Source organism: Cavia porcellus, unplaced genomic scaffold (assembly GCF_034190915.1).
Source record: "Cavia porcellus strain 051 isolate PalLab524CR breed Dunkin Hartley unplaced genomic scaffold, mCavPor4.1 scaffold_6, whole genome shotgun sequence".
NCBI classification, from domain to species: domain Eukaryota; kingdom Metazoa; phylum Chordata; class Mammalia; order Rodentia; family Caviidae; genus Cavia; species Cavia porcellus.
Genome location: NW_026947489.1, coordinates 50,451,587 through 50,595,765, shown reverse-complemented (window position 1 = coordinate 50,595,765; position 144,179 = coordinate 50,451,587). Strand labels below are relative to the sequence as shown.

Below are 144,179 nucleotides of genomic sequence, written 5' to 3'. Positions count from 1 at the left end.
TAAACTTCCTAACAGACTTTCATGCTGTATCTTTTCTGTAGGGCATGATCAATAAATTTGATTATTTTGTATTTATTCTTCACCTTGTAGTTTACCCCCATTTATAAATTTTTGTTTGTTCAGTTCATGATCATATTTGTTTAATATTAAATGAGAGATGAAATCCACTGTTAGATACATGGCTTCAGGTAACAGCAATTGGTTTGGGAAGAACTGAAGTCCAGTAATGAGTGTGCTCTCCTCCTCTGGGTAGGGTGCCTGGGAAGGGTCCTCTGGAGCGAAGATGAATCAGTAATGCAGACAGTGAGATGAAAGTGGGGAACAGACACCCAACAGCTGCTGCCTTAGGTTCAATCCTTGACTGTTTCACCTTCTGTCTTGTCTTCCTTCCAGCACTTTTGAGGGAAATTTCAGCTAGAGAAGTTGGGATCTGCTTTGGGAAAGTGCCCCATGGCTCAGAATTCTCTTGTGGAGATGCTGCCATTCTGTAACGTGAAGGTTTAAAGACCTAGGAACAGCAAGGATGCTTGTCCCAGAGCTCAGCTTCTTTACTGATGCCCCATTGTGGATCTATACGCTATCATGACTGTTAAACAGTGGGGATCAAAGTCCTACCACTTGAACATCATCTAGATTCTTTTAGGTCTTCTAGGACTTTAGCCCAGCAAGAAGCAGGACAAGCCCAGAACTAGAAGGGCCCATAGTATTTAGCCTTGAAACTTGCCTACGGGAAAGGTCTCAGCATGCAAAAAGGTACATTCAGTGGAGAAAAAGATTCTATCACACTAGTAAAGAAGATGGTAACTTCATTCACTACAGTGAGTTAGGTTCACATGAATAAGAAGCCTCAATTAACAAACTTGGGGTGGTAGGACTTAGCCCTGGCCATGTGAGGGTTGGAAATAGTTTTCATCTTAATGTTTTTCCTCATTTTTGAAAAGAGGATCCTGTGAAATATTGCTATGTCTTCTTTGGTCTTCAGGTTTCACAAAAGCAAAAGCAAGACCTGCGTGATGGACAATCAGGCTAGAGCCACTGAATTCTGCCTGTGGGGCTTCCCTAGGCTCAAGAACTGTGTCGTGTTCTTTTTGATATATTCTTTCTCTTTTATTCAGTGACATTACTGGGAAACACAGTGATTATCATGATTGTCTGTGTTGATAAACGTCTGCAGTCTCCCATGTATTTCTTCCTTGGTCACTTCTCTCTCCTCGAGACCCTGATCACATCCGTAATTGTACCTGTGATGCTTTGGGGTCTGCTGCTCCCTGGGATCCAAACAATCTCTCTGAATGGGTGTGTTGCCCAACTCTTCCTGTACCTTGCTCTGGGGACCACTGAGTTGGCCTTGCTTGCAGTGATGGCTGTGGACCGTTACGTGGCTGTGTGTAACCCTCTGAGGTACAACATCATTATGAACAACTGCACCTGCATTTGGGTGGTCATCATGTCATGGGCATTTGGATTCCTTTCTGAAATCTGGCCAGTCTATGCAACCTATCAGTTTACTTTCTGCAAGTCAAATCTGTTAAACCATTTTTACTGTGACCGAGGACAATTACTCGGACTGTCGTGTGATGAGACTTTCTTCACAGAGTTTGTTCTTTTTCTGATGGCTGTTTTTATCGTCATTGGTTCTTTGATCCCTGTGATTATTTCCTACACCTACATCACTTCCACCATCCTCAAGATCCCTTCAATCTCTGGCCAGAGGAAAGCCTTCTCCACCTGTGCCTCCCACTTCACATTTGTTGTGATTGTCTATGGCAGCTGCTTGTTTCTTTATGTAAAACCCAAGCAAACACAGGCAGCTGAATACAACAGGGTAGCGTCACTGCTGGTTTCAGTGGTGACCCCTTTCCTGAACCCTTTCATCTTTACTCTCAGGAATGACAAAGTCAAAGAAGCCCTCCATGATGGGGTGAAACAGTGCTGTCAGTTCCTCTAAGATTAGCTTTCTCTAATTTGGTTTGGATGGTATGTCCTCACAATGAGTTATTCAATACCTTTAGAAAATCCTAACCATTCTTATCCCATATCATTGTTACTAAAATCAAATTGTGAGCACAAATCCCCATTTTTCTTTGAAACTAGATGAAACAGACAAAAATGAATTCCATTGTCTGCCTGCTGGGATCTTATAGAACTAGTCTTGGTTTGCTTTTACTGTTTAACTGACAGTATGTGTTCCTGGGATGGAGGAAGAAATAGAGAAAAGAAACATATTTTTAAAGAATTCTATTAACTCAGTTACTTACAATCCACATCTCAGAATGGATTTCTTAATACAGAGAGATGAGGAGAAGATAGGGGATCAGAATCATCTGAGTATGGAATTAGAGATGTTTATTTTCCTCTTTATCAACTCTGCTATGTCTTTCCCTAAATATTTGTGTTATTTCTTGACAAGATCTACACACTGATTTGAAGAATCCTGGGGCTCTTTTTTGACTGAATGTATGTTATACAGTTCTGGCCCTGTGGCTGCCTCAAAGTGAGTGTAGTGATTTTTTACATCTGCTGCAGACCTAGTCTAGAATGATGACACAGGCTTGGATTGATTTTTCACCTGGTCTGCCTCAACAGTATTTGCAAGACAAAAATATTTGGGAATAGGAAGAGGAGGAATGTTCCTCTTGCTAAATTCAACCATCTCATTAGCCTTTCTCTGGGCAGAATGTAAAAAAATTAAGGGACTATCCTTTTCCCATGTAGCTTCCTAGCCATTCAGAGATCTAGTTTCTAGGAATGTAATTGGGAGAAATTCACATAATATTGGAGGAAGGGTTTAGAAAGAAGGAGTTTATCTAATGTTGACAGTTGGTAGATCACAGTAGCCTGCGCTGGGGTAAGGAATTGAATGACTCAGTGATGAGGTGATGGGGTGCTTTAAGTTTGCATCTTGTCAGGTATGATTATGTAGTTTACACTGCTAAATGGTGCATGGTGCCTAGAAAACCCATGCTCTGGGAATCAGACACTGTGCTGTGGTGAGACTGTATCAATTGGGAGAAAGGAGTTTTAACACTTAAAGAAAGATGCCCTGGTTTCCAACTTCAGTTCATGAGGGTCTGTCCTGATAGGAAGGATATTATTTTTCTTGTTCATTAACTCAGTGAGGGAACATTTAATAGAAAAGAAAATAGAGGCTCAGTGCTGTTAAACAGACTTTCCAAGTTTTCTTAACCTGTGACTCTGGAGTAGGAAGTATTGACATGAATGCTGGAGAGTAAGAATTGATATCCGTTTCTAGTGGGAATAAAGATACTTCTGTTCAGGTAACTGGATAGCAGCAAACCTGATAAGCATGAACTATATGCATCTAGGCCAAACTTCAAGCCTGTTAGTTCATGTTCAGCCATTTTAGCTGTGTAGGTAACCCATGAAAGGAGTTCCTCATGTCTTCTGACATGCTTATTTATTGTATTTTCATTGGGCTTTTCTTATAGTTTATCCCTACTTAAATTTGTCTCATTTGTCAATATTTTCCATCTTTTCATGACATCATTCAGCATATTTGTTATACTACTTTTACATTAGATGTTTTATTGTACAATATTTGATATTCTTTATTGATCTGTTTCATAGTTTTAAGTAAGAGCTTATCTTCTTCAGAATTGACTTGATATTGATATCAATATTAGCAAGACATGAGAATGCTACTCCTACATAAACTGTATTCTCCTTTCTTCCATTTTGAATCACAACAATGGCACATATTTCCTTTACTTATAAACTAAAATGCTACTACAAATGCTATTTTACTACTATAAATGCTATTTCTAACTTTTAAAGAAGCTGAAGAGTAAGAGCATTTGCTATATTAACCTTACTTAAATTTCCTGGCTCTCTTGATTTCTTTACCAGGTTCAGCTTATCATTTGGTGTCACTTTCTTATCTGAAGCAGACTTTCCCATACCTTTTGTGCTATTGTTAAACACATTGCATCACTACATACTTTCCCTCCCACAATTCGGTGATGTATTATGCACATTTGCTTTCAAAACAGTTAAAAGAAGTAAGGAGATGAAATATGCATTTATACTTTCTGTTATAATTTAAAAACTGCCAGTATCAGTGTTCTCTATTTTGTCTGTGTGAAGTTTTATTTCTACTTACAATCACTTGTCTTCCCTTCGAAATCCTCCTTTACTATTTCTTGTAAGGTGATCTGCTAGTACAAGTCCAGCCTTTTAAATTTGTCTGTGAATGTCTTTTTGTTACTTTAATTTTTAAAAAATAATGTTGCTGAATTTTTGTTTTTTCTTGTTTTGCTATTATTATTTTTTTATTCTATTCTTTGGATTCTGTATTTCATGCTAAACTGTATTAAGTTTACTAGTTCTTTCTTTTGGTAGTTTAATTATAATGTTGACTTCCTATAGTAAAATTTTAATTTATTGTTGTATTTTAATCTATAAAATTGTCATTTTTTCTAATTTTCATTTTATTGATAATCTCTCTGCAGAAACATTGTCATACTTTACTCCTTACTCATTGTTTTAGCTTTTCATATATTCACAACATCTACTTTAAAGTTAATTGTAAAATGTGATGTGACATCTGGTTTCTATGAGACACAGTTTATTATTTTCTGTGTTTTGTTCTTGTGTACAGGTCACACCTTCCTGTTTGACTGCATGTATTATAATTTTTGTTGAAAAAGTTTTTTTCAGCACTAGGGACTGAATCCAAGGTTTTCACACTGAGCTATGTACCTTGACCTAGGAATTTATTATCATGATCACCGACAATATTATTTTTATTGTTATAGTTATTATTACTTTGAGATAGGGCATCACTAAGTTACTCATGCAATCAAACCTTGAACTTGCCTTCAACTCATGCCTTGAACTTGCAATCAAGAGTCAGCTTCGCAAAGTGCTTGGACTACAGCTGTGCATCACCACATTTTGGTTATTATATTGTCCATTCTGGATACTCATACCCCGCTGTGAGGAACTTGTTATTGCCGTTTCCTTGATAATTTGTCTGTTGTTCTGGATGAACTGTTTTATCGAAGCCTGTGTCTTTTCTTCAGCCATGTATATTGGAGATTTGTTCCTCCATGGATGCAGACTTAGATATGCACCCAGTCTCCTTAAATCACAGTAGCTTCAACAGGTCTCTCTTTGATTATTTCTCTGGATGGATCTAACTGATCAGCACCACAATTTGCTCACTGATTGTTCTATTATTATACCCTGTGTCATAAATTACCTTATTGGGTGATCCAGTTAGGTTTGCATTTCTGATAGGGTGGTTTTTGGGGTCAGAGTTTGATATTTGTTGTGACTCTAGAAAGGCATTTCTTAGCTCTCTTTTCCTCTGATTCTCTTTGCTAAATTATTTGGCCTGTCATCTATTTTGTGTCTCTTAGGAAATCATAAAGCTTCTTTTTTGCTTTCCATATCCGTCATTGTTTTTGACAATGTCCTCAGACTCCAACTCCTGAAATTTGTTTTTAAATAAAGTCAATTTTTTGAGTATAGAGTTTTCTTCTCCAATTGGGAAAAATGTCCTAGCTTGGGCTCTGGAACTTGGTGGGGAGCAGTTGTGTTCAATTGTCTCTTAGTAACAGTTCTGCTTTTGTTGCAGTATGTAAGGCAGAACGGTTGTCTTGAACATTTTGGATTTTTATTTCTGTTGTGTATCCTTCACCCTATGGGTGAGAATGATTGGGGTCCTATATTGAGAATGTAGTATTCTTGAGAGAAAGTTTCAGTCCTACGAATGAGGAGGCTTGAATAGAAGCAGAAAGTCTCTAACTTCATATCTCCCCTCTCCTGAAATTCCACTCCTGCAACTCATGGTGGGAGGGTTGAGAAATCGTGTCTATTTCTGCCTCAAGGAAGGTATCATAGCCCTGAGCTGGGATCTGGGAAAGGCTGAGTGTTGGTACCTGCATATATCAGGAGTGAATTTTCCATCACACCAAGCTGGAAAGGGTAGGAAGGTAATGGGCAATAGCCAGAATGTTACTGACTTTCATTGTTCATACTATGTTTTACTAGATTTTTAAAAATATATGATTTCTTCACTTGGTATATGCTGATAGCATTATGGTAAGAGGCTCTAAATGTTTTCTCTTAAATTATGGTTTTCAACAATTATCCTTGTTTGGACAATCAGTCTACTTTCTTTTCATTTATAGCTGTTTCACTCAGAGACTTCCATTATCTGAATCAGCTCTGCACTGAGTTCTATTGCTCTTTTTCTTGAAAATGGATTTTCTTTCTTTTTCCATTTTTGACTCATAATTTTTGAATTAGTTATGCAGATTCTACATACAGCCACAATGTCTGAGGTAGGCTGTCCTTACTTTTGGAAATGTGTAAACTTTTTCTCTGATCTAGAGGTGAGTTGGAAGACTATTTAATCTGATCAGAAAGTTGAACTGGGTTGTAGTATTTGGTTATATTTAATGAAACACATATTTCAAATTCCTTTAAAAGAGGCTGCTTTTATGTGTGGGCTGCTAGGTGGAGAGCCCAATGCCAATCTTTTCCTGTGGGTCAGTGTGATTTACAGACTGTGGGGAAAGAGAACAAAAAGTCACCAAGAAGCAAGCCCTCCCTGTGAATTGGCACCATGCACAGGCCACTGTGGGGAAAGCTAGATGCTGGTCCCTTTTAGCTGGAAAACAAGAGGAGCCAACCCCCCTATCCCCACCCCACTGCCACCAAAAGGAACCAGCTGATCCAGAGAAAAACAGTCTGTGATGATATATATTGAGGTGGAATACAGTTTAATGCCTGTAGTGTTTAGTGTTTCACTGACTTTGCAGGTCTAAAGCCAGTAGTCCGATCATTTATTCATAGGATAACAATATGCAATGTAGCATTTTTGGGATTCTCTCTTTCTGAAGGTGATAGCCATTGTTAATTCCCTATTATCTCATTTTGAAGTACTGTGTCATTTTCATTGTTTTGTTGGGTTGGGTTTTATTCTGTTTCATTTTGTTTGATTTTATTGTATCTGATGGCAGGAGTAGCTATTTCAAACATGCCAAATATATTATGGTAGCCATTTTGGATTTACTATTATCTTGTTTTAAAGTCCTTTGTTGCATTCATTATTTTGTTTTTATTGGTTCTAGTCTGTTCTGTTTTGTTTGATTTTTACTACATCTGACATTATCTGCAGCTATTTTAAGAACAACAAGAGGCATCATGGTTATCATTGTTGATTTCCTATTGTTTTGAAGTCCTGTGTCACTTACTGTGGTATGTTTTGATTGGCTTTATTCTGTTTTGTTTTGTTTGGTTTTATTCTCTTTAAAATAAAAATTATAAAAGAAGCTGCTATTGACTTGGCTTACAGTATTTAAATTAGATATACATTTGGTTTAACACAATAGCCAACTTAATAAAAGTGAAGTGTTTAAAAATATTGACAGTATTGTTATATATAGTGACTTTGATATTCTTTGGTCTAGTTAGGCAAATATTTGAGGGATAATTCCCAAATCCCTTGGTTGTTATTTTCCATATGCTTAAGTAGTTTGAACTGAATGAGACAATTTGTTTATTACATATTTTTCTGTGTATATTTTCTATTATTATCAAGGATATGAATGTACACAGTTCAAAATTATTTTTTCCTGTTTTTTACATCACCCACATATACAAGTGCTATCTTCATCTACTTGGAGTCATGTATAATTGTTCCTGTATACAGCACGAGAAAGCATTCTTAGAGAATTGAGCAATTTTCAAATTTGTTTTCTCATCATCAACTACAAAAAAACAAGAGCCTTCTTTTCTAGAATTAGAAGGCAGGGGGGAAAACTTTTTCTTTTAACTTTTGCTTTGATCTCCTACTAACATTTTAAAAAGTAAGATGCTAACAGTAGTGCTGAGGACATCAAAAAACTGTTCTAATTTTATAAAGATTAACTAGGGCTTTAGCTTGACACATTCAAATAAAAGTAATTTATTTATAGTTTCCTTGAAATTGACTCGATGTTGAAACCTATCTAGTTACTTAAGTCAACCTCATTTGTCTACTTGATGTCTCACACTGAATGTAAAAAAGATCTGTCTTCATTAGATGATTTTTTTTAGGAAACTGGAATTTGGAAGCTATTCACCTACTTACCATGCTTTCCACCAGGCTATGGTACTCATCCTCTAGTTGCACACAACTCTATCTTATTCAGAGTATCACCCTTGACTGGTTAGGAGCCACCTCAGACATGAAGTGTATATTCTGTAACTTCGTAAGGAAAGTATACAGCCCATACCAAATGATTGATACAAACACGAAAAGGGTTTGCTTTGTTTTACCATGATATCAACTCCATGGAGCAGTTCATTCTTCAAAGGTTCTTTCGGATGACCCTGAAATCTCTTGATCATTATTACCAGCCTGAAGAGTAGATTTTCTGCCCTATTTCCCTTGTATTATTCTGCATGTGTCATATTGTTTTCTTGAAAATAGTGCAACAGTGAATCTTTGCACAAGAATTCTTCAGGCTGTCTCTAGAGCATTTAGATCCAAGGCAGTTGATATTAAAAGTGCTATTGAAAGTAGAGAATCTGTAGGTGGACATATGTGCTTGGCCAGATATTGATGAACATCCCATACTGAAGATATTTATAGACAGTACAGTGATTAGACGATGGAGCAATTGCAGAGTTATTCAGATTTTTCCCTCTTGTAGACTTGTATTTTTGAGGTTCATGGTAAATATTAATTGTCCAATATATACAACTTGCTAGACCCTGCTTAGTGCCACTACTGGGGAGAGGAGAAGACAGGCTCAGCTCTATTTACAGCAATGTATGACAGTTGAAGGATAAATTAATACCTTTTCTGTTGCTATAAAAAATACTTGAGGTTGGATACTTCACTGGAGGCTCAAGAGCATACTTCCAGCATCTCCTTGGCTCTGGGAGGGCTCATGGTGGGTGGCATCAAAAAGCTATGAAGAGGAAGTCACATGCAACACAGGGAGCAAAAGAGAGACCCAAGACAGCTAAGGGAACTTGTATCACAACAGCCCATTCTCATAGGAAGCAATCCACTCCATGAGACCAGCACCAATCCCTTCTTGGTGCAAAAACTTATCAGTTGATATGGTGAGAACCTTGAGCACCCAGATTGCTCTAAACTCCCCTGGACACTGGAAACAGCCTCCTCTTCTGTGGAAGGTATGCTGTGTCTCCCAGGACTATGCAAAGACCTCAGGTAAGGTAGATGTCTTCCAAGGCAATGATCACCTTCCTCTGTCATCAATTTTTCTTCTACCAGTTAATAGACTATGTCTCAGTATAACGTGTAGCAAAGATAAGACTGCAAATAGAGTGAAAAGATCATGTACCCAAGTTCAGGGACCACTGCTGGCTGTGAACTGGGACCTGCTCCTCTTCCAACATGCAGAATTTAACACTTTGGCAAAGTGCCTAGAAAATGAATCTGACACATATATTTGCTGACTCACAGAAGTTTCAAAAAAGTAACCATCTTCATTAAAGTAAGTAGAGATGCTGAAGATTTCCTTGAGAGAATATTAAAGAAGAGATCAAAAGGATTAGGAAACTAGAATTGTATAGTTGGTCTGTTACATAAGAAAGAGAAGCCTACCAGCTGATTATGTTCCTCAGAGGGCCCAAGAATACTCTAGCAAAGTGACTTTATAAAGCGTGGCTAAAGATGGTATTAGCTGAAATGATTTTCACTAGGAGCTGCTGTCACAGAACTGAGTTGAATAGTATCAGGGGAACACAGGAAAACAGAATGGTAGAGCCCAGGAACAGTACTTGATATCAGACATTTACCCTACTAGGAGAAGGTGTCAGGTAAAGATGTCTTTTGGAGATCACTAATATGGCATAGTACTAACAGAGCAAAAATATGAGCAACCCACAAAGATACTACTTAATGCACTTAGTTTGAGGACAAGAATGGATGAAAAGAGAGCAAAGGCAGTCACACTGTAGAAAGGCTTCATTCTGTGTCCCATCTCCAGGTTTTTAATTTTATTTTGAAGGTAGTAAAATACAACAGAACAAGACAGAAAAAAACCAGTTGAGACAGTGCAGTGAAACTGGTACAGAACTTCACAGCTGGATACTGAGATAACAGTAACAGGTACCACAGTATATCTTGTTATCATCACAATAGTTGTCCATTCAATCAGGTACAGCAAAATCAAACCAAAAACAGAACATTATAAAACCTATCAAAACAGAATATTGAGTAGAGTAAACAATTCATCAGAACAAAGCAAAACAGTGAAAACAACATTTGCCTTCAAAGAGAAGATAGAAGGAAATCCCCCATATTTGCTATATTGCTAATGGTCATCCTCCCAAGAGATGCTCAGCCCTCTGGCCTCCAGCTGCTAGTCATGGGTGGGGATGGGATGTTTCTTGTCAGCCTGCAGGCTGGTAGCTCAAGGGAGAGAGACACCGACTGTTTCTATTCCTGGCCTGTCCACTGATTGCTCGCGCAGCGGCGGCCACTTACCAGGAAGGAGGGCAGGTTGCTTTCTTGCTCAGTTCCCTAAGTTCCAACATGGCTGCCATCTCCAGATTTCAACCAGCTTTTAAGCTCGGGACCTATCAAGTGAAAAGGAATTCCTGAGGCATCAAAAGTTGGGCTACATGACACCATGACACGTACACCTAGTGGTGACTTCCTGGCGTTGCCCAAAAGGCCAGTACCCATTTTTCTGGATAGCTGTATGTGGAGAAAGCAGAGATTCAGATATTTTGAGGGCTGAGGACACAAGTGTGTAAATTGTGTGTAAAAGTGTGTAAATTGAAACTAATCCTCAGGAAGTGAAAATATCATCAAGATATGCTTTATTAGAGAACATACACACATCACGTTACTAATGGAATACTGACCCAAGGCCATCAAATTGGCTTCCATTGGAGCCAGTTTTTCTCTTTTCTCTTTTTCTATTTTCTTCTCTTCTCCCCTTCTCCTCTACTCTCCTTTTCTCTGTGCTTCTGCTCCTCCACTTTCTTTCTATGTCTCTTTTCTGCATCTCTCTGGTTTATACATGTACACACACACACACACACACACACACACACACACACATGCAAGTCACTCTTTCTGTATTAGGCCTTATGATAGACATGTAGAATTCAGAAATAGAACTTAGGCTCCCTGATCTACTGAAGAGTTCAGCCGCTGAGGTAGACGGACAGGTCACTGAACAGCATACCATAATGCTCCACATTATGAGACCCACTAAGAGGTAGGTTATGGAGGTGTGACAGCACAGAAGAGGAACAGCCAACCTAGACATGGGGCAAGGAAATAAAAGACAGCTTCTCGGAGTCAATAATGTTTGAGTTCACATTTGAAGGGAACAAAGTATCACCAGGCAGAAAGTGCAGATTCCCCTGTGTTCTTTTGCTCACTTTGAACTATGCATGGCTTCCACCAGATTAATCTGTTTGTGTGTATTTCTACTCATGCTGAGCAAACAGTTGGGGCTGCTAAGTGGTAGAAAGAAGGTGGCCTGGGTATAAAAAGGAGTGAGGGGATGATACAAATATATTTCACAGTCAAGTTTGTGGTAGTGAATGCCGCACTGCTCAGAGAACCAGTAGAAATGAAGAAAGATTTATCAGCAATCCCTGGAAAAAAATTCTCCAGAGAGTAGAAAATAAGCTAAAATGTGAAAGGGAAAAAACAGATGAGTGAAGGCAGATGATGGGTACTATTAGTTAATCAGTAAACAGACTGAAGACCAAAAGCAGAGTGAGTTCCGTCTCTGGAGGACAGGCCAGATGTAAGCACACAGCAGGCTGGGAGTGGCTGGGACTGGTGTGCAGAGCAGAGCATCTCCTGCACGTGCCTGTTGTTGTGGTTTGTGTTCTGATGGTCCCCACCCAAGCCTCATGTAATCATGGTGGTGGCTGAATGTAGCATTTGTGATTGGTTCGTTGTCTAGCACTCAGATTGGTGGGTGAGTGCTGCACTCTCCGAGGGGAGCCAACATATAATATCAGGGAGGGCAGGAGGAATGCTTTCCCCTTTTTGTTCTTTCACTCTCGCAGCCACCATGAATGGTTGCCCTTCAGCCATGCCACCCTGCCTTGGAGTCAGCCCAGTAAGGACTAAAACCTCAAAAAGCTAAATAAACCTTACCTTGCTTTACTTTGGGTGTCAGCTATTTTGTCTCAACAATAAGAGAACAGTAACTTCCTGCACATGCCTGGTTCCTGCCATCTGCTCCTCTCAGTGTGCTGAGATCTGTTTCTGTGAATATGGGGAGCTTGAGGCCAGGCCAGGTTAAGAGAGAAGGGGCTGGTGTGGTTCAGGTGAATCCCCTAAAATTCATATGCTGGAAGCTTAAACCGTAGGCTTTGTTAGTGGAATTTGAAATGGGAGCTTTGGGAGGTCATTAGAAGTAGCATCATGAATATGAGGACTCCTCGTGATGGCGCTGGTGGCTTTGTAAGAACAGGAAGAGAGACCCAAGCTATCACATGTGCTTTGAGTGACACTGAGCATACCACACTCAAGACATTGAGTGCACCATTGCTAATACAGTGATCTTGCTAAGAAAGGATCACTGTCTCCACCTTGTAGGAGAGGCATTTGAAGACCACCGAAGTTACAAAACAAACAAACAAACAAACACCAAAACAGCTTGCAAGTGACAAAAGTTGTCTTTCAACTTGAATCTTGCTGATGCCAAAGTACTTCCCAACCATGACACCTGAGAGATGTCACAAACACGTGTGCACATCACAGATGGCCAACACGCAGACTCAGTGACGTTGGCTATGTTTAAATTAGGCTGCTGACTGACGTTCTGATGCACGAGATGCCCACCAGCAGAAATGCTGCTGACTTTATGGTTTTGTACTGCACGAATGTCCTCATTGAAGGAGAAATAAAGCAATGCATTCAGTAACTTTGATGTCCAGCAAGGAGTCTCAGAATTTGTGGGCATTTAAAAGAAAGCTCTGACTGAAGGAGTTTGGTAGCCATCATATTCCATCTCTCTCACTCAATTGCATTCTGTATTGCATTAACCCAGTGTATAATCTGTACGGTGCACTTTATGTTGATGTGTGATCTACAGAAGAACACACTGCGGAATGGTTTAACAGCTGAATAGGATAAGCCTGGGCTGACCTGGAAAGTACAATAGCAAGTCTCCCCTCTCTGTTGATGCTGCCAGCTACAGGGTTTGAGAGAGTTTCTGCTATTAGAATAGTTGTCTCACTTTCTCAAGTAAATTAATGACAATATACAGTTCCCCTCACTGCTTACCCTGGATATAAAAAACTGGAACATGCAGAGACCACATAGCCCGGTCTGGGGAGGTGGGAGGGCGGGGGAGGTGTCTGTGCTTTCTCAGAAGTGTGTCTTTACTCCCACCTAGTGGTTACTTTTAGTAATACACCCGGGGGAGTACCCCAGAAGGGCTCAGGTGACCCCCACCTGCAACTAGCGCATAGCAATGAAGCTCCTTAACTTTATGGCAGGATGAAGTCCCATAAACTCATTGTAAGTTGAAAAAATCACAACTGGGAAATGCATCAAGCCTACAGAACATCAGAAGATGAAGAGAACCAAAGAAAATATATATTGCTGGTGTGAGGAAAGGAGTAATAACAATTTTATTAGAAAAAAAAAAAGCTAGCCAAATATTAGGGACACATTTTTCAAACCTGGAGAAAAGGAGACGTTTCTGAAGCAAGTCAGATTTTTGAAACATTGCTCAAGAGATGCCTATGAACAGAGATTAGTTTACTGGGGATAATAAGTCTGATTTCCATAAATAAGAAAATGAAATGTAATATGAAATGGAACAAAATGATCTTAAGAAAGATAGATGTCTGAAGAGAATTCACTATGATAGTGATTCTCTTGGAAAGACCTGAGGAACCTGGGTGATGTGGGTGAAAAGGATGGAAATGTAAAAGCAGTTGCTGAAGAAAACCATGTTCCTAGGTGCAGATCTACCTATCACGGACACGTTTATTGTCTCTGCAGCATTGCAAGTGGTGCCCATGGAATTGTTTTTACTGCAAGTGTTCCCACAGTCTAACATGTATGTGCCTAAAGTAGGTAAGTCACAGTGATTTTACCCACCTCCCCTTCACTACAACCACACCAACAGAGCAAAATCAGCCCTCCCTATCCATGGTCCACACCTATGGGTCCCATGAGCCATGAATCCCACCAAGCACAGATGAAAACATCCAAGTAAGAAAACTGTGTCTAAACATTTACAGCCACTTTTTTGTTGTTATCCTCTCAACAATTCCAGTGTAACAACTATTAGCACAGCATTTACATTGTGTAGTTGTCATAAGTGACATAGAGGTGAGTTAAGAGATATGACGTGATGTGCCTTGGTAAGGGGCATGATGAGCCATTTTATATACAGGAGCTGTGTGTGTTCATTGTAGTATGCTTAGGAGTCCAGCACAAAGCCCAGATGTTGAGGGACGAATGTATCCAAGGATTCACAGATGTTAGATGCTGTACCATGCCCAAGATTAAGGAGTAAAGGCCAACATAGGACTCAAATTCAGGTTCAGGATTCTAAATTCTTCTCTTTCTATTATATTGCTTTTTAAAAAATCACGTGAACTTAAAATCAGTTTTGAAGTTTATTAAGAATTGGATTTGTCTCATTCACTGCAGAAAGCCAGGTGAGCCACGAGGAGGTAAAGACCCTGCCCATCACCTCTTCACCACCGCAGGAACCAAGGTTGAGCCATGCCAGAGGAGCGTGGCCCCGCCTCTCACTACTGACACTACTGAGGCGAACTTCTTGGGAAGGCGCCGAGACAGAAGGGATGTCAGCAGCACTGTAGGAACCCAACTAAGGCACACAGGATGAGCAAGCGAGACTAGTGGCATGAAAAGTCCTAAGTAACAATAATATAAGCCAATGGGGACTGAGGCCTCCACCAGACCGGAAACCGGCTCAGAAAGAATCCAAGACTCAGAAATCAGCCTTTTCTCTCAATTTTTCTTTCCCTTTCTCTCTTTCTTTCTTTTGCTACTTTTTTCCCTCTCTTTTCTAAATGGGCAGGGAGAACTGTAGCCACAGAAAACTAATCCGGTCCTTCATACCCAGAGACCAAACCCAGATAAACCCTCAAATAATTCTTCATCTTTTTCTACTCCCTTCTCTAGTTTCCCAAACCTTGTGCTATCACCCATTGACCATCAGCTTTGCTTTTACTTCCTTACCAGTTATTTTAGTTTCTGAACTACCCTCCCTAAATTTTCCCTCAAAAGATAAAACCATTCTACTAAGGGGAAACACTTTGCATACAAACTTCTAATTTATGATTGGTTCTGTTATTTAGCTATAGATTACACTTATGGTCCAAAGTACAAAATCAGTAGTAACCACAGTTTGTAAGTTTCTAAATTCTGCTTGAATCTATTGCTATTGCTAATTTCACTACTTTAGCTTTCATGTCATATCTGCTGTAATCAGATATTCTCCCTTCTGTAACAATACTAGGAAGCTCTGGAGTAACAACCTCACCAGAGTCCTACCCCTAAGAACTAGGGACTGAGCCAAACAGATAACAACATCCCACTCTTAATTAATCAGGAAGGTAGGAGCTGGTAAAAGACATAAATCAAGAATTTCCTACCCATAGAAGACACTACCAAAGAATAGATTTTCCTTGAGAGGCCAAGGATAGTGGCCTCTTTAGTAGTGATAAAACTACCTACTACAAAAACTCACAGGAATCATCACAGAAAACAATGTAAATATTTTTTGAAATAGAAAATGATAAAATGAAAAAGCAAAATGCAATCTCACACCTCTACCCTATTCAGAACAAGCCCATTAGACACTGACATAGAAGAAATTGAAAAATATATGAAACCAACCAAAGTAAATGAAGAAATCCATGAGACTATAGAGGAAATCATATAAAAAATCATCTCTCAGGTAAAAAAAGAAATGTCAACATTTATAAAAGAACTCTTCAGAAAATCTAGAGTAGAGAGATTAAAAAATAGATGATGGTTGGAGGAGGCTGGAAACTGTAAATGACTAATATTGGAAAAAAATAGAATGCACGAACTGGATTCAAACAGGTATTTAGGAAATTAAAAATTACACTGAAAGCTCTAAAGACCTCTTGAAAAAACTGGAGACAGACTTTCAGAAAGAAAAATATCCTCGAATCCATGAAAAGAGTAAAATCACTACAGATCCAGTGGAAATTCAGAAGATCATCCACACCTACTTTGGAAATCATTACTCACATAGCATAGAAAACAGAAGAAATGGACACATTCCTAGAAATGTATTTATTACAAGAGCTGAATGAAGAAGGTATACAAATTTTGAGTAATACAATATCAGTTAAAGAAATGGAAAATATAATTAAAAACATACCAACAAAGAAAATCCCCGGTCCTGATGAATTCACTGCTGAATTCTACAAGAAATTTAGAGATAATTTAATGCCATTACTTCACAAACTCTTTAATAGAATTGAAATCAATTCTCCCTAACTCACTCATGAAGGCAAGTATTACCCTGATACCAAAACCAGAGAAAGATTAAAAAACAAAAGCAAACAAACAAACAAAAAAAGAGAAATACAGGCCAATCTCCCTAATGAACATAGATGCAAAAATCCTCAATAAAGTAGTAACAAATAGAATGCAGAAAATCAACAATAAGATTATAAACCATGGCAAAATGGGCTTCTTCCAAGGAATGCAGAGACGGTTCAACAAAGCAACTCAATACATGGAATACACCATATACAGAATCAAAGACAAAAATCATATGATCTCCTCAGTAGATGCAGAAACAGGTTTTGATAAGTCCAGCACTCATTCATGATAAAAAATTTTTTGCAGAAAATCAGAATAGATGGCCTTTTCTTCAATCTGATAACAACCACCTATGCCAAAACAGTAGCCAACATCATTCAAAGTAGCAAAAACTGAAGACTTTCTGTCTAAAATCAGGAACAAGACCAGGATATCCATTATCATCACTCCTATTTAATATTGTTCTGGAGACATTAGTCAGAGCAACTAGGAAAAGAAGGAAATAAAAGGAATACGAATAGGAAAGGAAGAAGTTAAACTATCATTATTCACAGATGACATGATATTCTACACAGAAGACAACAAGAACTCCACCAAAAAGACTTTTAAAATTAATAATCAAGTGTGGTAGCATGGCTGGATACAAAGTCAACATTCAAAAATAAATAGTATTGTAGTACACAAGAAGCAAACTCAGTAAGATAGAAATCAGAGAAATCATACTTCACAATAGCATTCAAAAAAGAAATACTTAGGAATCAATCTAACATAGAAAATAAAAGATGTATACAGTAAAAATTCCAGTACTCTGAAAAAAGAGATTGAAGAGTATATCAGAAAGTGGAAAAATATCCCTTCCTGATTTTTAGGAAGAACCAACCTTATGAAAATGGCTATACTCTCAAAACTGTTATACAAATTTAATGCAATCTCAGTCAAAATAGCATTATCATACCTCACGTATCTCAAGAAAACATTCATAAAATTCATTTGGAAATAGAAGAGACCTAGAATAGCAAAGGTAAACTTGAGCAACAAGGCAAGGTGTGAAGCATCACAGTCTCTGACTTGAAATTATACTACAAAGCTATAGTGATAAAATCAGCACTATAGTGGAAAGAAAAGGTGTATGGTTTGACGGAACAGATTAGAAGATGTAGACACAACTACAAAGAAACTAAGCCACTTTATTTTTGACAAGAGGATCAGTCATGTTCACTGGAAGAAAGGTAATCTCTTTAATAAATCTGTTGGAAAAACTGGCTTTCCATACACTGAAGACTAGTACTAGACCCATGCCTATTCTCATGTACTAAACTAATGTCAAAATGAATCAAAGATCTAAATATTATAACAGAAACATTAAATCCACTGGAACAGAAAGTTGGTAGAAATCTTAAGGACATAGGAGTTAGAAGAGAATTCATGAACAAAAATCAAACTTCATGAGATAAACTTCAAAGAATCAACTACTGAGATCTCACTTTACTAAGAAATTTTTGCACATCAAAAATCACCAACAGAGTGAAAAGACAACCCACAGACTGGTAAAAATTTTCACCAACTGACCCTTAGACAAAGGACTTATATATAGAACATATAAAGAATTAAAAAATATCAGAGGTCCCAAATTCAAAGACCCAACCCAGAAATGGGCATCTGAGATGAATACACACTTCTTAGATGAAGAAATATAAATGGCAAATAAATATACAAAAAATATTCAGCATCACTAGTCATTGAAGACATGCAAATTAAACACAACTGAGATTCCATCTCACCCCAGAAAGAATAGCTACCATCAAGAAATCAATGAATACCAAATGCTGGAAGGGCTGTGCAGAAAAAAGAATCTTACTCTACTCTTGTGGGAGTGTAAACTGGTAAAAACCATCGTAGAAATCAGTATGAAGATTCCTCAAAAAATTAGGATTCAAGATCCCATTCAAACCAGCTATTCTCCTTTTAGGAATCTTCCCAGAAGAATTAAAAACATCATACCAGAATGATGCATGTGCACCCATATTTATAGCAGCATGATTTGTAATAGCTAAATCTTGGATAAAATCCAGCTGTCCATCAACTGAGGACTGGGTTAAAAAGATGGTGGTATTGTTATATAGTGGAGTACTACTCTGCTATAAAGATAAACTTGAGGCATTTACAGGTAAATGTATGCAAATGGAAACCATATTCATAGATGATTCAAATTTGCATATGTATTATCTTCTTAGTGTAAGAAACCAAAAAAGTAAGCAAGATCCAAAATCTACAACAGGTATTGTGAAAGGGAAAGAAACTACTCAAAAGTAAAGATCAATTGGGTGAGTGAAAGAAGAAAAGAAAGAATGGAGAAGAAAAAAATACGTATTTTAAAATATTTTTGAATACTTTTGTATATGCAAGATACAAAAGATAGCTAAAATAGTTACAGTGATTCATTTTAATTCATTGAAAAATGGCTTGTGCTTATATTTTTGATCAATTATGAGTGTGTATATCTTGTAATTTGAGCAACTACTTTGAAGATAACAATATGCAGTATAAACCATTGTTAATTTCCTACCATCTTGTTTGAAATTCTGTGTGATTACTTACTCTTTCCTCTTTACATAAAAATTTGAATTTTTGTTGAATTAGTAATAAATTCTTATGGCAAAAATCATAAGACTACCTCAAAAGCACTTTCACTCCCACTTCTCACCATTCAGTTCCCTTCCTGGGGGCAGCTCTCTACTACCAACACTGTGGAGATTTTTCTATAGTACATTATATACAGGTATGACCCAGAGATGTGACATGAAAGTGCAGGCATCTCTGATATTGTAAGAAATCTCTTTGTTATAACAGAAGTGAAACCTCAAAATTAAAGTTACTTTGCTTACTCTAACAAAATTTTAAATTCTAGCAAAAACTAAGCATAGAGAATTTTCAAAATAAAATTTGCTAATTCATCATTCAGACATTTGGGTAATTTTGAGCTTCTTCAAAAGTAAGTCTTTAAAATGATTGGTTAAAATTACTCTAAAGCTTATATGCATTCCCTAAACTCTATTAGAAAGCTCCAGAGGCCTCCTTCCTTCCCTCTCTTTTATTAAAACTGTTTTCCTTATTTCTAGATCTTTCTCTTGGTTATTATATTGATTCTTCATTAACCAAGTTAATTTGCTTAGAGATGTTCTCTTCTGAAGTATCAGCCCACAGTGCCAATCTGAATTTCTGGTAATATTATGTACAAGACGGATGATTGTTTTATAAACAAAATGCTTTAAAGTTTAAAAAATGTTCACAAACCCTTTCCCTATGTTTTGTCAGTATGAGTCCAGTTTTCACATGCAAAGGAAATCAGCTCTTTTTCACTCAGATCTAAGCACATTTTTGCAGGAGGTCCCATTTTTAACCAAGCCACAGCTGAGCTTTACTTTCAGCTAATTAGTACTTGTTCATAAATCAGGCAGTTCTAACCCAAGCTAGGCGATGAGATGCAATTTACTTCCTCTTTTCTCTCCTAAAATTAACTGAGCTGTAAAATGTTAGCCTTCCCTTGTTTTTCCCTTTGTCTACCCCCAGGGTTTGGTTTTATCATAAAAGAATTCAGCAGAATCTGAACATGCCAACAAATCTCGCTGTTCAGATTTGATAAGTAACAATATTTTCTTTCAAAACTTCAGCTTTTTGGTTGCCAAGCAACCATTAATTGACTGTATCTCACTAGTTTTAAAGGTATACGTGATAGTTAATGATAACAATATGCTTTGCCTTCTCCTAAAGATACACATAGGTGGCAAGATCAGCTGGTATGTGATGGTTTTATAGTATCAAAAAAACAAAACAAAAAGTGAAAGGAATGCATCTTGAAATAAGAGGAATTCTGCATATCCCCTAACTTAGAAAACTCTGGGATCTGTGAGGTTATACAATTTGATGACCACAAAATAGGAGTGATCTCTGGTACCAGAAAGCCTTGTACATAGCAGAAGTGTGACATGGAGTAAGAGAAGACATGAGGGTCCTTTGAAAGATCCATTCATTTTTTTGGCTAGTTCATTGTAATCCACATTTTATTACATAGAAACATTACATGTAAACCAACAAATTGGTTAATGGAACAGAAATAGAAAATAGTCTTATTTTTTCTTCAAATATTGCCTCCAACATGCTCCATAAAATCTCCTTTCATTTTCCCTATAACACATTCAGTGTAGATGCCGTCCGTCAGGAAGAGAAAATTAGGAAACAGGAAGTCATTTTTTCTTGCCTGCAATTCATTTTTGATTACTAGTTGCTCACGCCCATTATATGTCAGGCACTCAGTTGATAGTGTGCTTTTGGATGCATGTGTGGCTCCTTCAGATACCCTTAAAGGATACTGTACTTGTATTTCACTTTGCTCTGTAATTATCCTCAATTTCAGTACTGGTTGTTTAACTGGGGTCTCCTCATCAGTACAGGCGAACCTCTTGGAAGAAGTCTTAAAATGACCCATGCCTCTAATGGGATCCACTTAACCCAATCTTTTATACCAAAGGCAGGGGTGCATCCTCCTTGTCATCTTCCTTATTGATGAGGCGAGGGTATCCTGCTCTCTTGACTATTTGGACTAGTGATCCTGCTTTCTATGGCTCTCTCCTTGGCACCAGACCGGATGGGTCAGTGTGGTTCTGAATCCAACAATTACTGAGCTAAGTAAAAGACTACATTTCTATGAAGTATATGGCAAACTGTCTTTTCTTGCCTTGTGTGTGTGGGAGAAATATCTATGAAACAGGCAAGCAGAACCATCAGAAATATTTGTGAGTCTTGTGAAGGAGAGAGGGAAGGTGAGAAGGTTGGTAGAAGGTTCTGGGATCGTAGGGGAGAGCTAATGAAGTTCAATAAGAGCAGTGAGGTGTTCTTGAGACCCTGTGAGCTGCCTCTTCTACCTGCTACTAACACGGAGGAAAACTTGTGGGAAGCACATAAAGATGAAGGAAGGTTCTAGAGCACAGCAGCTGGCCCTGCCAATCAGTTTCACGCTTTGCCATCAAAAATACGAGTGGTACATTTCCCTGGCACTGGAAAACTATGAATAAATGAATGAGTTCTTCCTTATGCTTGCTTTACCTAACTGTTCTTGCCTTTCCTTCCCTTATAAGTTCCCTGAGATGCTACTATACACCTACTCACTGCTTTTACTTCCGCAATTTCTATTCCTTGCTTCATCCAGAGTAAGATGGATTGTCCTTCCACTGCAATCTGACACCACTCTAACCACCATGATGGGTTCCTTCCCAGTCATTTTATTCCTGAGGATTGCTGCGAGTTTGGAGCTTAAAAATAAAGTCAATCAGGGAAGATATTTTGAGGATTCAAGGATGTGAGGGTAGTCAAAAATCTGAGGAAGATAAGAGGTAATAAAGATTTGAATGTTTTATAAAAGAGAGGCGAGAAAATGGGGTAGAGAAGCTTTAGAACAGTGTAGACTTCTAAAATAATTTCTGGATTGGCAAGCATGAGGTCATGAAATCAAATTCATGTTCCTTCTCCGCAAAAAAATTCTAGGATTGAGATATGGGAAAATCTTTTCAGACCTGCAGCCTAGGGAGAACCTGGAGCTTCTTGGCTATGTGTAAGGGAAAAAACATCCACTTGAATCTGCCATCTCTGGGCTGACTTCAGATTGGCCAGAATGGGTCAGCAAAAGACATTTGCATCAGTCTCTGCTCTCCCCAAAGGCAATGAGGTTGGTGAGGAAGGGACTTTTTTCTGCTTCCTCACTCAGTTTTTATGTCATGCTTCTGGTGCCCTGAATTCCATGTTCCTCAGATCCTTTCATCAGCGTTTGGCACGTGCTTGGGCTCCTGGTAAGATGGATCAAACCACAGGAAACCATCACAGGTTATGTATCTCACAAGATGAAGGGTCCTCAAGTTAACTTTACCCATTTGCCCTCTAAGTCTGAGTAAATTAGTGAAAATTTTAAGCAGGGTAGACAATGTGATTAGATAAGAGAAAAAAGTGCAAGATACAGGAAAGACAATAAAAGTAACCTTAGTTTCAAATGACATGTATATATCAAAGAAAACTCAAGAAAGTAAACAAACAAACAACTATTATGAATAGGAACAGGATTTATATTTAAAATGAAAACTGCTGCCACACACATATAAACAAAACCAACTAGAAAAATATAGTAATGGAAAAAGAATTCTTTTACAAAGGTAACAATAAAGAAATACTATATTTTTAGGAATAAACTTAAAAAGAAAAGGCATACATAAAGGAAAGTTCAAACTGCTCCTGAGAACCACAAAGGAAGACATGAGTGGATGGATGGATGGACTCAAACATAGAGGTTGCTTTTTCTCTTATTGCAGCCATAAAAACTATATAGCAAATATTGAAAATATTTGTAGTTTGCAATGTTATTTTATATAGAAAAATAAGCAATCAAAGTAGTTTATGCTGAAAAGAAGCATAAATAGGAAGAATTATATCTTTAAGACAAATTACATGTCTATAAGTAAAACACTCACGTAGTGTTGTTGGAAAAAAGACGGATTATTCAGTAAATGGTGACTTAAAGTAGACACCCATCTAGAAAAAATTTACATGAAATCCACTACTGTCAGACATAAATTTCAAGTGGGTTAAAGATTTAAATGTGAAAAATGAAACATAAATTTAGCATAAGAAATAATCCCATTGTCACAGCATCCTGATTCGTGGGGGGAACAGATGGACAATCTGAAATAAGTCACATTGAATTCCCCCGATTGGTGTGGAAGTAATGAAAGATGCACTGATGACAGCGTTCAAAGCAAATACTGAGGACAGTGAAAACTGTGAAAGTAAAATAGGAATCATGAACTCTGACTATTCCTTGAAATGCTGCATTTCCAAGGTAAAGATGCGTAGGCATCTGTTATGGCGGATCAAAACCCATCTCACCCCCTGTGAAAATAAGTATCTGTTCTGTTCATTAATTGGCAATGCTAATAGACTGGTGGATATTTTGTTCTTTGAAAAATAATAAAATGCACATGACGTTGGATATCTCTGAGCAAAAAACAAAACAAGGAAGTAACAAAAGGTTGGCAAATATGACCTTATAAGAATGTTATGGGAATTACTATGGTTTTACCACATGAAACAAAATGAATACGCAAATGAAAAAAGAAATCTCAGAAGTATATTTGCAATCTGTTATATAAAATGTTGATTTGCCTCACATATACATGCTTCTACAAAGTAATAATAAAAATATGACAGCCAAATGGAAGACGGGCAAAAACTCAGCACATCTTCATTATTATTTATAAAAAGAACAATACAAATTAAAACTACATCAAGGTGCCATTTTTATATATTAAATTGGAAAATGCCACCAAGTTTTATAATATAATACAGGAAAGCAGGTAGTATAAAATGCAATAACCTTTGTGAATAGTAGTTGCATATTGTCTGTCAAAGCTCTGCCTACTCATATATTTTGGACTACCAATTCCTCAAGGGTGTGCCATTCAGATACGTTGGAACAGGGAACAATGTAGGCATTTGATTATCAAATGCATCATTGTTTGTAGAATCAATAAATTTAAAACAGCTTAACTATTGATCAGTATGGAGAAGTAAAATAAATCAAGGAACTTTTTACAAGGTCGATTAATCTGGAGACATTAGAAGGAAAAAAGATACACACACACACACACACACACACACACACACACATATATATATATATATATATATATATATATATATATATATGTATGTGTGTATATATGTCCACAAAGTGTCAGTCATATATTTTAATAACTATCTGTAGGAAGAAGGAAGCTATATTTGTGTACTTTTGCTTATACATGCTTAAAATACTTCTGTGAGGACATAAAAACTTCACAAGATTGGTTATGCTTGGGGAAAAGAATTAGGTATCTGGTAGACAAATGGAGAGAAAAGTGCTTCAAAAGTTTTTAACTGTGAGACTGTTACGCTTTGATGCTTTAATATTTGAGTATGATTATATTTCCCTTTGATAGTCTAACATTTGAAAAAGAAAAACTTAGGCATATATTTCTACATAGAGCAATCAGTGCAAAACATCACACTCAAAAATTAATCCACAGTTTCTCTTTCTCATTTATTATAAATATTTTGTTACTTATCCTTATAATAGAATTGACTTAAGTATAACTATCTTCATTATTCATCCAAATTTGTTCAATGTGAAAAAGCACAATAGATAAATCTGAAAAAAAATAACTAGCATAAGAAGGCTAAACACAGTTTAGTAGAGTACATTGCACTCATAATTATAATCTCTCAAAAAACAGATTTCACCTCTCAAAAAGTTCTTGATCTACATTTAAAAGCCAAACCAATTTAAATGTTTAAAAGCTATAAGGTGTGCAAAGTGACAAAATTTCAAAGTAAAAATAATATTTAAAGTGGCAGAAGCAAATTCATATTTTTAAAGTGTAATAGTGACAATATTAAGTGTAATAGTGACAAATAGAAGACAAAATAAAAGAGCATTTTATAGACTGGAACCCCAAGAGTCAGAACAACTGCACCAGGCACAGGGGCGCACAAACACCTTTGGTGAGCAGAACAACCGACACAGGAAGACCCAGGACAGCTGAGCCCCAGACACACATGTGCATACACACCTTTGGAGGGTGGAGTAACCAGCCAGATCAGCAATGTGGAGAGGATCCATCAGTAGGGCTCTAGAGAACCCCACCAACAGAACCAGTCCCAGTTCCCACAACCAGAGGCCAAGGTCAGTTCCACATCCAGTATATTTCTGGGACCTAACATGGACACTGTAATAGAACTATAAACACCAGACGTATTTCACTACCTCTATTTTCCCTTGTTTGTCTGATTAGCTAGCTCTTTCCTAGGATGTCATCTTGTTTTGGTTTGTATTTTGTGATTATTTTTGCTTTTGCCTTTTGTATTGTCCTCTTTCCTTTCTTTCTCTACTTTCCTATTTTTTCTTTTCTTCTATTCTTTTTTAATTCTTTCTTCCTTCTTTTTTCAGTTTATGTTTCTTACCTTTCTTTTTTCATTTTTTATTGATCCTGTCTCTCTTTTCTTAATTACTTCTTGAATTTAAACTTTCAAGTCAGTAAACATTGGATCTTCTCTTTGTGACTACTCCTTCACACTCTATTCATTGGTACTCATCTGTATCCTCCAGTTTCCCAAGAACAACGTGACCATCCTTTGGCCTCCAGCCTTGACTCTAACATATTTGACCTCATGAATCACTTTATCCTTCCTCTTCCTATCTTAACCCACCTGGCTCCCCACGGAAGGGTAGAACCAATCCCCTAAAGGAAGCTCATTGGAAACAAATATATGGTATGCTTTTTATTTTGCTATTTATCTTTAGAATTTGCTCCTATGGTTGGTTTGTCAACAGTTAAACTGTATTGACACTCTCATTATCACTAACTGTACTACCTTAGCCAGGATGTCATACATGTTACAATTAGTTTTTCTCCCTGTGTAACACTGTGGACGAATGGGATAATATCACCACAGCCCAGTAACAAAGGATTGGATACTGAACCATACAGTAATTTTGCATCCTGTACAAATGGGGAAGGTAGATTTTTGGTATAGCTATAACTTGCATTTAGAGAACATCCTTAAGGAACAGACATCTAGCAGAGCCTCAACACTAGTTACAAGACTGCTTATCTTAAGAAATCATCAATCATCAAAATAGAAAATAAAAAAAGATACAATAGAAATTGACAAGTTGTAGAAGTAAAATGCAAGCCCAGACACCCAGCCCACCTAGAACAGACAAAGAACTCAATGAGGAAATGAAACTGGAAATCAAACATTGAAACTTTGTGAAATGGTAGCAACAAAAGTGAAAAGAGAAGTGGAAGAGGCTATTTAGAAAATAATATCTCAGGTACAAAAGGAAATGATGCTTAAAATAAAAGGTATTAAAGAAGACATAAAATAGTAAATGAGCTGAGAAAAATAATGGACATGAAACATGCCCAACATAGGGAAAAAATGGAACCCATGAAACAGATCCACACAGAAATGTAAGAGATTAAAACCATCATTGAAAGTATATGCAACAGATTGAATGAAGAAGAGGACAAAATTACAGCCCTTGAAGACAGAATTACTGCTAGTGATCGTGAAATAGAAAACTTTAAAAAATATCATGAGACCATGAGAAATCAGTCCTACAGCTACAAGATGAAGCAAAGAATAGTAACATAAGACAGTACAAATGCCATAAAAATGTCTTCACAGAAATAATGGCAGAAAACTTCCCAAGCATGGAAAAAGAATATGACATACAAATAAATGAAGCATACATAACTACAAACAGCTATGTCCAAAATAAAACTACACCAAGAAATAATAATCAAGATTCTGGAAATTTGGCACAAGAAAGGAATACTAAAAGCTATCAGAGAAAAGAAACAGATTACCTATGAAGGAAAACTCTTCAGAATCATGGCAGTCTTATCAACACAAACATCAAGTCAACAAGAGCCTTGAAGACATATTTCAAGTCCTGAAAGAAATCAACTTCCAACCCAGACTGATGCACCCACAAAACGATCTTTCAAAGTTAATGAAGAAGTAAGATGTTTCCATGACAAAGAACAGCTGAAGAAACTCATGAATACTAAACTAACACTACAAAGAATATTGAAAGATATGCTAGACGGAGATCAAAATGATCACAATTTCAAAAAACAATAGCAGAGAAACATCACCAGGCAGGGCAAACAGCTAAACAGAGGAGAAAAGCAGAGATCCAATGCCAGGACAATATTAAGACAAACATAAGTCAATATACATCAGTTATAACAAGCAGTGTAAATGGTCTCAATTCTCCAGTCGAAATAAACAAACTGGCAGAATAGATCAAAAAACAAGATCAACAATACATTTTATACCAGGAAAACATTTAACTCAAAAAGAAATTCATAGATTAAAAGTCAAAGGATGCAAAACAATGTCCCATGCAACAGAAACTCAGAAAAAAGCAGGGTAGCTATTCTGTTAGTAGACAATATGAACTCCAAACCAAGAATGATCAAAAGAGATAAAGATACCTACTTTGAAAATCTTTATTGTGTGGAAAACACAAGAAATGGACAGATTCCTGGGTATATATGAATTTCCAATGCTAAATTATGAAGATATAAATATTCTGAATGACTGAATATCAGTCAATGAAATCGAAAACATAATTAAGAAGACACAAACAAAGAAAAGCCAAGATCCTGATGGATTCATTACTGAATTCGACAAGAAATTTAGAGAAGACAATGAAAAATATTCCTCAAAATCTTTAATGAAACTGAAAGGGAAAAAGTATTCCATAATTCATTCTTGGAGACAGGTACTACTGTAATGGCTGATACATTGTGACAACTTGAGAAGTTTAGAAGTTTAACTAAGTAACTCAGCAGGGAACCAGGGTCCTCAATTTGTAAACATCCACATCCTGTGCAAGAGGAGGGCACAGAAATGGTGTGTGTGTGTGTGTGTTAAACTCACCTGAGGGCAGGTAGCTTGCTTACAATATAGGAGAGTAAAAGAGACTTACTCTTCCTCCTTTTTTGCTTTTCCTATTTTTACTATCTTCTGCCACGTTGAAGTGCTGCCTCTGTGCCCTACCTCTGTGCCCATAAGTTCCCTGCCTCTATGCCATGTGTTTTGGTGCCAACTGATTACAGACTGAATTCTCTGCAAAGTGTAAGCTAAACAAAACTTTTCTTCCTTAATTTTGGGTGATTTGTATCACCAATGAGAGAAAAGTAACCAGCACAGAATTTGGTACCAGAGCAGTGGGGCTATCGCTGTGACTATACCTGAACATGTGGGTTTGGATCCTTTAGGAATGGCTTGTGGGAAGAGTTTGGAAATGTTCAGGCATGTTACCAGTAGTGCTGGATCATCTTAAAATGTGATAGAACTGAGATCTTTATTGCTGAGGAAGAAAGATGGACTTAAAAAAAAAAAAAGAAAGATGGACTGGGAGGATCACAAGAAGAAGTAAGCTTTACCCTTTGCAGCCTCAAAATTGCAAATGTGAGTGACTTTTCTTTGAGAAGAAAGCCACAAAGCACCATGCTCCAGAATGGCGATGGAATAGAAAATTTGTTCCTCATAATTGGGTGTTCCAGGTGCTCAGTGATCCTGGCACTCAATCCCTACAGCTAAGAGAGAGGAAAGCCTAGGTACTACTTCAAGTGGCAGCAGACCTTGGTCGTGTCTATGTGGTGCTGGTTTTATGTGCATTCAGACTGAAATAATTATGGGGTTAAGGCAGCTTTCACCTCAGTTTCAGAAGACCTGGGAGACCAGTCAGTTTGCCCCTGAGAGGGCAGTGTGTGCTATGAGGGAGAAACCAAGGTGCAATGAGAACCTGCAAGTTTGGAGAAGCCAGTAATGTGGATTGTCTAAGTAAAGCTGAAAGGAAAGAGCAAAGTGGGCACAAAGGAGAAGCCATGGGATCTATAACCACCAGAAGTGTCACACGGGTAGAGCCACCCAAGCCTTTTGAAACACGCAACTTGTCACAGATTGCCTTAGGTGCTTGTTGTAGTCCGGAGTTGTGAAGAGAAAAATTAAAATCAGGACACAGAATTTATAACATTATTTTATAATGGTCATCCAGACTTTAACACAAGAAAGTTCAGGAAATTTGTTCACAATACTAAAGACCCAGAATATCCATCCAAAGGCCTGGATCCCATAGCAATGTCCTGCACACGTCCAGATGAAAACCTAGAGCCCATGATGGGGGTATCTGATATGGACTACGTTTGATTCTCAGCCCACAGGCTGGTAGGCTCAAGAGAGGCACTATCTGACTTTTCTCTTCCTGGAACTGTGCTTCTTGTGCAGCTTACCAGGAAGACTGGCTAGCTGATTTCTTCGTTGATCCCACAAGTCCCAGCATGGTCGATTCTCAGAGATGCTGAATTTTCTCTCCTCTTGTTTTTAAACTTTGCATCGTTGTTTTTCACTGTAAAATAAAAAAGCACATTTTATGATTTTATATTCAGTCAGAAAATGTAATTTAAAAAGATATTGCAGAACAATTGTTTAAAATTGGGAAAGATGTGGTGGCCCCTGGAATTCACATGAAAGAAGTCCATGTAAAAGGCTTCACTGAGGGTCACTCCTCCTGGCTTTGACATCTGTTCCTGTGAGAGGCTACTCCACCCTTGTGCTGTGCCATGGGATCTGATGCAGAATCCATTTCTGGAAAAAAGGGGCCCTCTGACTATTCCTTCAGCTTGATGCTTCTTGTTGACTCTTCCAAGTCTTACCCCAGTGAGACTTGTATCTTTGCTGGAGGACTTATCTCAATTGTCTCTGGATTTTTCCCCATATTCCTTCAGAGTCTTCTCTAGTGATCACTTCCATGGTTAATGTGATTTTCATATCTTGTTTTCTGAGCAGACTCACACAAAGAAAGTGATAAAATAACACATTTTTAGGAATATGTCTGAGCTGCAGCATATTTCAGGATTGAACCCCAGCAAGTTCAGATATGTGTAGGCTAGAACCTTGACCTTTCTCCCTCCTAGAGCCAGAGGAAGTGAGAAATAGCCTTAGCAATATAATGACTCTCAATTCCAGAGCAAAAAGTGAATTTCTTTTTTGGCAGAATCCAATATTCTGAGAAGATCCCAAGTGGTAGAGAATATCAAATGTAGGAAACCATAGCACTAGGTAATAACTAGGCATGCATAGGTAAGGGTGATTTAGCTTTTAGTCCAGGGGCAGAGGGATCAGGAAGTGGAGTCAAGTTCCACAGGAAAGAGGAGTGGTCTAGGTGAGCTGGACTCAGCTCTAGGGAGATTACGACTGGAAATAGAGGCAGAAGTTGTGCGGCAGGGAGTCAACCTAGCTTCTATGGTAAGAAAGCAGAAACTCTGGATGCTCACACATCCACCACAATAATCCGTTGGGAGCAACAAAACTCATCACGACTTTTCTTTTTGTAGTAAGAAGTAGTAGTAAGCCTATTATAGTTCCTGTTGGTTGGCATTATCCCAAAAGGAAAACGATTCTCAAGAGTAGAAAGGATAGGAATAAATGCTTTACAATAACACTAAGTAATAAAAATATTGAAGGGGAGTAGGAAAACTCAACTACTCAAGCAACTTTGACAAATGGTTGTGAAATTAGTTGAGAAAGATAAAAAATCTATGTATGCTGTCACACACACACAGATACATGCACACACATGCACACACACACATCCTCAATAGGTCATGAAAGCACTTTTACAAATATCATTCATCAACCCCCTATTTTCAGGAATTCTGCCCCAAAAATGCTTTAACCATAACACATTTAAAGAAGCAATAAATAATAAAAATATTAACAGGTTGTTTAATTTCCTGAAATATTAAAATGTACTTTTATAAGTAAAAAATTGGCATAGGAAAGAAATTGAGTGAAATAAAAGTCAAATTTAAAGTAAGAAAAAATATATCTCTACATATCAAACTGTGATGGAATGAGACCAAAACAGTGTTTAGAAGAAAATGTACTAATTTAAATGTCTTTATTAAGAAGGAAAAAACCTGTTAATTAAAAAATCCAATATAAAATTCTACAGCAGAACATTATATTAACTTAAAATAAGATAGAAAGATAATATGCAAGTATAAAATACTAACAGAAAATAAGAGATGTAAACATACACAATGATAAGATCTGGCTTCTTATAAGAGAAGAAAATGGATAAACCCCTGATAAATGTAACTTTAAAAACTAGAATAATTCAGTTCAGAGTGATATCACTAAGGCTACCTCAGTATGACATCTGTAAGTTGAAACATCACTGCACACTTGTGCACACATTCACACATACAAGAATCAATTAGTGTTGATTCTCTAAGTTAATCTCCTTTGCTGGCTTCTTTGTTCACCTATAAAACATTGGAAATGCCCATGATCCAATCCTATTGGCCATAAATTATTTAAACTCAAACTTGCAAATTGTTATCTCCAGCCTTGACTTCTTTCTTGAGCTCTAGACATTTTACACAATTTCATACTGAACATATCTACTTCAGTGTCTGATAAGTAGTCCTGAAGCCAAATCTCACCTACAAAATCAAACTTTTCACAGTGTCGTTTGCAACTGGTTCCTCCCTTAATTTGCCCTCCCTAAAAAACCATACCCACGTTCATCTCCGACTCAGTCACTGCACCTCTATATTGTGCTTGTTGACCTCACCCCTATTTAGGTCCCCTCAGTCCATTTACTAGCCCTACTGGTGCTTCGTCTTTGCTGACATATACACTTACATGTATATGTATTTCTGTTGCCTTTTGGATTACTCTCACTTTGATACCTTCTTCATTTCTTGTCTAGATCTTGCAATAGTTCCGATAGCCTCCTAACCAGTCTCACAGCCTCCATTTACTGTTGCCTCCTCAGAACCTGTGCAATTCTTTACAACCATCCCATGATTTCTGACACTGAATTCTATATTCCTGTTCAAATGCTAGGCTATTTCATCAAAAATCGTACCTTGTTATCACCCCCTCCATCTCTCCTTATCCCCTTGCCTACTTTGTTCTCCTCATAGCAGTCATCATTACCTGGAGTTACTGTATTGATTGGTATAGTTGTTTATCATCCACCTCTCCCTGCACACACTCTTTGCCCCACTTTGCTCTCAGGGCCTTTCTTTATTCAAGAACACAGGCAAGAGGGTGAAGTAAAGCCTGAAGAGAGCAATGCATCTTCGGAGGCTGCACGAGGGCCCCCTAGGTCATAAACAGAGTCAGCACAGTCTTTTCAATTCATGCTGAAGATTAGTCTTACATTGGCTGAGGGAAGCTGAGAACTGAGACCTTGAAATGTACACAAGATTTGGGAGGGCCACCTATCACCTGTAGTGTGAGAATGGGAAGTATCTTTCTGTCCTAGTGGTAGAACTAGAATATGATCTTTATTGCTCCGAAAGATCTCAAGACAAGGCTGAATTATTCTAGCTTTATTCCTCTCTATTCACAAAAGAGCATCATAAGTAAAGAAAGAGCTAAAGAGTCTTTGGCTGGTTTCTACATACTGCCTGCACAGTGTATATGGAAGTTCAGGGAGAGAAGTTATGGAATCATATGAACCTGCAGGGTCTCAAGGACACTGACTGTCCTCGGGTTCATCCAGGGGAGTTACAACATCTTTACATGGGCTTCCACAGGCTCAGAGCTAGTGACCTGGGAAAGGCAACAGCCTGTAGTTTCAGACACCCAAGGACAGACAGACTCTGGGGTATCTTGGGGAGAGGGAAGTTAATGGAAAGTGTTTTTGACCCTTTTCAAAAGTAGTTAGGCATCTCAGGCTCAAGTAATGCACTTTTAAATATAGATAGTACAATCCCAACAGCACCCTTACATTTCAACACAGCACTGGCATCAAAACTAACTGTTGTACTAAAACCAAGCTACATCGGCTTGTTCTATATTTACGGACCACAGGCTTTAGAAAATCTTGAGACAGACTTGAGAGCAAAGTAAGAAATTTTCACTTCAAAATAGGATTTGCTTGAGTAAATTCTAGTCTTCTAAAGAAAATTTTCCCTAGTCAGCCACACAAATATGTCTAGACACAAAATACACATTTCCTTTTTGTCCAGTGGGGAGTCTGAACAAATCTTTTCTTGCTCAATGAAGTAGCAAGAACGACTGCGACTAGATCTCTAACAATTTTGTTTGAGTCTCAGGATGGGAAGCATACTTGGTTTCTTTTTATTTTAAATAATCTGTGAATACAGTGAACTTTCAGACAGGTTTTTAGCAACTCCAGAGATGAATGTTTCTCCTTTTCTCTAGTCAGGCCTGGGTGATAGTAGAGGAAAGAGAAATTATTTTTTTTTTTTTGAACAGTGTTAATTCTTGACTTTCTTTAAAACTGGATCAACATAGGTCATGAGTCACTTCTGAACCAATGACCACAGTAAACTTTTCCATTTGGGTAGATATGACTGTACCTGAACTAATTGTGTGTAATTAATTATATTATCCAGGGGGAACAAAACATGGTTGGCTGGTTTAGAGTAAATGGGGTCCACCCCAGATACAGTAGTAGGGAGTAGGTAATAGCTTTCATCTGGGCTTTTTTGGTTAGGCCATCTGCCCTAACTTCAATTGCAAAATGAAAAATCAGAAGAAAAATATTGAGCATGAACCATCCTGATGATTGTTCCTCTACAGTCCCCTGACCTCAGTGACTAGGCAGTGGTGGCATCACCAAAGTTTTCCAGGGGCACCTTGGCAGGAGCATGGTAGAGTCCTAGCTCTTTGCTAGGTAAACCCCAGTTTTGTCTCTATGCCTTTGAAATTCCAAATACCACATAGTAGGTTTTCTTTCTGAATAAATTATCTAAAATAGAAGCAATTTTCAATGAACTTTGGGACAATACAATTATGTCGTCCACTCCATGAGATTTTTGAAAATTGAGAGCCATTTTTTCATTAACTGTCAAGTTTTGAGATACTTTTGAATGGACTTGAGAAGTTGTAAAGAATAATACAGAGAGGTTACACAATTTTTATGCCGTTTTTGTCAGTGGTAACATCTTGCAAAACTGCAATACAATTGCACAATCAAGATGTTGCCCTTGATACAACCAAGCTACAGAACTACTCCATAACCTGAAGGATCTTGCAAGTTGCTGTTTCATAGATAAACTCCACTTGCACTTAGCCCCTGGCAACCACTAATTTGTTGTCCATTTCTATAATTTGTTACATAAATTGAATTATGTAATATGTCACTTTTTGAGATTGACATTTATTCCCGTCAGAAAAATTCTCTGGAGATTCACCCAAGTTTTTGTGTGTATGGGTAATTCCTTCATTTGTATTGTGGAGTAATACTCCATAGTTTGGATTTCTAGAGCATGTGGTAACCATTTGTTTACTAAAGAACACCTGAATTCTTGCCCACTTGTCTATTATGAATGAAGATGTAGAAACATTTGCATTCAGGTTTTGCGTGAGTATGAGTTTTATATCTCTAAATAATATCATCTTGCATTTCTACTGTGTATATGTGATACAATTTCTGTTCATACTCTGTAGCATTGTGCTGTTACTATTAAATTTAGCCATTCTGATATGTATGTAGTGATGCCATATGCAATTTTGCATCCCCTTAACAACTAATATTTTATACCTTTTTCAATATACTTAACTGTCATATTTGTATTCCCTTCAGTGAAATAGCTGTCTATGGATCATTTTTAAACTATTATTTGTTGTTTTAATACTGAGTTTTGAGCATTTTATCTACTCTAGATAGCAGTGCTTTTTCAAATAAGTGTTTTGAAAATATTTCCTTCCAGTCTCCCATCTAGCTTTGTATCTTCTTCACATGGTTCATTGCAGAGAAACAAAATAATTTTGGTAATATTCAACCTATCAATAAGTATTTCCGTGGATTTTACCTACATGTCATGTGTAAGAAATTTTCTACCTGGCCCTATGTAGTAAAGATTTTCTTCTATGATTCTTTACTGCAAGGTTTATATTTTAATGTGTTATATTTAAGTTATTTATCCATTTTGTTTTATATTTAAGCTCTTGATCCATTTGGACATTGTTTTGGTGTGGAAGATGTGAATTTAGGTTAATATTTATTTGCCTATGAATGTCCAATTATTTAGTCATTATTTGTTGAAAAGTTTCTTTTAATGAATTCTTCTTATACTTTGTCAAAACTCAGTAGGATATATTTGTCTTTTCTGTTGCATTTAATTAATCTTTATGCTTTGTTTATTGTAAAGCTTAGTTTTTCTAACTACATAATAACTCCTGATTATAGGTAGACTGATTTCTCTCACTTTAAAAATTATTTTTATTTATTTTTGTCTTTTGTGTTTCCATATTAATTTATTTTAGAATGACTTTGTTTGCTTCCATAGAAATTTATACATGTATATATTCTAGTGATTCTGTTTCCCTGAAGAAGACTAGCACATTTTAAAGGTTTTTATAAGATTTTTTGATTGACTGAAAATTAAACATTATATTCTTAATCTTAAGTTCACACATGCTAAGGAAGTGTGAGCTATCCCTCAGCCCCAATTTTCCTTTTAAATGACTCAAGGTATCATGTGGTTTGCTGCATGCTTCCTGTGCTCAATATTTATTGGAAGGTGTATCTTATTTTCTATTGTTAGGTTGCATGCTTCCTAAATGTTGTTAGGATTTATTCAGCAGTTATAAATTCTTGCTGATTATCTGGGTAGCTAATCTAATTTTTGGAGAAAAGGTGGTAAATTTCAAACTGTAATTGGGGATTTGTCTGTTTCTCTTGCAGCTCTATCAGCTTTGCTTCACATACTTTTCAGCTCTTTGGTGCATATATTTTTAGGATGTTATGTCTATTTGGAGTATTGATTTGCCATTATGCAATATTAATTTTTGTTTCTAATACTTTTCTCTGAAATCTACTTTAATACTAGTACTCCTGCTTTCTTTTAATATATGTACAAATATATATCTTCTAGTATTTTACTTTTGAGCTTCCATAATTATATTTGAAATAAGTTTCTTTTCTTTCTTTCTTTTTTCTGTATTGGGGATTGAACTCATGACCTTGTGCTCACCAAACAGGCATGTATGCCACTGAGCTAAATCCTGGGCCCTGAAAGAAATTTCTTATGGACAACATACAGAAGTTTTAAATTCACTGTACTGACCTTTTCATGTGGCTTATTAGATCATTTACACGAAATGTTCTCATGGTTTATGTTTGTGGTCCTCATTTGCATTATGCATTTGTGATTGGTTCATTGTCTATCACTTGGATTGGGGGTGTGAGTGTTACATAGGCCTAGAGTTAGAGCCAGGATGTGGTGTAATGGCAGGAAGAAAGCATGCCTCCCTCTCTCTCTCGTGCCAGTTTCTGCTTGCTGTTGCAGATGCCATGAACTGCAGCCCCACCATGCCACCCTGCCTTGCAACTGAATAGGACTGAAACCTCCAAAAACTGTAAGAAATAAGCCTTTCCTTTCCCAACATTGGGCATCAGGTATTTTGTCTCAGCGACGAGTAAAAAGTAACTAAGACAAATGCGAATACTGGTACATTAATATGTAATTTTTTGTTTTGTTTTTGTTCTCCATTGTTCTGTTTTATTTCATTGCTCTCTGTGTTAATTTAACATTTTAAAAGTCCTACTTTGATTTATCTGTAGGAATATCTATTGATACAATATTACTGATTTTTGTAGTATCATACTATATTAATCAACTAGTGAAAGTAACTCTATTATCTCCTGTATTTATAATGATCATAACCTTTCTATGTATATATTTAGACTCACATCAGTCCTGTTAATATACTATGCTTCATCTATTAAACACAACTTCACAAACTCAAAAAACTTGTAGTCTTGTATTTACTTGAATTTTTGCTGTTTCCTGTCTTTTTTGACATTCAAATTTCTCTTAGGTCAAAGAAGACTTGCCATGAAACCAAAAAGATAGCCAGCTGTAATCAATTGTGCAATGGAAGGTTTATTCAATGAAATACTATTCAGCTATAAAGTAAAACCACACTGAAGCTTTTATAGTTAAATGGATGTGACTTGAGACCATACTCATAAGTGAAATAAATCAGACTCACATGTGTAAATACAATGTTTGTCTCCCTAGTGAAAGAAACTGAAAGAGTAAATAAGATACAAAATCTTCAGTAAATATTGTGAAAGAGTAAGAAAGTGCTCAAAGAAGAAAGAATAATAGGGAAAAGGAGAAAAGAAGGGAGAAGAAAAAAGATACAAATTTGTATATATACACTTAAGATAGCTAAGATGATTGTACTTCTAATTCTATTAGTTCTTGCAACAAAACAGCTAACATAATAGGGTTACATCAATTTTGTGTGTCTATAATTGGTAATTAGAATAACTCTTTTGAATGTTACTGTGAGAAATAACAAAATTTGTTATGTTCCTACTATCTTTTTTTGAAAGCCTACATTGTTATTGTTTTGGGGTCTTTGTTATAGATATTTATTTAACTCTTGTTTCTTGTTTTTCATGTACTTTGTTTTGTTTCATTTTTCCTTATAACGCAAAAAGGAGATATCCATGTATAGGCTTACATAGGCGTAGGACTTCACATAAAGGATTTACAAGAATTGACTTTATTATGTGTGATGGTATGAACAGCTACATTGAAGAAAAAGAGACATCATGGTAGCCACTGATGATTTCCTATCATTTTGTTTTGAAGTCCAATAATGCTTTTATTCGTGGTTTTGATTGGCTTCACTCTGTTTTCAATTACTTGATTCCAATGTGTATGAAGATATGGGCAACTATTTTGAAGAAAACAAGAGACAGTATGGTAGCCATTGTTGACTTCCTAGTGTCTGGTCTTGAATGCCCTTAAGGCTGTCATTCTTGTGTTTTGATTGATTTTATACTATTTTGATGCATATTAACTTATTTTGTGTGAGGATATAGATAACTATTTGGAAGAAAACAAGAGACATTATGGCAACCACTGTTCATTTCCTTCTTTTTCTGAAATCCTGAGCAACAGAGAGAATATACAGTCTGCACTGCCAATTTGCATTGCTGTGTTCTAATCTGCTTTGTTCTGATTTGCTTTGTTTTGTTTTATTCTCTTTAAAGTAAAATTGGAAGGTTTACTGACTTCTGTGGCCATACACCTGAGTTGTGGGTCTCGAAGTCAACCCCCAGTCAAGGGGACTTGAGGTTATAAACAAGCGTTGGGGCTTAGCAGATTTGGACAGGGGTGATTGGACAGAAAGGGATAAAATGGGTATGAGTGACATAAAAAAGGAACAAAGCAGGTAAAGGTGGAAGTTTAAATTAAATTCTGTTTTTCTAAGCAAAGTTTCTATTTTTTCTGAAATGGTGTCATCTGGTCAAAGGTGGAGTTAAATTTTTTAACATTAAATTTTTATGTCTCAGAAATGATGTGGCCTGTCTGCCTAGAAGTCAGGGGAAGGTGCTGCATTCTCTAACCATCCCTTCCTTCTGTCATTTCTTTCCTCATTTCTGATGGGAGAAATTTCCTTAGCAAGTCATTTATGGTAGTTCTACTGATGACAGAAAGTTTTCTTTCATCTGAGATTCACAACTTTTACTTCATTCCTGAAGTATATTTCTTCTGCATGTAGAATTCTGGATAAGAGTTATTTTCTTTCAACACCACAAAATACTACGCAACTGATTTCCATCCTTCAGTTTCTGATGAGAATTTCACTGTCAGCTCAATTATTTTTCACTCTCAGACATACTTTCTCTTTATTGCTTTTAAAGTCTTTATGTCCAATTTTTAAAAGTTTGACTGTTTCTCAATATGGATCTTTGCAGTTTTATTTTTCTATAATTTTCTTAGCTTCTTAGCTCTATAAGACTATATCTATTGTCAAATTTCACAAATTTGCTATTTCCTTCAAGCTTCTTTATTTTATTACAGTTCCACAGGCCCCTGAGGCTTTATAGAATTTTTTGTAGTGCATATTCTCTCTGTTATTCAGAGTAATTTCTATTATTTTATCTTTTAAAAAATTTTAATTTTAAAGAGGGTAAAATTAAACAGAACAAAACAGATCACAAGAAAACAGACCACAGATTTCAAAGCAAGACCACTAGAGAGCTTCACTGGCTATCATATTGTCTCTTGTTTTCTTCCAAATAGTTGTCCACATCTGCACATACAGTAAATACATACCGAAAAATATAGTACTAAACTGATCAGAACAGGATGATGAAAGCATTTTAGGTCTTCAAGACGAGACAATAGGGAAGTCAACAATGGCTGCCATAATGTCTCTTGTTCTCTTCGAAATAGCTATCCATATCTTTACATATGTTGAAATTTAAGAAAATAGCCTGATATCACTCTGAACAGAGAATAACAGTATTGCTAGATATTATATCATAACGCTACATAATTAGCACTGGATATCTTAGTGTCTCTTCTTCTTCAGAGTATCTGTTCATTACATTGTGTATTATACAGTCTATTCTTGTAAACTGTTTATAAGTTCTACATATGCATGAATCTCTACATGTATACCTATCCTTTCTGTATTATAGGGAAAACAGCTCAAAACAAGACAACAAAACAAATTCCTAGAAAAATATGAAATGAAAAAGACATATAAAATTATAATACTAGGTGATCTGTAGTAGTTACTATGATGTCTCTTGTTATTTTCAATAGAATGGTCTATAATATCAGGCATAATATAATTGAGCATAGCACTACATAGCAATATTAATAACAACACAATATTGGAGACATTGTAGGACTTCAAAAGAAGTTAATAATCAAACAGGAATGGGTATCCTATTGCATCTTGTCATCTTCAGAGTAGTTGCCTCTCTTAGATTTGATACTACCAAGCATACCAAATTTGAATAAAATCAGTCAATACAAAACAGCCATCTAACAAACCAGATTCAAATAAGATCAGTCATAGTAAGACAGTGTAAGTAATACAGAGCTTCAATTTAAGTTAATAGGAAATTAAGGATATTTATCATAGTATAGCCTGCTAATTTTGGGATAGCTGCCTGTGCCCTCAAATCTAGTATGAGTAGACAGACTGGAACAGAATAAAATCAAACTAAACAAAACAATAAGACCAATGTGGCTTTTAAATCCTGATACACCATTAACAATGTCCTCTGCCTTCTTTTTTTAGACAATTACTCCCCTTTCCTTTTCTCAGGGTGCTTTGTACATTTTGCGTCCCACTAACCCCTTTAGTTTTTAGATTAGTGGGCAACCCACTACCTAAGTGGTGCTGAACCTTTTTACCCCTGAACTTGATCTTGAGCTGTATTCCTTTACCTACTAAAGCCTCAAGGTTTTCCTTCCTTACAGCTGAGTAGCTCTCCACTGCACAAACGTGTCATGACTTTCCAACCTATCTGCAGCTGATGGATGAGATGTTCCTATTTCTCTCTGCTTCCTGTCACATAGAGCATTATTTTCTCTTTTTTGACTTTTGGTTCATTAACCCTCTTTCAGGTTGATTATATTTCCTATTCAGAGCATCTCGATGGACCCTATCTCCTGATCTACTCTGCCTGTGTTTCTTTTTGTTAGTGTATCAAGGCCATCTATGTTAGAGATTATAGCCAACCTTCTCTGCCTCGTATCTGCTATGCTATTTTTCTGCTGTTGATTGTCCACTTTTCTCCTTCATTCCACTGTCTGCTCCATTCATTGAGGCCTCTATGCCTGTGTTGCTGGAATCTTGGTATTTCTTTCTCCCTCTCTAGAATGTCCTTTTTTATTTTTTGTAGGGTTGAATTGGTGGTCATGAACTCCCACACTTCCTCTTGTCATGGAAACATCTTGAGATTAATTTTGAGAGACAGTTTTTCAGGGTACATCAGTCTGAGTTGGAGGTTATTTTCTTTTGGGGCTTGGAATACTTCACTCCAACTCTTCTTGATTTGATAGTTTGTGTTGAGAAGTCTGTTGTGATTTTGATGGGTTTTCCTTTATAGGTGATGTGTTTCTATTCTCTGGCCACTTTTTAAATGTATCTTTAAAAGATTAAGAAATTAGAGGGTATAACAAAACAGATCAGAACAGAACAATTTAAGCAACATAGTATTTCACTACAAGACAATCTGACATAACAGTAGCTACCATAATGTCTCTTTCCTTGAAATATTTGAGTATACCTTCATACACTATAGTATCACACATAATAAAATAGTATAAAACCATTGAAGAGAATGAAAGTATTACAGGTCATTCAGAACCAAATAACAGAAAATGAACAATGGTTACTATGTTATCTCCTTGTCCATAAAAATTTTGTTTGTACTATCACACATAATAAAATCCATTAAGATACAACATGATAGAACTGATGGAGACAAAAGAAAAAAAGCTTAGTAGGACTTCAAAACAAGATGGTATTAAATCAGCACTGGCTATTATAATGTCTTATTTTATTCAAAATAGCTGTTCATACCATCACAGACAACAAAATAAAACAACCCAGGATAAAACCATTCCAACTAATGAATGAAAACATTATAAGGCTTCAAAGCATTGTAATGGGGAGCCATGATTACCATAAACTCTTATGTACTCTTACCACTTCTTATACCAGGGAGACAATACGGTATTTAGACATGTGAATTTAATTAATTTTGCTTATGAGTATGGTCTCAAACTGCGTCCATTTATTTATAAATATCTCAATGTGATCATTCTTTATAGCTGAGTAGTACTCCATTGTATAAAAATACCAAAACTTTTTTATCCATTCCTCAGTTGATGGACACTTAGGTTGTTTCCAAGATCTGGCTATTACAAATTATGCTGCTATAAACATGGGTGCACATCTATCGCCTGATAGATGTTTTCAGTTCTTCTGGGAATATGCCTAGTAGTGGAATAGCTAGGTCAAATGGGACTTCCAATCCTAGCTTTTTGAGAAATCTCCAGACTGACCTCCACAATGGTTACACCAGTCTATACTCCCATCAACAATGCAGGAGAGTTCCTTTAACCCCACAGCCTCTCCAACATTTGTTGTTGGTAGTTTTCTTGATCCTGGCCATTCTTTCAGGAGTGAGATGCAATCTCAGTGTTGTTTTAATCTGCATTTCTCTATTGAATAATGATGATGAACATTTTTTCATGTATTTATTTGCCATTTGTATTTACTCATTTGAGAACTGTGCATTCATCTCAGATGCCCATTTTTCGATTGGATCTTTGAATTTTGGGGGTCTGATTTTTTAATTATTTTTATGTTTTAGACAGAAGTACTTTGTCTGGGGACAGTTCACCAAGATTTTTTCCAGGTTTGTGGGTTTTCTTTTGGCTATGCTGGATATTTCTTTTGATGTGCAGAAACTTTTTAATAAGATGTGATCCCAATTATTGATTCTGGGAAGTATTTCCCGTGCAGTTTGATTCCTGTTCATGAATTCTCTACTTACCCCTATGTCTTCAAGATTTTTACCCAATTTGTCTTCCAATAGATTTAGTGTTTCTGATTTAATATTCGGATCTTTTATCCATTTAGACTTTAGTTTAGTACATGGTGATAGGCATGGGTCTAGTTTTGGCTTTGGCATATGGAGAGCCAGTTTTTCCAACACCATTTATTAAAGAGACTGTCATTCTTCCAGTGAACATACTTGACCCCTTTATCAAAGATAAGGTGGTTGAGTGTGTTTGTAGTTGTGGTTGTATCTTCTAATCTATGTCATTAATCTTCAGATATGTTTTTGTTCAGGTACCATGTTGCTTTGTAGTATAACTTCCAGTCAGGGATTGTGATACCTCCTGCCTTGCTTTTCCTGCTTAGAATTGTCTTTGCTGTTCTAAGTCTCTTCTGGTTCCAGATGAGCTTTAGGAGTGATTTCTCTAGATCTATGAGGTATGTTGATGGTATTTTTTATTGGGATTGCATTTAATCTGTATAACAGTTTTGGGAGAATGGCCATTTTCACAATATTTAGTCTTTGTATCCATGAGCAAGAGATATCTTTCCATTTTCTGAGATCCTCTTCAACTTCTTTTTTTAGGGTATTATAGTTTTCCCTATATAGAGCTTTTACTTCTTTCATGAGATTAATTCCTAAGTATTTCATTATTTTGGATGCTCATGTGAAGGGTGTGACTTCTCTTATTTCTCTTTCAGTGATTTTGTTGTTAGTGTATATAAATGCTATTGATTTTTGAGTACTGATTTTGTATCCAGCTATATTGCTGAATTTATTTATTATATCTAGGAGACATTCAATGGAGTTTGGGGGGTCTTCTATGTAGAGTATCAAGTCATCTACAAATAATGATAATTTAACTTCCTCTTGTCCTACCTTTACCACTTTTATTTCTCTCTCTTTTCTAATTGCTCTGGGTAGTATTTCCAGTACTATGTTGAACAGGAGCAGTGATAAAGGACATCTTTGTCTTGTGCCTGATTTTAAGGTAAAGGAATTCAGTTTTTGGCCATTTAATATGATACTGGCTGTTGGTTTGTCATAGATGGCCTTTATCATATTGAGCTATAGGCCATGTATTCCAATTTTCTTAAGATTCTTATCATGAATGAATGTTGGAACTTATCAAAAGCTTTTTCTTTATCTATAGAAATGATCATGTGATTCTTACTTTTGGCTTTATTGATGTGGTGGATTACATTTATTGATTTACTTATGTTGAACCATCCCTGCATGCCTGAGATGAATCCCACTTGGTTGTGATGTATAATTTTCTTGATGATTTGCTGCATCCTGTTTGCCAATATTTTATTGAGGATTTTTGCATCTGTGTTCCTTAGGGAGATTGGTCTGTAGATCTCTTTTTTAGTTGAGTCTTTCTCAGGTTTTGGTACTAGAGTATTATTTGCTGCCAGGAATGACTTAGGAAGGATCGCTTCCCTTTAGATTTCATTGAAGAGTTTGAGGAGTGTTGGTATTAAGTCTTCTTTGTATTTCTTGTAGAATTCCGCAGTGAATCCGTCTGGGCCTGGACTCTTCTTTGTAGGCAAAGACTTAATTACATTTTCAATGTCATTAATAGAAATTGGGTTGTTCAACAGTTTTACATCTTCTTGACCCAGGTTTGGTATTTCATGTTTCTAGGAATCTGTCTTATTTTGAAAACCTCTACTCTTATAAGTTATTTGATTGCTTTTAATATACTGTTCCTGTGATGAATTTCTGCAATCTTGATTAGTGTATGTCTGAGTGTAGATCTGTTTTGGTTGTAGCTGGCTGGCTACAACCAGTTGTATGCCTCATACATCTGAATAACATTTCCTTTTCCTATGCTTGCAAAGTTTTCCTTAATTATTTCTGTGAATAGCCTTTGTATTTCACGTTTGTTTACTCCTGCTTCTTCACTCATGTTTTTTATTCTTAAATTATAGATCCTCTTGCCATCTTCTAGCCTTTGTATTGTTACTTCCTGGTTCCTTGTTATTTTTAAGAAATTTTTTCTTTCATTATCACACATTGAGAATCTATCTTCAAATTTTGAAAGTCTAACTTTAGTTTCTGTCAAGGAATTTTGCCAGGTTCCAATGCAGTTTTTAAATTCCTGGTAATCCCTTTGGTTCTGTTTCATGTATTCTAGATTTTGTGTATATTCTTCATCAAAGGTTTCTCTCCTTTTTCTGGGTTCCTCCATTATTCCATCTGTATCTTCTTGAAAAGTACTTAGCATTTCTTTTATTAATCTTTTTATATCTTGCCTCACGAATTAGAATTTCAGTTTTAAGTTCATCTATGAGGTCATGAAAGTATTTCTTTATTTCTGCTGATGCTGTGGCCAATATTACATGTTTGCTGCCTTCAATCTCTTCTCTATCTGCCTCTCCTGGACTTATTTTCCATGGGTCAGTGGCTGGAGGCTTTTTCTTGTTTCTTTCTCTTGTCATATTTCTGGTTTCTTTCAGACAGGTCTATGGTGGAGGTCTCAGACCCTTTCCATATTGCTTATGGTTTTCTCTGAAACATGTTGGCTAGGAGATTGCTGCCTTCTCCAGTGTACTGTTGATCTGATTTGCCTGCAAGGATGATGTGGGCTGGCTCCCTCCTGTGAACCGCTCAACTGGAGAGTGTCTTCAGCACATTAGTCTATGCTGTGAGGACATCACAGGTTTGGGACCATCTTGTTAGACTGCCCCTTTCCTGGCTCCCTGACTTGACAGATAAGTCTTCCCTTGAGAAAAACTGCCTCATTGTTTGCTTCCAATGCTTTTGTGATGTCTCAGTTCTTCAGCTCTACATCTCAGTTGTATAAGAATCAAACAGAGACGTCATCATCATTTTGCTCCTTCAACCCAATGTCACTGCCTCCTTTCCACATTTAAGGGTTCAGAGATTTTAGTTGTAGAACTAATTACATATTTAAAAAAAGAAAAATCTTGAGCTATATTTATTCATTATCATGGACCATACTCTAAAAGAAACAACCATGATATTTGAACATTGCCTACTGTGTGGCAGCAGCGTCATAAGAATACAAGAAACCCAAATCACACTTCAAACGTTTTTGGAATTTATCAAAAGAGAGATTTTTTCCCAATAAAACAAACTTGATAGTTGACTATGATCACCATACAGTACTGATCACCTATGTGTCCCATCTTTTTCTTACTCTTCAGTTGATGTCTTTTTTGTAGAGATATTGTAGGAGTGTTATCATTGTGACTACTGCATCAGATCATCATGAAAACAGTAACGTCTATTCCATGGAAGATCTTTCTGGATGATGAGGACATATTTATTGAGTTTCTATGGAGCTATGTTCAAGAGAATGGACAGCTTTCTGCTACACTTTGAGCTACCCTTGGTTACCTGGACTATGAAGCAGTACTGTGTGTATCAAAGCTTTACAAATGAGTCAAACACTTACAAACATTCTGTCTTCTTGTTTTCCTTTCTGAAGATCATCTCCATGATCTTTCCTCTCAGGCTTTATGTTTCAAAAAGATATATTCTTTTATAGTCAGATTTCTCTTACTCTAACAAAATTCTTGAAATAATTGGCTTTAAAAAGTGGGATCAAAGTTTGAAGATTTCATTCCATGATCTCTTGGTTCCATTGCTCTCGGGCCTGTGGTGAAGAGGGGCATCACAGCGACACCACATGGCAGCTCAACTGCTTCACCTGATGTTATCTGAGAAATGAGAAAAAGGAAAGAGAGGGTCTATGGTTCTAATATTCTTTTTCAGGTCATGCCACGAATTATCAGAGGACTTCCAATTAGGCCCCATATACTTTTCAAGGTTTCACCAGCTCCTAATAGTGCCATGAACTTAGGATGAAGGAATTAACATAAAAGCTTTTGGGGGACACTTATCAAAAGTATAGCATTTATCCAAGCTAAGGTGAGAAACAGCCTAGAGTAAGCCCAGAGGAGAAGAGAATGAAAGCAAGTGTCTCTCCTCTCTCTACTTCAGGTGATACTTCCTAAGGCATGTACATATTCTCTGTGGCTCCAGCTCCCTCTAGCAAGCTCTTTCTTCTAAGGTCCCATCTTGCTGAGCAGATCAAATAGGGTTGCTTTTTCTTCTCAGTTGCTGGACTTCACTGAAATCTCCCTCTTCTTTGCTCCTCTTGTCTTAAGGTTTCTAGTATGCTTTGGTTCCTGATAATTTTGAGGTTGTTTCACTCCCCGCCCCAAATTTGCTTTATCTTTATTCTTCACCACTTAAGTATCCAGTTACATGTATCAAGTTTTCTCTAACTTATCTATAATTATATCTGTGTTCTTGATAAGACTTAAAAGCCACATTTAAGATATTGATCAAAAATATCTAGATCTCTGAATCAGTAAACTAGTTAACCAATCATATATAAAGTACATATTAGTCCATGTAATGGAGCTGCACAGTTCTGCAGTTCACAATGTGATTATTTGAACTTAATGACCCTGAGTAGTTAGGCCAGTGGTGGTGAACCTATGACACGCATGCCACAGTGGGCTGTTTGTATCATTGCAAGCTCTCAAAGGTTCATGTTCATCATCCCTGAGGTAGACATTGTCCATATCTCAAATCTCAATTTCATTTGATGGTAGTACCTACTTATTAATAGGACCAGAGTAAACCCTGAGATATAGGAAGAAACTACATTAGCTTAATTTAATGAACAGTTTTTCACATGTAAGTGTGAGTTGAAATGTAGTCCAGAGCTGGTACAGCTGTTCTTCTCCACAAAGTCCATAGATCTCCAGAAATCCTGACCTAACTGTAGCCATTTTGTTCAATAAAGTTGCAGTTGTTCTATTCTCTGCTACTGAACTCAGTAAATTATATGATTTGTCATCAAACTGAAATTTCTGTGAATGTGCTAAAAACAACTTTGCTACATACGATTATGCTCACTGCACAAGATACCCATTGTACCATAGCCTTCAGTGAAAGCTTATCTTGTTCTTGTAACTTCTGTTTACCGCCATACAGGTAAGACAAGCTCTATGTAATCAGCACCTCAGACTTGGAAATTACTCCTCTGGGGTCCCCTAGCATCAATAAAATTTCCTTTCTTTTGAACTCCTGCTACTGTGGATTCACTTTTTCTCACAAAGCTTCCAGCTCACCAGCATGCTATCCTTTCAATATGTACTTCATTCTTATCATTTATGGATGCCTTCAGGCAGTAGAGTAGAAGAAACCAAAAACCAACAAAAAAGAGAAATACCAAATGGGCCAAATACATGCAGAGGCTATGGGAAATGCCAAATATCTCTTAAGGAAGACTCTAATTAGCCACTATGGCACACTTATTACATCCCTTTGGCATAATTTTTAGGAGTCATAAGTTTTAGGAGTGGTATAGTTTTTGTAATCATGTTTCAGTGCTTGATTTTGTTGAAATAGAAAAGTTAAAAATCATTCAGCAAGTCTATAAGAAATGTAGAGCAGAAAACCATGTATATGACTCTCAAGGCCAGTTTTCTTTCTCATTACAGCATATTAAATATGTTTAAATATGATTACAAATTTTACAGTTCCTTCCCTCAACTGCAGTATATTTTTCAACTCCTTTAATATAGGCTGATTATAAGACTTGCACTCAGCAATAGACTATGAAAGTAGTGATGTCCTATGACTTCCAAGCCTAGGTCTCCAGAGCCTAGTAGTTTCCATTCTTATACCCTTGGATCCAGTTGCCATGGAAACTAGCTCAGCTAGTCTGCTATAGGGGCTGCATCAGAATAGGTCACAGGCATTGTGGCAACAGACCCAGTCAACCATTAAACATGGGGCCCATGCTATACTGGGCCATTCTGAGCTGGCCTGTCATGCAAAACCAAACACATAAAATAACAGGCTCAAACTGCACTGAAATTGTAAATCCACAGACAGGAGAAAGAAGGAATCTTGAATTCATTATTTGGAAAGGAGAAACCATTTGGGAGATATTGTAGACCAATAAAAAGCTGATGAACTATGCAATTCCTTAATCATTTTTCTGGTTTTCTTTTAGACCTTCAAAGAGCCAGAAAACAAGTTTGTTTTCTGTTGTTCAAAAGAGGAAAGTTATTATCATTAATTTTCTATACAGGCAGAATACCTCATGAACGTTAAACAAAATCAGGCAGTGTTAAATGTTTTATGGCATTTGTATTAAGAGATTTAATTGATACAATGCTTAAGCACACTTCTCTCATCTTTCACATACTAAACAAAGGAATGAAGTTCTTTGTCCTTGGTCACATAGGTAATGTGACTGGTTTCTTAAGGATGCTTTTCTCAGCAGGGTGCACATAGAACTGACTTTATCCTTTCTGATGGCTATCCCTGCAAAACCTGCTCTATCAGCTTGTCAGTCACCTCTGCATAAAACTTTAGGCAAGTCTAATAGTTTTTCCAGGTATTCTGGGTAATAAGACTTCCTCCAGTCATTTACAGGTAGTTCTAAACAGCAATCTAATCTACCTCCAAAACTCTGTGTTACTATCTCTCCACATGTTTCTCCTTTTCCAACTTGCACTTGTCTCAGACTTGGAGACTGGGGTGGGAAATATAAGTCAGGCTCAGTATCTTCTTTTTTCCATTACTGCCTTTTCTAACTTGCAACAACTTTTTTGGTTTCTTCTAAATTAGAACTTGGGAAGGATGAAATAGGTTTTATTTTTAATCTGATACTGGATCCTACAGAAGAAGGATAGCTAATCTTCTGTGTTTCTGCTGGAACATTCATGGGAGTTTGTGGAGCTAATTTTCTTAGCTATATGACTAAAGCATCTGAATTGGATTATGAACTTCTTTCTTCTTTTCAACCAAGAGTGTATTTCCAACCTCTTCCAGCAGGGCAGTCTTTCTTCTGTAGGAAGTGCCCCATCATATGGATTTCAGTGTAGATCATGGCAAACAACCTAAAACGTGCTTGGAGAATGTACATCTGTGAAGTACCCCACACATTTAATGTGGGGTCCTTGCTGTGTATATAACTGAGGTTACCTAATGATCACAACTTTGCAGATTTCAAAAATGACTTGTGCTCTTTTTTTATATGTGACATGATCCAAATTAATTTCTTGAACTTTCTTATTCAACTGGAGGTTAGAAGTAAATAGGATTAATGCTGAAATAAAGAAAAACTATAGTATCTCAAAGCTCTTTGAAAAGAAATTCAACCACTCTTTTTTCTTCAACCTTTCGATGAATTCTTAGCCTTTTCTTGTATTCCACTGATATGTGAAACAATCCAGTGTACAAAAGCAAGTTAAGGTCACAATCGCTGATCCTCACTGCATAAATAGTCTGACATTACAGTCTGGCTCCCAGAAACTCTGAAATAACATAAGTAAACACATACAAGTGATGGCAGCTATGATCAGTTATTTGGTTATCATATGCAGAGCAATGAATGAAACACACATTACTTTATTTAGTCCTCACATCAGTTTTGTCAATGGAAGAGAAGCTGTCTTACAGATCAAGAAAGTTAAGGGTACAGAGAGATTTTTTGTAAGTTCATATGAACATAAACTATTAGAAATCACATTTAAACCAACTCAGGGCTCTCTAAGTTCTTACATTTCTGCTCTTCACACTAGATTACACCACTTCTATCTGACAAATTCACTGAACATATTTACAGAATGTGTCTATTTTATATCAGGTGAGGAATGGCAGAGTCAAGATCAACAGAGAGCTGGGGGAAGCCACAACCCACGGAAGATGTGGCTCGGAGAGGCAAAGAGGCAGAGGGAAAGAACATTAGAAAATCTTAAGAATTCCAGGCAGTGAAGGAGACAGAAAGTCATGGGCCAGGATATAACTTTTAAAAGATATCTGTGTGTGTGTGTGTGTGTGTGTGTGTGTGTGTGTGTGTGTGTGTGTGTGTGTTTAGGGAAAGCTAAAGAACTGAGTGGGGGGAAAAGAAGAAACAATAAGGGAAAGAACTTCCAGAGTTGGTAATGTGTCTATAATTCTCAATTTCATTAAAATTTTTAAATGTAGCTGTGACAACATGTATGTAGCATTAAAATTTACAAGTTTAATTTTTAAGTGTAAAATTCAGTAGCATTAAATATATTCCCAGTGTTGTGCAACTATCACTATAAGTCATCTGCAGAAGTTTTTCCAAACTGAAATGCTGTCTCTATGGAAGAGCAAATCCCCATTGTCCCCTCCCACTTCCCTGGGAGCCTCCATTCTACTACTGACTCTGCATTTCACTTATAGTTGGCATTTATTTACACCATGTACTTAATTGTATGGAAGTGTTTAGATTCACCATTTAGCTATTTCTCAATAGTGGGACAATTAGGAGCAGATAGATAGATAGATAGATAGATAGATAGATAGACAGATAGATATTGGGGAATTGAACTAATGACCTTGTGTTTGCCAGGCAGGTGCTTATGCTACTGAGTTAAATCCCTAGCCGCAGGAGCTTATATTTTTAAGAAGAAGTTATGAATAACTTTCTAACTATATAGCTATAGATAAGTCTATTGTTAGTTCTTTTTTCACTTACGGTAAAATTTCCATTCCATGACATCCTCAGTGAGAAACTAACAAATAATATCAGTGGCAGAGGTTCAAACTTAAGGAAAGAATCAGATGAGGTGTTGTGGGTCAGATCCTGTATTTGGACATACAGGAGACCAGACACAGCTGAGAGCTTTTTGTCAAGAACAATAGTTATTTCACCATTTTTTATTTAGAGCCTACAGTGCAGTTAAATGATTAATCTACAGTAGAATATTGAGCTACACACCAGAACAGTATATATATTACTAGGTGATGTAACTTGACATATCTTAAAGAATACTAATTCTTTTCAATCAAATATAACAAAAAGTTGCCTTCAAATGCAAATATATATATTTTGTTCTGACCCCAGTGATCACTAATTTTAATTCATCGTTACATATTTGATAATTAGGACTGTTTGTAGCAAGGCCAAAAACACTGGACCCCCAAAATAATGGGTGCTCAAGTGCCATCTGCACTCCCACATTCACTGTAACACTCTTCATGATGGTCAGGACAGAGATCCACCTAGGAGTCCATTACTGGATAAATTGGCATAGAAAATCTGGTATTGACACATGATGGAGTACTACTTAGTCTTTTAAAAGAGACTATCCTGTCATTAGGGATGACATGGATGAATCTGCTGGCTGTTATACTGGGTAGAATAAGCCAGGCAGAAGAGGTCAAACTCTGTGGGGTCTCACTTACATGGACATTGTGAAAAGTTAAAGTCATAAAGGTAGAGCATAAAATGGTCATTACCAGAGGATGAGACTGAGAGTGGGCAGTTGGGGACTTTTATATCAAAGACATAAAATTTCAGTCAAGAAGAAACAAGTTGAAGTTCAAGAGATTTATTGTAATTGGGACTTTTGTGTGTGTATGTGGAATTAGGGATCAAACTCACAACCTCACCCTTGCCAGGTAGGCACTTAGGCCACTGAGCTAAATCCTCAGACCCCGAATTTGTTCTATAGCAGTGATACAATTAGTAGCAATGTACTATATTCTTGAAAATTCAAAAAGGATAGATTTTAAGTGTCTTCACGAAAAAACATGTTAATTACCTTGAGTTAATCATTTCACAATAGGTACATATTTCAAAAAATATACTCAAGAAATACAAATAATTTTTATTTGTTCTTAAAATATGATGATGGATTTTTACAATTTCTATAGAAACTAAAAACACCTAGGGGCATCAAGATAGATAATAGGATTTTACCTGAATCTTCCAGGTGAGAAAGATTTAAGGTGTATATTTAAGCCAAAATCCCTAAAATGTACCATATCTAAGTCTGTGTAGGAAGCTCAGCCTTCAAGTCTGAAGACAGGTAGGCTAAAAAGAAAAGACAGAGCGAGAATTCAGAAGAAAAATGTTGAAATTATTAGAGTCTTACAAATTTTTATTTTCTACATAAAAGCTAAGATGATCTTTTGCCCATGATATGAATAGGCTCAAAAGTCCATAGGTGAGAAAATGCTACATCATCACAGGGCCTGAGATGTCTTGTGAGGCTACAGAGCACTGGGAGACTACCATCCATGTGACAGAGTATTTTTAGGTACTCTTTTTTCAAAAAAAAAAAAAAAAAAAGTTAGCATACCCAAATCCATGCTCTGTGGTCCCCTGGGCAATGTCCTAAGAAATATTGTGATAATAAGAATTACTGATTCCTTCCAAATCAGGCCAGTTACTCATGGTAGAGAGCTTCCTAGCTGCTCTCCCTGTAATCAAATGATCTGGGAAGTAAATTCCCACAGGTATACATGCACAGCTGGGTATCACACTGTAGAGTTAAATGTCTTTTTGTTGTTAGTTTGTTGGCTGGATTTTTTTGAGACAGAGTCTCACTATGTAGTCCAGACTGCCCTTGAACTTACTACAAAGCCCAAGCTGGCCTCGAATTTGCAGTGATCTTCCTTCCTCAGCCTCCTGAGTGCTGGGATTATAAAACTGTGCCACCTCCCCTGGCTTCTGTAGTTAAATGTCTTGCCCTTCATTATTAAACCTTAAGCACTAGATAGTAGATGATTATATAGGACACCATAGAGAAAAATTACATGGTTGAAAATTTTGAGAATAATGACCTCTAAAGCCATCACAGAAAAATGCCAAGACATGAAAGAAAAGGCAAGTTAGGTGGAGAAAGATTTTGATTAGAAAGAAATTCTTCCCAAATATACGAAGCTTAATGCCTGGGAGGTTCAATTATTAAGGTATTTGTTTAATTTCTAGTTCTCATAATTATTGATTTTATAACTTTGAGTAAACATACTGCATTTTCACGTACTTCATCTGTTTCAGCTGTAAAATAGAGAAATTAATAACTTCTCTCCTTCATGCAATTGCTGTGAGGATCAAAGGAAAAAATATGCACACAGTATTTAGTATAGTCCTGGCTCATAAGGGGTCTGTAAAGGTAGATGCCACTGTTATTATTACTAGCTACTTCGATATTTGTATGCATTAAGCAAAAGCTCTGGGAATTATAGTGAGAGACAAGAATTGAGGCAAACAGGAAGCAGTGTCTGCAAAGGTAAATTTGAGCCCTACCTACTTGTCACTGCCAGGTTCCTTAGCACTCAGCTCAAAGTGGTGACTGTGGGCTTTATAGGCTGGGCCTGTTTGGGGTGGGAACAGGGAACGGAAGGAGCAGACATGGTTTGGAGGCAGCTCTCAGAGCAGAGGTTGTAGGAAGGTAGTCAGATATGATCAGTAGAGGACAGTCCAGAAAACCGAATCGGCACAAGCTGTTACTTCTGATAATGGGAGGAGAGCCAAGCTGCGAATGGCCACAGCCCAAAAAGGCCCTAAGTGGAGAGATGATACCACCTAACCACAAAGAAGAACTAGGGACTTTCCACTCAGCAGCGCATGTGCCCTCCCTGCCCCAGGTGTCCTTGGGTTGATCCCACCTTCCTTATTGGATACTTAAGGTTTCATCCATATGTACAGCACCTCATGCATCCCATGAATTACTAAAGAATGATGGGAAAACACATGTACAACTCCAAACTGAAAGTAGAACAAAGGTAAGTCATGAGTATGTGGAAATACCCCACAAGAGAAAGTATTAAAAAAATGAAAACGAGACAAAGAAGCCCAGTGTTGCTCACACTCTAGTGACCCTAATCTGCTTCGCAATAAATGTTTTTGCTTTATTAATGCTTCCTCATTTGAGCATGGTGTCTTGACATCTGTACCCGATGAATTTTTCTTGGCTCACCAAGAAGCAGGAAAGGCCAGGTAACAAGGTTATTTTGCCTGTAGGAGGCAGCTGGGTAGGGAAAGGTGAAACTGTAGGCTTTCTTGCCACTCATGCTAACTCAGCTTCTCCAGCAAGGAGAGAACCTGAGTGCAGTTGCAATGACTGTCTGTGAGGCAAATGTCACACAGCACCCACTGCCATGGTGTGCTCCTCTGTGTCAGCGCCACGCTCTAAGCAGCTGACTTCACCAGGACTCCACTTTTTGTGTTGCTGGCATCACTATTCTCCTACCCTTGAGAAATACAACTTGCTAGGCATCTGTGAGTCGATTCTAAACCTTCCCCTCAACCAGTGTCCAGGGCTGCACTCTCTTGCATGACGCTGTCTTTCTGTGCCCTTCCTCCCCTTTGCCATCATCCTGGGCCAGTGTTCACTTGCTCATCTCTGCAACACCGAAGTAGCCACTGTCTTTGCCTTTCATTCCATCAGACAGGTCCCCAGTACCACCTCATTCTTAGATGTTATTTCAAACTGTCACACTTTCGTCAAAAACTTCACTTTCCCCATTGTCTCATGTTCTACTCTATGAAGTTTGAGCTTTCCTTCATGAGTTTCTTATGTTCCCTGATGTGGTCCAAGTTAGCACGCTAGCTTTTCTCTGCATCTCCATCTATGGACCATCTTGCCATGCCCACCTCCATCCCAATAAGTATACCCTGGCCTTGCACAGCACTGCTGCTCTCAGAAAATCTGGCCAAGGTGTCCTTAACATCCTGATAAACTATATTTGTCTAGAATGATGACACAAAGATCAAGGCAGAACTGTACTCTTAAAGGTGTGCTTGCTTTACTGAGGCTGCAGGCATAGGCTCAGTATAAAGTGAGAAAGAGAATTGCTAGCATAAAAGTCAGTTTACTCCTACGAGCATTTATAAAGTATCGGAGATGGATGTGTAGAAAAAAATTACTTTCTACAAAACAGTTTTCATTCAGTTTATAGAGATTAGAACAGAATACAGTTTAAAGAGAGACCTTGTGCAATCTCATTCTTTTGTTGCCAGTTCAAGTCCCTATGAGGTAAACATGGGAAAATATTACCTTCATTTTCCAGATGACAAAATTGCTTACTTACCTGAGAGTTTAAGTGGCCTTTTTTATTGTCACAGAGCTAATAATTAGCAGATCCAAGTCTCCTAGGTGGATGCTCTTTTTAATGCACAACTTTGCGTTCAGCCAGAGGGTCATGAACCTCCTAAAGCAGCAATTAAGCATGCTTGGAAACAATATGAATGGACGCAGAGCAGTGGGGCCTCCCAGGTAAGGTGACATTTGACCTGCGAATGAAAGGTGAGAGAGAGAAGAATACTCTGGAACAAAAGGAAACTAGTGAGCAAAGTCACAGAGCAGAGTAACAGAAGCAGAACAAGTGCACGCCTGCTTGCCCAATGGAGATGACTCCATCTCCTCTTCTGAGAAGCTCAGATAAGCAGGAAGGGGAGGCAAGAGTGTCTGCCACAGATAAGCCTCCCACAGAACCTGACAGTGCCTGTTTGGGGACAGAGTGGTAGAGGGACAGAAGTGCTCCTTCTCCAGAAACATGGACCTGGGCCTGAGGAGAACAGAGGTCATTTCTCAATCCCAGCTCTGAGCATCAGCACCTAGAGCAGAACCAAGAAGGATCCTGGGGGCCAGAGCGAAGGACAGACAATGGCAAGTGTGCTGGAGAAACGGGCTCTGGTGCAGTTGGTTGCCTGGAGTGGAGTGTGGGGTGGGTGCGTGAGTGCCTGCCCCCATGGAGAAGAGAGAATGGAGGCTTATAGAACAGACAGGGGACAGGCCAGGACAGTGAAGGAGAGGCAGGGAAGATGGTTTAGCCAGGGGAGAGCTTCATCCTGGGGCCATCTGAAGACACTGCCTGTGCACAAACATCAGTGAACAGGGGGAGGTGGGCAGAGAGGGGATTCAAAATGGTCTGCTAAAACTGTCTCTAAGGCCCTCCCTTCCTGAACCAACTTTTCTCTCCTTCTTTTTCCTCCACTCACTTCAGGATGATGAGGACAAAAGCATGCAAGAGACAAGTGCACGGGGCTGGGCCAGTGGACTGGAAGCTTCCGCCTGCCAGGAGGTCAGTGGCTCCTCTGCAGCCTTGGGCGTTTCTCCTCCAGTTCCAGAGTCCCCTGACACTCGATTTGTGCACCCAAGGCAGGTGCCTTCCCACCTCCCAGGGGTCTAAAGGTTGCATTTTCTGGAGGCTGAGCAGAGTCACTTCCATGCAGAGGGGGCCTAGTACTAACTTGTTTGTTCTCTTTCCCCCTCCCTGCCTCTCCACCATGCCTTTCACTCCCAACCCTCTCTGTCCTATGTTTCCCACCTCCTGGGTGCTCCCACAGAGATCTCCAGAAGATGTGTTACCCCTGAAGTGGAGCTGCCAGTGGTCAATGGTCAGGCGCACACTGCTGACTCTCCTGCTTTTGGGCCTGCTCCTTGGATCTTCTGTGCTTTGGTTCTACATCTTCACAAACTGCGGTCCTCGTAAGCAAGACTCTGGACTCCCCCAACCCAGGCTGCCTTTTTTTAGCAGGGTCCCAGATCCATGTTCCTGAGCTCCTGGCCTCTCAGTAGCAGCTCACCCTAGGTCTGGAATTCCCCAGATATTCCAGCTTCTTCCTCCCTGAATCCCCCAGCCAAGCCACAAATCAGACCTTTGCCCAATTGGTCCATCCTTTGTTTCTCACCGGCCATTCCTGTGCCAGCCCTTTGGGGGAGTCCTTTTCCCTTTCACAATTCTGTAGCTCTGTGCTGTTGCCCGCAGCCCCCTGTGAGACATCCGTGTGCCTGGATCTTCTGAACTACTACATGGCCTCTGGGAACAGCAGCGCAGCCCCCTGCACTAACTTCTTCAGCTTTACCTGTGGAGAGCCTGGAGAGATCAATAATTCTTTTCATGCTCTTGAGGATGAAAACAAAAACCTACTGCGAAGACTCCTGAGTAGGGAAGCGGGAGGACAGGGTCACTGGGAAAGTAGGTGACCAGTCTAACACCATCATTACTCCCCTATGCTTTGAATAACTGGGGAAAAACTGGTGTGCATCATCCTCTGTGGACCTGTGGGTTTGCTTCTTCATCAGTTCCCTGTCCCCTAAAACTCTTCTTTTCTTCTATCTCTGCTGGTCTTTGTATACATTTTTTCTTCATCTAATCTCCATACCCTTTTCTTTCCTAGGTATCTGTAATTCCTCCATTCCTTTCCCTGACTCCTTTTTAACAATTTCATCTTTGTTATTTTCTATGAATTTTTAACGTGTATCCTACACATATCTCCCTCCTTTTTCAGCTCTTTAATGCAGCCTGACCTTTCTTTTCTCCATACTCTCATCTTCTAGATTCCAAATATGCTCTTTCAGTGCCTCCTCATCAGCATCATCTTCTTCTCCTGCCATGTCTCAAATTCCTTTCAGCCTAATGAACCTCTTACTCTTCCTCTGCAACTTTGGCCCATGGTCAGAAAGTTGAACTGGAACAAATGGGATCATAGTGATAGTGACTGGAAACTGTTGTAGGAGAAAGGAAGTAAGAGAGTGGAGTGAGGAGGGGCAGAGGTTGATTATTAGTGGAGTAAGGGAAGGAGTAATATGACAGAATAAGAGGAGAAATAAGTTAAATGGAGGTAAATAATGTTTTCAAAGAGACAGTGTGTGAAGAAGGAAAGCCAACTGCTGGGGTTGAGAAGAACCAAGAGAAAGTCGTATAAGATGCTGGATGTGGAAGGAAGAGTGAAGGGACAGGGTTAGTTATTAGCAGGTGAATCGTTTAGATGGACGGGCTTGGGTGATTGTAGTGTATCATTTTGTTTCTTGGTAGCAAGTGATAAGAAGAGTTTGAACTAACTGCGTCTTCCATTTCTTCTCTTCACTAAGCTTGCCAATATGAGTTTTCTTTCCTGCAATCCCTCAAAATCTTCTGGTTTCCTAAATTTTTTTCTAATTTTTTCACTCATCTCTTTCCTGACTTCCATTTCTATCCTTTATCATTCTTTCAAATCTTACGTCTTCCTATTCTTTTATTCCATGAGTTTTCCTTCTTGATTTCCTTTCCTTGTTTCCTTTCCTCATCATCTTGTCTGCACTACCTTACTCTGCTTTTACCTTTCCACCAACTCAGTTCATTCCAAGTTGTGTAGACTTTCTATTTTCCTCAACCTGGTTTCTCCTCTTTGTTGCACATTCTTGTGGAAAACTTCCAGTTCTTTCCTATAGGTTCCCTATCCCCTACTTTTCTCTGTCTCCACATCAGCCTCCACTTGCTTTACTGTGCTGTATTTCCTTTTTAGTAGCTGAAGAGGAAGAGAAAGCCTTCCAATTCTATAGCTCCTGCATGGACATAGATGCCATCGAAGCAGCAGGAACTGGCCCCCTCCAACAAGTTATCGAGGCGGTAAGGAAACATTGGTGCATCATATTTTGAGGATAATTAACCTACAGGAAGAATGTGAGCTTGAAGTTAGTAGCTAGGCATTCGCCCTTACAGTGTTGACTTGTATCCTAGGAATCCGTAAGTTCTAGGAGGGAGGTGGTCATGGTGATGTCCTGTGGAACATCATGACTTCCTGTTAGGGTACAGAGAGAATACATGTGAAGTCCTAAAAAGGATCAAAGGACTAAAAAATCTGGAGATACCTGCTCTGAGAGGAAGAATAAAACCAGACAATGTGGAATAGGTCTCATAGATCTTATGCTCAACTTTCCCTCCCTTTTTCTCAGCTTGGAGGCTGGAACATCTCTAGCAAATGGACTTTCTCTGATTTCAACCAAACTCTGGCACTTCTGATGAGCCAATATGACTACTTTCCATTCTTCAGAGCCTACTTGAGGACTCACCCTTCCCCTCCATACGCCCCAGTGATCCAGGTGAGAGATCCACTCGCAAAAACATTTGGACCTGATCTTGCTTCTACCTTTAGGATACCTTTTCTTAAAGGAATATAGTACACTGGGGAGATAAGACACATAGGAGAAAGATGAAAAACAGTCTTATCTTTGGAGGAAATTATTGCTATGAGATCCAAGAAGACCATGTAAGGGGTGAGAGGAGGAGAAACAGTGACAATTCTGGGAAACCGGAGTAGTTACAGCCTTCCTTATGGCTGCTCTGGGTTTCTCCCAGACCTCTTAGCTAGTCCTCTCATCCTCATGATTTCACATCTCTTATTTCTTCTTCATTCATCCAGTAATCCCTTTTCCAAACCAAGAGCTAATTATACTATTTTTTTTTTCATTTTAAATGCCTCCCATTTTTGTGGATCATCAGGTCTCATCCTGCTAAGGTTCCAGTATTTAGCAAAGTATTTTAATTTTTTGTGATTTGTTTTCTATATATGCTCCAGCCTTATCTCCTACCTCATTCCTCCTTTCTTGCTCTGCTGACTCATATGTAGCTCCAATAATATCCCTCTATAATTCTCATATGCTTATAGCAACCCCCTACACTCAGCCTAGAAAACTCTGACATGTTTACAGTTGTTGCTTTGAGCATCACTTCCTGGAAATCATCATCTATCTACTAGCTATAAGTAGGTAAAACCTGTCTCTCTCCCAATTCCTCTTTTTCTCAGCATTAAAACTGTGGGCCTCCTTAGAACAGGCCGCTAAAGTCCTCCTTCCTCAGAAAGCTGGAGATCCTCCTCTAGCAATTAGAGATCCTCCTCAGGCAGTGATAGTTCTTTGTCCTTAGGCAGCTGGGTTGCTTCTCATTGGGACTTCTCATTGGGAAGAGTTCCTCCTCCTCAGCCAGCTAGAGCTCCTCTAGCCTGTAGGTACCCTCTTCTTCAGGAGCTGGAGTTTCAGCTCCTCAGGTGGCTAGAGTTTATTGAACAAATAAACAGATGTTTGTTGAGTAAACAGTGGAGTCATCACTCAGTGTATGGCTATACATTTGGCCTACACTGTCAAAAATTCCACATGATGAGATGATGAATATTTTAAAATGTCTTATCATCGCCAGTTGGAGACTACTCTATAAGAGTATTCTAAAATTGCATTTTAAAATATGTTTAGGCGTTTAATGGACACAGCCTCTGGAGATAGCTTAACATCTGACCTGGTTAAGAAAAATCTCAAAGAGAAGTGTGTGAGCTGAGTCTCGAAGCATGGTTCATTTTCTCATTAAAAGGGCTTTGGGACAATTCAGAGCTAAGAGAAGGATTTGTGATTCTCTGAAAACTTGGGAATGTGAGAAGACTGCTCTGGGGGTACAGTAGGGTACTGTAGGGGAAAAATAAGACTGATTTAGACCTGATTAATACTGGTCTGAGAAGCCAGTTAGAGGTGATAACTATTGATGTACTAAAACTAAGGAGCTACGGAGGTCTTTGATCTGTTATGATCTGGTAGTGTATGTAGTGCTTCGGAACACTCAGCAGCACAGCAGTCAATCTGAAGATGATGTGGATTCTAGATGAGCACTTTAAGGTTCTGGAATAGAAGTCAGAAGATAAAGTAAGCGCCAGGCAGGATGATTTAGGCAGCTTCATCCTGGTGGTAGAGGTCCTGGGTATTTCCAGAGGGCATGGTGACTGAACATAAATAAACAAGATTCAGGAGTCACCAAACGACTCCACAGCCTTGATTTGCTGTAAAGAGGAAAGTGGTGAGGGCCAAATGGAGTCTAGATGTGCTCTTTAGGAAGAATGTAGTGAGAAAATGAGCTGCAGCAGGAGGTCTGGGAAAGAAGGGAGAAACAGAGATGTAAGGCCAGTCGGGGAGGTGGGAATTGACCAGACTGGGTGGGAATGCAAAAAGAAAGGGAGGATCCTCAAGAAGGAGAAGTCGTTGTTGCTTCCAGAGATGATGGAATGAGAATACGGAATGAGAAGGCACCAGTGGAAACCTGGGCACAGTGTAAACGCGATTGCAGCCACGGACACAGACTATGTGGAGTTTAGTGTCCAAATTGAGACACCAAGTGTCTCAAAAAGGCCGAATAATGGTTTTGTATCATAGAGAAAAAGTGTATAACTCAAGTTTGGGGTGAGATATTGATACCGAGGGAGACAAAGTGCTGTGACTCAAAGGTCTTCAGCTATCAGGGCACACTGGGATAGAAGTAAAGGGAAGTGTGTGGGGTTCTTGCTTGGGAAAAATTCAAGTGAGCCCTCAACACCAAGCAAAGTTAATAAAAATTTCTGATGAGCAAATAGCAAATTTTTGTCAATTCTGAAGGTTATGTAAAATAAAATGCTTTTTTCTTTTTGTTTTCCAGAATGTAGAAAAATTATTGTGGACCTTTAAAAATATAATTTTAAAAATAGATTAAAAATATAAATGTGAGGCAGGGTATGGTGGCTTACTCTAGAGGCTGCAGTGAGAGAATTAGAAGTTTGAGGCCAGCAAGGGCAATGTAGTGAAATCTTCTTTCAAAATTAGAAAGAAAGGGTTGGAGCTCAGTGCTAAAGCACTTGAATAGCATGTGTGAGGCCCTGGGTTCAATCCTCAGTGTGAAATCTATGGAGAAAATAACAATAAACAAAACTTTGATAATTTATTCACTATGGAATTTTTGTATTAATTTTGATTTTAAATACTACATTATAATATGCATTTTCTAAAATAAAATGTGGGATCTATCTTAGTTATCGTACCTGAGATGGGAATTGCACCTTTAGACCTGACCCAAAAATGAACCTTGAGTTCCTCCAAGATGTCAATCAACATGCTTCTCTTGTTCTGTGCACCTCCAAACTGACTGTCATGACACTGTCGCTTCTCTTTCCACGTCTGGGTCTTTTCTTCCTGGCCCCTCTCCCACAGTCGCTCCTTCCCTTGCTTTGGACTCTTCTCTTTCACCAGCAGCTCTTCTCCCTTCTTCCCAGGTCACACTTCCTTCCCTTGAACCCCACTTCTCCATACTCCCCACTTCTTTCTAGTCTCTCTTGTATCCAGATAGATCGGCCAGAGTTTGAAGTTCCCCTCAAGCAAGAGCAGGAACAGAAGATCTATGCCCAGGTAAGATGATTTGACAAAACCTTGTGAAACCAGGAGAAAAGCAGGGTGCGTGGCTCCTGTGACCAAAGTTACCTTCCTCCAGGTCATTCGGGAGTACCTGGCTTACCTACAGAAGCTGGGAATATTGCTGGGAGGTGACCCGGAGAAGGTGCAGCAGCATGCCTTCCTATCCATCTCCATTACATCACGGCTGTTTGAGTACCTGCGGCTCCTGGAGCAGCGGCAGTCTCAGGACAAACTCTTCCATGTGCTCACGATTGACCAACTGCAGGTTCTTGAAACTCAAGGCCCCTTACCTTACCTCTTCTTCCTGGGACCCTAATTTCTAATCTCTGCCTTTCTCTGGCTCCAGCCCCTTTCCCAACAATCCCCCATCCCATTCTTTCTCAGGCCCAAGAAACCTGTTCCTCTTCTGTTTCTTCGTTTCCTTCTCTCTATCAGCTCTATGTCTCTCCTCTAAGGAAATGGCCCCCGCCATCGACTGGTTATCCTGCTTGCAAGAGACATTCAAACCAATGTCCCTGAGCCCCTCCCAGGCACTTGTGGTCCATGACCTGGACTATTTGAGAAATATGTCGCAACTGATACAAGAAGAGATGCTGAAGCACAGGTTTGTCCCAAGTGACATTGAGAGGCAATGGGATGGAGAGCGAATCTGGGGATCCATAGGTCCCAGGAACCATGATACCCTGAGTCAAGGGACCTGGTACCCCTGTGTGCAAAGTGGGTGGATGGTGGGAACAGATGCCACAGGGAAGGACACAGGGGTCAGACAAGACACAACATCTCTGGGCAGTAGAATGTCAGCCTGTAAAGAGCTTCTGTGCTATAGAATGTACTAGAAGGCCCAGTCAGTGGGACAACTGAGGGCTGTTGACAAGTTCAAGAGACCCTTGAGATAAGGAATTGAAGGAGGTGGGGCCTGGGGATGTTCTCAGAGAAAAGAGCTGGGAAAGGCCATTTCTCAGTTGTGGTGAGGGGACACTGCACCCCCGTGGGAAAGAATTTCTAAGATCATTTCCTCTGTTACCAGAAAGTCAAGGGGAGTTGGGGAAATGAAAGTCAGGTTCTATGGCATCTCTCTGGACTCCCTGATGGCTGCATGATCATCACTTGGAGGCAGTAGTTTCCTGCTAAGGACTAAAGCCCATCAAGGTCCTTCATCATAGTAGCTAGTAGCAGCTACATCTGGATAGCCTGTTTGAAGGAGGCAAAGGAAAATGTATGTGGACATGAGGGCACCTGGGCAGAGAGCTGCCAACAAGAAAGAGAGCAGTCACAGAGCCCAGCTTTGTGTTGCCTAGGGAATGCATCCTCTCATGAACAGAGGTTTCTTGATTGTAGAAATAGATTAATCTGTTGTGTTTGATCTGAATCCAGCCTTCCTTTAGCCCCAGTTCTTTTCTGTGACATGAGAAGGCCACTCCTTTACCCAGCTGCCTCCTCTCTCATTTCTCAATCCACATTAAAAAATGCTCTTCATGAGTGTGTGTCATGACCATTATTCTTTATAGATATGGAAAAGGAGTTGCCCCTGGAATATCAAGGTGGTTGACTTATAAAAAAGAAGTCTTTAGGAAGAGAATCCTCAGAAGTCTGGGATTTATGGGGATGTGTTTTGTCTCCTCAGGGATGTTCTTCAGAGTCACATGATCTTGGGGCTGGTGGAGACCCTTACTCCAGCCCTGGATAGCAAATTCCGGGAAGCACGCAGAGAACTGAGCCAGAAACTGCAGAAACTCACAGAGCAACCACTCATGGTGAGGAGAGATATGCTTTCAAGATTGGGCAAATACCTGCATATCTTTATCAGGGAACAGGCAGGAAAGTAGAGGTCCCTTTGTGCCTATGCTTTGCATAGAGGTAGGCAGGAAGGAATACAGAATTTAACCCGAGAGTGGAACTACCAGGAACCAGGCCTTCAGGGGCATATCTCCTGGTCACCTCTCTAACCTTCCTATAAATCTGAAACTATCAAGGCTTTCTCTTGCCGTCCCATCAGTCTGAAACTGTTTGCTAACATGGTTTGAAGACCTGGACCAAGAGTTTAGAATCTACTGAATGAGGGACAAATTTTTTTTATTAATACATGTTAGCAGTGCATGTTGGCTACATTCATCATGGGGAGTTGGTACAAATAACACTTCTTAATTCTTTTTCATCACCTTCCCCCACTCTCCCATGAGTATGCCAGTAGTGCTGTAATACTATGTCTTTACCTCTTTAAGAAGATACCTAGAAGTGGAATAGCTGGAAATTTCTGCTTTTAGTTTTTTGATAAGTTTCCATACTGATTTCCATAGTGGTTATACTAGTTCACATTCCAACTAATAATGTAGAAGGATTCCTTTTCCCCACAGTTTTCCCCATGTTTTTTTTATTAGATTTCTTGATGATAGCCATTCTCTCTGGAATGAGATGAAATCTCAGTAGTAACCAGTGATATTGAACATTATTTCATGTATTTGTTGGCTGTATTTCTTCTTCTGAGTAGTGTTTATTCATTTGTTTCCCATTTTTTGCTTGTTGTATTTGGAGTGGTCTAGTTTTTTGAGGTCTTTGTGTACTCTAGATATTAGTCCTCTGTCCTAGAGATAGCAGGAAAAATTTATTTCTCATTCTGTATGGTGTCTCTCTACTCTTGATTTTTCCTCTTCCTGTGTAGGCTTTTCATTGGATACTGCTCCGTTTGTTGATTTTTTGTACTATTTCTTATGCCATTAGGGTTCTGTTCAGAAAGTCTTGCTGATGCCTGTATCTTCAGTAGTTTCATCTATTTTGTCTTCCAGCTGATTAGGAGTTTCTGTTTTAACATTTAGACTTTTGATCCAGTTTTATTTTACTTTAACACGTGATGAGAGGTATTAGTCTACATTCAATCTTTTGCACTATTTGGTAAAATGCTATCTTTCTTGTAGTGTATGTTTTTGGCTCTTTTGTCAAAGATATGATGGCTGAATGAGATTGTTTCTGTATCCTCTATTCTATTTCACTGATCCACATGTCTGTTTTTGTGTGTGAACCATGCAATTATTATCATGGTCCTTTACAGTATAAGTCAAAATCTGGGATTTTGGTATCTCCTGCTGTGTTCTTGTTAGCCAAGATTGCTTTTTCTCCCCCTAGATCTGGTTTCATGTGAACTTTAAATTTTCTTCTCTATTTCCAATTGATCATAGTTTCATTAAAACCATTTATCATTTTGGGGAGTGTGGCTATGCTGCTAATGTTTATCTTGCCTATCCAGGAACAGGGGAAATCTATTTTCTGATTCTGTGTCATTTTTTATAATGTTGTTTAAAAATCTTTTTTGTTGTTTTCAAGTCTTTTTGCTTCCTTGGTTAGATCAGTTCTGAGACATTTAATTCTGTCTTGGTAATTTCATGATCGGTGTGCAAAAACACTATTGGTTTTTGGGTATTGATTTTGTCTCTTGCTATGCTGATGAACTCAGTTATTAATTTTAGGAGTCTTTTGGTGGAAATTTATGAGTCTTCTATGTAGAGGATCACATCATCAGTAAATAATTTGACTTCTTCCTTTCTAATGCATATTTTTTTTATTTCTTTCTCCTGCCTGATTGCTCAGGTTAATGTTTTGAGTACCATATTGAACAGGAGTAGTGATAATGGACATTCTTGTCTTGTTACTGACTTTAGAGGAAAAGCTTTTAGATTTTTTTTTATTTAATCTTATGTTGGTAGTAAGTTTGTCATAAATGCTTTCTATCAGATTGAGATAAGAGCTTCTATATATATTTTCTTTAAATATGAATTCTGGATTTTATCAAAGGATTTCTTTGTGAGACACAGACACGCTAAACAATGGTCCCAAGTTTTTTTTTAATTTAAAGAGAAAAAAAGAAAGGACATGAACAAATAAAGCAGTAAAAGGGTACAAGTAATAGAGAATTTTAAGAAAAAAATATACAGTAAGAAATCACCAGTTAATAGGTTACATATTATCTTCCCAGACACAGTTGTCCAAATTACAAAATTAAAGCATATAAAGTGGACATTCATACAGTGACATTGTAGACAGTTCTGTTCAATGATCCAACAAAAGCTCAGTAATATGATTTTCTATCCTACATACTCGAATTCAAATGTGCTTTACAAAAAGTACAACTATGATCTGATGCAATCAATCGAGTCGTTTGCGGGTTTAATGGTTCATCAATTAATATGCTTAAGGAAGGGACTGTGTAGGAAAAACTTCAGAAACCAGAGTCTACACCATGCCCGCATAGGCAGAGATAATGCTTTACTGAGAACCTTGAAATCCTAGGTCAAATATACCCAAATACTAGTGGAGATGGTTAGTAGTTTGGATATATTCCCAACCTCAGGGAAAACCTTAGTTTAGTCTTCAAAATCATTTCTAAAAATCATTTCTATGCCTTGAAGAAACCTGAAATATCTATGGAATTCAGAGAGGGCAAATGCATTCACAGAGACTGGAATACATTTATTGTGTATCAAGAGCTTAAAATGTACTAGGCATTTTCTTGAAACCTTTCATCTGCTATTTGAGAAAATCTTCTAAATTCCATAAGGCAGCATAGGTATGATTTAATCTTTCTTTAAAAGATAAGAAATAAATGGACAGTTAAGGATTTTGGCCATGGTAATAAGGCAAGTGAGTTGTTAGAGTAACCCTAGAATCCTGGCCCCTTGGCTACAGGGCCTGTGTGTTTACTCATTGTGCCACAGCACTCTTTAGGGCTACCCAGGAAGCTCTTGCCCAGCTTGCCTCTTGATTCAGACATAAGAGAACAGAATCTCCCTCTTCTTTGTGGGATTACTTAAAATTTCCTGGCAACAAACAACTTCCTGTAAATCCCTGCACCATAGCCTGACATCATGTCTTGGAGAATGTCAATGCCAGTGCTGTGATTCATAGCTAAAGATTGTAAAAGGCTTACAAGTACTGAGATCACCATGCTTTCCAAAGGGGAATATAATTATCCTTGGGTTTAAAAACTGAATCAAACTCTGGCAACAAATACAGATATGACTTTGGGAAGGTCATCTTACTTTTCTGCAACAACAGCCCAAAATAAATAATGGTGGCATTGGCTCATACATATTGAATTGCTACTGTCATGGACTGTGTGTAACATTTAGCATAGATTGTCTTAACCCTTTCCCCTATAAACTCTCTGAGGACTTTGTCTCTAGTTTTGCAAATGCAAAATTAGACACAGAATGACCAAATAACATCCCCAAGATAAATTGCTTATAAAGGGAGAAATGGACCCCAGGGTAGTTCTATTTGGTTCATGAGGCTGTGCTCTTAATCACACACTGTAGGACTGAAAAATATGTGAATGCTATAAAAAAGAGTTAACTTATCTTCTTACAAAGGGTAAGGCAGGAAAAAAGTTGCCTTAATGTTTTATTTGGTTTGTGATACTACTAGTGGATCTAAGTCTTATAGCCAAAAGCATAGCTATGTTCTTAGTGAGTTCTGGTTTACATACTGCATAATGTTGGGGTCTCAAAGAGAGAGTAGGAACGGAGAGTCCAAGTGTCAGTGAGATCTCTTTGAAGCAGGTAGAAAAGTAGCTAAGTCTAGAAAAAGGAAGGCATTTTTTAAAAAAATAAACCCAGAGATCTAATCCCTTCTACTCAATGGTCATTAATTACAAACTTCTAAACACATTGTTCAGAAGGAATTCCAATTTATAGTGTCACTAAAAGCCTTCCAACTCCTATCATCTAATCTGTGGTACTTATAATCAATGAAAATGATTGGAAAATTATGGCTTTCTTTTATGAAACTTTAGAAGCTGGATTTGGGGACATAAAAGTAAGACTTTGCCTGTATAACTGTCAAAATGAGGCATTTATATTAAGACTCACCCTCCTATTTACTCAGAAATTTTAAGTCTTTGTTTCAACAATGCGTTATATTTCTTTTCTTGTTCAACTTTGGGGCATTTGTAGCTTTGTGGAGACTACTGCTGTTATGTTCCCGGAGGGGAATGGAACAGGGTCAGGTAATTGACAACTTAGCTTTAGATTTATCCATTCATTTATGCAATAAATTATTTTGAATACTTAGTACTTGCCAGATTTTCTATAAGCACTTAGTATTCACCAGTGAACAAAACAGGTAAGTATTCTTGCTTTCAGTCATTTATACTCCAGTGCAGGAAGAAAGAAAATTAAAAGTCATGCTGAGTGGTGTTAGGGAAAATAGCAAATTAAGAAAGGGAATGCGAGAGGGGGGTAGTTGTGGTTCTCAGTAGGAAGTCCTGGACTCTGAGTCATTCATCATTGCTGACTAGTGGTTCAGTCAGACAAAAGTCCATTCTTACTCTGTCATTCAACCTTGACCTCTCTATCTGGTTCACCAAGAATTAATCTGGGGTCCTACCAGGTTCCTTCCTGAAATCTAGATATCAGATTACTGCCTGTAGGGTAGGCAGAGTAAAGCTAGTGGAATTTAGAATAGACACAGTACTTTCAAGGTACTATTTCACCGGATGCTCAGATCTGTGAGGCAGACATGAGATATTTTTCTCTTTTTCATTGCTATTCTAGCTGGAGCAGAGTGGCATAAGAAAATAACCCACAAGTCATACATGCTGGACACTTTGTTCCGGTAGTGTATTGTTGACCCTAGTAAATCAGTAGACCACTGGTGTATTTTATTGGCTTTCAGAATAATTTACAAACTCTGAATTAATTGCCAAATTCAAACATTAGGAGATGACACATTTATATCAGATTTTCAGCCTATGTGTATGTCTCTGTGTGCCTGCACGTAGATTGCTGTCACATTGGGCAGCCTTCTCCAGTGACAACTTGTGTTTCCTTAAGTGTCACAGTTCAGTTTGACTGGCTGAACTTTGAAGCTATCTGTGGTCCTGACAGGCCCTGGGCTTTCAGTGCTGGACACTGCTCTCAGTTATATGCTTGTATCATTTCAATTTCAATGTGTGGTTTTTACTCTGTCTTACGCCACAGTGTGATGAGGCTTTTAACCATGTATGTTTGTATTGTTTTGGCATTATTTGTCCTCAGAAATCCCACCCTGACCCTTAATAATTACACATTATTTTCCAAGTGTTAAAAAATTCCTTTAATGATTCATTCTACTTTTTAGTTTACACTTTCACACTAATAATTCCTGACTATCCTGTCATTTCAAATGCTACTTCAGTCCTATTGAAGACTGGCCAATTTTTTGCTTCCAACCAGATTCTTGGAATTTTTCCTAATTTCTGTCTTTTCCTGAATAATCTTATTTATATGTGCAGTTTTTTCAGTGCCCTAAACTTAACTCAATGAGCTGCACTGTCTTCCATGTGAAGCATTCCTTCCATCCCTTATATTTGGAAACATTTTACCCTCTCTTTTTCTGTTTCCAGTCACCATGCTGCAGTCTGTTACTCCAAGTCGCAAGAGACTGCGGTGGTAGTCTTATGTCTGAGAGATGGCTATATTTTTGAGTAGCCAGCTCCTTTAGCGAAGGATGTTGGAGAAGTGATCAGGCACTGGCAAAGGGAATCAAGCAGCAAGGACCAGGCAGATGCACAGATTTCAGATCAAGTGAGGTTGCTTCTGGCCCGTTTATAGCTGTAGTCCAGTGAGGAGCATTCATGGAGCCAAGCCTATCTGGAGCAGGAATGATGCTGACCGAGCCTGCACTTGACCAAGCCATCAGATCCTGATTTCCCTCCATGTTCCGTTTGCCACTCATGCTGAGGTTGCACAGCTTCGGCTGGCACACCACAGGATGTGAACCTTTCTTGTAAGAAAGGACATGAGCAGACCTTTGGGGCATGGGAAATAAAGCAGTGAACCTGGCAAGCCAGGTCTTCAGCCATCTTGAAAATGATAAATTCCTCAACAGGCTGGCTGGGGAGTTTCCTCTCCTCTTCCCCATAATGACCTATCTTTCTGTTCCCTCTAGTGGGATGAATACTCCTTAGCCCAGCTCCAATTTTAAGACAATCCCAAAAATGATGTGAGAAGTAGTGGCAGCCTTCTTACCTGCAAGCAGATGCATAAGTAGTAAAGAAATCACAGCAATGAGGTCTTTGGCTTCATCTCATCCAACCCAAATTAGCTGTTTTTCATAAGTTCCACTTCAGCCTCCCTCTGCCAGGGCAGTTGCCTGAATCCTTTCTCCAAGCTGCTAAATTTGCTTCTGGATCGCCTCTGTGTCAGTTTTGGACTTATTCCTTAGTTAACTCTTTGAAGCCATGCATCACCACTTCAGAAACCAGCCCCAGCATCTTCTTATTGTCCCTATTTTTATTCTTTGCATCTTGCTGTTAGAGAAGCACGTCAATACTTCTCTCAAGTTGCTGCCTTACAGCTCTGCCCCTCTGAAGTTAAAGTGCTTCATCTTTTAAATTTGTTTTCTTTCCTTGATTTGGCTGAAAATTTCCTAGCTCTCAGAATTATATATTCAGTATGTTTTTGTCTTCTTCTCCTACTAAGTAACTATGACACAAAAAATTTTCTTTTCACAATGATTTTCTTCTCAGGAAAGTAAGACCCTAAATATGATGCACAAACTTGCTGACATGTGACATAGGTGACTGAACGAAAGTGACTGTCTTCAATTTATGTTCTGAGCAAGAGAGAGGAGGGTGGAGTTACTGCAGGGCTTAACTGCAGTAACAGGGTGTGTTGAGGGGAGCGCAGGCACTGTAACAGACCTGTTATACAGAGAGGTTTAGTTTCTTCCTCCCTCCTCCCCAGAAGCCATTATTCTCCCAGAGGGATGCTTCCTGGGGGCTTGCCTTCAAATCACTGGGCAGTAAACATGGATGATTCACTCAGCCAAGTCCAAAAACTAGTCCTGGAAGAGGATGAATGTCCCTTCTGTTGAGCAGCAGTGTATATCACTGGTGAGACCAATAAAGGGAGATAAAATGGGAAGTCCAGAAAATGAAGCCCCTCTGGAGGGAAGATCTAGGCAGGATTGGCTTGGAAAGGTGGTGAAGAAGGGGCCCTGGGCAGAGCCTCTCAACCCAGCTTTGTCTCTGCAGCCAGCCCATCCACGATGGAAGAAGTGTGTGGAACACACTGGATCCTTCTTCAAGCCCACTCTGGCAGCCTTGTATGTCAAGGAGGCCTTTGGACCAAGCACTCAGAATGCTGTATGTGAGAGCTTCCCCATGCCCACTCCTCATACCCTCCCACCCTGCTCACCCTTGCCTGTTTGATGATGCACCTGTATGGGAGTCAGGAAACAGATAGAGACCACCTGGAGGGAAAATCCCAAAGCGTGCTTCATCCCTCAGTGGGGCACAGTTTAGCTACAGAGCTCAAAGAATCTACAACAGACACTAATTTGGGCCAGTCACCCTTTTCTTTTCTTTTTTGGCTTGGATTTTTTTCTTTTGCTCTTGTTTGTTCACTCATAAAATGAGAAAATTGTACTTCATGACCCTAAGGCTATTCCTTGTTTCACTAAAATTTTTAAGCACTGCCCGATGTGATATGAACATAGCTTGATATAGTCTTAAGGAGGCCAAATTGATAATCCTGAATTCTTAGTGTCTGCCTCACATTGGAGATTCTTGCAGGCACCTTGCAGAGACTACTTCATTTCATCCCTATTAGCGTCATTTTAGTTCTGTAGGAGACAGAACCAAGGCACAGAGAATTCAATGACTTGTTCAAAGTCAGGTGTCCACAAAATAGAATATTCAGATGTGAACTCAGACAGTCTAAGGCTGGAAAATTTTCATTCATATCTTCCACCCAGAACTGATAGACACAAGGTGGTGGGTAGAAGAGAAGGCAGGAACCATACACAGGCCATGGAGCCCATGGAGCCTAACATGTTGGAAAGCCTTAGAAAGTAAGGTGCCAGGACAAGAGCCCTAGAATCAGGTAAAACAATGATGGACCTCTTCTTCCTCCATTTTCAGTGCAATTTACCTGTTGCCATGTATAAGGACTCAATCAGGTTGAGTTTTCCACATATTAGGGACCACCATTCTGGTTGACCTCAGGGTAGCCAGCTGTCTATACCTTCTCTGTGCCTGGGACTCCTGCCTTCCAGCATCAGAGATCTTTGGACCATGGAGGAGGTGGCACCCTGGGAAACAGCCCTTCCCACTGTATTTCTGAGGTTTCCCCCTCTCTGACAGCTCCTTCAACCTGGCAGATCTTAGGAATGAGGTCCCTTCCGAGGGCTAGATGCAGAGGCAGGGCCAGGACTAAGAAGACAGGTCCTGATTCTGTGTCCCAATCCCTCATCCTCACCCTACAGGCCATTAAATTATTCACTGAGATCAAGGATGCCCTAATAGCACGCCTCAAAAAGCTTCCCTGGATAAGTGAGAAAAGCCGGAAAGAGGCCCAGGACAGGGTAAGCTGTGAATGCAGGCCTGGGTGGTGGTGGAATTGACCCTTGGAGCAGAGACAGAGATGGAGACAACACCAGGCAAAGTGCATGCAGCAACTTCAGAAGTCACAGTGCTGCAGAGACACATAGTGGGAAGTCTAGGTTCTTACCACCTTTTATGTCTTCCCCTAGGTCACTAAATTACAGGTGAAAATGGGGCCACTGGACTGGGTTCTGAAACCAGAGTTGGCCAGGCAGGAGTACCAAGATGTGGGTGACTGCCTTTTTTAAGCTTCCCTTCTGTCCTTCTCAGTTCTCTGTTTTCCCCAGATGATTTTAACCAACATATTTTACATCCTTTTTAGATACAGCTTGGACCTAGCTTCTTGCAGTCTTTCCTAAGCTGTGTCCGATCTCTCCGGGCAAGAAATGTCCAAAGCTTCTTGCAACCTTTGTCTCATCACAGGTAGGAGAGCAGGGGAGACACAGATACTCCACTTCCCAAATGACCCATCTAATATCAATAAAAAAGGAAGCTATGGCAGAGGTAATAGTTGGAAAGGACTGTGTGTGTGTCATAGGGGACAATAAATGATAAGACCATGTTCCTATATGACTTTTCTGCAGATGGCAGGTGTCCCCCTGGGGAGTCAAGCCCTATTATTCCATACCTGACCATGTGGTGGTCTTTCCCGCTGGACTCCTTCAACCTCCATTCTTCCACACTGGCTACCCCAGGTATGGACCTTTATAAAGAGTATGCAGAGAATTTCCAAATTATGCATGATGGATGGAAATTGTGGTTGGAGAATGGCGGTCAAAATATTGAAGGATTATGGGACTAAGACAAGCCCTTGTTTTTCTAGAGCTGTGAATTTTGGTGCCATGGGCAGCATCATGGCCCGTGAGGTACTGCACATCTTCTACCAGCTGTGTGAGTAACAGGGGCCACTGGGAGGTGGGACCATAGGGGACCTAAGAGAAGACCTCAAAGGAGGCCTAGAGGGGAATGAAAGGTAATTCAAAGGCTCCAGGTGGAAGAGTGCCCAGATATTTCCAGTGTTCCTGGAAGCCAAATCAGCCAACAGGACCACCAGGTCCCCAGGACATCTTTCCACTTGATTCTTTTTCTCTGTTTTCCATAGTACTCCCAGGGGGTTGCCCAGCCTGTGACACGCATGCCCTGCAGGAAGCACTCCTATGTCTGGAGCACCATTATGCTGCCCTCCTGTTACCTGGAAGAACTTCCCTCAATGGCTCCCAAACATTCTTGGAGAATGCTGCAGATGTTGGAGGGCTGGCCATTGCACTGCAGGTATGCCAAAGCCATGCCTGTTGTTAGCTTTGTCCTGAGCTTTGTCCTCAAGATCCCTTACACCATACCTCATGGTGAGCACAGGTGCAAAATTCTCTCCTTTTTCACATCCTCATCAATCAGATGGCAGTGTGGGGGATATACCCTCCTATGCCACAGATCCTCCACTTTCTAGGCCATCTCTAGTTCTGCTTCTAATTCCTTCTTCTGGCTTAGGCTAATATGTCAGAGAAAAACTGGTAAGAGGGGCGATGAATTTATTTGACAGGCTGTGTAGAAAGCACTGGATTTCCCAATGACTATGACTATGAATCTGAAAGCTAAAAGCAGCTGTATTCTCTGCAGGCGTACAACGAGAGGCTATTAAAATACCGTGGGGAGACCACACTGCCCAACCAGCACCTCAGCCCCCGGCAGCTCTTCTTCCAAAGCTATGCCCAGGTAGGCAGCTGCCAGCTCCTTCTGCAGCTTACTTCTCCTCAGAGGAGAACCTTATGGCTAGCACTTAAAGAACTTTCCTCTTGGATGCACACTCCCTTCAAATCTCCAACCCACTCACATGGATTGTGATCTATGGTCATTTGTTTCCTGAAACTATCTTTCAGATTACTTCAGGTCCCTTAACTGAATTCAACACCTTCCCTCAAGAGAAGGAAAAGCTAATTCTAGGTCCCACTATGAAATCAGCCCAGCATTTTTTTTTCTTTCATGGCCTAGAGATCCAGATCCATTAAAAATAAGCCTTCAAGAGGCTGACTCTATACCTCTTTCCTCCTCAGAGATCTTGTACTCAGGAATGGCCCCACCTTGATAGTTCCTTTTCTGTACCCATGGTCCATCAACAGGCATGACACTCAGTTCCTCAACAGACTTGGAGACATTGCTGGAGTGTTCTATCAGACCCACCCCTTTCCCTTATAACTGGTACCTTACCCCACACTCCTAATGTTAGATTAAATGAACTGCACACGACAAACGCTGGTTGCATGAGCTGTGGCCATTCTATTCATGCTCCCCTCTTTGTCTATTCCTCCTGCCAATCCCCTGTCCCCATATGTAAACTCTCAGCATCGGCTTTGCTCTTTACCCTCTCCTGGCCTCTCTTCTTCTCAGACGATGTGTAGAGAGCCCAATCCCCAGGACTCTCAGGACATTCACAGACACCCCAGCCTTCGAGTAAATGGACCCCTCAGCAGCATCCCTGCTTTTGCTAGATATTTTGGCTGTTCACATGGTACCCTCATGAACCCCTCCAGACGCTGCCAGCTATGGTAACTTGGCCACCAAGAGATCCAAAACGAGTATGTCCACAGTTCCCTATTCCTGGAGTCAAGAACATCAAAGTGCCATGTCTTCTCTTTCAAAAATAAAACCCAGAACTTGATTTTACTGTTTTGTAATGGATTTCATAGTATGTTCTATCCCTAGGAGTCAGAAAAGGTCAGAGGGAGAAATGCCAAGAAGAACTCCCTGAACCTTAGAATAGGAGAGAATCAGTGGCTGGTGAGTTGGTGGGTCTGAAGGTCAGGCAGAAGGTCAAAGGCTGCGCAATTAAACACTGCACTTAGAGACCCAAGGGCTTGGTTAAGTCCCAGAAAGGTGCTCCCAATTGTTTTATTGTTGGTGCTCCTCCCTCCAATCTGCTATAATGAACAAAAGCAGAGGAGGTAGAGAGGCATAAGGGCGTGGGTTTGAAGTCTCTGGCCCTGGAACACAAAGCTGTGGCCTGTGGTGGCATCAGGCAGAAGGGCACACTGAGGCTGCACCCTAAGGACAGGTGCTGCTAACAAGGGCAGGAGCAGGATGTGCAGGGGCTGCATGGGCATCCTTTAGGGGGACCGTGACCTGGAGCTCAGGGCAGACAGGAGGTCAGCAGGTGATCAAGAAGCAAAGGTAAATATCCAGGTCTTCCTCTTCCAGGAGCCAGGCCAAGGCCTCAGCCTCAATGTCTCTCATAAAAAAAGCATGATGCTGGCCAGGTTAAAGCAGAAAGCGAGATCAAAAAGGTAGTCTTGGATACCTGCTGTTTCCGAGGTGATGTCATCCTCTTGCTGGGCCATGTCCACCTCCTGCCACTGCTCACCCACGGAGGAGGCCATGAAGTGCTCTTCATACAGCTCTTGGCCCTGCTCTGGGACAGGAGAAAAGGGCAGGGAAGGGAGGGCCTGACCCTGATCTGTGCCTATGCCGACCCTGAACCAGATTGTGGAAGAAATCAGGACATGGAAAGGCCAAGGGCATTCAGTCCACTTGCCATGGACTTGGCTTTGACCAGAGAGGTGGTGCTCTATCCAGAGATCTCTTCTGACCTGGGTTCAAGCACAACCTGACTCAAACACCCTGCACACACACACACACACACACACACACACACACACACACACACGCATGCATGCACACACACAGTGTAATGCTGCTTCCTCCAGAGTGTGACCCCACCTTCCAGTGTGACGAAAACCACAGCCCTCCCCCCGAGCAAACACACGTGCTCATGCACACAGGAGCTTCATGCACCTGCAGCTGGCCTGTGCTGTTCCCTGGTGAGGAACTTCTGCTCCAGATCTACTCACATGATGCCCTCATGTCACTCCATGATATCAGGGACCTGGCATGGTCTGCCATAGCCCAGACCCACCTGAGAGCCACCCTCCCCAGATCACCCTCCCTAGAGCCTGATCTCAGATTGGTGAGCCCTTTCTTCCAGACTGGCCTCCACCTCCTCACCTACCTGCAGGAGGCATCTTCCCTTCTAGGCTCTTCTCCCCTGGGCCTGGGCTTCCCTGCTCAGTGTTTACCACCTCCACCTTCAGCAGCAGCAGCAGCAGCAGCAGCAGCAGGATGGTAGCCAGGAATGCTGCCCTGTGGGGCTGGGAGCCCAGGGAAGTCATGGGGCTGCCCACCCCCCACACCTCCTGCCCCTGCCCCGAGTGCCCAGCAGGGTCTTGCCTGCTCTGTGTCCCAGCCCTTACCCCTGCCCAGTATCTTCTTGGTCTCTTCTTTTCCATGAAACCTCTTACTTCATGTGCTTTGTGACATCATAGCCACAGGTCTGACTCATTCCAGCTCACTAGAGCATTCCATGACCAGACAGGAGGGTGGAGGGAGCCATCAGGGGATGGCAAAGGCTTCTAGGATGGCCAAAGTGGGTCATCCCTATTGTCACATATACTCCAGTGCCACCAGTCCTCCAAAATAATAGCACTCTCTACCCATTATTCAGATGAGCTTCACAGAAGAATGATTCTCTCACTAAAGACCATAGGACTGCCAACAGGCAAAGTGGGACCTGAAATTTGGACTTTTGTATATAAAGATGGCAGCTTCCCAGTATTCCATGCAGACTTTCTCTGAAGAGAGAGGCTTACAGGGAGCAGTCCCAGACCTGAGGCAGCAACTAGGATCCTCATGTACTGGGCTTGCCTGGTGCTTAACATGAACCTTGAGTCTGATGGAATCAGAGTGGGATGGATTTGAGAGAGAGAGTGAGAAAGCTGTGTGTGTGTGTGCATGAGAGAGACAGTCACAGGTAGAGGTTGTGACAGAGAGATGAGGAGCTGAAGGGACAGACACAGAGATAGAGAAGAAAGAAAAGAGAGACGCAGAGACAAAGCCAGGAGAGACATGCATACGAAGTGCATAGAGACGGAGGTGTGTGTCTGCCCCAGGAAGGAGCCATTCTGCACATTCACTGCTCCTGTTCTTCCCCTTTCCTACCCTCAGCCCTCTTGCTCACACTCTGTTGCTGTCTGTGGAATATCCATGCACGGCCCAGAGGGTGCAGAAACATGCATTCTCCCTGCAAGAGGGAACTGCAGAAAGGAAGTACACGGTGGGATTTTGGAGGGATGTTACACTCACAGATGTGCCTGAATACAGCAGGCACTGGCTTTCATATACTTCCTGGTGATCCAAGCAGGTGGCAGAGCACTGGGGGTTGGTACAGAAGGGTACTTGATAGGGAGGAAAGTTTCAAGTAGGCACTGACCCTGTTCACCCCTGTCTTGCACCCACTGACCTGCAGATGCAGAGAAAGATGCATGAATAGAAAAAACACAGTCTTTAATCTGCTCTTAGCTGTTTTGTGCAAGGAGCCTCTCATTTCCCTGGCATAAAGGAAGCCACCTTGAGCTCTGCAGATATGAATGGAGAGGGCAGCTGCGGGAAGTGCAGCTGACACTGACAAAATGGGGTTGTACTGACCTCCATCACTTCCATTTCCCTGCCTTGCAGCTTCCTGAGTCCTAGTGACCAAAGATGTGAATCCATGCAGGAAAACAGCAGTTCCTCAAAATTTTTGTCTTATTGCAAAAGTACAAAATAGAGAAAAATATTTTAAAATGGCAAAGAAAATCACCATCATTGTTTGGATCCCTTGCCTAGATGTCCAAGGGTAGTTGGGGGTGACAGTGCATACCCTAAAAATTGAAATACAAGTGTGTTTCCGTCCCTCTTCAACAAAAAGGAATGCAGTGGTCAGATTGTTTTGTTGTGCTGCTCCTAAGACCTGATGGTGGAGCAAGGAGCCCCCAGCTTCACGCCTGGAAGACATTCTGGCTGCACCGGCTCTAAGGCTTCCTTGGAGGGAGAGGTCCAGTAGGTAGAACTTTAGTAGGGGAGGCAGAAGGAGAGGAACCAGAAGGAAGACAGGTTGTCAGTGTAAGCTGTCATCAAGGTGAGCTGAGGAAAGGAAAACTGAGGAGAGAGGAGGGGAGTTGCAAACCTCTGGTCTACGAGCTGGGACAGATAGGACTGCCTATATCCCACCCAGGCTACAGGTCCATGCCCCTCGCTTTGCAGAGGACACTGAGGGTGGGAAAAGACACAGGAGAGACTGAAGATCCATGGGTGGGAGCCAGAAGAATGGGTCCCCCTTTCCTCCAACTCAGACTTGTGGCCAATGCCCTTGTATGGCGACCCCCTGTAAACCTTCTCTATGCAGCTGTGACCAGGCTGTTCCCTTTCTGCCACCCCTCCCCACCCCCACCCCCTGGAGGATTAGCTTTATTGGTCCAGTGCTCCTTTCCTGGCCTGCCCCCTACTTATCAGTACATCTACAACCCCCATCTTAACCTTATCGCTCCTGCGCTTCAACGTTTCCTTAGACTGGAAGTCTCTAGACTTCAGGGACCATTACCACCCACACAGTCCCAACCCCCTGGGAGGCAGAAACATTTCCCACAAGGTGACCCCTCCCCACTGGCTAGGTGAGACCATTAATCCTCCCTGTTTCGGATACCTCCTTTTCCTTTCCTTGTTTATTTCCCTTTCAGTTCTTGTCCTTCTCTAGAGGTTTGTCTATTCCCAATCTTTGGGGCACTGTTTTCTTTCTTAAAACAACAGCAGGAGGCAGGCTCCAGCTCCCAAACGCCTCTTGCCCAAAGGGAGGGTCCCAAGAATATCCTTACCCAAGTCTCTCACAACCTTATGCCCAGAAGTTTCCCAAGTAACAGTGAGGTCTGGAAAGGGACTTACTGGAAGCCAGGAACTACAGGAACTTTCAATTCAGTTTCAATTTTGCCTACAGCCCAGGAATTTTGGTCAATTGCTCACCCTCGCTGTACCTTTCCTTTCAGCACATGAAGAATGATGGCACTGTTGCCACTGACCTCACAGATTCATCCAACAACTGTAATTCAATAGTATTGGTGTAATTCAATAGTATTGACTGTTTTGCAAACAGTCAGAATGATAAGTTGTCATACAATAAAATGACATAATGTTCTTCTCTTCACTCATTACTCTTTGTCTCATTCCTGGAAAAAATTTCAAGATTTCGTTATCCTCTACTTCTGCTCAATTTCTGCTGCTCAGCCTCATGGGTACTCAAGGGCCTCTTGGGGGTTTCCTGGGATCTGCATCTCCAGGTACCTGAGAGTGGGCTCTGCTTAGATTCAGAACCTGGCAAGGGGTGAGATCCCCTTACAGAAAGTGTAGCCTTGGGAGGGGAGAACCAGACACTCATTTGAGCTGGATTCTGTGACAGGCTTTGGGTGGCAGACAGAGGTAACTGAAAGGCTGAGGTCAAACTGTGAGGCTCAGAGAAACAACTACTGGGGGTTCTGAGCCCATCTATGGCAGGAGAATCTACAGATGGTGAGGTCTTAAAACAAGTCACACTTTACATTCACTTCGATGGAATGGTGTAATTATTACTCCCATTTGAGAGATTGGGAAACCAGGATGCAGAGCTCTCAGCTGATTTTGTAAGGGTAAACAATCAGGGTTAATTAAACCAGGATGGGCCTGGTTCCTGAGCTGGAGGTCTGACTTCCTACTGTCCGGTACTCCTTGTGTGAGGGACACACTTTTGTCCTTGCTCCCTCTCCAAATTCCTCTGCCCACCCTCAGCCTTCCCCCATCAATCACGGGCTCCCAGCCCACTACCAGGAAACCAGGAGGCCCCTCCCTTTCCCTCTCTCCTCCTGAAGCCCTGTGCTCCCAGGCTGTGCTCTATAAAGAGCACCTCCCCTTCCAGAAAAAGTGCTTCTCCCTCTGCTGGATGGCCAGTCCCTCAACACGATCACTCTGCATAATCTACATTGCACAAATATCAAGGAGAGTTATAATCACCCAGAGCCTGATCTAGCAGATCCGGCTTCTTCTCAGTTGCTACCTTCTCCACCTGCTCCTTTTATCAGCTTCCAGTCACCTCCCAGTTCCTGCAAGATACATGGGGGCTAAAGGACCTTGGATCCAGTTCCAGAAACTCCTAAGCTCCTGGCTGGTCAGAGAGCAAGACAGTGACCAGCAGCTGGATGAGGCCTACATGCTGCAGCAGAAGAGGTAGGCTGCCAAGGACAGGCCCATGTGCCAGTCCCTAACCTTGTGACCCATAGACTGGCTCCCTCGTATAGCATCCTGGACCTCAGGGCTGGTCTCTGAGATATCCCCTTCTCTTCCTGCTTACCTGCTGCAGCGCACAGCTGGCCTCCTTTTAGTTATTTGGGATTGGAAAACAGGGGAAATCTTGAGTACTTATGAAAAGACAGGGGGCAGAGTGACAGTACAGGCTGGAAGCTGCCTTCCTACTGGAAAAGGATCCCAGCTGTGCAGGGTTGGAAGGGCGGACAAGATCAGATTGCTAGAGAGCAGGTGGCTTGGGAAAGAGACAGATCCTGCATGGTTTGAAGCACCCTTTCTTCAGAAGACTTGGTGGAAGAAAGAGCAAGGAGTTACCATGAGCATGAAACTTCTTGGGAAAAGGGGAGGGGAAATTTGTTAGTGTAACACCGGGAGGTGACCAGCTGGAGAGAGTAACCTGACTGGCAAGGAAAGAGTTCCAGATTCAGTTTTGTCTGTTCCTTCTTTCTTTCTTTTTCTGTGCATTTGTTTTTAAAATTATTTTATTATTCTGCCATATTAGCAATGGAATTTAGGTCTTCTTGCAAGTTCAGCAGCTGCTCTATCGCTGAGCTACATTGCCAATGCTATATTATACTTTGAGACAGGGTCTTGCCAAGTTTCCAAGGGTGGGCTTGAATTTATATCCCTTTTACTTCAGTCTCTCAGGTAGCTGAGACTATGGGTACAGTTCTTTCTCTTGTGAGTCTCAGGTACTGAGGATGTGAAACTCCAGGGGCAGTGACAGTTCAGGTGCGATTGCTCCAACAAATGTTGGTCGTACCATGGCTCAGGCCTGAGGTTCAGACCCAGAGAGAGCAGTGTGCATAGGGGCAGCCTCTGTGGTTGAATGTGAGGGAGCTCCTTTCCTCAGGAGCCGGCTGGGGTGGGAAGAACAGACAGCCATGCCTAACTTGAGCAACTGCACCTCAGAGCACTGTGTGCAAGGCTCAGTGTCCTGCCATTTCTATCTTGAAATTCCAGATAAACTTAAGTGGGGGTCCTGAATTCGTGTTGTGCCCTGAGCTCTCCTCCTGGTAGATGCGCTGCCTGCTCAGTAGCCTCTATCCTCGCCTGCAATGGGACTTTGACCTGCATTAGAGTGGGACCAGGGTAGTCTTCAACAGGGCTGGATTCTGGACCTTCTCTCTGCAGGGGTCAGTGAGATAAGGGGGTAAGAGAGACAAGGGCTTTGACCAGGGGTTGAACTCTGAATCCAGTGCTGGCCACTCCAGGCTGGTCAGGGACACAGGGTTCAGTGGGCTTGAGGGCTGGCATATTGTTGACCTGCAGGTCTCTAATAGGGGACTTACTGGGCACACAAACTTGCTTCCTCAGCTAGAAAACTGCTCACTGGCCTCTGCTGACTGAAATGAGAAATGTGAGGGACTGGACATCAGGGGTACCACTCATCGTGTCTGCCTGTCTGTTCAGCAGTGTCTCATGACCCTCAATTTACCAAATCCTGTGTTTACTTTGGGGACAACGCTGTCTGTTTAGCAAGAGAGGCTTCAGCTTTATCTCCTACTCTGTTAGGATCTCAGCAGAGGCAGAGGCAAAGATTAACCTGCAGAGGACCTATGGGATGACCGCAGCCCTCAGAAGCCCACTACTGATCCTTCTCGGTTATCAATAGTGCTTAGAACCTTACAGCTAAGGTTAAAGTCCAGAATAGACATGGGGCCCATAGCACACCCCACACTCTTCAGATCTAGCAGCCCCAAAGAGCACATGGAGGCTAAGTAGCTCGGAGATCTACAGGTTTTCTAAATTCTGTCAGCTAGCCAGGGCTACCTCCACTGTTCCAAGCAATTTTATTTTTTGTTTGTACCAGGGATTGAACTCCTGACCTTGTACTTGTCAGACAAGTGCTTGTGCTGCTGAGCTAAATCCCCAGCCACTGTTCCAATCTCTGAACTCTCACTGGATACATAGAGCAGATTTTATAGACCTAGGAGCCTGAGGTGCTCATAATGTCCCCTCCTTCTCTCTATCCCCTCCCTAAGATCCTGAAACACCAAGTGGTCCACAATGAGGACTTCTTTGCAGTGAAAGCCTCACCACGTGTCCTGAATTGGGCCCTCTCAATCAGGAATGGATCCTCCTATTAAGTATCTTGCTGTGTTAGTCAGGGTTTTACCAGAGAAAACAGATACAACACAAAATGTATAAATGTATGAGAAATGACAAGACTGGCTTACAATGATCAGCCACAGAGCTGGATGTGGAAACGTGCAGAGGGTATCTGCACGCTGGAGGCTGAAGGTCTGGAGTCCAAGGTCTGGAGTTTACTGCAGTGTCACATGAAAGTCTGTGCTAATGGGTCTGCGGTGGAAGGCTGAAGAATCTAAGCTGGACATCTGAAGAATCCAAGGCAGAAGCTGAAAATCCTGCACTACAAACCAGCCTGCAATGTCCAAGCTGAAAACAAAGACTGGAGCTCCTCTGAAAATCTGTCCTTCCTCATTTCTTTTTATATCATCCAGATGAGCCAGCCGATGGTGGGTCTTCTACACCCTAGGGTATAGAATTGCTAAGCAAATTTAGTTAAGCTTCTAAATGTCTCAAGTTGACACAATCAATCAAAACTACAATAGACATAAGTCTGTGTGGTTTTGAGACTCACTCCCAGTACAAATTTTGTTGTATTCAGGGGTTTCAAGGAGAAAAATTACACACAAGACACATAAGTTATGGTCACCAAGGAGTCAAATACAAAGAAAGTACAGGAAATCTGTCCACAATGCTAAAGACCTAAAAAATCCAGTCTAGGTCCTGGATTCTATGGCAAGAACCTTCATGAATTCAACTGAAAACCTAGATCCCACAACAATGACCCCTGCAAGTCTATCCTATGGATTTATATTGGGAAGGCCCAAAGGTCAGTGGTGGAAGCTAAGAAGTCTATGCCAACAGAGTGAAGAGTCTGTGCCAGCAGTACTAGAGCCAAGAAGCAACACTCAAAATAAGGACCAGGACTTCCCTGAAAAGTGCCACAGCCTTCCTCAGTGACAGTGAGCTTCTCAGCTCCTCTGATGATGAGAACAGCTGAGTACGTATCAGGAAACTAGTGCGACAAACTTCTGGAGATTAAACACCTTCCCCTCTGGAATCAGGAAGCAATGCTCAAAGTAAGGACCAGAGCTTCCCCAAAGTGAACTACAGCCATTCTCAGTGACAAGGTCCTGAGCTCCTCTGAGGATAATAGCTGAGTTCATATCAAAAGAGCCAGCATGACAAGCTCCTTCAGGAGAACCAATGGCTCGAAACAACAGCAACGCTTAGGAGAACCCACAATGCTACTTTTCCTCTCCAGTTCTCCTTTTTTGCTGCAACAGTCCTCAGGTGGGCCATCTGTGCTCAGCACCATGCTGATTCAGTTCAGCTGGTCTTTAAGTTGACCACCAATCGACAATACCTACTCATCAGAGTCACAGGGCTACCAGGCTGGCTCTGCCTGCATGGGAGGAATTAGCATGATAACAATCATGGGGAAAGCCAGGGAACCCCTGAGACCTGCCTAAACCCAAGTTTCCCATGAGTCTCTGGAGCCTTGGCACTAAAAAATGACAAAGCTGGTTTCTTTCTACACAATTTGTGAAAGTCTTATCTCTCTCAGTCTGACACTTCTGGTGCTTTTGGCTTATGGCTACTCTGTGAGAGTCTCTGTCTGACCTCTGTTCACCTTTCCCAGGATACTGGAGTCTCCACTGCTTCAGGCAGCCAAGGAAAATGACCTGTGTACCCTTAAGAGACTTCTGCAGGATCAACGCTGTGACTTTCGACAAAAAGGTGAGAGCAGAGTGTAATTTAAAAGAGGTGAGGCGGAAGGAATTGTTTCTCCTACCTAGGACGAGGTGGATTTCAGAAGGATGGGCTTGGAGGTATCTCTAGCCCAGGCAGCCCTTCCCTGAGTGACTATGGAAAGTACCTTGTATTCTTTTGCTACTCCATTCTAGGAGCCCTGGGAGAGATGGCGCTGCACGTAGCAGCCCTTTATGACAACCTGGAGGCTGCTACACTGCTGATGGAGGCCGCCCCTAGCTTGGTCATGGAGCCCACCCTGTGTGAGCCATTTGTAGGTGAGATTGCTGAATGGTAACCCTCACTGGGTATGGGAGGGACTGCTGCCACTTTTTCATGTGAGTCTGGGAAGGGTAGGCTTGGTGGAATAACACAGAGTCAGGATGGAAAGGCTCCCATGAGTTGGTAGTCCTGCTTTATACCTTGAGCATCCATGATTTCCTTATGCTGTTCGTATTTCCTTCCAATCTTTGCCTGATTCCTGAGGATGACATATCTCCATGTCTTTCTCCTAGAGGGACAGTAGAATGACTGATAGCAAGACCCTTGGCTCCAAATAGTGGAGGTGTGAGGACAATCACCTGGGCAGGGAACAGTGGTCCTCAGTCCCTGGCCATTCTGTGGAGCTCTGGGCAGAGGACTACCAGGGAGTTTCTGCTAGGATTCAGGGGGTGGGTTCACTGTGCTATTGCAGGAACTGGGCAGGTGACAGACTCAGGATGACGGCTTTCTCTGTTCAGGTCAGACTGCCCTGCACATCGCTGTCATGAACCAGAATGTGAACCTGGTGCGTGCACTGCTCTCCCATGGGGCCAGCGTCTCTGCAAGGGCTACAGGCCTTGCCTTCCAACATAACCCCCATAACCTTATCTACTATGGTGAGTGCCAGGGTCAGGCCAGAAAGAAAGAGGAGGAGGAGAAGAGAAAGGTGACCCTGGGGATGGCTAAGGTGGACTATCTTGGGATGAAGCAGTCCTTACAGAACTGAAGGCCAGTGGCCATGCTCCCACAAGCTCTACACTGTCCTCTCATCTGGTTCTGTTGGACAAGTGTTTCCAACTCCCAGCCTGGGTGTAGGGAGGAGGAGGCAGTCATCTGGGGGATACCACCCCCTCATCCTGTCACCCTCTGTCTCCTGCCACTGACCCTTCTGTGTCCCAGGGGAGCACCCTCTGTCTTTTGCAGCCTGTGTGGGCAGTGAGGAGATCGTGCGACTGCTCATAGAGCACGGAGCTGATATCCGGGCCCAGGACTCCCTGGGTAGGAGCTAGATGGGTGTGGATACTGGCATGGTACAGGTGGTTCAGGGGGGAGTGGAGGACAGGGTGGGAATGTAGTCATCAAGGATATCACATCAATGACCACATGAGAACCTGCCCTCCCCAGGGAACACAGTGCTGCACATCCTCATCCTGCAGCCCAACAAAACCTTCGCCTGCCAAATGTACAACCTGCTGCTGTCCTATGATGGAGGGGACCACCTTCAGTCTCTGGAGCTCATTCCCAACCACCAGGGCCTCACCCCCTTCAAGATGGCTGGAGTGGAGGGCAATACCGTGGTAAGGGGCTCCCCCAGCCCTCGGGAGTCTCCCTGAGGACCTTTCTGCTTACATTCCTTAAGAGGGAGGTGACAATGACTTCCCACTCCGTCACCAAATTCTTTAGCCTCATCTTCCCTCATTCAGGAGTCCTAAGTGCTTCATTGTGGGGAATATCTTCCATAGCAACCCAATGTCTTGGTTCATTCAACTATACCTTTCCTGCAGAGCTTAATGGGGTTTGTGTCTATAAATATGACAATCAAAGGAAGGAAAAGTTTCATGTAAACAGAAGATCAACAATTCCATATTGTCTTGGTTGGCCCCAAGAGTGGGCTCCTGGCCTGGTCCACAGGATGATTGTCCTGGACCAGCTTTCCACACAGTGACCTTCTTTTCACCCCTGTTCCCTTTTCAGATGTTCCAACACCTGATGCAGAAGCGGAAGCGCATTCAGTGGTCATGTGGGCCCCTAACATCCACTCTCTATGACCTCACGGAGATCGACTCCTGGGGAGAGGAGCTGTCCTTTCTAGAGCTTGTGGTCTCTTCTAAGAAGCGAGAGGTATGGCTGTCAAGGAGTCACAGACCCATGGGGAAGCAACTTAGGGTCTGTAGAGAGCCCAGTCTCCAGCAGATATCCTGGGCCCCAGAATCTCTCAGTGTTAGATTAGGTGGAGATGAGACCAGTCCCAAAGAGATACAGGGAAAATCCAAGTGTGTACTTACCTCCTGACTACACTTTCCCTCTGGGCAACTCAGTCCTTTCTATTTATTTTTCTCATTCTAACATTTCAGATGATAAATTCTCCTAATAGGCATTTCTTTCCTTCATTCCTTCTTTTATTTCTTTCTTCCTTTCTTCCTTGCTTGATTCCTTTCTTCAGCATATTGAACACCTGTCTATCACACTGCCTGCTGTTTACAAGCCAACTATGGTGCCAGTGCTCAATGAGTTCAGTATAGTACAAAATGAATGATAACACAGTTATGCCTGTGTTATGTGCAGAGAGAGCAAAATGGCAGTAGAGTCCCCTTGGCTTGGATGGGCCAGAGATATTTTGAAGCTGCCTTTTCTTAATTTCTCAGATGCACCATCCCATCTGTCATCTTCTTTGTATCTGAACTTCTTACTATCTACTTAAATCAGAGTTAAACCATTCCCTCAATCTACTAAGTGCTCTAACAAATTTTCTTCAGTCAAACAGGACATTTAGAGCAAACTGAATTACTTTTCTGCTTGGATTTTCCAATTGCTTTGCATTTCATTCAGGAAAAACTAATTCAGTCTCCCTACCGTGGCACTCTCGAGGCACAATGGTACAGCTCTAACTTGCTCTGTCCATCGTAGTAATTTTGGTTCACAAATTCCAACATATTCTCACACATTGCCAACTACTCATTTGCAAGTGGTCAGTGGCTTCTCATACCTTCCTTCCCTGGGAACTTCTGATTCTTTGTGAGATGATCTTTAACTGAGCATTTTTTTTTTTATCGGTACCGGGGATCGAACTTATAACCGCCTGCTTGCAAGGCAGGTGCTTATGCAGCTGAGCTAAATCCCCAGCCCCGTGAGATGATCTTTAATTCTCCATTCATTTAACTAATAACTACTTTTGTCTTAAAACACAGTGATTTAGTTTCAAAGAAAGAAATACAGTAGCACTATGATATCTTACATTTACTTCTGTAGTAGTTTATCTGGAGTATTAGCATAAAGTTTGAATTGTCTAATTGAACTAAATGAATGATTAATGGAAATGATGGTTACTGGCCTCCTCCTCTGGGACCCAGTGGGACCCAGTACTCCTTACTCTGTGGATCACCCCAAGCTACACTCTCCTTGTGGCCAGGCTCGCCAGATCCTAGAACAGACCCCAGTGAAAGAGCTGGTGAACTTGAAGTGGAGGAAATACGGACGGCCCTATTTCTGCATCCTGGGTACCTTGTACATCCTCTACATGATCTGCTTCACCATGTGCTGTGTCTATCGCCCCCTCAAATTCCGAGCTGACAACCGCACACATTCTCGAGATAACACCATCCTCCAACAGAAACTACTGCAGGTAACTCTTCTTAGAAGACCTAGAAGGCATAGTACTCTAGGGTGGTGGTGCTGCAGATTAGACAGCTGCTGTCCACCCAGGGGTTCCAGAAGTGCCTGGCTCCATAACCAGGTGATGAGATGAGGAGGCCAGAGGCAGAGCTTCATCCATAGCAAAGCATCTATCCAGGGAGCTATGGATTTTTGCACAGACATTTTGATAGAGAACTTGGGATTAGTAGTCACATATATTTGTTACATTTCTTATAATTTACAAACAAGACCAGCTGCTTATGATGATTGTTCAAAGAAAACTTATTGTTCTAAGAGAGGAAAATTATATTCCCAGTTCACATCTGGTCTGCTAGGGCAACACAGACAGCCCTTCTGTAAGTATGAGTTCTTTGGTAGTAATGCATCATCTGGAAAGCAAATAGAAGGATGATTGGGCTGATAGCAGGATATATTCACTAATCTCTAAAATCTTCTTACTGTTGTGAGCCTGAAAACCTGAGCTGATGACTGATTAGGGGAATGCAGTAGATGTAAAACTCTACTCTTGGTGAAAGCAAGTCTTCCTTTGTATATAACAGAACAAACTTTTGAGTACTTTGGGCATATGAATTTAGCTAGTATAGCTATGTGAGGGATTGATTCAGAAGTTACCAAGATTTTTGCCCCTATGTGGTGAAAAATAGACCAAAAGAGAGCACTGGGAAAGAATTTTCAAAACCAACAAGAGCTGGATGATTGAAGATGTTGGCTCTTTGTGGGATAGAGGAGTAATAGGAATAGATCAGCATGGAATGAGAAAAGGGGAAGTTGGATCAAAAGGAAAAGATAAAATTCATACAGTCAAGAAACAAAATCCCTGAACTAAATTAGACCAAAAGCTGTAGCATCAACAGAGAAAGAGTAAGACAAATAACTTAAAGGGGGGTAAAAATACAAAGATAATTCATCTCTCCCATTTTCTTCTCTCCCTCCTCCATACATGTATGTATTAATACTCTATTTATATGAGTAACACAAAGTATACAAATGATGACTTATGTGAGGATGGAATGTTTGCCTCATGCAAAGATATTGTAACTCTAAGATGCCCCATATTCAGCCATGAAAGTTATGCTTCAGAGAGAGAGATAGAGAGAGAGAGAGAGACAGAGACAGAGTGAAAGAGACACAGAGAGACAGAGAGACAGAGAGAGAGACATAGTATGCTTAGCAATTCCTGGATGACAAGTGAGGTTGACTGCTAAGATAAGATAGTGTGAGTGTGTTAGAGACATACACAGGTTGCTTTGCAGGAGATGTATTCCTAAACCAAAGCCTGAATGTGGAAGTTTTATGGATATCACATAAGGACATTTAGGAGATGGCCAAACAATACAGTAAAATGGGAAATAGTAAAATGGGAAAATCGCATACTGTGAACGAGTTGAAAATGTCTGGATTTACCCCACAGATCTGGCTACATTTCACCAGGTGTGTTCTGTCTCAGCGTTACTTTGTCTCCCACTTCCTTGGAGACTTCATGCATATACTGTGTGGGGAGTGTTCTGGTCTAAGACTTGTATGGTTCTGAGAAGTTAATGACCATACGTCTCCTTCTGTGTGCCACTTTCCCTTTGGGACAGGAATTATTAAAGTATGTACTTGTTCCTTTGGCACAGATAGTCAAATTATATTTAAGAGACACCCACCTCCTCTTTCCTAAGGAATGGGGCAGTATGGCAAACTTTCCAGGGTTCTCACTGATACAAACCATCAGAGGCTGCACAAATGGCGTAGGTTTGCCACTACTGGACAAAGTGAAGCATAATTATAGCTAAGTGTACCTGTGCATCTCTGTCTCTGTCTCTGTTTCTGTCTCTTTCTCTCTCTCTCATTGCTTCCTTATTCTTCCTTACCATTTTCTGATTTCATTTTTGCTTAAGTTAAAGCTGCTTTAGACCAAATAGGAGACTCTTCAATTAAATATTCCTTTCTTGGAGAAAAGGGAGTAAAGGCTGAAGAATGCAGCTGTAAGAGGTTTAGACGGCAAAGAACATCACTGAAAGGTCCTTACTCTTTGGTCTTATCCTCTGATGCTCGGCCCTAAGTGTTGGGAAGATCTGTGATCCTTTCATGCAGTAGTGAGTCAGTTTGGATTAGATCGGGGCTTGCAAATTTATCATCACGATTTGAAAAACTGCACAAAAATTTTAATTGATAGGAAACTCTCTTTTTCCCTACTGTTTTACTCCTGAAAAGTGTTAGAAATATGAAAATGCATAAATATAGTGCCTAGACTGAATGAATGCAATTGTTATTCAATTAGCCTGTAGAGCTGTTTCTTAGATAAATGAATCTTTAAATAGCCAGTTATATTAGTAAACCTTGAAGCACTGGACTTTGGGGAATTCTAGTTTTCCTCTGCCATCATTTAGGATCTGCAGAATCACTGGCCCCAAATCTGACTCTGGATATCCCTGCTGTTAACTGGGAGTTCTGAGAGCAGCTTGGCAGCAACATGTCAAAACATGTAAAATTAGAAAAAATAAACTCTTCTATTTACATGAGGCAGTACAAACATCTCAAAGCCTGACCTATGCAAATATTAGTTTAGCCAATTTTAGTGATATTTCAATGACTCTAAAATGAGTCATCATTTAGCCATAAAACTTATACTTTTCTGGAGTTTTCTAAGAACTCTATTCACTATAATTAATTTGCTCCTCTGTTTCATTTCTGCTTCATGTGGGTAGAGCATCTGCACTGGGGTTCCAGTTCCCTTAGGTTCCCTGATAATTGGAAGGTTCAGTCTAAAACCAAGTGACTTGGATTTTAGCACTAACCAGATTTTAGCACTAAGCCAGAAGTGAAATAGCTGTCTGACTTCAGGCAAATCTTAGCTTCTGTGAGATCTATGACTTTTAAGCAAGACTGCATGTCAGAACCCTAGGAAACTGATTTTCAAAAAAGAACAGCTTCTATACCAATATCCCAGGCCTTATTGATATAGGGAAATGATACTCCCAACCTACTATGTCTGGTAGGGTTTTGTGTTCTTTAAAACAGAAGAGTGAAATTTAGGAGCAATGAAAGTTAAGAGCAGAATATATGTATTGAGAGAAAGAAAGACTTGCTGCCAAAGGGTCTGTCTTTTCTAGGGTCTTTAATAGAGTAAAACCACAATGTGAGAAAGATCCAAGGTGGGGAAAACATGAGAACTCTCAAGCTGGGCATAAGGTGGGACAGAACTATGGTCAACCAGTAAGATGAATTGCTCAGGTAAAATTCATTAAATCAAGAACAAATGGGAAAGCAAGTCATGTAGCAAGCAAGCATGCATACAGAGCAGTGACTCTCCCATAGAGGTTTTGGATGATGACTCCAGGCTCCTTCAGGATAAAAGAGAACTATTTAGGATGTGAGTATATTTGCTTGATCTTTTGTCTTGAGGCCTGGCCCACAGCAGAAGGTGTCTGTCTCCCCCACAGTTGTAAGGTATCTGCCCTTCTGGATTGCCTTCTTTAGGACTGAGAACTTTCTGATTCTGTCTTTCAGATCTGTTCAACCCAGATTTTGTAGTTCTGTACCACTGCTCTGGTCATTTAGGTTTCTGGCATGAGGGTATTAATCTTCCATCATCACATATCCTTTGTGTTTCTAAGAAAAGATTCCCACAAACTCTCCTTTGCCCCTTTTTTTCTTAGAAAAATTTCACCAATTCATTAATTTAGTAAAGAAAAAACAGTTACCACCATTGATTCTAGGTGTTAGGAATTCAAACACAGTCTGAGGAAAATACAATGTAGATAGGGCCCTGGCTTCAGAATTTATAGTTCATTTACATTAAATAAGATGAGGGTATAAATAGATATGTTAGTGTAATTTTCTAGTTATTAACATCATCTTTCCCTGTGTTAAGAAAAAGGATGAGGTGTTAACTGAGCTTATATCAGGGCTGAGGTTCCTCTGGGAAGCCAAGAAAACTTCTGAGGCAGCCAGGTCTACAGAGCTGTTTTAGAAATACAAACAGTTGCTCCAATCTATCCTGGGGCTGGCTCGAACATGTGTGTTGTGACAAGAACTTGCCAGTTAATAATGATGGGCAGCCCTGCTTAAGAACCCAGGGCCCAGGGCAGAGGAAATCTTTAGTAAGTGTTTATGGAGTCCTTTATTTGGATTTATTCCTTTGCAAAGTTGGAAGTTTGGGGGAGATAAAGGTCTGGGTTGCATTTGGCAACTGGTGCTGGTGCCATTTACTCCCTAGCCAGGTTAGCCCATACTCTCATTCTTCCTGAAGAGTAGCTCCTCCAAACCAGTAATGCCCAGTCCTTGGGCAAGTTTCTGATTGAGCACAGCTCACTGGTAGGTAAATACAAGCAATTCCTTTAGTGCAGCTTCTCAAAAAGCTGCAATAAGCTCAACCTTTGCAGGGGATCTGGTTATTGACAACTTCTTAAATTCTAAGCCATGTGGTAATGTAAAAAAAAGCCTGTCATTGTTGGAAGACATTTATTATTAAAGGAATTGGTAGAGTATTTTTTTGTATTAGCCAGGCCTAAACTAGGAATCTGGAAATCTCAGAAAAGCCCAATGAGTTGCGTATTTCTCCTTTTGCTTCCAAATAGATTTTCCTATTCCCACTTGTTGATTGTCTCTTTTACCTCCCTTTTATAACTCTCAGATCATACTCAGTTTGAATCTGCTGTTTCCCTGCTCCTTCCTTCCTTCCTTCCTTCCTTCCTTCCTTCCTTCCTTCCTTCTTTCCTTCCTTCCTTCCTTCCTTCCTTCTTTCTGTACTCTGGGTATGCACCATCATGTTGTGCACTGTGAATAAAAAGTAGATGTGAGATGTCCATGTCAGGGAACCTTAAGATTGCTGGAGAGACATGGGGTACACATACACTTGCTGTGTGCTGAATGAGGAGCAAGGGGGCTACAAGAGAGAATCCTGAGCTGGGTGCAGAGGGACAGGCAAGCAGACCCACTAGGATGTTGGTCTGTCTTGACTCTCAAAGCATAATGAAGGGTGAGAGGGAGACAGATGAGATGGCAGAAGGTGCTCTAAGGAAAGGGCTCACCCTGCCTGCAGGCTTACTTCAACAACACCCTCAAAGCTCAGTGCAGGCACTACTCACACAAGATGTAAAGATGTGGGACAGAGGTCCAAGCAGTGAGGGTTTCGTGCATCAAATTTGTAATCTGAGCTGTGTTTTCTTATTCTTATCTCATAAGGAATATTTTTAATGAAAACAATATAAGCACAAGATTTAAAAATCAAATGACAAATCTAAGGAGGAGCAACCATCGCCTCCTGGACTGTGGCTCCTTCCAACCCATGTCTCATTCCCTGGGACAACCAGTTTTTACTTCCCAAAGCCTTCCAGTTTTGATCTCGCCCCCACACTGTTAAAATCACATGCTAATATCTCTATTTGCTAATCAAGTTTGGATGTTTCCCTGAGAACTTGTGCTAGAATAAGGGTTTAGAGAACCACAACCATCTGAGCTGCATGTTTGCCCTGTGAGCCATAGGCAGCTGCACAGGCAGAAAATAGAGAAGTGCTGGGAGGATACATACATTTTAGAAGATCCCCAAATAATGCAATTCTAAAAATTCATTACTTGTGTGGGTTTAGGATTTAATTTTAGGGGTGTCAGGATGATTACGCAGAATCATTATTATAACTTTCAGAATATCAAAAAAGCAATCAATGTAATTCAGTGCCACCTTCCATTTTTAAAACACTAATTTTTTTTTTACTTCCACAAAGACTAGCTATTCTAAACCAAGAGGCAACATGATATATTAACATGAAACATCACAGTTCCTTTTAAAATCACAACAAAACCAACTTACTTAAATACCCTAATTCAATGTTTTTATGGCAAGATTTTCACACACACCGTATATTATTTTGTTTTCCAAAGAGTGATTTTATAAAAGTCATATAAAATACTACCTAAAAGTTCCAAGCACTGGTCTAGTAGCTCAGCAGGAAGGAGACTCTCACCTCGAGGCTAATTTGGGGAAGGACCCCAGGCACAAGTCTTCAGGCAGCTACTCCAGGGCAGAGCCCAGCAGAGCTGAGGCAAAAGCTTGCACTGTCTGGAAACCTCAGCCACTCGTTGGCGAGCATGTGCTGGGGACACCTCTCTGTGACGAGATCTGTGAAATGAACAAAGAGCTGCTGGTGCTGGAAAGCCACAAAGGGAGAGTCTGCGGACCTGCACTGTCCACAATGGGCTCTGTAACAGGCGTTACATGACCACCTGCCATCACCTCGCTGGCCCATAGGGGCGCTTTGGTCTTCCCAAGTATCTTGGCTGCATTCTGCATATAATTCCTTTTCTTAGTTGAAAGGATTACAGTTTTCCATACGTACTCGACCAAGATAAAAAGTGGTTAAATTAATTCAACTACTTTGTACAGACACATATGTGACATAGAATCAGTTATTTCCAGATTGAAAGTTATCCTAAAATTAATGTATTATTATTCTCGTACCATGTGAGTCTAAGAAGGAGATGGCAGATGCAAAGACTATGACAAAGAAAAAAAGCACAGTCCGTGAACTCAATTTCAGGACAGGAGAAAGAGAGTCCAATGCGATTTGCTAAAACAAATGAAAAAATAATAACTTCAGAGCAGCATAACTGCCTAAATATTGGAATTATTTTCAGACCATTTCCTCTGGGAAGTGTTTACTGTTGAACATATTTTCCAAACTAAGTGTTTGTTGTCTTTCTTAAATCTCAAGTGGGTTTGTGACTTCAAAAAGGTAAAGGATTATTAATGTAGAATTGGATCACTATATCTTTTCAATGCTGAAGGACATGACTCTGAGGTAACATGCACTGAAGTGGGGTGTCGTCTCCTCACCTGGACCCTGATACTGTTACCTTCTCCATCTACTGTTCAGAATAGGCAGGGAAGCTTCCAGAGAACTCGTTTCCAGACAGTTTTTCCAGTGCATTACCACCCGACTCTGTACTGCCATATCACATTAAAATGAAAATGAATGTACTTATGGCACTTTATGGATTACAGAGTTCAACCAAATATATAAACAAGTTGCTCCCCACAGTAACTCTGGGAGGCAGCATTAAAATACCATTTTATAGGTGATAAATCTCAGGCTCAGAAATCTTCAATGGTGGGTCCATGGGTCTCATTAGGGATGTTACATTCTGAGTCTACACTGGATCCTGAATTGTAAGATACATTTACAGAGTGTTCTGCGAAGTGCAAGCTATAGTCAGATGGGAGCAGCTGGGTTTCCCCAAAGCTGAAACCATCCCAAGACCCTAAAAACTCTTGTTCCTTTGGCTTTCTTAACTTGGTGCTTTGAAATGTGTTCACTGCCACTCAGTACACACATATCATCAACTGATGCTCACAGTGTATAGAGAGGAAGTGATTGCTAGATGGCCGTTGACATCTAACCTTAAATTTTGGACACATATTGTGATAAGAGTAAGGACAATAACAACTGAAACATGAGTGATGTTGATGATGGTGGGCAGGGGTTTCTTTATTGTTCATAGAGCTTGACAGCTTTAGATCGCAGGATTTGACCAATCAGAAAGATTTCTTGTCCTCAATTTCCTTCCATAGGAGGCATATGTGACTTACCAGGACTACATACGGTTGTCAGGGGAGTTAGTGTCTGTCACTGGAGCTGTGATTATCCTGCTTGTAGAGGTGAGAAGCAGGGACTTCGGGCTGTGGGTATTATGGCAGAACTTTGAATGAAGTGCAATTTACGTTGTCTTTGCATTTTACTGGCCTTTCTCCAGATCCCAGACATACTCAGGGTGGGTGCGTCTCGATATTTTGGACAGACGGTCCTTGGGGGCCCATTCCATGTCATCATGTGAGTATCTCCTCCTTCAAAACTCCAGTTCTTCTCAGGCATCTGGAGTTCACATGGCCCTTACTCCAGGATTTATCTCCAGTAGGCTTGTGTCTGTGGCCATATGTGTGCCTTAGGTGTTGAGACTAAGTCTGAGTGAGTGGGTAACATGCAAGTCAACACCCTGCTATCGAGGATCTAGAATGTCCCCAGCCACCTCTCACTCTTTACTTCTTTCATCCCCCCAGCATCAGCTATGCCTCTCTTGTGCTGGTGACCATGGCAATGCGGCTCACCAATGTGCAGGGGGAGGTGGTGCCCCTGTCCTTCGCCCTGGTGCTGGGTTGGTGCAGTGTCATGTACTTTGCTCGAGGACTCCAGATGCTGGGCCCCTTCACCATTATGATCCAGAAGGTGAGTGCTTTCCCAAACCTCCCTCTGATCAGCCCCCGACCTTCCCAGGTAGAGGGATCGGGACAAGTGCAAAGAGGGGCAGCTGCTCAGGAGGGAGCTGGTGGGACTACAAGGACCTCCTGAGTCACCAGCAATAGCTGCTCAGACAGTGGTGAAAAAGACCGTCTTATCCTTCGTCCTAATCTCTATTTTCTGTAGATGATTTTTGGAGACCTAATGCGTTTCTGTTGGCTGATGGCTACGGTCATCCTGGGATTTGCCTCAGGTAGGAGCACTATGCCTACATCCAAGACATTGGATCCAGGTCTTAGGAAGACTTAATTATACTATAGCTCTCAGTTCTCATCTACACTCTATTTTTGTCATTTCTTGTTAGAAAGTAATCTTTAACCCTTGACTTGGGACCATCCAGTTTGGTCTAGAAGGTAGCCTTGTGTATTCTGAGGCAATGACATTCACTGACCACCTTCCCTGAAAGACCTTTAATGGGGAGGTTGAGAAAAACTTTTGTGGAGATGGAGATAGTAAACAAGAAGGATGGGCCAGTTGAGAAGGTTACAAAATTACATGAGCAAACAAGGACAATTCAATGTTTACTAGTTCAAATCTCCTGTTTACAGTAAAAATAAAGAAGCATACAGAATATAGAATGTGCCTTCTTTCTGTATGTGTTCATTTAAAGCTGAGGACAAAACTGAAAATGTTAGAAAAAAAGATGTATGGGAAAAATTGGAAGAGTTTGAGCAGGACAGGAAAACAGAAGACGAAGAGTGGCAAAAAGAGACCAAAACAACCGGAACAGTCAGTGACTCAGTCAAGGTACAGCAGAGTGCCAGGGAGCAAAAGAAAGAGTGACACAGGAGGGGACAGACAGAGAGAACCAGGGGGTGTTGTGAGGGTGTGGAAGAGTACAGGAGAGTTCTGGGAGGTGGAAGATGGCAGCGACTCTCACTCAGTCCTCAGTCTCTGACGCTGCTCATTCCCTGGATGTAGGCTTCAAAGGCACTTCTAATTCGAAAGGACTGTGATGTATTACATAGTATTACACTATCTCCAGAAATATCCTTGTTCAATGCAAGATCTATTGTATGAAAGGGTAAAACTGTAGTGATTTTTCTGGAATATTCCGCTCCTCTGAGTACCATGTACCCTTCCTCTTCCTCTCCTCTCCAACTGTTTCTGCACATATACAGATTACCATACAAAGCAAGGACAACAGCATGATTTCCTGCACGTCTTGTACTTGGAATCCCCTAAATGGTCATTTCTTGATCATTCTCCTCAATTTTTTCTTAAATAAGAAGGTAGTTCTTTGTATTAGACCTTATTTCTACTCTTATTTAGTTCCCCATTGAAAGAGAAGCCATGTAAATGATCTAGGGTTTGTTCTTAGTTTGCGAGTACCAAAAAGCATCCAGTAGGCTACATATTAAGGAAGGGTAATTCATCAGGGATAGTGATGGTCCAGGGTCACCTTGGAAAGCTCAGCCTGCTGAATGGCTATCTAGAGGGCATCAAGATGAAGATGGAACAAATTCTTTTATGCTTTATATGTGCTCTGCTTTGAAGGTTTCATGCATAATTTTAATAATTTATTTTTCAAAAATTTGGTTTCCAAAAATGTAAGAACCTATTAGGTGACATCTTATGCATATACATGTACACACATATTTTTTTTCATAAATGGCTGAATGTTAACTGTGATTACCCATCATAATCAAATTAGTAATAAGAAATCTTAGTGTTGGTTCTACAAGTAACTCTAGTTGTGAGTTTGCAATCACGTAGACATGTGTGTAAATGCATAGATAGATAGATAGATAGATAGATAGAGTGATAAAGAAAGAGAGAAGATGCAAAACAGGTGGAATGGGTGTTAACCAGGCTCATGCTTATGGTGATATCTCTGTTTCCTCATCTCCATGCCCTGTTCCTGGGTGGAGCAGCATTCTTTATCATCTTCCAGACAGAGGATCCATCCAGTCTGGGGGAGTTCTCTAACTATCCCACAGCACTGTTCAGCACCTTTGAGCTCTTCCTCACCATCATCGATGGCCCTGCCAACTACAGCGTTGATCTGCCCTTCATGTACAGCATCACCTATGCTACCTTTGCTATCATTGCCACGTTGCTCATGCTCAATCTGTTCATCGCCATGATGGGCGACACCCACTGGCGAGTGGCCCAGGAGCGAGATGAGCTCTGGAGGGCCCAGGTGAGTTTATTAGTGTCAGTCTTGTTAAGGGTCAGGGATAAGGGAGAAAAGTCAAAATGGGGTATGTTCTGATGGGCCACTCTTAGGAGAGTCAGGGCTATCATTTGGTGGTACTATCAGTTCTGTAAGGTTTGTGTAAGCCTTGAGTATACATAGATGGGTAGGAAGGGCAGAAGCAGATAAAAGGGAAGATGGAGATGGTACTTTAATTACAGATGAAAAGTAGATCCACTGTTCTTCCTTGAATTGCTTGGAGACTAGAAATCCTTTTGTTCTTATATATTCTGTTTTTTAAACATTGGACCTTATCTTTTATTTGAATCTAGAAGTCTCTAGTTCTCCGTGATCATGTCTTTAAAATAAAAATTAAAAGTTACTTATAAGAATTCTAATTACTCAGCCTAATCATTCGTTGATCCAAGGGACATTTATTTTCTTCTTTAATGGTAACTAAAACCTTGTTATCTTATATGTGTGAAGGGAAGCGAAGGGGAGGGAAATTTTTCTATTTTGAAAGTTTTTGTCATTAGACAGGGCTCTGTTTTTTATGGCTTATATCTAAATGTCCCCAAAACCTCATGTGCTTATCGGTGGGGCTTTTGGGGGAGGCTGGACCTAGGGTATGTGAATACATATTAAAGGTGTGTGAAGATGCATTACAAGTATGATAACTATATTAGTCCATTGATTGGTTTAGCATAGCTCTGGCTAATTAGATGCTTCACCCTGGTTGTGGTTGGCACCATCCAAAAGGCTTGTACCCTGGCTAGGATGGAAAGTAAATGGAGACTTGCTGGTGCTGCTTTGCTGTTACTCACAGCTTGCTTCCTGCTCTGGGTGAATTATTTCTCATCTGCCATACCTCTCTGCTGTGCTACCTTGCTTTGGAGCCAGGGAACTAAGGACTCTGAGCTAAAGTAAACCTTTTCTTCTTTAATTTGTGGGTGTCTAGTATTTTGTCTCGGCAGTGACAAAAGTAACTAAGACAATGTTTATAAATAGAGACCTACCTTCCCATAATTCCATCCTTTGGCCCCAGAAAATTCACTTTACTTCACCAGAAAACACATCCTTCTGTGTATGGGTTACCACTCTTTCGTATCATATGACAGTATCCTTCAGAAAATGTTGTGTGTTGTGGAATATCGAGGACTGTGATGGCAACCCTTTGGGAGACAAGTGTCCAAACTCCAACCCAAAACCCACTTATTTATTGGAAAGTGCCAACATTGCAAATAAACCCAAATGCAAGGTTTCAGTTTAGAAAAAGCAACTCATATAGTATCATCTTTTATCTCAAAATTAAAACAACATGGATGCCATAGGTTTGTCACCAGTGGGGTGGGGAGGAAGCAGGAGCACAACCTACATCTCTAAGGAAAGACAGATGTGAAGAAACTTCATAGAAGGTTACACCACTGCAGTGGTAAACATGTCCAGGGAAGGATAACATTGCAAAGCCTCCTCCTTAACTGGAGTGTTAGTTAATATTGAATCTCCCAAAATGGATAAGGATAAAGGTCAGCTTTTATAGCAATGAGGAGTCATGATTACAGAAACAGAACCCAAAACTCAAACAGACTTTTTATTTTTATTTTTATTATTTTTAGAAATAGAAGGAGGAAGTATCAATTCTCATAAGAGGAAAGTTTAGAGAATTAAATCACATTCAAGAATGCCTGGCTAGAACCAGATCTCCATCTCACACTTTCTGTGTGTTTCCCTATTCTGTGCTCTTTCTTCCCAACTCTCTTTCCTAAGCAAAGTTCTGCCATCATGCTGTCAAGATAATTTGTAGAAGTTTCAAACCCCAAAAGGAGTAAGTGAATGCCCACTGTTGCACAATCCCAAGGGCCCCATTTATGTTACATCCAGTGGATCTCCCAAGGCTGCGGATTCTGTAGGCTTTCAGGAGGCATCTTTAACTCCAGAAAACTCTGCTTCACTTCCATGTTCTGACAGTGAGTTAGGATCCTAGACCATCTTTGAATTTCAGTAAAACCAAAGAGTAGAGTGGTGGTGGCAGCAGCAATGACAATGAGGTCTCCTTTCTTCAGTCCAGTAAAGTGAAAAGATTAATACATGAGGACCAGATCCAACCCATCTTCTCAAAACCAGTGAACTTGGAGTGGAGAAGGACAGGTGGGCTCTGACACCCAAAAGGAAGAGAGGCTGACTGATGGCAGAGGAACCACAAAAATCATTTTTGAAGAAAAGAGGAGCCATCCAGAAAATAGAACAGTATGATTGGAAGTCTGGAGATGGGAGGGAATATGGCACAACTATAAAACCTGAGAATGAAGTATTGAGACAGCCAGGGAGTGGAAGAACATAACATAGGGAAATGGCTATTTTAAAAATTGTCAGTTAATGGATTTTGGAGTGGATTTGAAATTAGCATAGTACATCAAATCTATGATCTCCCTTCTATTCTTAACTTTGAGGCTAAAATAAAAGTCTTATAAAATGTTCAAACCCTCGCTCCAAAAAAGTGGATTGTCAGCCCCTTCAGTCAGTAAGACTTTGTGGCCCCATCCCAGCCTGACTATATTCTGTCAGTGTGTCAGTAGACCATGGTCCTCTGAATGTCCCTGATGTGATAGGAGCAACATCGTCCACAGAGAGCTCACGCTTTTCCTCACTTTGCACTTAATACTACTGTTAATGGCTTCTAAAATTAAGTCTTTCGTCAAATATACAACTGCATCTTCACATGCTTATGATTACCTCAAATCTTTGAAATACAATTTAAGTCAGCTTCATAAATATAAATAAAATACTTCACATTTGAAATTTCTTAAGTTTCATACAACTGGTTTTAGAATACCATTCTAGTTGGGTGAGATCAGTTTTTACTTTTGATTTTATCCCAGATATTACGTCTCCTTCCTAGTTGTATGCCACAGAGATGCTTGAAAAACTGTATTTCCTCTAACTGATTAATGAGAGCTTGGCAAAGAACAGAACATGGGCATAGTTCTAGAAATTTCCCTGTCAAGCGTCAGCTGTTAATCAACACTGTTCTATTTTAACATAATGATGTTTAATTTGCTGCCAGCTTCCTGAACTGGATGGAGTGTCATCATTTCATCCCTGAAATCATAGTGGTCTCTTTAATCATTTTATTTAAATCATGATCATTGCTCTCTGGCTCTCCTATGAGGAAGAAAAAGAGATCAGTTTGAAATGACTCATTTTCCATGAATCTGAATAATAATGGAGGAGTCATTCTGTAACTCAATACACAAAATGGCATCCTTTTCCTGATGAGAAAAGCAGAGTATTACAGTCTTGGAGAGAGTAGAGGTATACAAAAGTGGCCCTCACCATTGGTCTTTGGGGGCCCCGTTTCATAGGTTGCTTTGGATTCCCTTGGTGTCCTTGCATCTCTCTGAACTTCATGACTGTCTCTTAAGTTTTTTTCTTTACCTGTCACCTCCCTCCAGGTCGTAGCCACCACAGTACTACTAGAAAGGAAGATGCCCCGCTTCCTGTGGCCCCGCTCAGGGATCTGTGGATGTGATTATGGCCTGGGGGACCGATGGTTCTTGCGGTGAGTGCTCAGATAAGTGTTTGATTTCATGGGGGGTATACAGCTCTGCTCAGCTTCCTTCCTTCCTGACTCCTATTTTCAGTGCCTTGAATCTGATTCTGCCCTTCATGTTTTTCCTTGTCTTTTGACCTGGCTCTCTTTCCTCCTCACATGCTTTTCCTGAATAATACCTTCTCAAGCTTATAGTACTCATGGTTCTTGGTAATCTCTATTTTTTTTACACATTCACATATTTGACAGCAGACTCTCCCTTCCAAAACCCATCTGTCAAAGCCCATTTCATTTCATTATTGTCTCTACTCCAAGCCTCTTCTCCTTACGTTTCCCTGTTTCTCTTCCTGCTCCAGCCTGCTCCTGTCCTTCTCTTTACTCATGATCCTGTTTCCTCCACATTCATCTCTGTGTCTCTCTGTGCTCCGTCATCTCTGCCCATGTTAACTGAGTTCTTTCTCCTTTCCCCTACCAGGGTTGAAACCCACCATGATCAGAATCCTTTGCGAGTGCTTCGCTATGTGGAAGCTTTCAAAAACTCAGAGAAGGAAGAGGAGCAAGAGCAGCTTTCAGAGAAACAGCTCTCTGCAAATGGGAGTGAGGCTCTGAGAAGACCCTCCCTGGCCCCCCAGGCCTCCTCTCTATCCAGGAACACATCCCACAGCAGCAGCAGTCACTGGGGCTGGGAGATTGTTCGTCGAAACACACTGGGACACTTGAATCTGGGACACTTGAATCTTGGATTAGATGTTGGTGAGGGGGATGGAGAAGAGGTGTTCAATTTCTAATTTGGATCTTTGTTACTCATGGTCTGAATCAAGGTGGCCTGTGGTGAGACAGAGAAGGAGATGCTTGCTTATCCAATTATCTAGCTTTCATGCCTTGCAATCATGTAACAGTATATCCAGAGTAATTCCTGACAAGTCTTATCTCACCCTTCCCATCCATATCTCTGGAGAGAGAAAATGGTCATGTAGCAGCATATATCATACAGGATCTTGAACATCTTCTATCTTAAGAAATTTATGTTAAAGAGGGTAAAACAAAACAGAACAGAACAGAACGAAGCAGATCAGAAGAAAATGCAAGTGACATAGGATTTCAAGGCAAGACAACAGGAGATCAACACGTTGTCCAAAAAGATACTTGCTTGTCTCTTGTAAGCAGGTATCTTTTTGAACAAACATGACCTTGGCAAATAACCCATAAGGAAAGGAAAGTAGATCAATGTCCGAACATCTCTCTTCTGACCCAGGCAGGCACTGGAAGGTAGTAATCTGTGGGACCTGTCTGATTCCCAAGGACTTAATATATAAGAAGGATCAAGCATGGCATAGAGGTTGTAGTCTTTCTTATTTCCCTAAACTCATTAGGACTCTGTCCCTATCTAGCAACCAAAGCAACTAGAAAATTACAAGAAAAGTTCTTTATCCTTGCTTCCTTTGCATTTTCTCTTTTGTGGTAAAATATACGAATTAAAATCTACCATTTTAATCTTTTGTAGATGTATGATTGTGTGGTATAAAATACATTTTCAGTTACACAATTTCAGTTCAGTTACACTGTACAGAATTTTTCATTATCACAGACTAAAAGTTATACCTGTGAAGCAATAATTTCCCACTGTTTCTCTTTCAAGTCTCCAATAACGGTGTATCCAACATCGTTCTATGAACTGTACTTCTCTGTGTACTCCATGTGTCTACCACAGTCCAATGTGCCTACCTTTTTTTAAAACATTATCAAGGTTTTGACCTTCTGTAGTGGGATCAGAGTTTCATTTCTTTTTAATAGAAAATGATGCTTCCTTCTGTACAACACACACACACACACACACACACACACACACACACACACACACATACACACACCCCTCTTGTTTATTCATTGATTGACCAGAGTACACCTGGGTTCATTACTTTTACTTTTTTATATTGTGAATAATATTGCTATAAAAATGGAATTTCAAATACCTATTGAAGTTCCTTCTTTAAATTTGTTTGGGACCATACCGACAGATGGGATCACTGGGACCCAGGGCAATTCTATATTTGAGAAATTCCCACAGTGATTTTCGGATTTCACCATGGTGTATTCTCTTTGACTCTCATTATAGTTTTGATTTGCTTATCCCTAAAGTCTAAGAGTATCAAGCATAATTTCACATACTTGTTTATGGGACATTTATAAATTTTTAGAAAATGCTTACTCAAATTTGTTGCCTTAAGTTGGATTGTTTCATTGTCATTGAGTTGCCTGAGATTACTTTTTGAGGGTCAGCATTTGAAGATTTGCATTTCATTTTCATCCTGCCTTGTTTTGACGTGCATAGTTAATTATTCCTTTGAATGTTCCAGTGGTCCACTGATTTCTTCTCTAACGCCTTCCCTGCTCTATCCTTCAGGTGTCTGTATTGCAGCTAATCATTGTTGAGCCTGAAGGCAAAGGCTCTGGCCTTGTTTCCTGAGGTGCTCATGCTCTATACCCTGCTCCACATGTACTCTCTGCCTCTGTACTGAGTTGTGAAGTATGTGACAATAGTAAAGGACCAACTATCTCTGCTAGGAAGAGAATTTGGAACCAGGTATCCAAGATACCCATGATGAGTGCTCTTCCACAGCCTCCTATTTGTCCCTAGTCCTCATATCTTAGTTCTACTGTCACATTAGTCATAACAACTTTTAAGAAGACTCTTGTCCTGAATGACAAAGAGGTCAGAGGGTTTTGTGAAACCATAGACAGATTCACTTGGATACACAAATACGGCGCTGCATGCCCAACAGTAGGGGACCACAGACATACATATATATACAAAAAGATAACATATTGGTACACACAATAGTGGCATGCTGTTTTGTTTATCATGTGGCCATCACACCTGCTTTCATAGAATCCCACATATGATTTGCAAGTACTTCTCTTTAGATCTGTCTCTTGAGCCCCACATATGATTCACTTGGACACCCATCTATGGGTCCATTCTGCTGGGATAATTGGCAGACATCTTGAACTCAATATGACCTGAACTGAACTCCAAACCTGGTCTTCCTTACCAAGCCTGTTCCTTCACCAGTGATCCTGACCCATAATGGTATCTTCTTTTTTTTTTTTTTTTGCCTTCTAATTTATTTATTTATTTATGTATTTTTTTTTATTTAAAGAAAAGAAAACAAAAAATACATGGAGATAAAAAAGGGTAGAAATAATTCAAAATTACAGAAAAATAAACGGTAAGAAATCACTGGTTGATAACTTACATATTGTCATCTTAGAAATAGCTGTTCAGGTTACAAAATTATTTAAAATGACATTCAAAAAGTGACACTGCAAACAGTTCTGCTCAATGATCGAACAAAAACTCAGTAATATGGTTATCAGTCCTACACACTTATTTTACACCTCAAAGAGGGTAAGATTAAACATATCAAAACAGAACAAAACAGTTAAAAAAACAATTTAAAGAAATACAGATCTCAAAGCAAGTCCACTGGAGATCTTCACTGTCTATCTGTCTCTAGTTTCTTACAAATAGTTGTCCCCATCTTCACCCACATTATATACATATTGCATATTATAGAACTAATCAAATCATTACAGGATGATGAAGGCTTTTAGGTCTTCAAGATCTAACATTGGGGAAGACAATAATAACTACTATCGCATCTCTCATTTTCTTTGTGGTAGCTGTCCCCATCTTTACATATGCTGAAATTGAACTTAAGAGACTAGACTAATATCATTCTGATCAGTGAATAATAGTACTGCTAGAATTTATATCATAATGCTACAAAATTAGCATTGAGTTTCATAGTGTCTCTTCTTCAGAGTATCTGTTGATTATGTCTTGCATTATATAATCTATTCCGTAAATAATTTTTTAAAAAAAATCTCATGTGTGAATTTCTACATATATATCTATCCTCTCTGTATTATAGGGAAAAACAAATCATAACAAGACAGCAAAATAAATTCCTAGAAAAACACACAATGGATGAGACATATAAGACCACAATATAGGTGATCTTCCATAGTTACTATGTTTTCTCTTGTTATTTTCAACAGATTTGTCCACATCATCAGCTTAATATAGTTAAACATAATATTACCTATTTTTATAAAAACACAACTTTGAAAGCATTGTAGGATTTGAGAGTTGTTAATAATTAATACCAGTATGGATATCCTTTACACTTTGTCATCTTCAGAGCAGTTGCCTCTACTTTTAGGGTTGATACTAACAAGCATACCAAATTCAAATAAAATCAGCCAAGGCAAACCCATGGTCTTATGAATCGGATTCAATTAAGATCAGTCATAGTAAGACAATGTAAGTAATACAGGATTTCAGTTTAAGTTAATAGGAAAGCAAGGATAGTTACCATGGTACAACCTGCTATTTTTGGTTCAAGATGTCTGTGCCCTCAAATCTGACATGAGTGGACAGACCAGAACAAATTAAATTCAAACTAAATATGGCGATAAGACTACTGTGTCTTTTAAATCCTGATACACTATTAATGACCTCTGCCTTTTTTTATAGTGTTTCAGAGCTGTTTATACTAAAGACTATAGCTTACCGTCTCTGCCTCATGTCTGCTACTCCACTTTTCTGCTATAATTTGTCCACCTTATTCCCTCATTCCACTGTCTGCCCCATTCATTGAGGCCTCTCTGCCACTGTTGCTGGAATCCTGGTATCCCTTCCTCTCTTTCTCTGTAATGTCCTTCAGCACTCTCTGTAGGGTTGGATTGGTGGCCATGAACTCCCACAGTTCCTCTTTGTCTTGGAAGCATCTTATTTCTCCATTAATTTTGAGAGAGTTTTGATGGGTATATGAGTCTTGGTTGCATATTATTTTCTTTCAGGACTTGGAATATTTCTCCCCATTCCCTTCTTGACTTAAGAGTTTGTGTTGATAAGTTTGTTGTTATTTTGATAATTTTCCCATTGTAGGTAATCTGCTTTTTTTCTCTGGCTGCTTTTAATATTCTGTTCTTTTGGTGGATTTCTGGAATATTGATTATTATATGTCTAGGCATAGATATGTTTTAGTTGTAGGTAGCTGGTGTACTGTATGCATCTTTTATCTGGATATCATTTCTTTTTGCTATACATGGGAAGTTTTGCTTTAATATATCTGTGAATATTCTTTGTATTTCATTTTTGGTTGCTCCTGCTTCCTCACTCACATTCTTTATTCTTAAGTTACGTGTCCTTTTGTTATCTTCCAGCCTTTGAATTGTTTCTTTCTGGTTCCTTTTTATTTTTAAGAGGTTTTTTCTTTCACAATCATATGTCATAAATCTCTCTTCAAGTTTCAGAAGGCTGGCTTTAGTTTCTGTCAGGGCATTTTGCCAGTGTTCAATGGAGTTTTTAGTTTATTGGTAATCTCTTTGGTTCTGTTTCATGTATTCTAAGTTATGTTTAAATTCTTCTTCAGAAGTTTCTCTTTCTTTTCTGATTTCTCAGTTCTTCCATCTGTGTTCTCTTGGGTGGAGCTTGTCATTTCTTTAATTAATCTCTTTATATCTTGCCTCACTTAGATCAGGAGTATAGCTTTAAATTCATCTATGAGGTCATGGAGGTATTTTTTAATTTCAGCTGATGCTGTGTCCAGTATTGGATGGTTACTGTGCTTGTTCTCTTCAGTGTTTACTTCTGGGCTTATTTTCTCATGTTGGGCAGCTGGAGATTTTTTTTAAAAATTTTTATCTCTTGTCATGTTTCTGGTTTCTTTCAGACTGGAGTGTGCTGGGGGTCTCTGGCCCTCTCTGTACTGCTTAGGGTCTTTCAGAAGCATGCTGACTTGAGTTTTTGCTGTCTTCCCCAATTTGCTGTTATCTGGGGTAGGCAGTGATGCAGGGACAGTGCAGACTAGCCTCCAGCCCCTGTGCCAGTCAATTAGGCTGTACTTTCTGGATGCCACAGAGTTGGGGCTATTTTGTATCTGCTTATTGGGCCCCAAGCAGAGGCTTGGTTCAGCCCCAGCAGATCCTGCCAGTTCTTTCTGTGCCAGAAGCAGCTGACTAATGTCACCGTGGCACAGGATTCTGCCCCAATCCCAACTGTTCTCTTCCAGACCTCTCTGTGCCAGGAGCACCAGGACAGCGGGTCTGCCCAACTCCAAGATGTCTTCCACTAGTTCTCTGTATGACCCTGAAGCCAACATGGTGCCAGGCTCTGCCCAATTTCAAGATGTTCTCCACCAGACCTCTCTACGCCAGGGGCGACTCAGTGATGTCACTGAGCCACAGGTTCTGCCCAACTCTAAGATGTCTTCCGCCAGACTCTCTGTGTTATTGATGTCGCCGTGGTGGCGGGCTCTGCCCAATTCCAAGATGTTCTCTGGCCATCCACAGCAGCCACAGGACCCAGTCCCTAGTACTCACCAGGGCTCAGTGCAGGTCTTCCTCTTGAGTCTACCGTACACTACGCTGCTTTGCCTTCACTGCATTCCTGGCACAGCATGGAATGGTCAGAAAACTGCACAGTGTTTGGCTTCAGAGCTCCAGAGCTTTTCACAATCTCCTCTGGTGCAGCGGGGCAGTCCTGGCTGCTCCGCAGGGTCCCAGGTCTCAATTTCCAGCAGTCACCAAAAGCCAACACAGCTTTTCCTGTTGGGTCCACTGGTCAGTTTGTCGCATTAAAGGCGCAAGATTTGCAGCCTCCCGTTATCAGCCTTCACAGTCTCAGCACGACTTTAAGTCCTCCAGCCGCCCTGTCTTGGTTAATAAGAATCGTTATCCATTCATCTGGCCCTCTCCATGTTGTCATATTCTAGCATCTAATATGATTTCTCCGGAGAGACTCTCCACCCAATCCCCTAGCAAGGTGCCATTTTTGAAAAACCTTCCTGCCTTCCATAATGGTATCTTGATAAACAAAATTGACTCAGTCAGAATCCTAGCTGTTGACCCTCAGCATCTCTGCTTCTGTTCTTATACCCAGGAAACTATAAGATTTGTGGTTATTTATTTGGAAAACAACTTTTCTGAAAAATATCTAATTTTGATTGGACAGAAAGGAAGCTTTCCTACTTCTGCTCCAGCCCCTCAGGAATTTTCCTCAGGGAATATTTACTAATAAAATCCACTGTTTATCTTTGTAAAAATTATCTGTGTCTACCTAAGGACATGTATGTATATAGTTTTTAAATTATAGTATCATGGGATATAGAACAATAGTTCTTGCTTTTATCACTTAATGTATTTTAAAGCTTGTCTGTAACAGTATAAAGTGTTCAGAAACTTCTACTTGTTTCTGTGTGTCTAAGCTCTGCTGCTGTTTTTCCCACAGGCCACCCATTGCCCTCCCGTGTTGTAAGACTATGTTCTCTATACACGCAGTTGTGATCTTTTCCACTTCAGAGTCTACACTGCACTCAAAAACAACTATGGTATTTCAAGAACTCTATCACTGAACTCACCAAGGATAACGTCATATTTTTCTCTCTTCTCTGTACTTTATTCCCCAAGATAATAGTTCTAATTCTTCATAATTAACCTAGTTCTCTTTACATTCATAGCTTATCAACCTTCCTATTTTGGTGCAGCAATTCCCCTTCTATCTTTTTAAGTTTTGTTCAATTTACTGCTCTTGCCTTGAAAAGCATTGTGTGTATGTGTGTGTGTGTGAGAGAGAGAGGAGAGAGAGAGAGAGAGAGAGAGAGAGAGAGAGAGAGAGAGCTTGCATGGAGCATATTCCTTGATTGTAGTGTTACGTTAGGGAATTCCTTTTTTATGTTTCTAGATCATTTGTGTCTTTTTTGTTACATGCTCTGCACTTTAATGAAAATATTTATTTAGATATTTGTCCTCTTAGTAGACTTTAGCCACCACAAAGGTAAAGGTAGTGTCCAATTTATTCACTATTGTATTCCCAGACACAATGTTGTATATTGTATTGATACAATGTACTGTGAAATAAATTATCATTAATGAAATCTACAAATAACTGGCTTATTTTTAGTTTGAATTCTCCCACTGACCACATAAACACACAGATACATTCACACATGCCTTTCATTGGGTTTGGAGCAATTTAAGATTAACATATAATAACACTTGACAAATGAAAAGAATTCATTCAAATATTATGTGGGAAATTTTTTCAGCTAAAATATTTGTGTTTGCATCTGTGTCAGAGAGATAGAGACACAGGAAGGTAGAGGGAAAAAGAAGAAAGATCAGAGGCAGGAAGAAGAGGTAGAGGAGAAGAAGGGGCCAATCAGTTGAGAAAAAGAAAAGAAGAAAAAGATGAAAGTGAGAAGAGAATGAGGGAGGAAGAGTCCAGCAGCCAAGCTCTGGCACAGAACTCTCTGAGCCCTCAGGCTTACTGTCCTCTGAGAGGGGCATTAAGATGACCTCCAAGAGCCTGAAGGGGAGGGGAAGTATGGCAGGCGCAGACTTCCAGACACTGTCATACTGAAGGGCACATGGGGAAAAAGCCATGGGCTGAAGGGTTCTCTACAGAGCACCTGCTCTCATCTTTCCAGGCTGCCTCAGGCCCTTCCTGGGGCTCCAGACTCAGGCCCTGTAAAGAGAGCCAAAGAAACACCGCTGCTCAGCACCAGCAATTCTTTAGGTCCCCAAATGGTGACACTTCTACCGTCCTGTCCTTTCTCTCCTAATGATCTTAGAGAAAAGTGCAGAAATTCTTGATCCCTCATGCTTCCTGGGCTAGAGTTGAGGAAGTGATGGTATCTGTAGACTTGAGAAGATGTCTGCTTGGGATGTTTGCAGTTTGTCACTGCTGGGTTCTGGGTTCTGGAGAAGGGCTGGGCTCTCCTGAGAAATGGCTCTGTTTCAGCCTCAGGGAAGAAGGGAGAGGCCAGTGTCTTTGCCTTTCCTATGCCTGAAGAAGTGCAAGGTAAGGTCTGGGCTCCTGGAGCCAAGGGAGAGGCACAGAAACAGGGAGGAGGACAGGAAAAGAAGTGGCTTAGCAATTCCCGGGACAGGGTGCTTGGCCAAGATAACAGAAAAAAGGAATTGGAGAAAAAGGGCAAAGAGTGGGCCCTGGGCCCTGCCAAGATCTTGCACTTGATGTGGGGGTCAAGGATCATTTCTGCCTCTGAGCTGGGCCTGCTATTTTCCCAGAGATAATAAGGAAAAGGTAAGAAATGTGCGAGGGAAGAAATTTTGACCAAGAAGCCCTGTGGTACCACTGATAGCCGAGGCTGTGAAGTAAAGGCGTTAGCAAATGTGTCTGCTAAATAGCTTCCACTTGCATATTTCAATATATTCTTCATGCCAAGGCTTCCAGTGGAGAGGAAGAAGAAGTTGGTGTGATCAAGTTTCTTCCTTCAAGACTCTCCAAGTATGGAAACGGGCAAGTGAAGGAAAGCTCTTCCTGATGCAGGTCCTTGTGAACTCTAGGTGAGAGGGAGGGTCACAAGGAGGCAGAGACCTGCCTGGATGGGTGCGACTGGACTAGGAGGAAAGAAAGAGAAAACATGGCATCTGCATTGGGAGGAACTGAGGTTTACAAACAGTTACAAATTTTGGGGTGAATTCCTGACCCAGTACAGGTTTGGCCTTGTATCCTGGCCTTAGGCAAGGGTCCCAGGCCCTGTGTTATTTTCTTCTTAAGTCAACAGTGAATGAGGGAGAGATTTAAGCAGTCTTTTGGCAGGCAGGTGGTAGGAGATCCTATGGGATGGATAGTGTAGAAAGTTACCCTGAGCAGGTGGTAGCAGTGTGAATTGCTCCACTCTGATCTCACCCAGGGGGAGAGAATTCTTGCTCATGGGAAGCTAAGCTGCTAACTATCTGGGCTCCAGGACAGAAAGGGAGTGAAAGCAAGCAATAGAACAAGTAAGAACTGATACTACTACTATACATTGACCATGTGACAGGTACTACACACACTTTTCTCAACAGACAACTCAGGGCCACAGAACTGTTTCTTTCCCAAGTTGCTGTGCTTCTTTCATCGACTAGAAAACTGAGGCTCAGCATGGTGCTCTAATTTACCCTTAACTCTCAACCAGTCGTCAGCAGACTCTGACTTGAACCCCAAACACATCTGACTCCAAAGTCTGTGATTCTACTACAAGATTCAGAGACCCAGAGATAGGACGTTTCTAATGTACCAACCAGAAAGCTCATTCCTACAGGGTTCAATTACAAATAACCCTATCTTTTATAGCTTGTATCTAAATGCTCTGTCAAAGATGTATACAGTCATGGGTGGAGCTTTTTCAGAGGTGGCTGGATTCAGAGTGTGTGATGTTGGAAGTGTATAAGTGCATGTGAGTATTAAATAAGCCCACTGCTTGGTTTGGTACTGACCTAATCCCAGTAGCCTAGATAAAATAAAAATGGGGCAAAAAGAAGCTGCTAAGGTTTCTTGGACTTGCTACATTCTCACCTGTCTGCTTGCCATGGACTATTTCTGCTCTGCAGTGTACCTCTGCCATGCTATCCTTGGAGCCTGCCAACTATGGACTGAAACCTCTACAAACTGTGAGCCAAATAAAAGTTCCTCCTTTAATGTTGGGTGTCATTTCTTTCAACAAATGACTAAGACACTACCTAAATAAAGATAATAAAACAAATGCCTTCATTCTTATGAAATATTGTAGTATGTAATATTTTTTTCAGGTCCATAAATATTTTAATCTTAACAACCACCAAGTTAACAGAGCAAGACGTGTGTGCCCATTTTATGGAAAGGAAGTGGATCCTCAGAAAGATTGTCTAATAGAGGTCCTAGATCTTATCAGGATGGACCAGCACAATAACTCAGGGCTTTGGAGCTCTAGAAGAGATGTGTTTTCCTCTTCACCATGGACAAATCCAGAATCGATGTGGGGGTTACTACCCTGTCCACAGAGTCTGGAACATGATTTGGTGCAGGAAATGAAACCCAGAGATTCCTTGGCTCAGTGCTAAGATCACAGGCACAAAGGAACCTCTGACAACAAAAATCCTTCAGTAGACTCCCCTCAGAATTTTACCCCATCACCCTCAGAGTTGACTGATATGCAGCCCTCTGTGCCGGCTGTTTCCTTCCTCAATCTGCTGGGTGTGCAAACGTTGGGGAACTATTATAATATAAGGACACATTGATAAAATAGTAAACTTACACGTATTTCACGTTGCAAACTGGAAGGCAATGAAAGGTCTGTGACTGGGTTTCTGCACTGTCTTCTTTGAGGGCGTAGTCCTGTCTGACTGCCTATAATATTTATAACTAGCTCAGCTTCCTGTGACACTATCAACCCAAGCTGTCCTCAACACCTTCCAGTTGCTAAACAGAGGGGTGGGGGTGAGGGAATCGGACATTTGATTCTCAGCCTGCATATCAGCAGGCTTACTAGAGACAGTGAATTGTTCTCTTCTTGGCTTGCACCACCACTTACCAGGAGGAAGGGCTTGTTGCTTTCTTGTTCAGCCTCCCAAGTTCCAACAAGTTTGGATATCAGGAGATGCTGACTTGTTCTTTTCCTGGTGTGCCCACTGCTTGCTTGTACCACAGCTCACTAGGAGGAAGGACTTGTTCCTTTTTTGTTCCAAGATTTTTTTTTTAATCATTTTCTACTTCCTATAATTGTGGGGAACAGTGAAGAATTTCATGCTTTAGGTGCCTGTGCTGATCCAAAATTGCCCAATAACCACCCAGAGAATGTATCAATGAACTCCAGTTCCACCCTTTTCTTTGGGTGGTACACATCCTGTTGGGCCCCTTGGTCACTGTCTCCACACCCTCCTCTCAGCCCCACCACATCCTGATCCCATATGTACTTCAGAATCTGTGCACCTTCTCATGGCCTAGGGCTGACTTGTGTCTGGAGAACTCAGATGCTGGGCCTGGCTGCTCTTCCACCCAGAAAGGAGGTATTTGCACTCAACCTCCCAGCCCCTTCACTCCCTTGGAGTTTGCTCCTCCTCTTTTCTGTCCCTTCTTTCCTAGATCTCTCTGCCCTGGACTCTATCCATAGAGATCTCAGGAGAAAGTACTCTATCTTGTTCCCTATGCACCCCCTCCCAGTGACTGCCACAGGTCTACATCTGAAACAAGTCTGGCATCTGCATAGTGTGTAAGACAGAGGTGGTGTTTGGGAGAGAACTTTCCTGTAGTATAGAATTTTGCTCTTCACTTTCTTAGTGAGTTTATTAAGGTGGGCAGATAAAAATCATAAGGAATGGTGAGAGGATATTGGAGACTGATCAGGGCTAATTTCTGCCCCACTAGAACTGCTGCTGATAGATGCTACAGTGACCTGACTTCATATTATGCTTTCAGGCGAAGGTTTCGGTTTTTATTTGTATTTTTAATAGCCATGATGACATTTAGAATAATAATTAGAATCCATATCATGTATCCAACCGGTGTTATTTGTTACAGCTTTATGGCCCCATGCCCCCCTCCCCCAGCCCCATGGCAAGAGGTCATTTGCTTTTTGCAGCATAGACACATTGGTGGTCTGGAGCCTAGCCCTAGGCACTAACTTCCTGGGGTGCAGAGTCAGCCTCTCCTGATGTAGTCAGAAGGATCACATCTACTACCTGCCTCTATCTTGGGCTTTCCAGGGCCCTTTGTACTGTCTTCTAATACTTGAATATTTCACAAATGGTTCATTCCTCTGTAAACCTACTGCTAAGAAGCCTTTTTGCTTTTTTTTTTGGAAATTATTTAATAACATTTAGCAGTTGAAAACCCTCTAAGTCACAGAGAAAGGAAGCCATCATAAATAGACAAATTTATTTGACTGCCTACAAAAATTGTCTTAAAAACCCTAACTACTAATCATAAAAACATAAGAACATTTTCATCTGAGAAAACAGACCCATCTGTTGAATGACACAACTGGAAAATACATTTATTACTAATAAAGCAGATTAAGCAGGAGTAGGCATCTGACACACACTAAATAATTTCATTGCAATTCATTTAAATCACAGAAATTTCCCTTTTGACAGCACCATCTGTATCACCATCACCATCCCTAAAAAGAGAAGAACTGCTGGACTGAAGGAGAATTGTTGCATTAAATGTTAATCAAACAAAATTTTGTAACTATTGTTCTGAGTGTTAACAATTGAAAGCATTTACCAAAGAAGCTGTTCTAAGATCCTAAATGTTCTATTCTAATATGAGAAAACAAAAAGAGAAACAAGAGGAAATCTTTTTTCTGTTGTTGGTGTAAATTAAAAGAAAAATTCACAATAGTTCCTACTCTGTTAGCTTATTTGAAGCACATTTCAAGATACACAAATTCTCAGAGGGAATTTAGTTAACTTACTGTTATAAATGTTTAGAATGCATTGCCTAAAATCAGAATGTGTGGCTGTGCTCCTTCTGTGATCAGTTACTTCACTGAGTTCCTACCAACTTCAAAATTAAAAAAAATGGCTCTTAGAAAGCAGTGGAAATAACTAAGTATCTCTTTTCCAATTGGTAATTTGTCTATAGAGAATTCTGTGGTGTAACACTAAGATAATTAATCTTCTTTGTCTGTTAGTATTTGCGTGGGGCTTTCTAATGTGACATTTGTGAAATTATATTTTTAAATGACCTGTTAAAATTGGTCAACTCTATCAGTGTTGTGAATAGAAAAGATTCAGATAATTTTAATATCTGTGGTATTCAAGATTTATTTTTCTTCCTTAATATTAGAAAAGTAAATTTGATTTAAAATTTAATACTAGACTCTCTCAATGGTCAGACACTGTTACAAGCAACATTAGCAAATCTAAAATGGAAATCATTATGGCCTATTGGTCTTGGGGAAGAGAAAAATCACACAAATAAATATAAAGTTATTATGATGAATACAAAACCAGAACTGTTATAGTCTTCTTTGAATATATGATTATAGAAAATTTTTGTGAAACTGCAACCGTGAGTTAATTTTTCATTAAGAAGAAACAATTTATGACAGTATTTATCATTTCAATCACATTTCAGGACCTTTAAATACATTTAAAATGTTGTATGACCAATGTTGCCAGTAAGTTGAAGGTTATCTTGCTCCATTCAGATTAAAGTCAAATAAGTACAATCTATTCAAGGACCACTGGAGTCTTAATTTATTTTAACATGACCTAAGATCTAACATGAACAGCAGCTTCAATACACCAGACAGAGCCCCTTAGACCAACAGATGTGTGCTACGAGAGCAGCCACAGGCATGTAGTTGATCCAAATGTAAGCCTGTGGTTGGTTCAGATTTATTCTTTGCTGCAAGTATAGGCCTGTGATTGGTTCAGGTACTTGTTTGTCATGTTGTTGGTTCAAGAAAATTTAGGAAAAATGCCAGCTGTTTGATGACAGCCAGGGAACCATTTGAAGGGCTAGTTGTGTTCATCAGAGTTTACTGGGGTTTGAGCTTAGGGATAGTAATGATGGCATGGATCTCTGTCTACTTAGGGATGACTGACTTCCACTTCTTCAAAGGGGCAAAATTTCCAGGGCCCTGGGTTGCTGAGAATAGTTTCATAGCTGGCGAAATGAATCCCTTCAGAGTGGCCTGGAGAATGATTACTGTGTAACTCAGGAGGATGCCCAGAGACTATAGAAACAGAAAACAACTCCTGGACCTCTAACCTATTATTCAAAGTACAAGTTGTGTTCTGTTCAAAGATAGACAGGAAATGAAAAGTGGTTTTGCTAAAAGCCATGACCTTCACTAGGGCCTATAGATGGCTGACACATAACTAAATGTAGAACAAAGTTTGACCACCATTTTGTAAAACTGGGTCAAATCCTTCTCGATGCTACATATGGGCATGTTAGTCATTCAGAGTCTCTCAAAGCAAAGTTTGTTATCCTTAAAATTGGAAAAAACTGGCAAAACAAGGTTTATTATTTCTGAAACTACCGAACCTACCCTATCACCCATAAGACTGACAATATCTGTGCCTGGAAGCACTTGGTTCCCATAAAAGAATCCTCATGATGATGTGATATGGAGGCTCTGCTGAGGTCCAAGGTAATCCCAGGCATGTGAAGCTCCTGGTTCCAGGAGAGCTGCAAATGACTGAGACTGCACCGCACCATGACATGAGGGTTCCTCCTATGGGAACCAAATTGTTCCTCAAATCAGTAGGTTCTTCCTGAGCTACAGAACCAAGACTGAGCTAAGGATCAACCAGATCCCAGACCACGAAGCACCCTGTGAAACTGGGGCTTCACCTTCACTTCACTTCTAGGACACTTTGATCTTCATCAGAATGCTCCTCTCTGGCTTCTTAAGCTTCAGTTCTTTCCTTATCATCTTTCTGATTTTCCAATTAAATTTTTTCTTCTATATTCATAGTGTCAATTTAGTTTTAACTTCCATTACCAAGGAAGCAAAGGGCTAGCCAGTGACATTCCCACCCGTGACACAGGATACCCTCTATTCCATTTTCTGTCTATGAGTTTGTTTATTCTTGGTATTTCATTTCTATGGTCTAAATGCTCGGATTTTGCTAAATTTCATATTAAAATCTTAATCCAAAAGGATTGATATTTGAAGGGAGAAAATTAAAATTTTATTTTATTTATTTATTTTGGTACCGGGGATCGAATTCATGACCTCATGCTTACCAGGCAAGCGCTTGAGACTCTGAGGTAAATCCTTGGCCTGCAAAATTAAAGTTTCAAACAAAAGCCTGTCCAGGATGCCTGCCAAGGCCAGGAGACATGTTCATCAGGCCAGTAAACAGAACGCTCCTTTTATGTTAACCACTATTTTTGCTGCCCTGGTGTAACCGATGGCCTTACAATGAAACTTAGAATGTAACAGGACATTTCTTCCTTTGCATAACCCATGATTTGTATAATTGTTAGCCTTATGACATATTAATTTATTAATATGAAATGTTTAGACTCCCCTAACAATCCAAGATGACATCTATCCCTCCAATTATATGTGCAGAATCAGCCTTGGTACCACTCCGCCCAATTTTCCCTTTAGAAGCCATGAAGCCCACTGAAGCCCTGGCTCTTTAGAAGAGATCCTAATCAGAAGCCCTCCTGTGTAATAAAGTGCCTCCTTAACTTCCACAGTGGTGCTGTTTCTTCCTGATTTTGATCTGTTTACCTTAACAATATTAGGAGCTGAGTTCTTTGGAAGACAGAGCTATTCTCAGTGGGAGCAGTGTCCTTATAAAAAAATCTTGAAAAAGACCCATATCTCTTCTATTATTTGAAGACAAAGCAAAAAGTTAACATCTCTTTCATCATTTACCAAACTAAAATCAAAATGGATCAAAACCAAATATTACAGCAGAAGCATTTCACCTGCTCAAAGTTAAAATAGGTAAAACTCATGATTTCATTGATATAGTCTAGATTTTCTGAAGTAAGCACGTAAGAAATAACAAATCATAAAATGAGATTTTATTAAATTAAAAAATTTCTGCCAAGAAAAAGAAAAAGCTAAATTGTGAAAGGCCAAATTACAGAATGGGACAAATTTTTACCATTTGTGACTCAGATAAAGGGAAAGATCTAGAATATATAAAGAATTATTTAAAAAGACCTAATCAAAATATGAGCAATTTTATTGAACAGACAACTCTCAAAAGAAGTACAAATGGCCAAAAAATATGATTGCTAATACCAAAATTCAAATTAAAACAACTCTGACATTTCATTTACTTCAGAAAGAAGGGCAATTACCAATAAATCAAATAATAACTAAATAATGAAAAACTTATATAACTGATGGGAATGTAAACTAATACAACCATTATGGGAAACTGTGTGATGATTCCTCAAAAAATTAAAAATGGAAACTCCATCCCACCCAGCTCTTCCCTTTCTAGGCAACTTCCTGAAAGTTATAAAGACATATGTCTTTATATTGATACATATGTGCCAATATTTATAGCAGCATGATTCATAATAGCTAAATCTTGGAAGGAGCCTGTATGTTCATCTACTGATGAATGGCTAAAAAGAATATGGTATCTATACAAAAGAGAATACTACTCAGCTATAAAGGATGATAAATATGAGTAGTTTGGAGAGAAATGAATGCATTGAAGACATAATATTAAGTGAAATAAATCAAACACACAAGTTTAAAAATCATATAGTTTCTCTTCTGTGAGAAATTCAAATTATAAGTAAATAGAAAAATAGAAAGTAAATAAGACATAGGGAGATAGATCATTTTTATATGAGAATGGGATCCAAAGATGGAAGGAAAAAAGACGAAGCAGGGAAAGGATATAAAAAAGGAGCTAAGATGTGGTATATGCAGGTCTCAAATCTACACAAGAATTGTAAACACTCATACTGCAAACAAATACTAATAAACAAGAGAGTCAATGCCCAATGAACTCCAAGTAGCTGGCAGGGGTCTAAACTGAGCCCCTGGCTCAGAGCATGTACAAGTTGAAACTGCACATACTGGGAGGCCTTGGAACTTTGCTCCCAGGCAGTAAGACCATATACCAAGTCTGAAATCACAGGAGATCACAAGGGAGTCCCCACAGGCCTAACTGGCCCATGCCCAGTGAACTCCAAGTGGCTATTTGTTGCCTATTGTCTGTCCTGAGAGCCAAAAGTGGGCCAGGTGATTTTCAGTGCACCGGGGAAGCCTTAAAACAGCACTTGAAACCCAGAAATATAGGAAAATGACAAAATGAAACAGCAAAATGCAATCTCAAATTTCCAGCCCAGCCCAAGCAAGTCTAGGAGACATGGACACAGAAGAAAATATAAGCCATACACCTGAAATGCCTGAAATGATATCAACTGAAGTAAGTAAACAACTCCAGGAATCTACAAAAGAACTCAAATCAGAAATAGTCTCCCAGATAAAAGAAGGAATAATAAATGTAATGAAAGAAATTCAGACTACATCTAAAAAAGACATAGTTAAAAAATTAGAGTAACAATGCAAAATGATAGAATCTCTGAATGAAGAGTATAAGAAACAGAATGCATGAAGCAGATTCAAAGAGAAACACAGGAAATTAAAAATTCCATTGAAAGTTGACAAAATCACCTAAGTGAAAGTGTAGATAAAATTTCAGACCTCTAAGACAAGATTGCAGCTAGTGAACAGGAAAGGAAAGATCTTTTAAAAATAACAAGAAACCAGGAAATAACAATTCAACAACTGCATGACGATGCAAAGAAAAGCAACATAAGATTGATAGATATAAATGACAAGGAAGGTGACAACACAAATGATATCAAGAAGCTATTTACAGAAGTCATAGCTGAAAGTTTCCCAAACATAAGAATGGAAACTGACATACAAATCAGTGAAGCATGTAGAACTCCAAATAACCATATGTAAAATAAAAGTACACCCAGACATATAATAATCAACATCCCAGAAATCCAATATAAGAATAGAATATTAAAAGATACTAGAGAGAAAGAGACAAATAGCCTGTAAAGGAAGCCCTATCAAAATTGCAGCAGACTTCTCAACACAAACAATGAAGTCAAGAAGAGTATGGAATGAAGTATTTCAGATCTTAAAGGAAAATGACTTCCAACCCAAACTGATGCATCCTACAAAACTGTCATTCAAAATGGATGGAGAAATAATGTACTTCCATGAAAGAACAGCTGAAGAACTTCATGACCACCAAACCAACCCAGCAAAGAAAAGTGAAAAACATTCTAGACGGACATAGGAAAATCCACTAAGCAAGGCAAACAATTAAACAGAGTGGCAAAGTAAAGCGTCGACAGCAGAAAGATAGCATGTCAAAAGTAAACCAATATATATCAGTTTTAAGCATTAATGTAAATGGCCTCAATTCACCAATTAAAAGAAACTGACTGGCAGAATTGATCAGAAACAACATCCAACCATATACTGTATACAGGAAACGCATCTAACCCAAATAGAAATTCATAAACTGAAAGTCAAAGGATGAAAAACAATACTCCATGAAACAGGATTCCCCACCCCCAAAAGCAAGGGTTATTCTGTTTGCTGACAATGTGAACTTCAAACCAAGAATGATCCAAAGAGATAAAGAAGGCCACTGCATACCAGTTGTGGGAAAACTTTAAGAGGAATAGATAATAATCTTAATATATATGCACCAAATTCCAGAGCACCCAGCTATACAAAACAGATATTAACAGAAAGGAAAAATCGAATGACCAATAACACAATTATAACAGGAGATCTTAACATGCCATTGACACAAAGGGACAGATCAACTAGGCAGAAAATCATCAAAGAAATAATAGAACTGAATCACACCTGTGAAAAAAAGGACTTAGTAGAGGTATACAGAGTGTTCTACCCAACAACATCAGAATAAACATTCTCAGCAGTACATGGAATGTTCTCTAAAATAGACCATATACTAGCCCACAGAACATGCTTAAGTAAATACAAAAGAATTGAAATTATCCTATGCACATTATCGGGTCATGGCACCATAAAATAGAAATTAATGACAAAAGAAACTGCAAACCCCCCACAAACACATGGGAATTGAATAATATATTGTTGAGCAATCAATGGGTCACAGAGGAAATTAAAGAAGAAATTAAAAAATATTTACAGGCAAATGAAAATACAAATACATCTTATGGGAACCTGTGGGATGCAATGAAAGCAGTCCTCAGAGGAAAATTTATTTTGGTGAACACCCACATCAGGAAAACAGAGCAAATACAAATAAACAACCTGATGCTTCATCTCAAACATTTAGAAAAAGAAGAGCAAGTCAATCCTAAAGCCAAAAGAAGGTAGGAAATTATAAAGGTCAGAGCAGAAATCAATGCAATAGAGACTAAGAAAACAATGCAAAGAATCAATGAATCACAAAGTTGCTTCTTTTAAAAGAATAAATAAAATTGACAGGCCTCTAGCCAACCTTATTTTAAAAAAGAAAGAAAAAACTCAAATTCATGCAACAAGAAATCAAAAGGGTGAAATCACTACAGACCTTGTGGAAATACAGAAGATCATCAATACCTACTTTGAAAACTTCTACTCTCATAGGCTTGATAACAGAAAAAAATGGACAGATTCCTAGAAACATATGAATTACCAAAACTTGGCCAAGAAAATGTAAAACTGCTGAATAACCGAATTTCAATTAACAAAATTAAAAATATGATTAAATCCCTACCAACAAACAAAAACCCAAGTCCAGATGGATTCACTGTGGAATTCTACAAGAAATTCAAAGATTTAATGCTGACACTTCTCAAACTCTTTAGTGAAATTGAAAGGGAAACAATTCTCCCGCATGTCTGGAAGCAAACATTCCTCTAATACCAAAACCCGAGAAAAGCCGAACCAAAAAAGAGAACTACAGGCCAATTTCCCTATTTAACACAGATACAAAAATTCTTGATAAAACCTTGGCAAACAGAAAGGAGCAAATTATCAAGAAGATTATACACCATGACCAAGTGGAATTCATCCCAGTAATGCAGGAATGGTTCAACGTATGCAAATCAATAAATGTAATCCACCATATCAATAGAGCCAAAAATAAGAACCATATGGTCATTTTGATAGATGCAGAAAAAGCTTTTGATAAGGTCCAGCACTTATTCATGATAAAAACCATACAGAAAATTGCAACAGATGGTCTTTACATCAATATGATAAAAGCCATCTATGACAAACCAACAGCCAGCATCCTATTAAATGACCAAAAACTGAAAGCCTTTACCATAAAATCAGGAACAAGACAAGGATGGCTATTATCACCACTCCTATTCAATATAGTGCTAGAAATACTAGCCAGAGCAATTAGACAAGAGAGATATAAAAGGGGTAAGGATAGGAAAAGAAGTTAAATTATCATTATTTGAAGATGACATGGTACTCTACATAGAAGACCCCCAAAACTCCATTGAAAGTCTCCTATATATAATAAATAAATTCAGTTATGTAGCTGGATAAAAAGTCAGCACTCAAAAATCAAAAGAATTCCTACATGCTAACAACAAAACCACTGACAGAGAAATATGAGAAGTCACACCATTTATAACAGCATCCAACAAAATGAAATATTTAGGAATTATTTTAATGAAAGAAGCAAAAGGTATACTTAGGGAAAATTATAATACACTGAAAAAGAAATCAAAGAAGACCTCAGAAAATGGAAAGATATTCCTTATTCATGGATAGGAAAAACAAACATTGTGAAAATGGCTATTCTCCTAAAATTGTTACACAGAGTTAATTCGGTCCCAATCAAAATGCCACTAGTATACCTTACCGCTCTAGAGAAATCAGTCCTAAAATTCATCTGGAACCAGAAGAGACCCCGAATAGCAAAAGCAATTCTAAGCAACAAAGGCAAGGCAGAAGGCATCACAATCCCTGACTTGAAGTTATACTACAAAGCTACTGTAATAAAATCAGCATGGTACTGGAATAAAAACAGACCTGAAGATCAATGGACTAGATTAGAAGACACAACTACAACTACAAACACACTTAGCCACCTTATCTTTGATAAAGGGGCAAACACATCCACTGGAAGAAAGATAGTCTCTTCAATAAATGGTGCTGGTAAAATTGGCTAAATGCTGAAAACTAAAACTAGGCCCATGCCTATCACCACGTAATAAACTAAAGTCTAAATGGATAAAAGGTCTAAATATTAGAAGAGAAACACTTAAATTTGTTGGAATACAAAGTAGGTAGAAATCTTGAAGACATGGTAGGTAAAGAACTCATGAACAAGAATCAAACTGCAGGGGAAATACTTCACAGAATCAATAACTGGGATCATGTCCTATTAAAGAGCTTTTGCATGTCGAAAGAAATCTCCAGCATAGCCAAAAGAAAATCCACAAAGTGGGAAAAAAAATCTTAGTGAACTGTCCCTTAGACAAAGGACTTCTGTCTAGATTATATGAAGAAGTTTAAAAAATCAGATCCCTAAAATTCTAAGATCCATTCTAAAAATGGGCATCTGAGACAAATACACAGTTCTCAGACGATGAAATACAAATGACAAATAAATGCATGAAATCTTCAGCACCATTGGTAATTAGAGAAATACAAATTAAAACAACACTGAGGCTTCATCTCGCTCCAGAAAGAATGGCCAAGATAAAGGAAACTACCAACAATAAGTGCTGGAGAGGCTGCGGGGAAAACTAACACTCCTGCACTGTTGGTGAGAGTGTAGACTGGTGCACCCACTGTCGAGATCAGTCTGGAGATTTCTCAAAAAGCTGGGATTTTAAGTCCCATTTGATCCAGCTATTTCACTTCTGGGCATATTCCCAGAAGAGCTGAAAACATCATACCACAGTGATATATGTGTACCCATGTTTATAGCAGCACAGTTTGTAATATCCAAATCTTGGAAACAACCTAAATACCCATCAACTGAGGAATGGGTAAAAGAGATGTGGTACTTTTATGCAATGGAGTACTACTCAGCTAAAAAGAATGATCACATTGAGATATTTATAAGTAAATGGATGCAACTCGAGACCATACTCATAAGTGAAATAATTCAAACTCACATGTGTAAATACTGTATAGTTTCCCTAGTGTACAAAGTAGTAAGAGTACATAAGATACAAATCTCTTAATAATTACAGTGAAAGGATAAGAATCTGATTAAAGGGGAAAAATAATATCTCAGGGAAAACGAGGAAAAAGAAAAAGGAAGGGAAAAGAAAAATGTCTAAAATTATATAAACATACTTAAGATAGCTAAAATGATTGCACTACAAACTCTATAGGTTCTTGGAACAAAACAGTTAACATTCTTAGAATTGGAACAGTTATGCATATTATTGTATGGTGATCTGAGGAGCTCTTGAAGATCATCATGTAGAAGAACAACCCTAGTTGTGCTCATACCGCCTTGTTTTGAGGCTCGTACTGTCAGTGTTCTGCGCTCTTTGCTATTGTTGTTTATATGTCTTTTTTGTGTTGTGTTTTTCTAGGAATTTGCTTTGTTTTGTCTTGGTTTGTTTTGTTTTTCCCTCTAATACAGAAAGGATAGGTATACATGTAGAGACTCATGTATGCATAGAACTTCTAAAACGTTTATAAGAATCAATAATATAATGCACGATGAAATGAACAGCTACTTTGAAGGAAGTACCTAGTGTTGATTCTGTAGTGTCATGACATGCAATCTAGCAATACTATTATTCTTTGTTCAGAGTGATATTAGTCTGTTTTATTTTGTTTAAGTTTAACATACATGAAGGTATGGGCAGCTATTTTGAAGAGAATGAGAAGCATTATGGCAGTCATTGTTGTCTTCCTTATTGTCTGGTCTTGAAGACCTAAAATGCCTTCATCATCCTGTTCTGATAAGTTCTATAGTATTTTCTTTTGCATGAATTCATTGTATGTGAAGATATGGATAACTATTTGGAAGAAAACAAGAGATAATATGATAAGCAATGAAGATCTCTGGTTGCCTTGCTTTGAAGTCTGTGTCTCTTACATTGTTACCTTATGATCTGCTTTGTTCTATTTAATTTTACCCTCTTTTTAAAATTTTTCTATTTTATTTTAAAGAGAAAAAAACAGAAAAATCAAAAAGCAAACACAAAAAAACCACAACAAACTCAAAATGACAACAGTAAGAACAACAAAAACATAATGATATAGGATTTCAAACCAAGATGATAGGAATTTAACAATGGTTGTTATATTGTATATTTTTTTCTCAGGTTACCAGATACAGGGATGCAAAATTGATCAAACAATATAATTTCCCTTTGAGCAGTTTCTTTGCATTTTACTGTATCTATTGGATCTTTTGGATTTTATTTTCTCCTTCAGTTTCTTAGAGCAGCAAGACAATATGGTGTGTACACATGCAAGTCTGATTTATTTCACTTGTGAGTATGATTTCTAGTTTCATCCATTACCTATAAAGCCTTGATTGTATCATTCTTTATGGCTGACTAGCATTCTACTCTACAAAAATACCATGTCTTTGTTTGACCATTCCTCAGTTGATGAGCATTTGGGGTGTTTCCATGATCTGACTATTATGAATTGTGCAGCTATAAACATGGATGGTATAAAGTTTTCAATTCTTCTGGGAAAATACCTAGAAGGTTATAGTTTGGTTGAATGGAACCTCTCATATTAGTTTTCTGAGAAATTTCTGCACTGATTTCCACTGTAGGTGTATAAGTCTGCACTCCCCACACCCCTGCCAGCAATTGTCACTGGTTGATTTCTTCTTTTTTTAAATTTTATTTAAAAGGAAAAAGAGAAAAAACAAAACAAAACAAAACAAAACAGTGTAAGGGTACAAGTAATACGGAACTACAAAAAAAAAAAAAAAAAACAGTAAGAAATCACCAGTTAATAGATCACACATTATCATCTTAGAGATAGTTGCTCAAGTCACAGGATCAAAGCATACAAAGTGGACATTCAAACAGAGAGACTGCAAACAGTTGTGTTTAATGATCCAACCGAAAACATTAATATGGTCATCTATTTAACAGCCCTAAACACACTTGTAGATGTATCCTGTAGAGACTCTTTTTTCCCCCTTTTCTTTTTTACAACAAAATTTACACATTTTGGGTTTTTATTATTCCATAGTTCTTATTACTTTTTTTTGGAAGAGAATAAAGTCAAATATGGCAAAACAAAGCTGTCAGTCAAAACCAAAGAGAGACATAGCACATGATGTAAAAACAGAGTACAAGGTTATCAACAATGGTTACCGTAATGCCTCTTGCTTCCTTAAAAAGAATTGTTTATCTCATTTGGTATTATAAAGTTGAACAAAACAGTAGAGAACAAGACCAATAAAACCTAAACCTTGTAAACATTACAGGAATTTTACCCCCTTAAAACAAAACAAAACAAAACAAAACCAGAGACCCAAGAAAGGGAAAGTACCCTGCAGCAAAGAAGATGGAAAACCACAGATCAGGAGGTCTTTTGTAAATAAGGTAGTGTGTGTGTGTGTGTGTGTGTGTGTGTGTGTGTGTGTGTGTGTGTGTTTAGTGGGAGTTAAAGAATTTTGGGTGAAAATTTTTAGTTTTGTGTGAAAACAGAAGCAAAAGTTTATCATTTTCAGGGATATGACTTATTTTCAAGTTCATTTAATTTTTTAAAAATTTCAGTTGTAGTAACAATACATTACATAAAGCTTACCATTCTATTTTCAAGCGTACAATTCTGTGGCATTGGACATATTAACACTGTCAAGTGATATTCATGACTACCATCAATCTCCACAACTTTTCCTTTGTCCAATATGAAATGCTGTCCCCATTAAACATGAAATCTCCCTTTCTCCTGTCTCCATTCCCTGGAAACCACCTTTCTAGTTTTGTGTCTGTACATTTTACTGCTCATATAAGTACTTCATGTAGGGCTGTCTTCTTTTGCTTATATTATATTATATTATATTATATTATATTATATTATATTATATATAAAGTACATGTATATATATGTAATAAACTTTATTTGGATCCACCATTATTTATCATTTAAATATTTCTGTGTTGTGGGACAATTAGGTGTCTATTCTTTTTCTTTTGAGATTTACTGAGATCGAGCAGTACATACAAACTGAGTGATTAGTAGCACAATGTTTTAAAATTTCAATCAATGGAGAGCATGTTTTTGATTCTATCATTTCCTCTGACAACAATCTTTTCTTCTGTCCTGCTCTTTCTGCTTTCTCCTTTTCTCTGAGCACTCTCCCAGCAGGCAAAATAGAACCAATTTAATAATTGAAGACAGGATTAAAAATATTTTCTAATATTGGGACTTTGGTATTTGTGAGTTTCCTTTATAATGATATTAGTTATGTATCAGTGTAACAAATATGTGTGATATAGTTGAGATATAAACCAAACATTTTTATATTGAATAAAGCACATCTTAAATTTCCCTGTACAATTCCATGTTATTTTTACAGATAGGCACTGGATAGGTGAATGAATTGCCTAGTTAGTCATTATCATCTTTATTGTTATCATTATCAGGCAATATTTAATAAATTTTAAATATAATTCATTATTTATTAGTACATTTGCAACATAGAAAAATACATTGGTTATGGGGAGTTGGTACATATTCATGGGCTTGTGTTTTTTTTAAAAAATCACTATAAATAACACTGTACTTATTATTCTTATGCTAAGGATTCAGATACATATGTTACCAGTTCTTTTATATTCAGAGTAGTATAAGATTTTCCTGTTTATGCCACATACTCATTGAGTAGTTAATAAATACATTCAGTGACATATGTTCTAACTCAAAAACCAAGAAATCAAATCAAGCATTAGTGTGAGTTTTGACACACAGGAAACCAGAGAACACTAACAGTTTTCTATGTAGGTTTCCCCATATTCCATGATTAAATAACTTATTATTAAGATTTATTTCCCTGCCAATCCCTTTATTTGAATTCTAATTATTGAACTCAGCACATCTTGTTACTGTTTTAGTATCTAAATTCGGCCTTGATTCTCAGTTTTTCTATTCATGTTGTCCAAGTAATCCCCATGAAAAATTCACTTAGTATTTTAGCCTGCCAATGATGGAGATTATAAATAACAAACTGTAGGTCTGTTTGAGAGGAAACCCAAAACACAGGCAGCAAGAGCAAAAAATAGGCAAATGAGATTATATCAAACTAACAAGCACAGCCATGAAAATGAAGAACAGTGAAGAAAGCTACTCAATACATTTTTGCAAGTTAAATATTCAATAAAGTGGTTAATTTAAAAAACATATAAGGAAATCAAAGAGTTCAACAGTATCAAATAAGATTCGATAAGCAATTTTAAAACTAGACCAAAGTGTTGGACATGGTGGCATATGCCTGTAATCTCAGCACTCTGGGATGCTGAGGCAGAGGCATGCTACTTGATTCTGGCCTGGGCAACTTAGCTAGTTAGCAAAAATCCATTTTGAAATAAAAAACTAAAAGAGGCAGGAGATGTAGTTCAGTGTGACAGCCCTGGGTTCAATCTTGAGCAGTAAAAAAGAGACAAAACTTTCAACTACATGTTGATAAATAAAAAAAAAGTGCACAAATGGCCAATAGGTACTGGAAAACATTTTGCCCATTCTCAATAATCATCAAAAAATGCAAATCAAAGATATAAAGAGATATCACCTCATGCCCACTGGAGTGAATATCAAAAGGTTCAAAGATAAAAAGCATGTGAGAAAATTGCATAAATCCTGGAACACTGTGGGTGAGAATGTAAATTAGTACGGTCCTTATGGAAAACAGTTTAGTGGATTCTCAAAAAAATTAAAAATAGAAATATGATAGAATTCAGCAACCTCATTGCCTAGCATATATCCAAAGAAAATCAAATCGGGGTGCTCTAGTGCCAACTCTACCTCCACATTCACCACAGAACTCTTCCCAATGATCAGGACAGGTAATGGACATAGGAGTCCACTAAGGAGGAATGGATAGAGATGATTAGGTGCTGACCCATGATAGAGTACTAACTGAGTCTTTTAAAAGAAGGAAACCCTGTCATTTGGCATGAGATGGATGAATCAGAAGAATATTGTGCTAAGTAAAATAAGCCAGAAACTGGAAGTCAGTCTATCATCTAATTTACATGTGGACTGTGAAAAACTGAAGTCATGAAAGGGGTATAAAATGGTGGGTATCAGGGGATGGGGCTGGGAGAAGGAAGTTGGGGAGGTATTGATTGAAAGATATAAAATTCAAATTAAGGAAAAACCAGTCCAAAGATTTATTTTTTGGGCAATGTAGTGGCTGTAGGTTGTACCAATTCTTGAAAATTCCTAAGAGACCAGCTTTTGTTCTCACCACACGAAAACATATATTGCAACATGTATATTCACCAGCTTGGTTTACTCAGCTCACACTGTGTTCATATTTCAAAATAGCCTGTTATGCACATAGATATTCATATTTTATTTTCCAATTAAAATATGATGAAGATCTCTTACAGTTGCTAAAGAACCTAAATAGCCCTGTGACTGTCGTATGTAGGTCTTAATATTTAACCTGAGCCTTCTAGGAGGTGAAGACCCAGAGTGTGACTTTGAACCAAAATTCCTAGCATGTAGACACATTTAATTCTATGTATGAAACTCAGGTTTCAAGTCTGAAGGATGGGTACTCACCCACAAAAAGTGAACAGAGCAAAGAGAAAGCGTAACTAGAAAGAAGTAAAGTTGCCAAAGTCAATATTAAAGTGTTTAGAGTCTTAGAAGAAAAACATTGAGAATAAAAGCTAAGCTGGTAATTTGACAATTTGTATGAGTAGATGGACTGGTTTAAAGGCTCATAGTGAGGGACTGCTACACTGCTGTGTGACCTGAGTTTCCCTGAAGTGAACCCGATTAGTTCCAACAAACTCCCTGCCATTTTATTTCTATACAGCTGGAAAGACTGTGAGGTGTCTTAGTCATTTTTATTTTTTGTCAATGAGACACAGTACCCAAAACCTGCAACTTAAGAGAGGTTTATTTGGGCTTCTAGTTCAAATCCCTGAATGACTGATTACAAGGTAGAAAGGCCGTGTGAGATAGTATAGAGTGAGAATTTGACTCACATCATGGAAATCAGGACTTAGAGAAAGGAGGAGATGGGAAGGGAGATTCATGTTTCCAAGTTATATACCAGCTACCTGCCTCTTCAGACAAGGCCCCACTTCCCAACCTCACAACCAGTGGCTGAATTCATCAGTGGATGAATGCACTGGTGAATACAGCACCTCTAAGACCCGATCGCCTTCCAAAATCCTTGCCTGTGACCACATAAAGCTTTAGAGAAACATCCTTGACACACACCATAACATAAGGTTTTTAATAAGTAGGCTTGCTGTGGTTTGGTTTTATTAATTAGAGACTATTCACTAAGCTTCCTTTCTTGCTTTAAGCAAATCTCAGTTCCAAGCATGCACCCTGAATTTGGGTTTGTGACTTACTCTGGTCAATGTGGTGTGAGCAGTCATGATAACACAAAACTTAACATTTCTTACATGGTTTGGTTTACATCTTATAGTCTGGTTACCTATTGTAGGAAAATATGACCTGTTCAGTCTCTACCAATGAGGCTGAAGCCCAGAATAATCACAGGTAAATCAGACCTGTCCAAAATTGTATCCTGGATTCAAGAATATCCACAAGCAATCTGGAGCACAACGATATGGAACTAACGTGCAGACCATTGAAACTGAAACTAACCACTTGTTTTTGTGACCACGAAGTTTTGGGTGGTTGTAATAGATCACAATAATGATAATGTTTGGCCAAGATGATGAACTTAGAAAGATCTTGTATAAACACTTCAAAGGAAACTTCCCTTGAATTGTCATAATTTACCAGTCTCATGTCTGGAGTGCTGCCTTAGACTCCTGTTGGATTAGGAAAGAGAGAGTAGTGGCATGGACAAAATACCAAGAAAAATAAACGATAATGATCCTCCTTTGGAGATGTGACTTACCTGTACATGTTTCAAATTTCAAGATTTTGTGGCTTTTGCATATTCAGGTGCCATCAAATTTTTGACATAATCAAGGACTAACTCACCTATCATCTGTTCTGTATATTTTAGTTGACTTATTTATTTAATTAAGTGGGAATTTTATATTCTGATATTGCTCTAGTCATGTATCTATAACAGAAAGTTGTGTGTGCAAATTAAAATATTAGAAGAGTCCTATCATTTTGCTACACCTTCAATGGAAAGAAAGAAGATTTTATACCTGAAATGTTACATCCAGTTCTCAAGAACATCCTCTACTGAAAGAGCAGCTGGAACTCTGGAAAACTTAAGCCTTGTGATCCCTGTCTCCTCATCTTCGAAATACTTTGATTCGGGCAGTATCAGGCCAGTTCCTCCCTCACAAGAAGATTTAATCTTGTTCTCACTGTAATCAAGTGACCCTACATAGTGTACATGTCTGGGTACTATGTCAGTGACCCCATTGGTGTACATGTCTAGGTACTATGTGGATACATGTTTTGTCCTCCATATTCATATGTTAAGTGCCATAGACAGTAGCTGTTTAAGGATAACACAAAGGTCATAGTCTTTAGAAAGTATTGTGGTCTATATTTAGAGGTCTCCCAATGCCTCGTATACTTAGAAATAGGGCTTTTGGAAGATGATTATATTATGGGGTGCCGTAGTTCACTTGCTGTTAAAAGCTGGGGTTTGGTCAGAAGAGGTGGGTCACTGGGGCCATGAAAAGTGTATCTCCCTACTTGGCTCCTCCATTCTCTCTGCTTCCTACCTGCTATGTGGTAAGCAGCTTTTGCTCTGCTACTCCTCTAGATTTTGGAGTCCGTCAGCTGTGGACTGAAACATCTACAAACTGAGCCAAAAGGAACTGCTCCTTTAAGTTATGGGTATCAGCTGTTTTATCCTAGTGATAAGAAAATAACTAAGACAGAAAAAATTCTATGTTCAAGAGTTTAGGAAATAAGGGCTCCTAATGTCTTCACACATAAAAGAAGACATTCAAAAGTAGCTAGAAAATGCATGTTACGCAGGCCAAGATTTTGACTGGAAGAAGAGAGGCTGAGTTACACCTCTAAAGGCTGAGTTTTCTGGAGGCTGAGCAGAGGGACTGTGGCACTAAGTTGTTTGTTCTCTTTCCCCTCCCTGCCTCTCCACCATGCCCTTCACTCCCAACCCTCTCTGTCATGTGTTCCCCACCTCCTGGTTGTTCCCTCAAAAGTCTCCAGAAGTCAGGATGCCCCAGAAGTTAGTTGTGCATGCTGCTGACTCTCTTGCTTTAGTGCCTGCTCCTTGGTTCTTCTGTGCTTTGGTTCTACATCTTCATGAACTGTAGTCCTCGTAAGCAAGACTCTGGAACCCCACCTAGGCAGTATGTCAGTCATGGTCCCAGGTCCATGCTTCTGAGGCTACTGACCTGTCACTAAGTGCTCATCCTCAAGTTCCTCAAGGATTCTGACTTCTTGCTCCTTGTATTTTGTACCAGGCTATCAATCAGACTCTTGCTTTTTCAGCTGGTCATGTCTTTGTTCTTACCAAGCTTTCCTGTACCAGCCCTTGGGGAAGCCCTGGTCCATTTCATTCTCCCTCTCCTTGAGTTGTTGCCCACAGTCCCCTGTGAGACATTTATGTGTTTGAATCTCCTGGGTTATTTTCTGATCTCTGGGAACAGCAGGGAGTGGCTTTCTGTACTGACTTCTTCAGCTTTGCCTTTGTAGAAACCAAGGGACCAGAAACACTTATTAAACTCTTAGTGGAAAAAACAAAAGCTGATGGTGGAGACTCCTGAGTAGGAAAGCTGTGGAGCATATTGCTGGGCACGCAAGTGAATGATCTAGCAGCGTTAAGACTCCCCTACACTGTGTGTAACTGTAACAGCCACTGTGCACCATCTTCTCTGGACTCCTCCGAGTTTGCTTCCCCATCAGTATTCTTCAGAAACCTGCTTTTTTCCCACTTTTCTGATCCTTATATACACTTAAAAAAATCTAATCCCTATCCCCTTTGCCCATGTATCTATGATTACTCCATTCCTTCAACTTCTTTTCAAGAAGTATCAACACTGTTATTGCCTTTGAATTTTCAGTTTTTATTTTATATCCCACAAGTGATTCTTCAGAGCACTACTCTCATTGTTTTCTCAATACTCTTATTCTCATGCTTCTAAACCTGGTCTTCCCATTCCTCCTTTTTAGTATCATCCTCTGCCCAACCTACATTTCCAAATCCCCTCTCTCCCAATGCCTTCTTGAGTCTCCATTGAAGCCTCAGGCTGTTGCCAGCAAGTTGAATCTCAATAAATAACATTTTAGGGACAAGAGGTTGGAGATGATGGTAGGAGAAAGGAGGTGGGAGAATAGAGAAAGAAATGAGAGACAGTTGTGTTTTACTATTGATGCAGTACGGGTAAGAATATAAGAAGGCAAAAAGGAAATGCCAGAAGGAGATACAAGTTCAATGGAGGTAAAGATCATTCTGGAAGATGAAGGCACTGAAGAAGAAGAAAAAAAAAAACTGCTGGACTCAGAGAAAATCAAGAGAAAAATCTGAGGTTAAATACGAAGTTGGGTAGGAGTCCCAGGGAGCTGGTGGGCACTGGTGAAGAGAATAAGGCCATGAGAGGTGGGCAAGCACTTCCATTGTGAGGAAGCCTAGAGAATGTGTAGACAGTATAAATTGGAATTTGTCTCTCCTTTCCATAGGAAAAGAGTAAGCAAGAAGTAGTCTCTCTTTTGGATGAGGGCTAATTTTGGTTAAGACATCGTGATGTAAAGAAAAACATGTTCAGGAAAAATTCTAATTTTCACGTGTCTGAAGGCATAAAATCAGGAGAATTGAGGGGATGGCATTAGACATCAGAAGATAAATGATTTAGACAATGTGTTTTAAGGTTATTGTAATAGTTTGATGTTTTTATTGGGATCAGGGAAAAGCAAAGTTTAAACTAAGTGAATTCTCTCATTAATTCACTTTGATAAACCTTGCTATATGAATTTATTTCCATGACATTCCCCCAAATCCTCTGGTTTTATATATTTTTCTGACTCTGTCACTCATCTCTTCCCTGCCTTCCATTCCTGCCCTTCGCCCTTCATTCAGATCTCATCTATTCTGCCCTTTTCCTTTCTTTCCTGTCTTTTCCTGCTTGTTTTCCTTTCCACATTTCATTTGTTATTCTTCCCAACATTTTACCTGTGTTTCCTTTCTCTGCTCTTACTCATCCAAGTTGGTCCATTCCAAATTATGTTCTAGTTTTCCTCTACTTGGCCCCTTTCCTTCCTTCCATATGCCTTTGAGGAGCTTTCCTTCTTTCCTGTAGCCTCTCTACTTCCCACTTTTTCTATCTGTCTTTATGCCAGTCAGAACTCTTTCATTCCCTATGCCTTCTTTTGAGGAGCCAGCATTCTCCACATACTGACCGGGTGAGGAATGCACTGGGAAAAACAGACTCAAACCTATCTCTAACTCTGTGGCCCCATCTATTAGGACTATCTCAGGTTGGAAAGAGAAGACAAATGGGCAGAATGTAGAGCAGTGAGCTATCTGAATGGAAAATTATTGTTATGAGGTCCACAAACACTAGGCGGTGCTGAGAGAACGAGCAGCAGAACCAGTTCTGGAGACTGGAGTGGTTCCAGCTCCCCTTATTGCTGGTCTGGATTTCTCTCAGACCACTTAAATATTTGTCCAGCTCTATATTTTCCCTTCTTTTATTCATTCCTCATTTTTCCTATAAAGGTCTTTCTAAATCAACAGCTATTATGCTGCTGTTTCTTTTTAAATGCCTCATTTTATTGAGTCACAAATTCATCAAGATATGGTCCCTAAGCTTTAGCAAAGTACTGCAAGATTAGTGATCTGGTCCCTATAGTTTTCCATCCTCATCTCCGTCATTGGGAAATGAAAGGAAGGAGTTGGATAAAAGAATGGCCTTCTCATGTCACAGAGAGAGAAGAACCTGGATTAGTGAGAGGCTGGACTCAGATTAAACACAACATGTCAATCCATTTTCACAACCATAAGAAACAGATTTCAAAAAAAATCCATTTGGCTCATGAGGCTGTGTTTTCAACCACACACTGTGAAGGACTGAGAAATACATAAGTGCCCAAAACAATGGGCTAGCATGTCCTTAAACAACAGGACAGATTGGAAATGCTTTTGGCTTTGAGTTTCACATGATTTATGTTGCAGCTTCAGACACAGTGCATGTAGCACAAAGTGCTTTTTTATACTCTTTTTTTGTAGCAAACTCTGGTTTAGAAAGAGAAAGAGGTTCTCAGGCAAAGGAAGAGATCTCATCTCAATGGAGCTGCCCATGGGGCCAAATGACTAAAATGTGGTGTTATGCGGGGTTTCCCTATTGCAGCTTTGGCTGGGAAAAGATGAGAAAGCTTTCATGCAAGGCAATGTCCAGCACTGTTGTTCCTAGGTGCCCTAGATGCTCAAAAGCTACCAACCTGGCAGGGCTGCTGAACAGAGTAAACCACACAGCAAGAGGGCGGCCTGAGTGGGAAGGGGAGGACTGCTCAGTGTCAGCCGATTCACCACAACGACTTCTGCTTTTCCTTGTAGGAAACTGAGATGTGCAGAAGAACTCATCATATTTTTCAAAAACATATTTTAAGTTTAGCAGTGGAATTTCCTGACTTGTGTGAGAATGGGGTTCAATGCAACACAAAGATTTTGGCTTTCAGGGAAGACTTTGGTTTTGTGCAGTGATCATTAATCCAGACTTCACAGCACATTCTTCAGAAGGCGTTCTAGTTTATACTGTCTTTCTAAACTGAAAGAATGAAAGATGAGACCATCTTTGGTGGTTCATTTCAACACATAGTGAATAAAAATGGCTGTTAAACGAGACCTTTCTTTTATGAAGTTTCAGAAGCTGAGGTTGGGAAAATAAAAGCTCTCTCATTTGTACCTGTCAAATGTGTGCTATTTATATTAGGCCTCACACCTCTGTTCATTCAGTTAATTTAAGCCACTGATTCCACAATACTATTATCCTTCTAATAATAGCACCCTGCTTTCCTCGTTCCACCTTAGGGCATTTGCAATTTTATTCAGTGTCCCTTCATGTGGACAACTCGCGATCCTGAAAGAGCAGGGCAGTGGGTCAGGTAACTGACAGCTTAGCTACAGATTCATCCATGCATTTATGAGATAAATACTTATTGATCAGCTACTCTGTGCCAGATACTTTTCTAGACACTTGAGATTCTGAAAGCAGAAAAATAGGCAAATATTTATACTTATTAATACTTTTATACTTTAGTGCAGAAGGTAAATAAAACAAGCTGAGTGGCATTAGTGAGAACAGCAAAGGGAAAAGGGGAATGCAGCTGGGGAGCTGTCATGAATCTCAGTGGAAACCTCTGAATGCTGTGTCATTCATCGCTGATGACTACTGTAGTTCAGCCAGAGTCCACTTACTGACTGCTCTGTCCTTCAATCTGATTTCTCCATCTGGCGCCCCAACACTTAATATAGGCTTGTACCAGATGCTGCCATGAAACGCAGATAATGCCAAGAAACTGACATTATTGTATGCACAGTAACACTAGTGGAATTCCGGATGCAGTATTTTAAGATATTATTTCACTGATGCTTCAATCTGAGGGAAAGACAGAACAGGTGTTATTCGCCTTTTCACCAGTGGTATAAGCTGATCACAGTAGCATAAGGGAACATGTCAGTGATGGTTAATGCTGGATACCATGCTCGGGAAAGCATTGGCAGCCCTCAAGGGTGATGATGATAGATCTTTTATTCCCTTGCACAGTACTTTTCAAACTTTGAATCAATTGCCAACAGCCTAAAATTGGAAAGTGATACACTGATATCAGATTTTGCAGGCTGTGAGTGTGTCTGTGTGTACCTGCCTGCAGAGATCCATCACACTGGGCAGGCTCCTCCAGCAACAGCACGAGCTGTATCTAAGTGGAATAGCTAAGGTCTTCTGGGTAGGCTCTGCAAGTGGCTGTGGCTCCAAAAGGCTGTGGGCTTCTGGTGTTGGACATTGTTTTCAGTTTTTTTCTCACATCATCGTAATGTGAAGGTGTGGGTCTCACCCTGTCCTACATCTCAATTTGATAAGCATTTTAATCAGACATATTTTTATTATTTTGGCATCATTGTGGCATCAGTAATCCCACTTCAGCCATTATTCACACATTATTTTCCAAGTGTTCAAAAAAAACATTCCTTTAATGATTCAGCCTAGGATTTTGTTTAGAATTTAACAATTCTAGCACATTGAACTAAATGAAAGTGGGCTGGTATTTGGCCCAAATGCCACATTCTTTGCCACACCATCATGTCACTCCCTGATAACAGGAACCTGACATGGTCTGTCAAAGCCCAAATCCACTGAGAACCACCCTCCCATAATCAGCTGCCTAGAGCCTGACCGCAGACTGGTGCAGCCCTTTCTTCCAGACTCACATCCACCTCCCCACCTACCCGCAGGGAGTATCTTCTCTTCTAGGCTCCTGTCCCCTGGGCCTGAGTTACCCTGCTGAGACTTCACCATTTCCACCCTCAGCAGCAGCAGCAGGAGTGCTGCCCTGCAGAGCTGGGAGGCCAAGGAACTCATGAAACTGTCCATTCACAGCATTGCTGGCCCCTGCTCCCAGAGCCCCGCAGGCTCCTGCCCCCATTGTGTCCCAGACTTTACCCCTGTCCAATGTCATTTTTTTTTTGTTCTCCTTTTTTCCCCATAAAACTTCCGACTTTCTCTCCTCGGTTATATCACAGCCAAATACCCCTACTTTAGAGGTTGGAAACTGAGCTTCAGAGTTCTCACCTGATTTTGTAAGGGGAAACAGCCAAGATTTAAACCAGGATGGGCCTGGTCCCTGAGCAGGAGGTCTGCACTTCCTATTCTCCTGTACTTCTTGCATGAGAGACACAACTTTGTCCATGCTCCCTCTCCAAATTCCTCTTCCCACCTTCAGCCTTTCCCAATCAGCCACACACTCCCAGCCCACTCCAGAAAACCAATAGTCCCCTCCCTACCCCACTCCCTGCACCTGAAATCCTGTGCTCCCAAGCTGTGCTCTATACAGAGCACCTCCCTCTCCAGGTGTATCTGTTAGATCAAGGTAGCCAGTCCCTCAGCACATGTTCATACTCACATTGCACAACCTATCCCACATGCATACCCGACATGAAATATAACACTCTTCCTTGGTATTGACCAGCAGATCTTGCCTCCTCTCAATTACTGCCTCATCCACCTGCTCCTTTGCCTGACTTCCAGTCATCTGAAAGTTTGTACAAGGAAACATAGGGACTGAAGGACTTTGGATACACTTCCATAAATTTCTCAGATCCGGAGTGATCCAAAATCAAGTCTAGGACCATGATCTAAATGTGTCCTATGTAAATCAGAATAAGAAATAGGCTTCTGAGGTCAAGTCCAAGTGTGAATCAAAACCTTTGATCCACAGACCGGTTTCCTGATATAGAACCCTGGCCCATAAAGCCAGGCTCCTGGATGAATCTCCTCCTGTCTTTCCTGCCTATCTCATGCAATGCCCCAGTTGGCACCTCTTAGTGTTGGTAGCATTGGCCCACAAAGGGAGATTTTGTGTACTCCATGAAAAGACAAGGGTCAGCATGACAGCCCAGTCTGGAAACTGCCTATCTCCTGGAAGAACATAAGAAGGGGGCTCAGTGAGACAAGAAAGAAGAAACCAGCTGGGTATGGTGAGGAGGGAGGAAAGATCAGCTTGCTGGAGAGCAAATTACTGGAAAGGGAAAAGATCTGCTGGCATTTGAAGGGTCTTTTCCTTAGGGGATGTGGTGGAAGACTAGAAAAAAGTTACCTATCATCAGTGTGAATGAAAGCTGATTTCCTGGTGAAGGAGGAGGGGAAATTTGTTTGTATAACACCTGGAGATGACCAGTAGTGGGGGACAACCTGAAAGATATGGGTGAGTCCTGGGTTTAATGTTGCTTTTTTCTTTTTAAGTATTTTCAGCATCTCTAATCCTGAGCTGCATCTCCAAGTCTCTGTTATACTTTGAGAGATCTTCAGCAGTTCCCAGGATATGACCCTCCTGCCTCAGCCTCTAGAGTAGCTGAGACCACAGCACAGTTTTCCATGTGTTGTAGCTGCTGAGTACAGGAAGAGAGAATGAGGATGAGCTGCTACTGGGGCTTGTGTTCTAGTGTGGCTGCTCTACCTAGTGCTGGTCTTGCTGTGGCTCAGGCCTGAGCTCTAAACCCAGGGAAAGCAGTGTGTGAAAGATTCACCTCCATGGTGGGAGCTCAGGACCTGCCTCCTACCAGAGCTGACTGGGCTGGAAGAAAGAGACAGCCACATCTGACATGAGCACCTGTGCCTCAGAGCGTTGTATAAGAGGCTCAGGGTCCTGCTTTCCTCCAACTTGAAGTTCTGAATAAGGTGGATCAGGGTCCTGGCACTCATATTTTGCACAGAGCCTTCCTCCTGGTAGATGTCCTGCTTGTTAAGCAGCCTCCATCTTGGCCTGCAATGTGACTTTGACCTTCCTACTTGCTTTACAGTGGGACCAGGGTGGAGTCTGACAGAAGACCAGTGAAGGCAAGGACAGAAAGGTTTTATCTAGTGGCCTCAGAACAGAAGTGAACTCTGGAATCTAATGCTGCCTACTCTGAACTGGTCAGGGAGGTAGGCTTCAGTGGGTCTAAGGGCATAACAGCTGGAGCAGGGTGAGATCCATACTCAGCAGCTTTTCTGTGGCCATTACAGAGATACAAATCTACTTCCTAGACTAGAAAATGTCTCACTGGCACTGAAGCCATTGGAAAGGGCAAATTTGGAAACAGAGGATATCAGAGGTTCCACTCATCAGTCTGTCTGTTCTGCAGTCTCTATGAACTTCAAGCTGCAAGACACTATGTTAGCTTTGGGGCCACCGATGTCTCATCTAGCAGGCCAGGTTCTTGCTTTATCTCCAGTTCTGTCAGAATATCAGTAGAGCCCAAGGCAAAGAGGAAACTACTGGGGTCCTGTGGGCTATACAGAATAGGTTTATGTCCCCAAGCCTGGGAACTTGAAGACATATAGAAATGCTCCTCCCTTACCCCTGCTTGTCTATATGATGATGCTGAAACACTGAACTCAGGAAAAGTTGTACAGGATAAGCACTTCTTTGCAAGGACCTCCTCACTACTTGTCCAGACCTGGATATTCTTCAATCAAGAAAGAAGTCTTCAATTGCACCCTTTTCCCATCAGTCACCAGACCACCAGTCTGGTCCTGCATGGGAAGAATGATAAAAACTACAGGGAAGTTGAGGCAATCTGTGCGACCTGTCCATACTGAAGTCTCCCCAGAACCTTGACACTAAAGAGTGACAAGGCCAGTTTTTCTTTCTTTTTTTTTAATTTTAAAAAGAATAAAACCAAACCAAACCAAACAGAATAAAGCCAATCAAAACAAAGCAGTAAAAGTGATACAGGATTTTTAAAACTGGATAATAGGAAATTAACAATGGCTACCAAAATGCCTCTTGTTATCTTCAAAATTGCTGCCCATACCACCAGACATAATAAATTCAAACAAAACCAATCAAAGCAGAACACTGAATAAAACAAAATAATGAAACAGAATAAAATAAAAAAGTGAGAACGATACTGGATTTCAAAAACAAGACAGAAGGAAATCACCCATATTTGCAATACTGCATATTGTTATTATCTTAATAGATGCTCAGACTACCAAACATAAGCCTGAAAAGTCAATCAAACAATCCAAGCATTAAGTTATTTTTGTACCACAGTTGCTATCAACTCATCCTGTCCTCCAAATCAATTGGCTGCTTAGGGTAGGAGGGCTTCTAAACTCCCAGCCTGCATGCTGGTCAGCTCATGGGAAGGGAGAATTTGTTCCTTGTCTTCTCCCAGGTCACACATGTCTTCCACCAACTCACAGGAAGGAAAAATTGGCTTCTTTCTCCTCTCTGTTCCTGCATAACTTCTATCAACTCATGGGAAAGGCAAACTGGCTTCTTGTTTCTCCTCCCAGTCCTAGCATGTATTTCACCAACTCACCGGAAGAGGGAATTGGCTTGTTTCTTCTCCCTGGCCCCACCTGGCTTGTACCAGCTCGTGGGAAAGGCAACTTTGTTTCTTCTAAAGCCAGTTTCTTTCTATCCAATTTGTGATAGTCTTGTCTCTCTTAGTGTGTCACTTCTGATCCCCTCTGCTCTTAGATGCTCAGTGATAGTCTCTACCTGACTCCTGCTCACCCTCTCCCCAGGATATTAGAGTCTCCATTGTTTTAGGCAGCCAAGGAAAATGATCTGTGTAAATTTAAGAGACTTCTGCTGGACCAAAATTGTGACTTTTGACAATGTCCAGGTCAGAGAGCCCTATACATTGCTGTCATGAACCAGAACATGAACCTGGTGCACACCTGGCTCTCCCATGGGGCCAGTATCTCTGCCAGGGCTATAGGCCTTGCCTTCCAACACAGCCCCCATAATCTGATCCACTATGGTGAGCATCAGGGTAAGGTCTGGAAGAAGGAGGAGGAGGCAGAGAGCAGAATGGTGACCCTGGGGATGGGGTAAGGTAGACTGTCATGAGATAGAGAAATCCTTGTAGGACTGAAGGTCAGTGACCATGTCTCACAACAACCTCTGCACTGTCCTTTCATCTTTGAGGCTGTTCATGGAGCATGGAACTGATATCTGGGCCCAGGACTCACTGAAGTAGGAAATGGATGGTTGTCAGTACTGGGATGGTATGGGAGTTTTAGGGAGGAGGGGGCACAGGCCATCCCAGGGTGGGGATGGAGCCATCAGGAATGTTAGGCCTGTGACCACATGAGAATCTGCCCTCCTCAGGGAACATAGTACTGCACATCTTCATCCTGCAGCCCAACAAAACCTTCGCCTGCCAGATGTATGACCTGCTGCTGTCCTATGATGTAGGGGACCACTTTCAGTGCCTGGAACTTGTGCCCAACCACCAGAGCTTTACCCCCTTCAAGATGGCCGAAATGGAGGGCATCACAGTGGTATGGGTTCCCCCACCCCTCGTGAGTCTCCATATTCTTCAAGAGGGAGGTGGCCCTGACTTTCCACTTCATCACCAAAAGCTTTACCGTCAGATTCCTTTATTTTCAGGATCCCTAAGACTTTACCTGCTATGGGAACCCAATGTCTTGGGTTTTTTTCCTTGGTCTTATACTTTAGTGTTTATGGAGTTTGGGGGAAAGAAAGATGTCTTCAAAAAAACAAAATTCTTATAAGTAGAAGATTTCCAATTCCCCACTGTCTATTGGTTTTTTTTTTATTTAAGGAGAAAAGAAAAGAAAGAAAAAAAAACAGTGAAGGGGTACAAGTTATACAGATTTACAGGAGAAAAAAATGCGCAGTAGGCAATCACTAGTTAATGGATTACATATTGCCATCTTAGAAATAATTGTTCAAGTCACAAAATTAAAGCTTGTAGAGTGGACATTCCAACAATGATACTGCAAACAGTTCTGTTCAATGATCCAATAAAACTCTGTGATACCATTTTCCATCTTATACACTTAAATATACATGCAGTTATATAGTTTAGAGCACTTTCTTTTCCTCTCTTTTGTACAATGACTATTACACATTTTGGGTTTCATTGCTCCCACGGTTCTTATTGCTTTTTTGGAAGAGAGTAAAACCAAATGTGACATAACAGAACAGAATTGGTCAAGTCAAAAGGGTGGACATAATAGATAATATAAAAACATAATACAAGGTGATCAACAATGGTTACCATAATGCCTCCCGCTATTTCTAATAGAATTGCCTATATCATTAGTTGTTATACAATTGAACAAAACCGTAAAGAATAAAACCAACAAAACCAAAACATTGGAGATATTGTAGGTCTTCAAAAGTAGATAAAAGTCAACGAGAATGGGCGTTATAATGAATCTCATTATCTTCTCAGCTGATGCCTAAACTTTCGAACCTGATACTATCCAGCAAAACAGAATAGAGGAACCTCAGTCAAAAACAAGATGGTGAGAGTAATACAGGGCTTCAAATCGAGATAATAGAAAGTCAAAGTGGGTTACTATATTATATCCTGCTATATTTTTCCCTTTAATTAAATGGATAAAAATAAAAATGTAAATAATGGAGTGGAGATTGAGAAAAAAGAGGGCATAACAGCGAAACAGGGCAGATCAAAACATAACCATTTAAGCAGAATAGTGTTTCACCACCAGATAATCCTGACCCAAAAATAGTTACCATATTGACTCCCTCCCTGAAGTCCTTGAGTACAACTTCATATACTGTAGTATTAAGTATATCAAAACAATGTAAAAACATTTAAGAGAATGACAGCATTATAGAGTATTTAGAATCGACTAACAGAAAATGAACAATGGTCTCTGTATAATCTCCTTGTCCTTAAAAGGTTTTTGCTTATACTATCGTACATAACAAAATCCAATAAGATACAACCTGTTTAGACCATTGGAGACAGAAGAACAAAAGCTAGATGAGACTTCAAAACAAGATGGTACTAAATCAGCATTACCTATTAAGATGTCATTTTCTCCAAAAAAAGCTGTTCCTATCATCCAATCTTCTCTGTCTCATTTCTGTTGAGCTCTTTTTCTGTCAGTAGCTGTCAGTTTGTCTTCTTCATTTTGTTCTCTGCTCCATTCATTGTGGCCTCCCCGCCACTATTTCTGGGTTCTTTGTATT

The 144,179-nt window shown here is 39.9% G+C and overlaps 5 protein-coding genes across 13 annotated transcripts in view; 4 read left to right on the top strand and 1 right to left on the bottom strand.

Annotated features, from left to right (window-relative positions):
• The first annotated feature begins 1,013 nt into the window (after positions 1-1,013).
• Positions 1,014-1,948, top strand: LOC100729191 (olfactory receptor 9A4-like). The gene is given in 2 exon segments (XM_013158521.1): positions 1,014-1,059; positions 1,062-1,948. Coding segments are annotated over 2 exon segments (933 nt in total).
• A 53,806-nt stretch (positions 1,949-55,754) lies between these two features.
• Kel (Kell metallo-endopeptidase (Kell blood group)) lies at positions 55,755-79,531 on the top strand. Of its 7 annotated transcripts, none has more exons than XM_063250644.1 (19): positions 55,755-55,942; positions 56,280-56,357; positions 56,623-56,764; positions 57,045-57,254; positions 58,564-58,667; positions 58,994-59,140; positions 62,171-62,233; positions 62,316-62,504; positions 62,695-62,843; positions 63,864-63,993; positions 71,244-71,354; positions 72,476-72,574; positions 72,743-72,820; positions 72,916-73,016; positions 73,178-73,288; positions 73,417-73,484; positions 73,696-73,865; positions 74,211-74,306; positions 79,439-79,531. In XM_063250644.1, exons 1-19 carry the CDS (start codon positions 55,940-55,942, stop codon positions 79,514-79,516), a joined length of 2,127 nt encoding a protein of 708 aa, XP_063106714.1. In that variant the 5' UTR covers positions 55,755-55,939; the 3' UTR covers positions 79,517-79,531. The 7 variants fall into 7 exon arrangements, with proteins under 7 accessions (XP_063106714.1, XP_063106713.1, XP_063106712.1 ...); XM_063250643.1 differs by lacking the exon at positions 79,439-79,531 and adding an exon at positions 74,979-75,249 and having other exon boundaries at positions 57,045-57,221; XM_063250642.1 differs by lacking the exon at positions 79,439-79,531 and adding an exon at positions 74,979-75,249 and having other exon boundaries at positions 58,567-58,667.
• Llcfc1 (LLLL and CFNLAS motif containing 1) lies at positions 75,450-76,892 on the bottom strand. Of its 2 annotated transcripts, XM_063249700.1 has the most exons (3): positions 76,835-76,892; positions 76,594-76,732; positions 75,450-75,996 (listed from the first exon to the last, which is right to left on the bottom strand). In XM_063249700.1, the coding sequence occupies exons 1-3, from the start codon at positions 76,868-76,870 to the stop codon at positions 75,818-75,820; spliced, it is 354 nt and encodes a 117-aa protein (XP_063105770.1). In that variant the 5' UTR covers positions 76,871-76,892; the 3' UTR covers positions 75,450-75,817. The 2 variants fall into 2 exon arrangements, with proteins under 2 accessions (XP_063105770.1, XP_003475344.2); XM_003475296.2 differs by lacking the exon at positions 76,835-76,892 and having other exon boundaries at positions 76,594-76,828.
• Positions 79,532-80,322: 791 nt separating the features above from the next.
• Positions 80,323-103,909, top strand: Trpv5 (transient receptor potential cation channel subfamily V member 5). 2 transcript variants are annotated; one of them, XM_003475300.3, is made up of 15 exons: positions 80,323-80,648; positions 84,400-84,497; positions 84,665-84,787; positions 85,250-85,387; positions 85,671-85,769; positions 85,896-86,068; positions 86,466-86,612; positions 87,901-88,113; positions 95,701-95,787; positions 95,883-95,959; positions 96,187-96,352; positions 96,551-96,617; positions 98,299-98,567; positions 102,014-102,120; positions 102,587-103,909. In XM_003475300.3, exons 1-15 carry the CDS (start codon positions 80,536-80,538, stop codon positions 102,897-102,899), a joined length of 2,190 nt encoding a protein of 729 aa, XP_003475348.2. In that variant the 5' UTR covers positions 80,323-80,535; the 3' UTR covers positions 102,900-103,909. The 2 variants fall into 2 exon arrangements, with proteins under 2 accessions (XP_003475348.2, XP_063105769.1); XM_063249699.1 differs by lacking the exon at positions 85,671-85,769 and having other exon boundaries at positions 102,587-103,892.
• A 37,948-nt stretch (positions 103,910-141,857) lies between these two features.
• LOC134476308 (transient receptor potential cation channel subfamily V member 5-like) overlaps positions 141,858-144,179 on the top strand; it is a 6,312-nt gene continuing 3,990 nt past the window's right edge. Inside the window, exons 1-2 of the mRNA XM_063249734.1 lie at positions 141,858-141,981; positions 142,320-142,492. Coding sequence (XP_063105804.1) covers positions 141,858-141,981; positions 142,320-142,492 — 297 coding nt within the window. The remainder of the gene's footprint in view (positions 141,982-142,319; positions 142,493-144,179) is intronic.

Coding starts and splice junctions, on each gene's coding strand:
- Trpv5 (XM_003475300.3), top strand. CDS start 80,536: ATGGGGGCTAAAGGACCTTGGATCCAGTTCCAGAAACTCCTAAGCTCC. Junction 86,069..86,465: donor GAGTGGAGGGCAATACCGTG/GTAAGGGGCTCC, acceptor TTCCCTTTTCAG/ATGTTCCAACACCTGATGCA. Junction 88,114..95,700: donor TCCAACAGAAACTACTGCAG/GTAACTCTTCTT, acceptor TTCCTTCCATAG/GAGGCATATGTGACTTACCA.
- Llcfc1 (XM_063249700.1), bottom strand. CDS start 76,870: ATGGAAAAGAAGAGACCAAGAAGATACTGGGCAGGG. Junction 76,733..76,834: donor CAAGAAGATACTGGGCAGGG/GTAAGGGCTGGG, acceptor CTGGGCTCCCAG/CCCCACAGGGCAGCATTCCT. Junction 75,997..76,593: donor AGGGAAGATGCCTCCTGCAG/GTAGGTGAGGAG, acceptor CTCCTGTCCCAG/AGCAGGGCCAAGAGCTGTAT.
- Kel (XM_023567537.2), top strand. Junction 62,505..62,694: donor TCACGATTGACCAACTGCAG/GTTCTTGAAACT, acceptor CTCTCCTCTAAG/GAAATGGCCCCCGCCATCGA. Junction 73,866..74,210: donor GGCTGGCCATTGCACTGCAG/GTATGCCAAAGC, acceptor TATTCTCTGCAG/GCGTACAACGAGAGGCTATT.